The sequence below is a fragment of the Metarhizium acridum genome (genome assembly GCF_019434415.1).
Source record: "Metarhizium acridum strain ARSEF 324 chromosome Unknown scaffold_276, whole genome shotgun sequence".
Lineage (NCBI taxonomy): Eukaryota > Fungi > Ascomycota > Sordariomycetes > Hypocreales > Clavicipitaceae > Metarhizium > Metarhizium acridum.
Genome location: NW_027094025.1, coordinates 1,223,939 through 1,347,122, shown reverse-complemented (window position 1 = coordinate 1,347,122; position 123,184 = coordinate 1,223,939). Strand labels below are relative to the sequence as shown.

Sequence of the window (123,184 nt, the reverse complement as noted above, 5' to 3'; positions counted from 1 at the left end):
TCTATATAAACCAACACTTTCCGTCGCTGCTGCATTTTATCACCTAGGTCTCTGTTTATTTTTAATTCATATAAATCTTTAAAATCTGCTTCTTATTGCCATTTATTTTTTCAGCGACCCCTACACTACTTTGCCTCCTGCCCTACCAACAAGCAAGGCTACCAAACAATGCACATGACAGAACATCACGTCAGCCTTTGTTGCTGCCATATTCACTTTACAGAGCCATGCAAATGCGACGAAGACGTTAGTTGCGTCAATAACACAACACTAAAGTGCGACTTCCACCCATGTCCTCCCTGTAAGAGGGTTCTCGACAGGTTCCAAACGATTTCGGGCTCAAAACTACGTCTGAGCTGGGCTGCACGGAGCTTGGTCGAACCAGGCGACGTGCTGGATTACGAGGCCGTTTTGGAAGCAACTAAAATTCCTCAAAAAACTGGGTGGTACAATGCTCGCCAGCACATTAAAGGAATTATTACCGAAACTAAGCCGTCAGCAATTTACTTGATGCATACATATAAACCAGTAAATGAGAGGGATTCTGCGAGGGTGAAAAAAATGGAGGACTTATTAGATCGCCTTGCGGAATTAGCCGGTTTCGTTGTACAAAAAAGTGAAGACTGAGACTGATAATACCAAATGTGTTTTCCCCTTAGGTGCGACGGTACAAGGGCACGAACGAGATCGAGTGCGACGTGGAGAAACCGATTGTTCACAAGGAGGAAAGAGAGAATTCATATCACACGATTCCCCTGCAAATGTTTGACGTTTATATCAGTCCAACCCCATCATCAGCATTTTGGTTACAGCCTGGACATAAAGACAAGCCAGTATAACTGTTGCTTGCCCGCGCCGAGTCCTTTCCTGAAGTCTTCACTATCTCTAAAACACAACAGATGCATATTGACCCTCTCGAGGACCGGAATGAGATAGTGACCGAAGACAACCACGCTTATTCACTTCACTTAAACAGTTCCAGCAACCATATCCGAATTTGAACAACGGCAAAATCCACAAGCAAAAACCGTATTTATGGAAAAGACCACAGAACCATCTACAGGAGTACAGTATGAACAAGAAGCGGACCGGGGAGGTTGGTATGTGGCGCTGCCAGGCAGCAATACCCCAATACTTGTTCAGATGTCGCAAGCCTCTATGAAAGCATATGAACGACACCTCCAGGCGAAAGCATCAATAAAATACCGCCAGAAGCAAATTGAGATACAGGGGGACAACATAAGAGAGTTGCAGGAACTTAGGGATAAAGTACGGCAAATGTCTGAAGAGATAGATCACTTGAGGCGACAACGTGATTTTGACCAGCAGGAGATAAACCAACTTCGACATATCGTATGCAGGACAGCTGGAATTCATCAGCATGCAGCCGGGCCTCGAAACCAAATTCTCACCACAAGTGTTGGTTCGCATACGGATCAGAGCCCTGTGTTTCAGCACCTCATGCCAACACCAACCCGAGATTATGCAAGCAATCTTGGCTCTGTGGACTATGCAGCACAGCGACCAAAGAGGGAAGAATGGACAAGCCCTATTGAATCAGGGCTGCCTCCCAACATGGCCCTGACCGGGTTGGCAGCCCCTCAGAATCATTTTTACAGGGACCCTCCCCGTTGTCCATCACCAGCAGCGGCCTCAGCAAGTGAAAATAGACCACCCCTGAGAGCTATGGAAGGGCCATTGCCGACTATCCAACACATTGGACCTGGACAGGAATACGAACAAGCTCCTAGAATAGACCAATGGCACCCGGTGCCTTCAGGACAGGTCGAATCGGACTGCGCAACCGGCCCCATAATGACGGGGCATGGCGACCAGACGCGTATCTGGTGAATCAGGAAATGCAGAGTGTTAATAGAATACAAGAAAAGTGGACAACATGTCGGGACATATGCCTTAGCTACGCGAGAGGTAAGACTATAGCTAATCTGGAGAGGGTGTTGAACTTGATTGACAGTTGTGATCTGGGCAGGGTATCAGTATGGGCAGAGGGTATTCAGAATGGGTATATAAAGGCGACCATCCGCCCTAACAGTTAGGAAATCCACACAGTAGATTCAGTGGCCTCTGTTCATTTAAAAGCTTGCCATGGAATCGTCTTGTGCCAATGGAGCATACGTCCCTGTCCAGTTCTTCCCATTGATCTGCGATTGGGCGCACTGGACAAAGATCATCGAGAATAATGCGCCAAAAGACGAGCTGGATGAGATTATGACGCAAGGTATTGTGGTCTCTACTTGATGTAAGGACTCGAAAATTAACGTTTTGTAGCTTATTTCATGGTTACCACCGCTGCTGAGCAGGAGCCAGTCATGACGGAAGAAGACCACAGGAGTTGGGCAGCGGCAACTGACAACACGGAGCCTACATACTCCACCGAATACAAAATCGCGAAGTGGAAATACGATATATTTGGTTTGTTACGCCAACCGAATCCTGCGCTTGGCAATGTTATGCTTCATGGCAGATCTTGCAATCTAGGCAATTCTCGAGACCTTGAGCTGGAGGTGTTGAAAACCCAAGAGTCTATCTCGCAGAGTGAAGCCAATTTAGACAAGCTGTTGGTAACGGAACCATCGAAGTGGAACACCGAGGAACTTGAAAGGTTCAAATCGATATATGCAGCCATGGCAGCATCATACGATGACCTGTTCAAGATTCTCGATCTCCCTTTTCCGACAGCACAGCTCCAAACCCTTACTGGTGGCGATGGTCTATTCGAACACTGGCATAAATGTGGCGTGCTGGGACTAAGTTTCTATCGCACCCAAGGCGGAGGGGGGTCCCTGAATCTGAAGAATGCTTAAACAGTCTCCTTATGGAGATGTTTCGTCACATCGGTGATCTAATGGACACTTGCCCAGGATTTAAGAGTCACTGGAACGAATGTCGAGACACAATTGTCGAAGTTGGCTGCGAAATTGACTGGGATAAGTGGGGGGACTTGCAAGCTCAGGATGGCACAAGTACTACAGAAAACTGATCGTCTGGCAAAATGTATGCGAGGGCGAATCATGTTAGAGACTGAAAGTGCATGAACACAATATAAATACCCATGAGCCCTACAATGTGTACTGCCAATATTATATCTCCTGAGCCTATTGAAACCGTTTCGCCACCAGCAGACCTATTTTCATTTTTCACTACATGTCGACAGAGCCACCATGGCCTCAGATTGGATCAGCTTATGGGGTCCCACGCGCCCTGATACAGACGAGGTAAAGATTCAAAAACCGACTGGACATCCAGACAGCTAAAATCCCATCAGACCAAGATTTCTTTAATGGCCTTTTGCGTGTCCCCTTCTACCAGGGGAATCCGATTCATTAACCACGCATTTGACGTCGAGCTAGTTGGAAGACAGGACATAACACTACGAATGAGAAACACGCAATCATCTCGGCTGCAACGGGAGTTTTATTCACTGCTTAAGCGTGACAAAGATAATTCCTTTCCGCTCTCCCAATTGCAAATTTATTCATCTATTGGTTGCAAGATACAGAGCTTATTTCCACGCTCGATGCAGGTCACCCCATCGCCCGAGGACTTGTGCATTGTATTTAGTCACGTACATTTACATCAAGGCCAACTGTTGATGTTCGGTGCCCTTCTAAGATCTGGTGAATGGATGGCTTTTGACCACCATGCTGGAACAGCTATCGAGCTACAAGTCAGCATATCAGCATCAACGGATCCGTTTAGTGGATACAAGACAATGGCACACGGCCCAATAGAACTCGACGACTATAACTTCGGCGCCGCAGATCAGCTGCGAATCTGGGTTGAAAGCCAGCCAGAGGAAGATTCTTGACCAACTTACCATATGGAATCCATAGCGAGGGCTTCCCGTCTCTTGAGAACCCTAGGGATGCTTCCCTACAGGGGATTAGGGCACACCAACTCCGGAACGGCTCCTAAAATTGGTGGACTAATTTAATGACGTATTTGCTCATTTTCATCTGTGACCGAACAGGATTAGTGCGGGAATGTTATTATTTAGGAGCACTGGAAAGGTGGCCTGTTCTCAATCCAGCACAGGTTATTCAAGCTATTAGATTGCAGCGTAAAGCGGTGTATATCTTCCTCTAACTTTGTATACGACACAATAAACAGTGTTCTTCTCCATATTGTCTTCCTTCGCTGCCCCTGGCGCAACATTCAACATCATGTTCGATGTTGACCGCTCTCTGTCCTATACGCGCAAGCACCCTTGATGCGGGCTTGATCTCGATACGCCAGGTCCCTTGTTGATTTACTAGGGTAGCGCCCCAGTAACAGAAGAAAACTTTTTTGACGGCCCCTTTTACCCAGATTTGGGGGTTCGCATTGATGTTCAGCGCGTGTTGGACAAGCCACGTTGTTACTACGGAGGCTGATCCGTAGTTGATGGCGATGCATAAATAAAATACTACGCCACCCCTTGCACGTTAGAGCTGTGGGTGCAAGGGGTACGATCATCCGAAGGCTGGGAGTCCTTGGGCCAAGCAACTATTAAGCCATTACATTTAGCTAGCTATCTAGTTATGCAGAGCCGTGGTCTGACCTATATGGATTCCGTGTAAGGACCTGTCGTCTTCTATGCCGCTCATCCCTCATCTTCATCTTCATACCCTCTGGTGGAGACTCGTAAAACAGGTGACCACGATCAAAGGGCGCATCCAGCATCAAGCCCTGGAGCGTTTTTACGCGAGAGACAGCTACGTAGCTTAAACCAGTCTGAAAGTCCCGACAGGAGAGATCTGTCACGATGACATCTTCAGTGATGCTCTGCGACTTGTGAACCGTAATGGCGTAGCATACGATCAGGGGAAACTGCGTGCGAGTGCAGAGAGTGCTTCCGATGAGGAAGTCCCTGTCTACTGGGAGAATCGGGACAATCTTTCTGCCATCAGCGGTGGTCAGGAACACAGGTCCACTGTACTTGTCAAACTCCATCATGATAACACAGGGAGGGTCTTGGACTGGGTCAGCCCCCGGTGCCCAGCCGATATCGTAAACGGTACCGCGAGCGCCGTTGCAGAGACCAACTGGCTGCCAAAGGTTAGATGTCAGCATCAGACGGGCGCCAATGCATATAGGGATCTGCTTCGCAAGGTTGCCCGCCTTGTCATCAGGCGCCGCAGCCGCGCCAAGGCCGACATTCTTAGCCTTGACCTGAATGACTGGCCGGCCGAGGCGGTCGAGGTGGTAGTGGTTATATTCGTTCACCCTATCTTTCGTGGCGTATACTCGCAAGGCGTTGGCGAACCTGGCGACCTCCAGATCATCTAGCTTCGCCTGTACTCGACCGGAAAGGAGTTTCCAGGACTCGACTGACAGTTGGAGGAGCCGCAATTCCTCGAGAGCTGTGCGAAACGCCTTCTGATCGTCGCCCCGTTGCCGTTGGACAACCTTCAAGAAGACTGATTTATCGAAGCGTCTATATGCGTTCCTGCCTTTGATCTCCACTCCCTGCACCTCTTTATCGTAATAGAGCGGCTTCTGTAGCACGGGTGGAAGCTGGAAGAAGTCGCCAACCAGAAGGATGTTAAGACTACCAAAGAACTCCTCATTCCTACTCGGGAACGCCTCGCGCAGGCGGTCATCGATCCAAGAAAGCTGTCGCAGTCCCAGCATGCTCTTCTCATCGATGATCAGGTAGTTGATGTCCTTCAGCTTCTTCTGGAGCTGGGCCATGTCAGTGGGCGAGAGGGGCTTGAAGTCCTTGTTGATTGGAAGGTGTAACAGGGAGTGCAAAGTAGTGCCCGATATCTGATTTCCCGCGACGCCAGTGGGCGCGGCACGCCAAACAGGTGTCCCTCTCCCGGCAGCAGCGGCTTGGAGGTGCGCGGAGAGCAAATTAATGAGGTATGACTTCCCGGTACCACCTCCACCATCCACATGGAGCAGCAACTGAGAGGGTTCCTGATTCAGGAAGTGGTCCATCACGGTATCGTATACTAAGCGCTGATCCCGGTTTAGGGAATCTCGAGCTTCCAAGGGCTGATGATCCACATCAAGGTCAAGGCGGTTTGCCGCCTTGCGTTGCTTCCAGTAGTCGCCCTTGAGAATACCGTCATCAGTATACCGTCCAACGTGAGGGGTCCAATCATAATTGATGTCGATGTCTCGGCGGCCGAGCATGTCGATATCCTCTTCCTCCAGCGGGCGGTCGGGAAGCATGCGGGCGAGTTCATGCCAGTCTTCATCCACAATGGGCTCTTCATGGACCTCAAGCTCAAATTCGTCGTCCTCAGCCCTCAATTCATTTGTATCTGGCTCCCCATAATGATCGTCCGCATGGGTGTCACGGTGCTGCTCTCTGCAAAACCTGTACGCAGCCGCGAAGGAATCGAACCGCTGCCCGCCCACGGTGAGCAACTCCTCTGGAGAGCGATGCGGATGAGCCATCATCAATTTAACACGGCAGAAGTCACCAAACTGGGGAGATGCCTCCACGGACCTGTATCGAGGAAAGTAAGACAGGACTCTCTTCTTCGCGTTGGCAGCGAGTCTCCTCCACGTCTTGAGATTATACGATTGCAGGTACTCGAGGTAAGTTGCATCCTCGTGCTGGTCATTTCTCTCGAGATACCTCCTGTAGCTGCCGACGGTCTCGTTGACATCTTCATCCACGCGATACGAACGTGCATGTTGCTCCAAAGGACGGCAGTCGACAGAGACCACCATCCGCGTGCCTTCCTGCAGAGGAATGTTAAGGAGAAGATGGGAAATCTCCTGCGCCGAGTAATCTCTCTCGGCAATCAGCTTATTCATCAGGCGAGAGGAGAAGGATAATAGCGGCTGAAGGTGTGCCGTGTGCGGCAAAACCTGGTCTGCAAGCTTACAGTAAGGCTCAGTCTTCTTCTCAGATTTGCTGCAATACTTGGCAGCGTACGTAATAACCGCCTGTAGGCTGGTGCAAGGAGATATGTCGATATTGGCTAGCCAGCCTAGTATAATGGCGGGATTGAAGTGATTCATGAGGTTGTCATTCCGCGCCGCCTCGAAGACATAGTACGACTTGCCTTCCTTCCTGATCACTGCGGCCAGCTCCCGCAAGGCACGAGGAAAGTCAAAACGACACTCCCGCTCTGGATTGGCCGCATTGGCCGCCTCGATATCTGCAGCAGCGCCTTCCATATCCCTCGCCAGATCAACGGTTCTCTTCCTTACGCGTAAGCAGTATGTGGTATTGCATCTGTGGCGCTGGCAGCGGTTGACGATTTGTGAGAGACGCAGGAATGTCAGTTCTGTACTCAGTGGATCTACGCTCAGGGGGTTACCCTCACCCTGGGGCATAGTCCTAGTCGGCTCAGGATTAATGGCAGTGATGTGGAATCCCCACGTGCGTGCAAAAACATCACGAGCGGCTTCATCCACCATGTCGACTCTTGGGCAATTCTCCATCCAGTACAGGCCATGGTTGTGCGGACTGCCACGCCCTTGCCATTCATACCGATCCCAGTAATCCGTAATGTTGAACTTCTTGCTTAACACGATATCTCGAAAGAAACAGTATCGGCGGTAGAAATGGAAAGCAGCAATGTGAGGATTCTGACGCAAAAGTTGGCGCGAGAGACCCATCCTCTCGGACTCGGACGCAGCCAGCCATTCATCATATCGGGGCATGTGCTGGTAGAGACTCCGCCAGTGTAAATCTGCCGGGCTGAATGTGATGAATGCACCAGGACATCCAAGGTTGTAGGCATAGGCCTCGAGGTCCTGCCTCTTCCTGTTCCAGAAGGGGCGCGTGCCGCGAATAGGTACCGCATGTCTTGTGATTGAGTTGATTAGCACCTGCGCCTCAGGGTCCTCGCTGTGCTCCAGTGCCTGAACAAGCTGCTCCCGTGTGAGCGGTTCATGACTACCATCGTGTTGCTTCACGAAGAATTTGGACCGTGCACGGGCCTGTGACCGCATCAGAGTATTGAAGGCGACGAAGCGGAAGGTCGGGTGGCGTGCAAAACGCCCGTCATGCCAGCGCATCGCGTGCTCGATGTAGTCCTTGTAGTCGATTGACCGTAGCCGAGGCTCAACAAAGTCGGCTCTCCCGTCAGGAAAGAGGCAGGGAAAAGCTAAGGAGAGTAGGGCATGAGAGCGATTGAACTCATTAATGGGTGTGCGCCGTATATTCGGAAGCTGCAGCTCGTGCTGCACCTGCTCCTGGAAGCTTGTGGAAAGCCTTGGTTCAGCTTCTGGTTCTCCGGCAAGAATAGACCGCAGAGCATCGAGCTCCGTGTCCTTGGCCAAAAGGTCCGGCACCGCAGCCTCGTCCTCCAGGTCCGGTTCTGCCTCCTCATCTTCCTCGGGTCCAACTTCGGCAGCCTCCACCTGGCTCTGGGGGATGTCGTCCAGGACATTGCCATCTTGAGGCAATTGACTCAGCCGCTCTTCGTCGATGACGATGCATCGATAGCCAGGATGATGGCGCCGGAGGTAGTTAAGCCATATGGCAACTGGCTGGCGGCGTACACGGAACTGGCGGGTGAATTGCCGGCTAAGGTTTGCATGGGACGACGTATTGGAAGGACGGAGTAATACAGTGTTCAACTCCCGCGGCAAAAGCGGGAGTTGGTTGTACACCAAGCCAACCTCGCGGAGAAAGTGAACAACATGTCCCCGATATTTGTACTGCTGGCCCCGCACAAGCATAATATTCACGTGGACGTGAACACGGCCTATTAAAGACTCTTCAGTAGGTGTAAGCTGAGGCAATTGAGTCGGTACGGAGCCAAAATCCAACTGGTTGTCCACAGAGAAGAAGTACGGCTCTTCAGGGCCGCGTTTATCATCCTTTCGACAGCAACGCGCACAAATGCCATCAGAATCGATCTTCATCTGGAACCAACGCTCTTGACATCGACCACAAAATTGCATTTGGTCATTGTCCAGCTTTGTCCAGAACTCACGGAGGATTGCTTTATCACGACAGGTCAAGGCGCAAGCGTCCAGGTCCCCATTCCACACCGGATCTTGTGCGTGAAATACGGCCGATTCTTCAGGTGGAATCATCACTGGACTCCGGTACCGTCGTGGCGGCCCCGACGATCGAGTTTGCCTTTGAGATTTTTTTGGCCGCCCTCCTGTACCAGGGGCAGGACCACGGCGAGCACGGCGACGAGGCCCTGACTTTCTGGAAGGCTGCCGCGAGCAATAGCGAAGAGGGCTTTCGTCCAAGGCATTGCTATTATCGTTCCCGTCTTCGTCCCCTAGATCGGAATCAGACTCTACCCCTAGGTGTTCGAGGTACTTCCGTGGTCGAGCAGGTGAAAGCAGCAAGTTGAAATAGTCCTCGACGTCAACATCAGATTCAGAGAACTGTCCCCTGTCATCCGCTTCCTTGGTCATTCCATCCCCATCTGGGAGCTCATTTGCCTGTAGTCGATCTTGACTCCCAGCTACGTTCCGTGGTTAGCTTGAACAAACTGCCGGGACCACAGCACAAGGATACCTTCTCCAGGACCATCAGAACCTTCAAAGACGCCGAGTTGAGAGATTGTGGGAGTTAGTGACACAGCCTCCCCTGCACGGCGTCGTGAACGATGGTCGCGCCGAATAGTGGCCTGCTTGGCCCTGGCGCCGGCCTTGGAGGCATCATCTTGCGAGTCCTTCCCGCCCTTGTGGAACCTAACAGCCAGGTAAGAGTAGTCCACACCAGTCGTGCTGCTTCGGACAGTAGATGGATCAGAATGTGAGGCGACAGGATCGGTCGAGGGCGGCACAGGCGGTGAGGGAGCTAGAGCCCGGAAGAGCCGCGAGCTCGCTTGGGTTGGTGGGATCGGCGTCCCCAGCACTATCTGCGGCTGGCTGCCTGGCTCTCCGAACAAACTCCTAGCTGTATGTTGTTGCCGTAGCTTCTCTGGCGATGTAGGTTGGGTTCCAGATCTCTGGTTAGGAGGCGATAGGCCAGCGTCTCTGTCGGTTCTTTTCGGGGCAGATCTCTCAGCTGAGGTAGGACGGACAGCCAGCTTTCTCAATGCAAGGACGGCACCTTTGGACCTGGCACGCTTGATCAGGTTAGGGAGGCATATATAGTATATCAATGGTGTCAGTTACCTCGGAATTGCGGTGGTCCCGGCATTCCAGACAGGTTGTAGTTGGATTGGCAGATTTCCTCCTGCTAACGAAATTACTTGGTGATTTTGTTCGGTCGCAAGACGGGCAATGGACTGCCAATTCAGATCTAGGACTAATATTACCCCTAGAATCATAATCCATACCCAACCATGCGGTACATCTGTTTCAATAATGGAAGAAAGGCTGCTGGCCAAGCAAACGAACAGATCGCTGGGCAAATTTAGCGATTGTAAACGATTGTAAACGATTGTAAACGATTGTAAACAGAGAAGTAAACAAAGAAGCACCGACAGACGGTGGCTGTCCTTTACCCACTTTTCTAGAGCCACCAACCAATCCAGCCTTCTTTCGCGATTTCCCATACAAAATTTGGACCAATAGAAACTTATTTGTCAAGCCTGCACCAAACCCTCATTATTCGGAAAACTTATGGATTAATGTAGAGTCAGCCTTCGGCTGAATTAATGTAGAGTCAGCCTTCGGCTGAACAAGAAGCCTTCCGGTCTGCTTCTGGATACGAAGAATTCCCAATGTGAACAGAGTAAGAGTTCATGACGGAGTCCATGCAAGTCTCCTAACATACTAAAACTCCGATCTGGTATTACACCGCGTCGACCACATTCGTTGCTACTATGGTCCATATCGGCAGGTGTCCAAAAGCTTGCCAGGCTTGCAAAAAGCGCAAGGTCAAGGTATATACACAATCCAGAGATTACATAAACTGGCAATAATAGCTGAAATTCTAACATGAAGACTATCTAGTGTGTCTGGCCCTGGCCCTGTACGCGGTGCATTGAGTCTGGCAGAAACTGTACCGCATCCAGAGACGGAGAAGACATTACTGCTCGACACAAATATTTGGAATCTTTCAGCAGGAAATTTGAAAAGAATAAAGCCCTGAAGGCCTTATCACAGGATGAAGAAGTTACCTCACATTCACCAAACGCTGGATCTGTACAGCTGCACCCCTCGGCTTGTCCCGAGATGCCTTTGCCAGAAAGGGCTATTGCTTTCTTTATGTATCATTATGATCTTGAATCACCTAGCCAGAACAAAACCGACGATATGGGTGTTATCCTATTGAAGAGCGACGAGGCATGGGAGCATTACCGACTGGCATTTGAAGCTTGCGCTATGGCGTCGTTCATCAATGAGACGGGTGGGCAGCTTGAATACAAAAGCTTGACTATTGAGACATACAATAAAGCACTGATGGCGATGCATAGCGCACTTCAAGATCCAGATGTCGTTTATGAGGATGCAACCTTGGCTGCAGTTTTACTTCTAGCCCTGTTCGAATGCTTAAATCCTACGACTGGGGAGCAAGAAAGCTGGCGCAATCACGTACAGGGTGCTATTGAATTGGCCCGAGGACGCGGTCACAAACAGACTGACACCCGAATTGGACACATGTTATTCAGGGCAACCCGCACTTTAATGGTAAGATTTCCATAAACTTCTCAACTCTACGATTTTATCGATTTGATCTTCAACTTTACTGTTTACATCGTGATGTAGACTTTCTAATAGCTAACTTCCAACAGGTAATATATAGTCTCGCAACACTGGAAGATGAAAAGGACAAGGAGCTCTGGTGGTCCGAAGACGATGAATACACTTCGACCCAACAGCTTTACGTTGGAGTGGCTTCGCTTGGCGCGGAGGCTACGGCTCTTCTTGGTCCGTCCGGACGTAGAGAAGTAGTCGAAGTCATGCTTAAGCGGTGTCAAGCTCATGATCGAGCTTGCAAAGCCAGGTGGGAGGAGTTGTTAAAGAGTACACAGGGTATTAGCTCTAACAATACGGACCCCTGGCTGTTGATGCTTATGAATATGCTGACATGTGCACGAATCCTCCTGAACTCGATCATTCTGAAATGCGCGACCTGGATTTACAAGGTCCCCAATTATCAAACCTCTGAAGAGTATGATGGCGCCTGTTCTGCTCTGGCGGAAATTATTCTTCACAGCGCCAAGGTCAACGAACAGCAACTCTGCTGGGCCGGAGAAGCGCAGTCCTCGTTTGCGGAACTCGACGTTCAATTACAGCCTGGCCGGGATTCGAGCGGATGCGCCATCAACAAGTGGATAGAAGATAATAGGGACCTCAGAAAAGAGAAGCCACTGGTAGGGTTACAACCGTTAGCCCTTATCTGGTCTTTAAAATGCCTCACCGATGACCAGAAAATCGCCGTCGATACCCGATTACAACGCATCGTGGGAATCCGTGGGGCCTTACCGCTTCATGACGATAGGGCTAGTACGGTGGAGCAAATACCCCACTCGCCATCCTATACCACTGAGGCGTGCACACGACCTTCGCCCAGTCTTTCCGAACCCGCAACGGATACTCCCGAAGCTAGTTCGCGAGATTCTTCCCCACCTTCCACGGGACGCTTTCGGTACACGCAAGAGGATGATGATACTCTACTTGAACTTTACAAGGACGGTATCTCGTGGCGCGATTCACAAGCCTCCCCAGGCACATCGTTGAGCATGGCACAAACGGATTGATGACTATTCAAGTTGGTGATCAACTTTACGAGCGAGGCCGCAGATACAATCATGAAAGCACTGCCAAAAAATAGGTCTAGGTTTATGTCATATTTGGGTCTGTAATATAATTCTAGAGTAGCTTGGGGACCATTACATAGTATTGTATGGCTCTCATAGCTTTTCCTTTCAATTACATTGGGTCATCAAGGATCAGCAAAATCGAACAGCAACCCTCATAACTCTAAGAACACGTAAAGTTTCGACAGTAAAGAAGACACAGATCGACGGGATACATGCATGATGATGAGGGGTAGAAATTAAACTAAGCGATGCTATAAAGAGACTCGTTTGCCGTCGCAGTCTTCCCCCATAACTTGACCTCTTAGCATTATCAACCATCTGACCTAAAGCAACGAACCAACATTCGCGGAAGGTAATGTGCAGGGGCAAACTGCACCCACGTTTGAGCTTTATGACTACATGTGTGGCTACTATCTTTTGAGGAAAGTTAATGAGTGATTAACTTTTGTCGCTACGCTAAAGCCATAAAATTGAAACTGCATACTGTATACAATGCCTATCAACTCCCATCCTTGCTTGCAAGACGCTGTCAGTATGGTTCCCCCAGAGCATAGAAAACGACAAGCTGAAGATTTTGCAGAACTTTTCATGTTAATATATACAGAAACAATAAAGCAACACTCGAGTCAAGAACAGGGGGCAGTAATGGTCATCCGAAATGAGCCCCTACAAAGTCAATACGCATTCAATGTTGCCGCTAGCATATACGAACCGTTCCACGAAGTCTTCGTTCGTACTTGGCGACATATTCATACTTTAGTATTCTTGTGGACAATTATTGCACTATTGAGTCAAATATGGCGAACATTACAACAATCAAGGCAATGTCAGCTGCCTCAACCGGCCACACAATCGGAACGGCAAAAGCAGCGTGTCAAACTCGCAATACCAATGCTATATAATATTAAGTTGCACTTCGTCTGGAGGCCGAAAAAAGGAGGGGGTATAGGAAAACTTGGTGTGTCGCTGACAGATATCAAGCTATTGGTCATTGCAGAGCGGTCTAGTGACTCGGAATGGTCGCTTAAAGGTCAGGCCAAATTCTATGGGAGTTTGTCCATGATCAAATGCGCGACTGATATTCAGTGGAAAATGAAACGGCACTTATTTCAGAAGCTTCTACAATCTTGGTTGCTGAAGAAAAGGGCACCATTTCAGATGCTTATCGTCGAAGAGGCATGTGTCTCGAATCATGATACGGCTGTAGTATAAAACACAGGACCAACTAGAATATTGCTCATGAACCTGAACCTTGCCTACTCTTCAGGTGATCTGCAGAGAGTTTCTCACATAGTTTTCTCATCTCAAGGGGAGATCGACCACCCTGCCGTATGGGGGAGGTTGAGGTAACAGAAGGTAACTCAAACGTAATGTTACCTTTGGGGGCTGTCAACGAGGAACTATCATCCCGGAAATTTTGACAGCCTTGAGGCCTCAGCGAACGCGCTTTGTCCTAAGCTATGACAAAGCCTCCCATTCAATTTGATACGTTCCCATGTCTTCTCACTCTTCACCCCCGGTCTCTGCAATCTAGTTTCGGCTAGACTATATCTCTAGGATCTGCGGCTTACATTGTTGCCTGTGGTGCAATTCCAAGTTAGCTCAGTGAACATTCAATAGTACGATATGGGTCCGGCCCCTTTCACATCCGGTGCATTCAGGAGCAGCGCAATCCAAATCCTAGGATGGTTTGCTCTAACCGCCTTGAGCATTCAATGGTGACATTTTAAAAGGTCGAAGACTTTCTTATAATGGCCTATAAATACCCCAACCTCAACATTTCACCTCCATGAAACGAGGTGATATCTTCATACCAGCTACGACCACTCTCATGAACTGGTGTTCATAAACAAGCAGGCACTTCTACAAGCATCGAAATGGAAACCGAGACCAGCCTGACAGCTCCGCCGAACACACCCGAAAAAAACCCTTACGAGGGTGTTTGTCAACGCAAGGTCGATGCCCAAAGTCGCAATTTGGACCCTACTTCTTGCAAGTCCTTTTACTTGCCTCATGAAATAATTGAAATATCTTCTGAGAGTGACGGCAATAGTGATGAGGTTACCGTTCCGAACAGTCCAAGAGTTGTTGAAGAAGATATCAACGAAGGCGACCAGTCCTCTGATAATGCTTCCCGTGCAGATGCAGCCGAGGATGAAGTCAATGGCAATATCAACAAATCCAACGACGGAAGCATTGCATACTCCAATAGCCTTTTAGCAACTGAATGTCTTCCGGATGGGGAACACACCAGGTTTTCTAATACGGCGGAGTGGCCATCGAGCAAGTCCAGTATCATCACCAGGAGACTTGACAGCCCTGCATGTGAAGAATGCGGTTCTATCGGGCAAAAGTTTGGTGAAGGGGGTCATGTTGGCGGCAGTGAAGGAAGTAGCGATTGCAGCAATGGGAAACTAAAGAGAATCTACGACAGATACGAATCACCGCCCGACAAAGTTCCAGAGCATGACCCACTATCAAAAAGGAGAAGAACAGCAAAGCGTCTATAACCAAACTCAAAGATTCCGATATTATTGCCGAGTATACCATTGATCATCTTGGAGTGGTCTAGTGGCTCGGAGTGGTTCCATCAAAGATCAGGAGAAATAAAATGCTTCTCTGCTATAAAGTCATGATCATTTTCTTATTATAACATATTGGTTGTTGAAGCATGCCGCCGTGTCAGGGGCTCACTTCGCCTTGATGGTCGAAGAGGCAGGTCCTTACATTATGATATGGTTGCAGTATAATATACAGATTTTCCCAGTTGGACTCGTATGGACTTTGAGCCTCTCTTGCTACTGAAGCGATTTTGCTATAAGAGGGTTCGGTAGGCCTTGTGGTTGGCCGTTCTCCAGTACATTTGGCCAGCGGTGGACGAGAAGAGCTTTCATGTTGACACCATCGTTTTCACGCACTCATGCTTCGCCCTGCATAGCAAGAAGCAATACCATGGCAGGGAGTATGAGCTCCCATGATGTAGCATGCTTACCGAAACCAAGAGCAAAGTTGCCGTTCGGAAGGATCGACGCTGCAAGAGATTAACCGCCATTGCGTTGAGGGAGTGGTCTGGATCCAGCTGCAAAAGCACGGGACATCAACTGCAGTTGGGAATAAAGACGGATGGACGGCACAACATCCGCGGTGTAGAAGGCTGAGACTGTTGAATTGCACTTCACTGGCCGGGACCAGGTTAGGTTGCATGTATGAGTGATGCTTGCCAGCCTTCGGTTGAACTAACCACACCGAAGAGCACAACCATGCAAAGGACAAGTCACAATTACCATGCTCCTGAGGCCAGCAAACAGTCCCAGGGAGTCAGGCAGCTCGTATTCCCACCGGAGGCCCGGAGGGCTTTGCCCTGTTATTCGTTGCGTCGTCCTGGGGTGCGTTATCACAGCAACATCTGCTCTCCCTGTCACTGCGAGACAACCCAACCCATGCAATCCCACGATACGGCTCTCAAATCACTTCTTCTACTGGCTAAGATATCCGCAAGGCGACCAAAAGGCTGCCATTGCTCGGTGCGAACCACTTTCATCAGAGGCTCGATTGCGCGGCATAAGAACTGCCCTTAGGAGCCACACTTGTTCGAACCAGGAGTCCTCTCAGTGTCTCGTCCCATTCTTACTCTTGAAGACATCCTTAACACAACAAGTCACCCCGGAGAGCGTATCAGGTGTGGTCTTGTTGTGCAATAAAACTGAGATTCACAAGCTTCACACGAGAGTACCTCGGAATCATACCCACCCCTAACCACCACACATATACCCCTTAGACTATGGACCCGGTTCCATGGGATACGAAACAACTGTCACAGTCATTGGTGACCAATGAACAAGACGGAGAAGGTACTCGTCTCGTGGAACCCACCTCTAGCTGCCATGAAGGCGGCTTTGAGCTCCCGCGTCGTTGCGACGATAGCACCGAGTCACAGTGAGTTGGCCTATTACTCGGAAATGGTAGTCCGAGATCGTAAAAGGATGCTGAATTGTGGTGTTAACAGAATTAACTAGTAGGACGTATTCATACGTCGCGTCAACTGCTCAGCAACGCAGCTCATCACCGTTGACTCCGGTCAGGAGTCACGCTAGACCGGTTGACGGAGATGAGGACTTCGTCTGCACTAAAAATCCGGCGAGGCCCGGCGTATCCCGTCAGAACAGAGGCCAGTCCCCCGATGCGGCGCCGGTGGCAAGAATGCCTCTGCAACCAGATACTCGGTCCATATCTTCAGACCAGCTTGCCGCCGAAGTCCAAGGCATCTATGCCGGACTGGTTTTACTCGAGAGCAAATGCATTGAATATGATAGCACACAAAAGGAGACTTACCTAAGTCAAGAGCAATATCATGCATTAATTTCCCTTCATCAGTCACTTCTCAAAGAGCATCATGACTTTTTATTGGCATCCCAGCACCCATCAGCGAGTGCCGAGCTCCGAGGGCTTGCATCTAAGTATTTCATGCCAGCACGAATGTGGCTCCATGGTATACACTCGTTTCTAGAGCTTCTACGGCGGAAACTGCCTGGCTCGCTTGAGCATATGCTCACCTTCATATATATCGCGTATACCATGATGGCGTTGCTATATGATACATTTCCCACGTTTGAAGATACGTGGATAGAGTGTCTTGGTGATTTAGGGCGTTACAGGATGGCAGTTGAAGATGATGATATTCGAGATCGAGAAATTTGGACTGGTGTATCAAGATTCTGGTATACCAAGGCTTCGGATAAGATACCAATGGCTGGACGACTTTATCACCACCTAGCGATCTTGGCACGACCAAATGCTCTGCAACAGTTATTCTTCTATGCCAAATCGCTCTGCGTTCCAGTCCCATTCCTCAGCGCTAGGGATAGCGTTATGACGCTATTTGATCCGCTCTTAAATGCAAATCCAAGTACTTCGCAAGGTCTAGAGCCAGTTGATGTGGCCTTTGTGCGAGTTCATGGCATACTCTTCTCTGGCGCGCATGAGGATCAGCTCGAGCCCTCAATGAAGCAATTCCTGGATCTTCTAGATAGTCGCATTGGAAGAGAACATGGATGTTGGCTTGAATCTGGGTAAGAGACGTCAGTGTAATAACATAAGATCTGCAACAAGCTAACTAGGCTAGGTATTTCATTGGCATCTCATTGAGCTGCCTGCTCCTAGGCTTTGGAGACGCGTCAAATGTCCTCATGAATGCCGTTTTAAAGAATCACCAAATAGACGACGTTACAATGGATGGTCTTCCAGACCCGGTGCTGACTGACGCATTCAAGACAACGGTGGGGTTTGCAGCTCGCACGTATGAGGTCGTTATTGCTCGGTCGGGTGACAAGAACACCTTACCATGCCTTCATACCCTCTTAGTATTCTACTGGTTTATGATGGATTTTGACGTAGGGAGACAGTACTTAGAGGACTCCCTCCCATGGGAGCAGACTGCTTTGCTACTTAACTATCTTTTACGGACCAGCGAGTTTACACCACGGTTAGATACCCCGGAGATTCCGTGGCCCGAAGATGGTAAGGCGCATCCTCTTCCCGAAGACTATGCTATGCGTGGTTTAATCTATACTGGAACCTATTTCCCGAAGAAGTGGTTTGATAATACGGCGATTGATGAAGACGAAAAATACTTTGAGCCTGCGTCAACGGTTAGTGAACGTTGCGAAAGAATCTTATGGCTGGGTTACAGCGTGGCAATGAGGAAAAGAAGACTACACTGGGACGAGAACACTGGGCAGTTTTCGACTAAGAGTAATGAGAGTAATGACGACAACCAATCGACAGATGACGACACTTCCGAGACCTCGAACCTGGCTTGATTAGGCAGTCGTTCTGGGACCCTTCACGAGGGGAATAAAAAGGGAAGGACGAGCCGATCGCGGTTCGCGAAAGAAACACTTGAGAAACAAGCCTTCGAACACCCGAAGAGTCGCAGAACCCTTTTTTGTGCATCACTGGTTTGGCCAAGCTGTATAGGAATGGAGGGAGGTGTAAATTAGCGGCGTCGACACAAACAGCCAGTTAGAATAGGTAACTGCTATGTAGTCACGGTGCTTGATCCCTTGTAATCTGTCGAGACTCGTCCAATTTATTATAAAGTTGCTATTTGCTCGTGTAATTGTTCTTAGGATATTCCTGCCCAGTCTTTGTTAACATGACGCGGGCTCTCTTCACCTCTCGTTCGGTCCTCGTCTCCCAAAGCTTAGGTTGTTATCCTTTGCACTCCCATATGTTCACCCCGAACTTTGCACCAAGAACACTGTAACCGAACGCTAATTGTCATCAACTTGAACGTCACGGAAACGGTACATGCACTCAGCATTCAATAATAATCACTTCATAGAAGCCCACCCTTTGCGACCATCTCGTAATTTGTCTAGGCCTTCTTTACACGAAGACTTCTTCACACGAAGATTTCTTTACGGGAAGGCTTCCTCACGAACACCATGGAAGCAGATCGCAAAGTTGAAACAGAACGGCCTTGTAAGTATTTCGTCCCAAAGCCAGCTATTGACTAACAGAATACAGATTGCTCTGTCTGCGCCGTTGCTGAGTACAACTTTTATTCCGAAGTATTTGGAATCCCTTGTCCTCAATGCGGCGAGTGCTTGACTTTGGCGTTTTACAAGGTGGGAGGCTGACCTACACCTGAATCTTGGAAACCTGCTTTCTGACTTCATGATAGAGTCACTTAATAGTCTGTCACCAGGATGAATTCTTTGTTGCTCATATCTGCAGTGAATGTGAGAACAAAATATGGGAGTGTACACAGTATGCCTCCTTTGGGTCAGAAGCTTGGGGACAGAATGAGAATTATGCCGACTATACCGAATCCACCCTCAAACACCGTGACACTGTAGAAAGTGTCTTGACTGAGTCTAATGCCTACGAAGCGATAGCGGATCCTTCTCAGTCACAGAGGAAAGCCCCAAGGCCAGTCTTCCACACAACAAAGTCCGATGACCTCCTTCTGCGGCTTCGTGAGGAAGGCCAATCGTGGACAACTATCCACAGTTACTTCCCTAGTTGCAAATTGAAGACATTGAGATCCAATTGTTCGAAAGCAAGGTCGTCTAGATCTTCCTTCAACTCCGACAAGGACAGCATGCTCATTCAACTAAGAGTCCAAGGGATGTCCTGGGACAAGATTGCTGCAAAGATGAAAATGAACAGGACTATATTATCAAAACGCCACCGCTACTTATTAGACAAGAAAGATAAGGTCCTGTCGAAACCAGCTGCAAAATCTATTTGCCACAAGCGCGAAGACGGCCGACAAATGGTTCTATCAGACTAGATTTCCGCCATGGCCAGCTCGGGTGTGACTTCACCGAGAAGAAGGCACACATTTGGTTCCTGTATGTTGCAATAATTGGTTGACAGGATATTCCTATAGCAGACAAAAGAAACCAGTATGTTACCTCGAGCATCATTCACGTCGTGGTATTCCTCTACTTTGTCAAAAAGGGGTGCTGGTACTTGCAAAAGCTCTGCGTTCTGCGATGTAGGCAACCATCTTTGCAAGGCATTCTTCTAGGAGTTTCTGAGAGTTATTCAGCTGCCTAATGATTTCTTCTGCACTCCACTCGATATCGGGGCACGTCAGGCTGTGTCGTCCCGTCCCTTCCATTTGCGCCGCCTCTGACTTCGTGGGTGGCGATGAGCATCTCGACGTCGTATGGCTCGTTGAGCATTCGTCGGATGTAAGGTTTGACAAGGCCTCGCTTGGTCTACCCTGAGTGACCTCCGTGGATAGTCGCGAATATGCTGTAATATCTCGATAGCCTTGTTTTGTTCTGTTCTCGTGCTTGCAAATTTTCCACTCGACGAATTTCTTGTGGTAAGATCGTGGTCTATCATATTGTATCAGAATGTGATAGCGCTGAGTTGCCGTTGAATAAAATGGATTGTTTCTTACACAGCATGGAAGTTGTATCTCTCTTTCATGTACCTGACAGTGTCTAAAAGATTATGACGAGCGTAACACTCCAATATGATGTCTTTATGTTCATCCCAGGATTTAGCCATTTTCTCGGGGAAGATGACTGGGGCGCTTCGGGAAGTCTCGAAGGATGTTGACGACTCGATCGGATGTCGACAGACCGGCTTTTTGATTAAGCACTGTCTTATAACGAAATGGCGGTGTATATAACAACTATATCCCCGGGCATCATGTCACTGCATGGGGAAGAACTAACACACGAGGCGTGTTCCGGTCGCATGGGTTGAACCTGTAGCTAGGGAAGATGCGAAGGTGCCTTCTGTTGGTCACACCGCTTGATATAAATGCATCACAGGTTGCTAGCCTGCTCCATACCTGACAAGCCCAAGGTCTTATACTGAACCTTGCCTTACGCCACACACTCCTCGAGTAGTTCCGTGCGGCTATCAGGGATAAAAGAGACGAAAGCCGTTTCCCTGCCTCCTATATTCTGGCAGGCGTCGATTAAGATAAATAGACTGCACCTCCAACTTACATAGCTTAATGTCAAGCAACGAATGTAGTCACCAGAGACAGAGAGGATGAAGAATAATCCACAGTTACAAACGGACAGCCGCTCAGCTAGCAACGATAAAGAGCTGCAAGAGCAGGATTTATATTTGCCTTTACAAAATAGTGAGTATTGGTCGTCCTTAACAAGCGCAATCATAGTCTCTCATGTCTCATGAACGCACTCTTGCTACAAATAGAGCAAAGCTATTGTGTTAAAACAGACAAACAGAAAGCTTCAGTCGATGCTAATATTTGTGCTTTTGCTTTAGTCGGTAGAATTATGAAGAAGGCCCTACCGGACAATGCGAAATTTTCCAACGAGGCCAAGGTGTGTGTCCAGAGATGCACTAGCGAATTCATTTCATTCATTACTTCTGAGGGTGAGTCGATTGGGAACCTGCTCGCGAGCTGGCAGTGATTACCATGCCAGCTAAATGATACCATTTATTCTCGATAACAAGCTTACTAAACGACTCTTGGCGACCAGCTTGCGAAAAGACCGTGGCCGAGAAACGAAAAGCTGTGAATGCAGAAGATATTCTATCCGCAATGAAGTCACTCGGTTTCGATAATTACGCGGAGGTTTTAGGAATTTATCTTTCTGGATACCGAGAGAGAACTTCCAGCGGCCACATAATGCCAAATGAGGCCGGCAACGGAGGCGCGCTTGGGCAAGAGCTTGCTTGTAATGAAGGCAGCGTCGAGCCCAAATACGTGTCTAGACGACATGTCGACGATGATCGTCTCACTGATTTTTCCCACCCAAAATAATCCATGCTACAACAGAATGGTGGGAAAGATGAACTCAGAGATTGTGAGATTGGGCAATTTATCACCCGCAGGCGTTGCAACTACTTTCATTTGCTTCAATATCAACATTTTGAGAAATTTTGTCGGTGGATTAATTTTCAGAGTCACATGGACCAAGCTTTCGATGCTATTATAAAAGAACCTGTTGTGGTTTGAGACTAGGTGGCTTAATCCAGATAGATGCCTTCAATCGCTTCGAAACCTTTGGCAACCTCGAATGTAACACATGAGCTTATGGCAGTTAAATTATGATATCATCTGATGGTCTCACATCTGCAAACACTACATCTCCAACCCCTTACTGGCGGGACTGCGATTGTCAGTGATAACCTTATGCGTTACCTGTCAGTCTGGCCACCAGAGTGCCGTTCCTGCTAAGAAAGTCATGCACTTTCCAGCTAGTACTTACTGGTGATGCATGTTCAGAACTAAGCCCAAATTTCGCTTTCAAAATACGAATTACCACGTCCAGTTACCTGTTCTTAACGTCCTGTCTCTGGAACTAACCCTCAAGGACTTTGCGAGATCGGGCAAGGGTATCTAGGAGGTATGGTCCCCCCAGTCGCTGGTGATATCCCTTCCTTTTGGCATTAGGAGCGATTGCGCTCGGCACCTGTGTCCTGGGCTACCATGTCGCCTTGGCTGGCCCACATAGTATTACACAGTAAATTCGAGGTGGTGCACGCCAACCACGAAGACACGGACATACCTGCGACTACTACCAAAGAGTTTCTCGGCAGGTTACGCGTTCGAGTGATATGGCGCCTTAGATGACAAAGCCAACATCGCAATGTATGTGGGTGAAATGAACGTTCTAACCATCGTATGGCCTTTCATCACATTACATTCATCGGAGGTTTTTTTTTTGCGGAAATGTGTTTAGACCTATTGCTTTGTCTTGAGGAGGGGTGCATCTGGAACTTGACTACGTTCTGCGGTATGTGGATGCAAATTGCGACGTTTCCCTTCAAGCATTTCAAGAAAAGACAAAGGATCAATACACCCTCATCGTCCAATATCACACAGTTCCGTGGCTCGGGGAGTCAGAAGGCTTCGATTACATCCAGGCACCGCGCCGGCAGATATACGAGAGACGGGTCGTGAAATTTCCAAACAGAGTGCAACCGATCCACCGGCAAGAAGAAGAAACCCAGGAAGAGTATTGGGTTGCCAAACTGGACGGGGACCAGTAAATAAGAGCTTTTCGTGTCACTGTCGCTTGCAAGAAGCAGCACGCCAACAATTAACTTCGCGCATACCTCATTGGATTCTCTACGTCGCAGCTAACAAGGCCACTGATGCAGGTGCTAGAGGGGCTCAAATATCTGCTGCAATTGATGGTCTGCTGCCATGTCAAGTCGCTCTTGACCGGGCTTTGCTGTATAAAAGGTCGGACAACCCGCCGTTCTACCTCGCAATAAGGAGCTATTCAGTTCCACTCTTCCTTCGGCTCCCAGATATTTGTATGTATACTATATACAATATTGTTCTAGTCTCAATCCTAATTTTTCCTAGGTTCACCAAGGCATCATATCTGCCTGGATGTAAGATGATTAGCTCTGGCAGATCAGGGTCTTGCAGCACCTGCGGGCACTTCAACGAAGTTCATCGCAGTGAACCGTGTGCAGCACGACGATGCCGCAGAAAGATCAAAGTTTGTGGCAGCACAGTTCACACCCTCATCCATATGGATGGCACTGTTGACGAGAATTGGACTGGATGGGTAGTTTGCAGGCCGTGTCCTGAGCACGGACGGGAGAGCAAGGATGTGGACTACAGTAGCTGTCCTGTTATCGCTAAGGATGATGAAGGCAATCTTGTTATCGTACAATACGGTGTAGAGTACTGAGTCGGTATATCAGTTTTCTGGGAGGTAACAGATGTATTGCGGTCACGAGCAAGATTTGTCGGCTAGTAATGCAATAACAAGATTAGTAGGCTGTTGTGAAAACCATCAAGCAGTGTCAGATATCAGAACCTCAAAATGGGGCAAGTCGTTGCTTCTTACAATGCCGCGTCGCGGCATTGTAGGTATCAGCAACGACTCCTCCTAGTCTTAGGATTGTATCAGACATGGTTCCTTCACAAGATAAATACCGCGTTCATTTCAATCTTTCATTTGTTCTTCAGATAATTCTCATACGGCGCCATTATACTCGATCTTTTGTGACCCTCAATTGTCTGACAAGCAGCTTGCGCGGGAAGACAATGAGCAGGTCTCAAGACAACGTGATTGAACCATTACTCTGCCCACACGGTCGCTTACGGCGGTGTTAACGGTGGCAATATCATCAGAAGCTGTCGATAGAGGGCTGGTTTTGACCGTGAATGGGGACCGATGACGTTAATAAGTTTATTATCGAGACAGCTGGCGCGATATTGTCTGTGCAGCGACGTGGTGGTGACACCATTAGTTGGGTTGACAGGTTTGCTGCCTGATAAATCAGGCCGAGCGAGCTAGAGACTGTATTTAAGGCTCTCCATTCCTCCATTCAGCATGATCACAGGATACCCCAAAAGTAGCACCACCATTTTCACGTCAAACTTCCTCGATGGCCTTGAGCACCCTCAAGTCATCGTTGCCAACCTACTACTTAGAGGATGGCAGATGCCCTTCGACCAGACAACGAAACATACAAGTTTTATTATGAAGCAGGCTACCGGTTGTGGCATAGCCTTTGCTCAAGCTCAAACACATCTCCTTTCGATGCAACCAGCTTAGACATTGAAAATGCGTTTCCCCAGCATCCCTATTTTCCGCCACAGCTAGAGCTCGATCGCAATTCCTCTACCGTCCTATATGCGACGGGAACATCTACTTGGGAAACCAGCAATGGCAGTTGCAACCTACCCTCCTTGCAGATAGGACTTACCTTTGGAGTTACGATAGCCTGCCCAACCGCCATTTCTCTTCAATCGAGTCGCCTAATTGACAGCCCGAATCTCTTCGATGAGGAATCCAAGCATATGTTGGTTCTCACCCTCGCCTGGGCCTATGTACTATCTGCACGATGGACGGAGATCATTCCCGGGGCATCAACTATGTCATATACCGAAAGCGTGGCTACGCGCGACAGCCGTGACAACGCCCGCAACGGCGACGGCGATTTAATCGTGGACCTTGGTGACATTACATATGAAGCAGCGCGGTGGTGGGCGGCCATTCTTGCTCCCGAAGAAGGCTGGGGCGCTTGCATTTTTCACAACGGCAGGGTCTTAAAGTCGCCGTGGTCTGTAAAACTGGAGTCTTGCAGGACGTTGGCTCTACGTTATAACGCCGTACCCTCGCCTCTGGAATGGCATTCTTCGGCATCTTTCTCCACTGCAATGGCTTACGTCCTTGACTACGCAATCTACCATGGACTTCAGAACCAAAGTCGAGCGGCATTTGCTGCCGCACTCCTGCTGCCGACACGCCACCGCATTTCGAAGCAGGTTCGCTGGCCCCGTATGCATCTTCCCCGCATGCAACGGTCGAAACCTTCCGTGGAACAGTACCTTCCGCCGTGGGGGAGCAACAGCTGTCAGTTGGATAGATTGCTCGCCCTTAGCTGCAATACTACAGGAATCATCTCGCTCTTGTGCAGCACGTTTATTGAACCGGACATCCCGTGCAATGTCTGTGGCGCTTGGATTCAAGGCGCTTTTGCAATTCTTGACACACAAGTCGCCAAAGAGCCGCATATTCTGGCGCAAATGCTTATGTGCCGGGCTCCCAACTTGAATTTTCTGTGGTTAGGGGGCATACTTATGAACGTCCAGCACTACATCATGAAATGGGCTCGCCCTGTTGCGTTTCAGATTGATCTACATTCTGCGGCCTGGACAAACAGCTATGTTTCTTTCATCCAGAAACCTGTGTCGCGCACTGCTTCAAATGCGACAACGGTGCAGCGGTCGGACGAGGCTCGATTAATGTTCCTATCGCAGGCTGACCATCACAGCAATCCCCCTCTCGTCCCGTTCACGCCATTTGGCTCCATTGCCCTTAAAGACTGCATTCTCGAGGTGCAAATGCACGTCTCCTGCCCCGGCTATCACGGCTTAAGATATGCCGGTTGGGCATGGAACTGCAGGAACAACACTAAGATTGCCCAAGACCCAATTGAAAGCTCTTTTACACCCAGCTCGAAGGTAGATAATGCTGTTGCTGGCCATACTACCATTCACTATGACAACCTTGACCGTGACAAGGACTGTTCAGAGTCTATGACGCGAAACATGTTTAAGTGGCTTCGCGAAGCGGACGGGTTTCCCGTCGCTGAACGAGCTATCAGAGAGCATGAATGGATTAACGGGGGGTGGAGCTCGGAGGAAGAAAGTGTCGCACCAGAGGGTGATGGAAAATCGACCACAGACCAACAAGTTGGTCCATGGATCTGCCGGGGAATAACGACTAGATGTAACACAATTTGAACATGTTGTAACCAGAGTGCATGATATCCACTACTATCTTCTTTTTAGGTCTTTGCCTAGGGCTCAAATTTGCTCAGATAAGGAAGTGACAAAGAGTGGCGAGCAACAGCGGGCTATTCGCTAAATTTAAAAGGCGGCTGACTATGCACTGGAATACAAGTTCTTGGATCTCAACGCACGACTCGGACTCAGACATAATCTAGTAGTTCTTTAATATTGTTGCAACGACATCATCCTGCCCTCAGCCTTGCGCCCTTCAATTTTGGGGACAATTAACTTCCAGACGATGCTGACTGCGACGTTCAGATACAGGAGGTTGGCCTAAAGCCAGCCAAAGCTCGGTGTAATGGCCACGGCCGATTGCACTCGATGGCCCAATTCGCATCGCGGCTGTGGGTCAGTAATTCTGGGCCAAACCTCGCGTCTTCCGAAGGCCTGGTGAATCCACCATCGACCAGTTTTGAGTAGGATTCTCGGAGCGCAAAATAAAATCTCAGATTCCGGGTCAGGCGAACTGGGTCATGGATTTGCCGCCGTTTTGCAAATGCAGGTGGCTGGTGCACTTGGGCCATGGTGGATCCTAACACCTAGTTACCACCAGCACCACAACCTCTAAACGTCCACCTAGGTTTAATCATTTTCAGCCCCAGTCAACTCAGCTCTCAAACACTGGCTTCTATCTTCATCAGCCAACAAAATGACTGAACTCGAGGCCAAAATCAATAAACTCGAATCCCTGTTAACAAGCGTTCAAAATCAATTAGAATGTCTCGCGGCAAAAGGCCATGGGAGACAAAAACGCAAGTCTAGATCACGACCGCTGCGTACCCCAGAGTAGGAGACCAACACGAAGAACTGTGTTCCGAGCTTCGTCGTGACGTGAAAGACACCAAGAAAGCCATTTCTTCTCAGGAATCGAATACCCACTCCCAAATGAACGGATGGACTCCATCGCAGGAGCAAAGCGGGCGAATTTGGACGTCGACACTCAGCTCTGGCCATCACTGACAATGTCGCAGGAGTCAACCCATCCCCCAAAACAGGTGAATGCTTTCAGAGAGGGCACGTCTTGCGAAAAGTCGACTTCGAGGCCCGTATCGCCAGCTTCATTGGAGACAGATTCTGGGGTGATTTCAACCTCTCCTTTGACGTCGTTGGCAATTTCTCTGGCCCTGAACTGTCGAAGCTCGATAATATAGCGGGTGTGGATTCTATGTATGATCATCTTGGAGAAAGGGGTTCAGGCACGGCATTTCATCACGAGGACGCACGCTTATGGTCTTGCAACCTAACGTTATCTGGCTGGAAGGCATGGATTCTAATACGAGAGCACCATACCGCGAAATTCGAGGATTTTGTGCGCACTAAATGGCCAGACAAGTGTGACCAGTTTGTACGTCACTGTTGCCTGCTGTTTGCCCCTTCAAGCCTTCGTGACAGAGGAATTGAGTTTGACATACGTGGCACCTGACCTGGAGACCTGCTGGTGACAAGCCTCGACAGTATCATGCCGTTATTAATTTTACCAACAGCTATGCCATATCAACAAACTTTCTGCCCCCTGGAGAGGATGCCATACCTCCTGGACTGCGTGTGTGCTCCGAATGTGGCCTCCGGAACTTGTACAAACAAGTAAAAATGGCGAAACCCAAGGCCACACCAGTCAACAAGCAATTTTCAATCCACCAAGCTGTCTCCGAACACAGAGTTGGTCCGAACCACCTTCAAGTATGCGACAAAAATAGCAAATTCAACCACGGAGTTGTGGATTAGTGGACTCGGGACGGAGAGGATCACGGCAGGGTGGTTGAAGGAGTTCGATTGTAGATGATAAACGAGACATAATTGCCTGGATAACCCTCAATTTGAACTAACGATATCATTATACTATTTATGGACGTGTGAATGAAAAGTGTGATCAATCTGGCTATGCTATCTATCAGGCGGAATACGGAAATCGTTCAGGACTACTTATTTCTTCTTCATCACCTCTTACCTCCGAATACCTGTTGAAAATGATGCGCTGTAAGCCGCGCGAATTCCTAATCCTCTCCCACGCCCCATACCTGCATTTTCCGCTGCCCGTAAAGACTTCGCCTATTGCTCCTCTGCACATCGGACAGCGCGCCCTGCGGCCCATGCGGTGGCTACCGCCACGTTCTTCGAAGACGACCAATCTAGAAAGGCAAGTCGTATGGAATTTATGCTTGCAACTGGCGATCACAGCGGCGTAGCTGTTCATATTCTCAATCTCTATTTCGTACTGGCAGATGCCGCACTCTCTTTCCTCCGTGGTTCCAGGAGGGTACAAAAGGTCATCGCTAAAATTCCAGCTGGACGCTTCCCAGGGGAAAAGTTGGCCACGGAAATTAGCTACAGCAAGTCTCACGTTCGGGTATAACTCGTTGTACCATAGATAGACCACGGGAGCAAAGTAATTTTCGCTTCCGCCTCGGCAAAATCTACAGCAAAAACCTGGCATCCCGATACGTTGATGTCGGCCAGGATCTAGGCCTTGATCGAAACAACCGCGATGAAATGCACAGCCACATTGCAGGCTGATTTCAGGTTGAGATGTGTCTATACAGACTTTACAAGAGGTTGGTGGTGGGCGTCGGTCTTCGTTGTAAATTTTCAACCACTACTAAAACTTCGTATTAGTACGCTCCAACTAGAAAGTATCAGACTCGTACCTCTTCAGGAAATGTGCCTGATTGTTGGCTAGTGCTTGGACGTCGGCGCGTGTTTGGCTGTTGACGAGCTTCCTCACGACCCTGGTTGGTAGATCGTTGGCGGTTTGGCGACGGACTGCGAGGAGACGATGGCTGCTGGCTCGACCCGTTGCCTCGCTGTGCATTGGTGGAGGGTTCTTGGCTTGTTCTACTGTCCCGTGCTGTGCGTCTTGGGGTGCGTCGAACTACGGGTGGTGTGTTTTGCCTGGATGAGCCGGCTGGTGGTGATGGTGGCCGCTCTGGTCGTGCCGCACGCGGTGGATTACGCCGCAGTTGCTGACCCTCTGCCTGCAGTCGCCGCCGTTCCGCTGCAGGGAGTGGTTGAGGCGGAGGATTTTGACCAGTGGCGGTGTAGTGCCTGTTAATGAAAGCTTGGCCCTCTTTGTAGCCACCCACAAAAGTGCTTCTTGCTATCCACTTTGTGTCGTCTCCCGACTGTAGCTTGATCCACGTCATAGGATGTTGCTGGAGAGGCTCAGGCACAGGCAACAGAGATGCCACGAGAAGGATGCCAAGACGTCCGTCTCTTCGAAATTCGACAAACTCAGCCTTTTTCATCGGCTGGATTTCATCAATGGCCACACCTGATAGGCCTACATCCGCCATCCTTCGAGCATAAGCAGGACGAGAACCGTAACCTTCTAGGGGACGAGTGGAGAAAATAACAATATTTTTGCTAGGGGCCTTTCCTTCAATTCTTGCCGTTTCCCTGTAGCCGGTGTCTGGATGAATAATTTTAAAGTACTGACGCCCGTTTCGTTCCTGCAATTGGCCGTCCAAAGCCAGAGTCCCGTATGTCGGCTCGCCATCGTCGCTTTCTCCATTGTCGCTTTCAAATTCTCCTTCTGAAGCAAATGTCGGGACACCATCGCCATCATCATAATGCTCCGTGTCTGTCCCACTGTGGAGACCCTGTGGGTTTGGATCGCTGGCAGCATTTCCCCTGCGACGACTTCGGTTGTCATCCGCGGCGGGTTGCCTGTCACGCTGGCGGCGGTGATCGCGTGGGATCGATTCACTGGGTCGGGCGGGCCGCCCGCCTGAACCGGATGGTCCCGGACGAGAGTCTGGCTGAGGACTTGGATCTGGTTGTGTATCAGAGGAAGCTTCTGTTGTTGGTCGATCCATATCGACATCACTTGTCTGTAAGCCAATCGGGATCTCCTGCTCGTTGGCATCCCCAGACTCTGTGCTATTTCCATTGGTATTTTGCCTTCGCGGGGGTTGCCGCTGTGGATCTTGCCTTGGAGTGGCTTCTCTTTGTGAAGCTTGTCTTGAGGGGGCTCTCCGGGAATCTTGGTTTGGCAGGACCTGCGTTTGAGAGGCCCGCCTCCGACCTCGTGTTTGAGGTGGTGGGGGAGGTTCGTTGCCAGCGGTAAATTCTTCCGCTACATCCTCTAGATTGGATCGCGTCCGCCCGGACCGGGTCCGCGCAAGGCGGGGGCTTTGCTGTCCCTCTCTGACGATGTCTTGATCAGCTCTACTCATTGTAATGATAATGTAGATGCAGGTAAGGTAGATGAGAAAGAAAGAAGTAATAACGTCCTGAAAGGACAAGCTGAGGATTTTATACCTGAATCTCGGCCATTCTCTAAGTTTCAAAGTTCAGAAGACGAGAAACAAGCCCTTAGACTCGGGGTTCGAAAACAATGCCTTAACGCTCAATACTTGGAGCCAAGTTCCAAGCTTCACGAACCGGAATCTCGCGGTTTATCATTCAACCTCACTTTCTGCCAGTGTAAAATGTATTCCCTTAGTCGTGCATGTTCAGATTTTCCTTCCACAATTCATCCCCCCCCCCCCCCCCCCCCCCAAAAAAAAAAATGTTTGGCATTATCAACGCATTTCAAATTACTGCACTGGTCTTTGTCGCTCTTTACAGCTCGTTGCGACGATGGGATGCGTGGATTATACGTCACTTACAACTCATCGCCCTGAAGTACAGCAATTGTACAGGAAGATGGCAGATATCTACAAAGGATGTAGTAATCTTGCTGCTCTTTGTGGGCGTTAACATTGGTTTGATGCTGCGCCAAATCAGCCACCTCCCAATCCACCAGTCTTCTGGCCAGCTCGCGGTTTTGAACATGACCCTGTTATTCCTCGGCGGCAGGACTAACCCACTCGTGGATGTTCTTCAAATATCGGCTGCTACCTTTCAATTTTATTTTTACTGCGTAGGAGCACTAAGTATCGCACAGGCTCTCATTCACGCGTTCAACACCCCCCAAGGAACGACACAGTTCACAACCGGCGTGATAGCACTAGGCTGTGTGCTAGGGTTGATCCTGAGGTACGCAATATCCCACACCGCAGAAAAATGCGGTAGAAGGACTTGCTCAATTTGGATTCGCAAGGTAATGAGTGTGGCTTGTTGGCCTCTGCCCCCTCCCATTACCATAGCCACGGTTTGGCATTTGAACCAAGTTTCTCTTGAGGAGCAATGGGTTTCTTTGGTAGTAAGTTTGATTGGTGGACTGCTATGGCTCACATCTGAATTAATTTGGATGTATAACTACTTTCATCACGGTCGTGCAATCGCCACAATGGAGGGTCAAGACGGTCGTGTCTTGAATATTCAGCTGAAGAAGCCCATCAAAGCCAGACCCGGGTATTTCTACATAAGGGCACCCGAGCTGTCGCCTGCGATGCAGAGTCAGCCCATCCATATGCTATGGTGGCAGCCAAATGCACCTTCGATACAGCATTTTGCAGTGTTGACCGACCAGGTGAAACGGGCTCCTTCTCTCGGGCGCTTTCCCATTCGATTGGATGGACCTTACCAGGAAGACCTGCATTTAGGCAAATATGAGGCCGTGATGTTTGTCGCTCAAGGGCCTGCTCTTTCTCGAGTTCTACCGCATCTCCTTTATCTGACCACCAGAATAACGCGAGACAAATTTGCCAAGGTGCAAAGCAATCGGTGGTACCTGGACGGTTTATTCAGTGACAAAACGCGGAAGGTCGATTTATATTGGAAAATGGATCAAAACGATGACATCTCCTCTGTTAGCGCGTATTTCGACGAACTAAGCGACTGCGGAGCTGACAGCAAGGTGCAAGCTTGGATATTCTACCCTGAAGGTCTTCCAAGACAGACAAGACTTCCAAGGCCAAAAGGCAGGCAACACTGGTTTCCATTTGACGGGGACTTTCTACGACAAGTGTCTTTAGCGATTGAAACGCAGTCAAAGAGAACACCAGGGCGAGCGAAAGTAGTCAGTAAGTTCATCGCTATCTGGAAACGATGCAAATGCCCCTTCGCTAACTGTCTAGTTTGTGGTTCTGAAGTGTTCAACTCGACAGTTCGAAGAGACATTAGAAATTATATCCAGGCCGATAACCTGATTAGTCTCAGCGAGCTGGTCACTATGTCTTGGGCGACAAACGAGAAGGGCAACAAGCAACAGCAAAAGCTCAGGAAGACAGATGTCGGACATGCAGGCCATAGAGAAAAATAGATCTAGGATCCATATATCTATTACTTCTGGACTACGCTTCAAGCTCTCTAAGTAAAAATTCATTTTCTTAAATATAGAAAACTTAGTTCTTCTGCTGTATTTGCCACATACCAAGAGCCTCAAGGCCCGCCAGCGTAGACGGGAGGAAGCGCCGCTTTAACTCGGAAAGGACGTGGATCTGTCACGTTATGAGACTCATTGTTAACTGAGCTTCTTCACAAAATTGTTATTGTTTTTCGTCTTCCCCTTCTAAACTCTAGAAACTCAAGATATTTAATGTATTCGGAATACTGCTGCCTCCAGGCAGCAGTATGACGACTACTGTTGCCACTTGCCACTCTGGTGGCAAAAAGCTTGCGTGTTTCAATCAACAGAGGCAGTTTATCCGACAACACCAAGCTCTGCGACTTCAGTCTACAGAGGCATTATCCGACAGGATCTGAGAGCAGATCTGTCAGACAGATTCCAAAATCTGCCAAACTGGAAACGAGAAACTTTTTTAAACCAAAATAAAGTGCTTCTTCATCTAAATAAAGCTGGCTTTTTTTATCCTCTGCATCAAGCGTCACTCAATGTCATCGGAGTCGGTGTAGTTGGTCGGAAAATGAAACGGCTACGGCGAGGCTGCCTTGTCGGCAAACATCTACAGTTGGCTTTCGCCGGCGGAAAGGCATAGATCTTCATCTCCAGCTCTTTCACATACTGTTCTAAATAATCCACCCTTTGAATCAATTCGGCACAATTCAAAGCACAGCATTGTTGCACGTCAGGGTGGCGCTTAATATCCGAGTGGCCAACAGCAGCCCCGTCAGTTGCCCGCCTCATTGTTTGAACAATAGTATCGTCTGCGTCACCCGCTTCAGGTATGCTTACGAGAAATCGTCACAGAGAATGCTACACCTAGTAGCTCAACAGAAATAACGACACCATCTCTTGTATTTATACTTTTTTTGCCCAGGTCCTACTGTACCAGTACTACGCACTGCGAACACGTCAGTGATTCTTAACGGTCTATTTTTGGACGATTTTTGATATCAATGCATGGTGTGATTTGTTTCTATTTTTTGCAGCGGAGCAAAGTTCTTGAAGCGGCGCTTGCAGGATTGCTAGTAGATGTGATTAGGACCAGTCACTAACAGGGGAGCCGACGAATCATAGGTGCCCGCTGCAGCGCTAGGTATCACCTGTGCCTTCTAATATGGGCCGCCTGACACCTGACGGAAGTGCTAGGACATGGCAGGAGCCTGCGTGTATAAATATCGCTTCATTTCCCTCCACGTCATGGAAACATAAGTCGTAGTAACGCAACTACCGTAGAGTAGGATGGCCGAAAGCAAAGATGCTTATATTCTTCTCGAAGAAGAGAGAGCGAAGCATGAAGCGACCAAGGCCGAGCTAGAGCAATATCGCAATTGTTGTGAAGGTTGGGAGTCTGCTTACAATGCTTCCTCGGCCATAGTCACTCAGCTCAGTGCAAAGGTATCCTACCTTGAAATGATGTTGTGTGCCGCACAAACTCGCCATCTACAGCTCATGACCGAAAACGGCAGACTCAATCTGACGATCCGGCATTTAGTATGAAGCATCCCCTCAACAATCTACCATATGCACTAATGTTTCTTAGGCTCCATGGAGTTGGATTAGCATCCCACCAGCGAGCTCTTGCCCAGCTCTGGAGTCCGAGCATAACGACTACGAAGAAGTGAAAGAAGACGACACAAAGGGGGAAGGTGATCAAAGTGAATGTTAGTAGCCACTTGGTGGTGGCCAAGGCAAAAATGTGAACAGTAATCGTAATTGTTATTGTAGACCCCATGGTTTCAACTATTCTCAGGAATCTTTGGTTTTTGTTGAAGCCACTGCGGCCTCAATACCTGCGAGCCTGCTTCTCAATGCTTGCACTTCCTTCGAAATTTCGAGGACGTGGGTTAGAACTACCCTGCGCCAGAATCTCGCAGATGCACGATTCTGCTCAGAAACGTCCTGTAAATCTTCAGGTATAGATGCATCATTCTCCACCAATGTTAAGTGTGCAATCTGACAATCACAACGCTCTCCCATTGTTACAATAAATTTACCAACTTGCGTTCTGAATATTGATACTAGACTCGGTACGATATGAAGCAAGGCATGAACACCCAAGGTCGTTTGTCAACCGTTATATATAATTATTGTCCCAATGCACATGATCACACAATGCAATCACTTCACACGGCACTCGGCAACATGCAACAAGCAACAAGCAACAAGCAACAAGCAACAAGCAACAAGCAACAAGCAACAAGCAACAAGTTGTATATTATCTATAGAAACACACCTCACTACGAGACATTGAACGGGACACCCAATCGCAACACGACGTCAGACCTGTTGGTGATGACATCTTGTGAGCATCAACCTACACTCACGCCTGGGACTTATCTGCACGGCACGCCCCAGTCATAGTTTGTATCACTGTGATGGTTGTAGCGGCTATGGTTGGGCCCAGGCCTGGTTTGGTGTTGCCCGCTGTGGAAGAGGCTATCTGAGTTGATGGAGTTGTTGTAGTGGGGACGGCGGTTGTGGGAACAGGTGTGGTGGTGGCTGTATTACTCGTGGTGGGGTCCGGCAGGGGAACCAAGGCCAAACAACTTACAGGATTGCATGTTCCAGGTGTGGTTGGATTAGGTTGCGTTGGCGCTGATGTTCGTGGACCTAGCGTATTCGCCGTGGGGTTGACAGCGGTTGCAAGCTTGGTATGGTCGGTGTTGCCGCCCGGCCAGGTTGACGCCGTTGACGATCCGTCAGAAGCAGTCTGGTCAAGAAAGAACCTTGTTGTGAGGCTGGCTACGGCCGTTGTCATGGTAGTCGTGATGGCCGTGGTCCCACTGGTCAGTGTCAAAGTATTTGTGACAACGGCCGCGACAGGCTCAACGCACCCCAAGCGGCCCTCCAGGTATCTATTTATGGCTTTTGCGTCACCGCTACCCCGGCTGTTTGCAATCACAGCGCTGTTGCACATCGGCGATGGCTGCCCAACACACAGCCTGTTTATCGTTAGCTGGCATCGATCGGGTGGGATGTTTGACACAAATACCAATGAATGGAGGCAGCGCCAGCCGGGGCTTCGGAGGGAAGGTTGAATTCGGCAATTTGGCGCCCTGAACAAGCCATTTGCCCAAACTGAACAGTTATTGGCAGAAATTCGTCGTTCTCAAATTGCAGGATTGCTTCGCAAGGGCCTACGCTGTTAGACGCGCTGTCGACGCTGCTCCAAGTTCAGTACGGAAGGCCAAATTTAGAAAGACCGGAGTATGCACGCACTAAGCAGACACCAATTCACCAGCCTTCAGGGGCAGCGGCGGATCAGATTGGCAAATTGTTGGTAAAGTCGCCATGCCAGCGGCAACATTGCATGCTCCAATGATAGCAAAGAACCACATATTGTGGAGTGTTGAGTGAAGAAGCTCAAAATAGAAGTAGTTTGCAAGCCAGACAGTAGGGGTCTCGGAGATATTTATAAGTCATTTATGGCCACTGGTTCTGAGGCTTTGATTCTTAAAATTGGGCACTTCAGATCTTTGCAACAGTTCTTCTAGATGCAGGATGCCAGCTCTCCTCCCTAGGCTTTCACTCTAGCTCACTCTCGTTCTGGCTATAAGAGACACCCTGTGCGTGCCCCTGATGACAATGGACAAACTTAACTCACTCAAAATGTACTCCGAATCAGACTTCACACTTCCTTTTGAGCAGATTTTAGACTGCGGCCCGGCATCCATGGCCCCTGAAGCACCAATGACCGATTCACTTGGGGCTCCGTTGACTTCCGAGAAGCAGTAAGTGCCACATCCCTAGTAGGTCCGAGAAGCATCCTGATTGGGCAAGTATCCTTCAATGTATACTTCAGAAACTAGAGCACCTCGAGAAGGATGTTGGTCAGAGTACACGTCTGGAGAAGAGGTTTGATACAGTCGATAGAGAGCTATCAAATAACTCCAGACTTGAGGGGATTGAGAAAGACATTGGAAAGCTGCGAGATTCCATCAATAGCCTAGCAAATGACTTGAGGAGTTTCTCCGTAGAGGTGAACATGAGGCTCAAGGAAGCGAACTATCCTGCGGAATGATGAGATGGTGCGGAATCTAGAAATGAAACCTAGGAAACTAGACACTCCTGTAAAGTATATATGTAGGACTATTTCCCTTCGACGGGGCTCGTAGCTGCAAATCCCATAAGGAGCACCATGGACCGCCATAAAACGCTGCCTCCAGTACCTGCTCGCCAGCAGGACCCTGAGCAACTTGGCTCGTTCTCACCAGAGACATACATCCAATTGCTGGAAGACGAAAACGAGCAGCTGCGGCTTCGCAACCAAGAATTAATTAAGCAGATGCGTGCATTAGAAGCCAGATTGGCTGCAGAGATACAGACTAAGGCGAGTTTGTCTGAAAATTTGAAGGAGACAAAGGGTGAAATCAGGCGTCGCGATGAGACCATCGCCAACATTGCAGGAAGAATCGTCCAGGAGTTTCAGAGCTATGCCGACTCCGTACGAGGTCAGTCTGTGGAAGAAGGATACATTCCGATTGGCTATAGCTATTTCGATTCAAGTTCTTGAAATTAGTTTGAACAAATTTCAGATTCTACGAAATAGATCTTAAAATGAACCATTCTCCCCTCCAGGTTCTCAAAACCAAGATGAAAGTCGTAATTATGAGGCAGCATCCAGGGGACAGTGAGTGACTGGTTGAAACACGCGGACTCATGGCGGCAGGCTACCATATTTTTAGCAACTTCGGGCCGGATCTCAGGGCCGGCGGCTAATTCTTTCGGCGCGACTGTTTGGACGCGTCCTGTACTACTATATAAACTCCCTTATGTGCGGTTCCGGTTCTTCAATTCAGCAAACAATTTCCTAGATTCTCAACAGCTAGAAGGATCACGATGAAGACCCCAGTTGACAAACAATGGAAGCAGAGGACATCCGGCATCATGAAGAAGGCACATGGCATGCACTGGACTTTCGGAGTCAAAGTGGCCCTCTACCTGGAGCGAGACGGTGAGCTATTCGTATACCGCTCTCATGAAGACTTTGCCTGGGAAGCAGCTACCTTCCTGGCAAAGCAAATCCTAACTCCCAACGACTTCATAACCCTTGCACAAGACCTGAGTTCCAGGCGGGCTCAGCAGTCCACCCCGCTTCCATCATCAGAGCAGGGTCCGCCGCAGACACCAGTCTCCTCGTCAATTCCCACGCCAGTTTCCACGCCAGGTTCCTCAGAATGTTCAGTCACTGGTTCTAGAGCACCTCGTCGAACAAGGTCACATGCGACAACGCTCTTTAACATAGCAAACTAGACTAGCCGTGCTACAGTCTCTTGTAAATTATCTATCTGTTCCTTCAATGAAGATTTCGGGTGATCATTCGCGTCTAAACATGGGAGAAGATCTGCAGGGCAGCTACACAGCTCTCTAGTGCCTGTAGCAAGTGTCCCATTAAGCTTCACAGTGATTATAGATCTTGGAGAATGTAGCAGGACTTCCAGGCGTCGCAAAAGCGGTCTTCCGTTCTTCAACCCCTCTAATATCTGATCAGTACACAGGAGGAAATGTCTAACTTGACCGCTCTCGTGAAACTGAATGTGAACCCTCCTCCTTCGCATCCTCATGGCGATGTCGAGTAAATGTCGTCCCGCGGGCAGTCTACACTTGACCCAAAGTACAAAGCGAGCGGGGAAGAGATCGTAGAAAGTCGGAATTCCCTCCCTTTGAACATAAAACAGAGCCGATATGAGCTCATTTGCCATGCTCAGCGTCTCCGCGTAATTACTGTTGTGACATTGTGTAATTACGTCGATACGGCCATCCGGCCATATGCGATTAGCCTCAATGAAAGCGCGAGCGGCGATGTTGTCGACACCTTGGGACAGAAATGAGAATTTTTGCAGCCATTTCGATGATTTTGTAATGTAGTTTTGGCAAATTGCTAGACGGCTGTCTGTATTGTACAAAACCAGCTTTATCTTGGCATCAAGAAGGTCGCTTCTCGGGAATCTCAACCCTTTGCCAAAGAACAGGCTCTTGTCATCAACCCGAACGCACTTCAGCTTCGGTAGGTGATAAATGCAGTCCTCGACGGCAGCTTGGTTGCAAAAGATCATTACCATGAAAAAAGCGCCTATGCCGCTCCCTAAGACGAGATCAAAATAATCCTCAAGGCGGCCCGACAGCGACGATCGAAGATCCTTCAGGAACATTGCGATCGGCAGTGCATCGTCAACGTTTCCATGGAGGTTGAGAACACGAATACCGGCCGAAGGCGGCTTCAGAGCCGTTTGCACTGAATTAACAGCTCCGCATAGAACGCAGAAGTGCATCTGGTATATGTCGATGCCCTCTTCGCTTTTCTTGCCGTTGGCCTCCGTGCAATTATCGCATACCCTGTGGCCGCATGATAGGGTAGTCGCTGGAAAGCGACAGAGACACACGAGACATAAATCTGTGGGCAACGTAATTTTGCTACTGCATGAAAGAGTACGCATCGAGCTTGCTAGAAGTGTTTGTCGTTCCGAGGGTTCGGCCTTCATAAACTGTATAAACAGTGTTCTGACATCTGCTTTAAGAGTTACCGGTTCTATGCTGCTTAACATGGGCGAATAAAATTCGTCGAACCAGTCGGTGGAAGACAATTCCATTAATTTAGGGTTCAACATACGACCAACTCGCCGTCTATGCTGATACGTTTCTAACAAAAGTGAACTGGCTATGGCGCTGCAGGCCGATTCGTAGAGGGTGGCGTCGTGCATTGTCAGGCGGACTAGTTTCTCTGCACCCCATGATAGTTGACCTGGCAAGGGGTTTGTGCGCCATGCTTGTTGAAAACTGAAAGTCTTCCGGTGGTCTTCAGCGAACTGTGAACAGGTCGAGCGCAAGAGGTGTTTCACGTCGCAATTTCGGAATGTTAGGGCTGTGTCATTGTTTCGAGTTGCCTGTGTCCACTCCAAAACATGATCAGCCGACGTTCGCGACCTGCAGCCACGCATCAGCCGAATTCCTGCAAAGCAACTACGCCATCTCTTCTCTGCCTGACTAAATGAGAGCCCCTCGAGGGGACTGTAGTGTGACATAAGTTCTGCTGCTAAATCTCGTTCAACGTCTCTCAGAGCCATCTTTGGCTCGTGTTCCGAAACAATTAGCACCTGTGGTCTGCAGCGAATAGAGGAAGCAAATGACAGGTCCACCCAACGAGCCAAGACTCCCACAATGGTGAGAATATCCCAGTAATCGTTCTGAATGAAGACCACGGCTTCGCAGAGCGGAGACAGAGCCCTGGCATAAAACTCGTGGGCAAGGTCCTCGGGGCAGCCGTACGATTCTACCTGTCTTCTGGTCAAATTTGGCGGACAAGGGCCTGCCTTCATCGCAGGGTATGACTTTTGATGATGAAGGTGGCAATCCAGCAGAATCGTCTTGGCAAATCGGCACATGCGAACTTGTCTGGGTGCTTCTGCCCCGCTACATCCCCCCGTGCAAAACAACAAAAGCAGTTTGGCCTGCCCATCGGGCCGATTGTCAAAGCTCTGATAGGGCTGATGGAATTCCTGAAGCACAGGCGTCCTGAAGTCATTGCCGCCGCGCACAATGTCAATCCAGGCCGACATGATGGAAGAGTTGCTGGCCGCTGTCAAGGCTCCGCCGGCGGATCGCTGGCTGAAATATCTGCTTGCACCTCTGTTATCTGATATCTATGTCCTCGGATACTCGTGCTTCGCAAGTTGCAAAGCTAGAATACGTAATCTTGGAACCACGATTCACCGCTGCCATCTGGCTGTCCAATTGCAAATTCTTACAGCTGACTACCTGGGATGTCCGCTATGGGAACCCCTCATTGTATTTACCTAACAAGTCCCATTTCTTCCCCTTAAATGTAGCCTGTGCATCATTTCCATCATATCCTTGTCGTTTGGGTTCATCTGAGGGTCGAGTTGCTCAACTGCCCCGGCCTCTGGGATCCGGCACAGGGCAACATGCTTTGAAACCATGTTTTCTGATCCGTTTTCTCATGGCACTTTCAGTATGGGCTTAGTCCTGGCATCCGAGCCATTGCTTTGTTCTTCCATGGGGCTGCATATGTGGAGGTTTTGCCGAGACTTGATCAATGGATATGGAGTCGGTGATCGCCATATTTCTGGGCGGTTGTGGCGCAACTCCAGACGGGCTGAAGCGGTGCGCGTTCAAGTATCCGGTAGAACTAGATCAATTCATAGAAGGTGCATTCATTTGTACAGAACTGTTAGTTATAGGTTTGCCAGTTATTAGTACTAGCAATAATACAGATGACATCCAATTCAAGTCATTTCTAGTTAGATAGTCCTAATCCCCCTTATATCTAGCTGTTCCATCATTTCGGTAACATCTTTGCCCGCTGCGTCTATGTGATAGCCAGGCTCAATATCCCCGGTCTCTGGGATCTCGAGTATGGGAGCATTGTTAATATTAGCACTTTCGGGGCTCTTCCATAGCCCATTCATGTTGAGCTTGTTTTTGTCGTTGGAGTCATTGTTCTGTTCTCTGGTGGGATTGCATACGCGTCGGTCTTGTTTAGAGCGGTGAAACGGGTACGGCGTCGGTGGTCGGGTCACCTCCAGGGAATGGTGGCGTAACTGCAGAGGTGTAGGTTTCTTGGCTTTGGACCGCTGGGTGCTCCTGTATCCGGTGCACAAAAAACAGTTCATAGCGATTGTGTGTTATGGTATACTCCCTTCCTTGGGCTTGCCTTAACCCATCCTCTTGCTGCTTATATATTCTTGCTAGGGATTAAAAGACCTTGGAGCTCATTATCAAGATCTAAGAACTCAGCCAGTAGTATTCCAGAATCAAAACTCGTGATCTTGTTTATTAGTGTCTGGTTTCTAGGCGCCAGTGCAGTCAAACTAGACTAAAAACATCTGCTAGAGGAGGGCCCACATTTAGGCGGATCGGGCTGCGTACTAGTGGCTCATGTCTGAAAAATCAAATTTAAGCACTGGAACCTCAGAATCTAGTTCTAAGAACTGAACTGAAGTTTCTTGATCTTGTTGTGTTCGGCTACCGCACACTGTCCACTGAAAGTCCAAGACAGGTACTCGCAGGGAGCCACTAATGATCCAACTTATCTCGCACCCGCCATTACAACTAAGAGCCTGGAAATACCGGCACAGTCTTCCGCAACTAAGAAGTCTCCTGTCGAAGAAGGTCATGCACGCTAGGTCTCACTAAATTTAAGTGTCGAATTATACAGAGCTTTTGGTGAAAGGATGTATTGCCTAAAGCATTTTTTGTACATGAATAATAAACTAGTCTCACTGCTGGATTCATTGACCTCAGGTCTCAAGTTTGCCTTGCTCGCTCACATGGGATATCCTCTGGTGTGTCGAGAGTGACTCCGAAACCTCTTAATGCTTGGGCGTAGCTTGCTTGCCTTCCGTAGTATCGCGTTTCCACAGGGCAACCGGATTTCAATCAACAAACTGAGGAATTTTAGGAACTAGTCAGAGAACGGCCTGCAGAGCAGCACAATGAATTACTTAAGAACAATGGCCACTGCATGACTCCCGAGCTCTTCCGCGGCCGTACCCAAGCATCTACCAAGCTTTGTCCATAACCAGCCAAGTGCAATGGCAGCAGAACGAATCCCTGAGTCCTTTACAATATGAAATGGAAGGTCCGTCTTGCTGGCCTGAGCCACCCCGGACGAGCATCTTCCTCTACGCCAGGCTCCAGTGGGGTCTTTCTTAAATGAGAAAGGACATGCTCCCATGACCCCTCACGGAGCGCAACCCTGCACACTTCTACTTCCTTTAGAGTAGAGCAGTGTCTAAAAACAAAATTCATCAAACTTAATGGATCGTGAAAGTCTCCACCTTTAATCTTAATAACCCGTAGTTTTGGAATGGTCATGCGATCGAGAAGCCTCGGGGGCAACATCCTATCTTCACCATAGCCCATCGATATTTCAAGTTTCTCAAGCAATGGGGCAGACTGGATCAACTTAAGCAGACCATCATCATAGTCCACTTCCGGCCCTCTATAAGGTGGCAGCTCTATACTCAGAGTTTTTAGCTCACCAAAGACGTGTTCGTAAATCGTGGACCTCAAGGAACTTAAGCTTCGTAATATACCTGTCAAAGGCATGTTAAAGCCTTCTGCATCACGCGAACGCAGCACTAGGTTAGTGAGCTTCGCATTTGTTGCGTACAGGGCAGTCGTAAAAGATCTGAAAACCCTAGGGCCAGTGGGTAGCTGCAACGAGTGCTTAACGTCTTTATAAAATAAGCTATCAAATCCCACCCCGGGTATATTATCAGGGGATTGGGAAAAGCTGATCGAGCGGAGGCATTTGAAGCGTGGCAGAATGACACTCAGACTGGCTACGTCCAAATTAGACTCTTCAAGGACACGGTTCCGCCAATATCCGTGACAATATTCTTTGTGTGCCTCTTCTAGTTTTCTTGGGCATATTTTGTCAAAACCACCTTCTCCAGCGAGTCGATTTATGAAGGCAACAAAATTATCTTTTGAAAGAAATTCGGACTCAAAGTCTTCAAAAATGCAGGTAAGATACCGTACCCTATCTTCATGGCCGGAATGTGACACGGATGACAGTCTTTGGTAGCCGGCTTCGCTATGAGTGAAGTTAACACTGCGGAATGCAAAATATGCTCCAACATTTGCCAGCCTTCTGCAAACCATGCGGCAAGATAAGACGTCGGACATATTTCCGTGCCGTCAAAAATCCTCAGTGACATGATACAGGTTTTGGAGGATCAGGTACTGGATTTCGTCCGGTAAGCAAAGCATGGCAAAGATGTAGGAATACAAAAGGCGATCTGGACGTTACAAATAATAAGGTAAGGTAGAGTCGTTGTAAAGCGATGTTCACTCTTGAACTCGAGCTCGACTTATTGGGCCATGGCTCTCCACACTTTATAATTTCTGGGCAGAGCTCATCTTTCCTCGAGATGACGCCCCGCGACGGGCTTAGGCTATTTTTACGTGGCCACGTCAGCGTTTCAAAATCTTATAATTAAGTTCGATAAACCAGGAAGACAGATTCAGGTATTAAGATAGCTGTTCTAGGATCTAAATGCCCACGTCGTGCGACTGTTGGAAGCTGTAGGTAAGACGATGTCCCGTCTAGAAGCAAGGCCCAACATAACCCATCGCGAGCTCAAATCCAGGTTTTGGAGGGTCAGGAGCTGAGTTCCACGAACTAAGTACATATATTCTAAGCGATAAGATCTGATTTTCAAGTTCAGTGATCATACTTGCGGTCATTCGTCGCCACAAACAGACCATGTACCACACCACAAGCCGGCCAAACCCCACTAAGGCATCCAAGATGGACTAACCTGTACTTGGTAATAACTTTGTTAGAAAAAGAATATTAATACATATTGCTCATCTAACTATTTAAAAGACCAGATTTTTTTTTTTCCATTACATATTTCATTTAAGCGTTACGGGTTCTGTGAAGTCTTCAGGGGAAAAAATAGTACGACCGGTTGATGACGAACCATGTGAAGCTCGGTTCTCAATGTGATGGCCTATTCTATAACTATGATATGTTTCTGGAGTTCTGATTGAGCCCTCGTGATGGAGACCGGAATTAGACGAGTGCCGTGAATGGTAGAGGGTTGGATCTTTACTACCCGCCTGATCTTGCCCAACAGGTGACAACATGGATCGCGGGCTTTCGGATTCCTGGAGGGGTAACCGCCTGCGACGTAAAGCCGACGCGGCAGCAGACAAGACTGCATTGTTCGGGTGCAGTTTATCAAGTGAACTTTGCCGTCCTGCTAGACTTTGAAACTCGGTAGGCACAATTGAAGTTGTACATCCGCCAAGCTCCTGTTGCTCACAGTCATCTTCTCGTGTGGTACTCTCCGCATGCTCGGCCGTCTGTGCAGCGGTTGAATTCACATCTATGGTGCTATAGTCGTTGGGAAATCCGCGGAAAAAGGAACGCATAAAATCTGCCTGGACAAAAAGAATGCTAGGGTGTCCGCTGACCTCTGGTTCTATAAGCATTTGGGGAAGGAAGAGAGACCGAGATATGAAGTGATAAGAGCTGGTCAATGGTCGACCGCTTCTATTCTTCACGCTGTCTTCGCGGGTTTTGCGCACAGACAATTGGGTGGCGGCTGACGGCGAACCGGGAGAAACCTGACGAAGCTTGGACTCAAGCCTATGGGAAGTGAATCCTAGGGCTTGGGCAAGCGTCAAGAATCTTTCCAAGTATGTCTCTTCAATGCCGCTTTTTACAGGCGACAATCGACGCTCTCGAAGGGGTCCAATTTTGGATAGCCTTGGGAAGTTTCTGATGGCTGATATGAAAAGAACATGATATGCCAGAAAGAAGCTGGGTTGACGAGGCAATGGGTAATATTGACCCTCTGCATGTTCAATCAAGTTCTCTCGCGGTTGCCATATATTTTGCATAGCTTGAGCCATCGTCCCCCTGATTTTATCTCCTACTATATTTTCGCGAAGTATCGACATACCAATGCTTAAATACCCCATGTTATCATGGAAGGTCTCTATGCTTGGTATGACAACACCTATTTGTAAAAGTTGCTCTTCGATTTCATCACGAAGAATACGGCTAGAAATAGTGCTGAAAAGTTTCCTCGAAAGCATCAGCTCTCTGATTGTCCGACTGTCGTTACGGCTAGCCGATGGGGCAAGACGCTCGAGAGCCCGCACTGTTTCGTCGTCCGTCGCCTGTTGTACTTCGGGATTGTTCAGAGTAATTTTTCGCCATACCTCCTTGACGTGACGCAGATAGTGACACATTTCTTCATCGCAATGCGTAGCCAAATGTGACTCTATATTCCCAAGTTTCAGGCCGTTTCTGAGGCCAGGGTAGCTGGTCAACTCGTACAGAATTTCTGCAATGTTTTCCATACCGAGCAATCTTGGAAGGCCTTTACCTTGCTTATATGTGCTCAGGCGAAGACGCCAGTCATCCGCAAGTTCCTGTTCTCCTTCCAGCTGATAAGAATATATCCGACGAAACACCTCTCCATCTGAATACGAAGTCTCGAATGACAAATCATTTATCTCGCGCTTAAGTAGAACGTCTGGACGACAATCGCTTGGAATGCAAAACAATCTGACGCTCCACCATGTTTGCGGTCCCAAGACCTGTAGAGCTGCTTCATAACGCTGCCTGCCCTGAAGACATCGTACAGTTGCGGCAGGGTGCAGCTGGGGGTAAGGTGGCCGTTGTTGGGTAAGTGCATCATTGTGAACATGGGAATGCTCGAGAATTCGATCGAGTTCACCTCTGGAGACGCAGACTGGAATCTGATTAGCGGCATGATCGCAATTTTCTTCGAAAATCTTCGCCAGATAATTAATGGCAGACGGTATCTTTTCGCGAGAAAACGGAAAAGTGAATTTTTCCAATTGAATTTGGGCGGTTCCAACGAAAAATTCCATGATTGCCGCGACTGTTCTCTCTACGCTTTGAAACGGTGCAAGCAAAAAATACATTGAATCGTTCAGCATGACTCACATATACTTTGCCTTGGCAGCTTGTCGTGGTGGGGTTAAAGCTAGGGTTCGGGAAAGAATCGTTTTCTTGTTACTTGGAACTTGGAACTAGATTTCTGTTGCAAGATTTTAAACTCTCAATTCCGAGTTCTAGGAAATTAATTGCAGCCAACAGGCTTCTGCCGACAGATTTCTGCCCACAGGCTTCTGCCACCAGACTGCTACCACTAGACTGCTGCCACTAGACTGCTGCCAACAGATTTCTGCCCACAGGCTGCTGCCACCGGACTGCTGCCACTAGACTGCTGCCACTAGACTGCTGCCCACAGATTACTGCCCACAGGCTGCTGCCACCGGACTGCTGCCACTAGACTGCTGCCACTAGACTGCTGCCCACAGATTACTGCCCACAGACTGCTGCCAACAGATTTCTGCCCACAGGCTGCTGCCACCAGACTGCTGCCACCAGACGTCAAGGGAATATAGCTTTGGGGACAGGTTGCGTCAACCCGCGTTATCGCGCTCGTGATAAGTGGATATAAAAAGGATCAATGTCAAACCGCGAGGCTTGTTGAAATCCAGCCAAAGAAATTCATCATTCAGTCAACCTTATCCCTTCTTATTTCTCAAATCAAACCCCGACGTCTCGATTTACAATGGAAGCCGCAAAAGAAGCCGTCCAGAAAGTCACCCACCCAGCATCTGGTGATAAAGGCGGCACCACCCAAGACAAGCCCGGTCTCGAGCGAGACATGGCACCAAAGCCTACCAAGGTCCATCTCCAGCACTCAGAGGAAGGGCAAGCCCCCTACATCCCGTGTGGGAAGCTCAAAGGCAAGAATGCCGTGATTACTGGCGGAGACTCTGGAATTGGTCGATCTGTGGCAATTCTTTTTGCCATGGAAGGGGCCAAAGTGGCAGTCGTATACCTACCCGCCGAAGAAGAAGATGCACAGCACACAAAAGCCCAGGTAGAAAAGAATGGAGGGGAGATTGTCCTCATTGCCAGCGACTTGAGCCACTCAATCAACTGCACCGACGTGGCAGAAAGGATCAAAGCCGCATTTGGCACGGTCGATATTCTAGTAAACAATGCCGCTACTCGAAACGAACAGGGCACCATTTCCGACATCTCCGAGTATGTCTATTCACCGGTTCTATCCACTGTCCTTCTCACAAGCTAACTCGTCCTAGGGAACAATGGGCGTCTACTTTCCGCGTTAATATCGATTCCTACTTCTATCTAACCAAGGCTATTTTGCCTTTTATGGCCAAAAACGGCTCCATCATCAATAGCGCTTCGGTAGACTCGTATATTGGTGTTCCCAGCAGACTCGACTACGCCACCACCAAGGGTGCCATTATCGCCTTCACTCGCTCCTTGTCCAATCATCTTATCAAGAAGGGCATACGTGTGAATGCCGTTGCCGCTGGACCAGTTTGGACCCCATTGGTTGCTTCAGGTGTGGAAAAGCCCGGGCAGCATGGACATGGGTTGGGGAATTGGACGCCAATGGATAGAATTGGCCAGCCAGTTGAGATTGCCACCAGCTACGTCTTCCTCGCGGAGAATGGCAGTCAGTTTATGAGTGGGCAGACACTACATCCCAACGGAGGTATTGTAGTGAACGGCTGAATGTTCTGAGAAGGTGTTTGAAAAGAGTCTATCCTACTTAGTTTCAATCCTTGACTACTCTACTTGAATTACATGCTAAAGCCCTACGCGTCAATGCTCAGCTTTGTGTTTTTTGTAGCCACGCTTTGGTTCAAACTCGAAGAAGCCTGTGAAGCTTACGTCCGAGATTAGGGTGCACGGGAGGAATCGGTGGAGAAAAAGTCAATCTCGATGCATAAACTTTGAGGGCTTAGCCACGCTCTTACCTTCGTTAGTCGCGAAGCATCATCGGATTGACAGAAGACAGCCATCATTCCGGTTCTCGACTGATATGGGAAATGCTTGTACGCTTAGAGAACTGGCATGGCGTTTTACATGGTACTATTTCGTCTGCTTTTCATCACGCCGCAACTCCTTTGCTACCGAAATCATCGGCCCACAAATCATACTTGAGACTCCTTTCTCTGTCTCTATTTGCTTATTCCACCATCTATCTGATGATTGTGACGATGAGGCGGCTGCTCATTACACTGAGTGCTGTTCGTCGCTTTCAGCAGACCGCATACTGGATCCCCTCACCAACAGATCAAAGCGGCAAGCCAACGTCCGATCCTGTCCCGGACGTTATCTGAACTATGTACCTGCATTCGTATTAACGGTAACTACATGTGCAATAGCCACTGCTGATTTCGTGCTCTGATACCAACTTGAGTCTTCTCATGGCTAGATTATTGAATTTGTTCCGTCATAGGGATGCTTTCGCCGCTCGTCAGAAAGCTCCCGCTGCCGCCAAAGGCAGCGTGAAGGCAGGCCAAGACAACGAGGATACCGTTTTCACGAGTGGTGCATAGACGAGTTGAATTGCCTGAAACTGGTTCCTGTTATGTCATGGTCTAACTTTGACGGATTGGAACCTTGTGTTGCACGTTGATCACCATTATGTTAGCCTTCTGGTCACTATTTGGCGCTGCATACAATGGGCAACGCGAGCGACCGCTTAACAATGGCAATATTCCCATGCCATGTTCGTTATTCGGTTAGTTCTCAGAATGACTCCTTTCTGTTCCTTGCCTGGCTTAACGTTGTTGGGTGCCTCAAGGCCGCGAGCAACTCATGTGTAAGACCTCCCTGAGGTCCAATAATTAACTTTTAACTTTTAACGGCCCTCCCTTTTCACAAACCTACGGACGAAAGTTTTAGTTTAACTCTTTAAGTCTTGGAGTTTAGAATTTTCCAAAAGTCTATCGTAGCCATCGGCGGTATTTTGAGTTTACAAAAGTACAGGTTCACCGCAAATGTGCCTCCAATTATGGAGGTCATGGCATCCATTTTTGGAGGATGGGATGCCGCTTTTGGAGGACAATTTGCGAAGCGCCGGGGCTGACTTCGGTCGGCCCCACCCCACCCCTCCATGTCAGCGCCACCCGGTCGGGGACCCACAGCACGGCACTTGCCTTAATTACGCTGGGATGTACCCGTTGGCAACTAAGTGGGCTTTCCACTCAGTCGCTGACGGGTAGTAAGTACTGTAGTATAAGTATGACCAGAGCGTACCCACGTCGCCCGCTGTAGACATGAATTCCCAGGCACTCTTTTCATCGTCTGTCAACGACACCAAACATGGCCGTAAAAAAGAAATCAACACGTATTCAACATTCCCCTGAGTACTATCGGTCCAAGCATACGCGACTTGCCAAACTTGGCGCCGTTCGAAAGCGTCATGCCGATACAACCAAAGTTAACATGCATGGTGTTAAGCTGAAATGGACAAAGTGAGTGATAATATGTGACACTGCGATTCAATCTCTAATGCGCTTAGACACTGTGACCACTTGTCTGTCAGTGACATTGAACATCTCGAAAATGCCTCCAAAGAAGACATGCTGCTCTGAGTGTGGAACGAGGGTTTCGAACATGGTAAGCAATGCGCTAAGTGGGATATCTTTCGAGTGTAAGATCACATTAGAGTAAATTCTTCTTGGACTCACTACTGTACTCGAATGAAGTAGATCTGCTTCGTTGATAAGCCATTCTTACTTCTACCGGCTTGGTACAGTTGGGGGACAAGTCATCGCATCGTCATCAATGACGTCCACCTCTGCTGGCAAACAACAGTCGGTTAAAGCCCCGGTTAGATTGAGACACCCCGAAACCGCGTGCCGATAATGCATTACTACCTTCTGTTGACGCGATGAACGGACTGGCTGAAAGCCTCCAATTGTCTGCCTAGCTACTAGTGTGTATATTATGTCAGCCAAACCCGGAGCACTGAATCCATTGTCTATTTCGAATCCAGCCCAAATGCCATATCACATGTGAGTTTGATAACCGCGCATAATATATATGCAAGGAAGGTGGGAGTTGCAAGAAGAGTGGTAAGATTGCAAGGCAGCGGTGTGAAATATGAAAACCCGTGTAATATGGTTGTGGACGTCACTCGAGAGAGAGATATATGCACAAAATCGGGCGAAGGCCAACTCTCTAAGTAGTGTCTAGTAGTTATAGATAGATTTATTTATTTATTCAGCGTACGACAGCAGCATATATTTGCAAAGAAGTCTCTGCCCTCAGCATCGTAGTTGTTTCAGCCGCAATGAAGAATATGAACCCGTCCTTGACAGCAAATTCTCTCCCATCCCCCAAAATTGTACCCTCACCAGAAATTGCAATAGCCACGGTAGGACCCTTGTGCTTCCACATTAACTCTTCCTTTCCAGCTGGCATGTCAATCCGAACCATGTCAAATTCGCTAAAGGGAGGCTGGTACAGTAAGGCATGGCCGTTTGCCACGTCTTCGCTCGACTTGGCTGGTAACCTCAGATTGTCCAACCGCGTACTTGAGTCAATTCTAAGAGCCTCAGAAAAAAGATCAATACTGTCGCGGTCGGCCACTGGGCAGAGTCCACCTGCGAGCATATTATTGGAACGAGCCATACACTCCACGATGTCCCCATACAAGTAGCAATGGGCGCCGTCAGCAGGAATGAAAATTGCCTCTCCAGGTTCCAGGACAAGGTAGTCCATGCATAGGATCGCAACAAATAGTCCAGGGTCAGTGGCTGAGTATTGAGACTGAAGGCGGTGAATCAGCTCGAACATGGAGCTTGGATAACCAAGTTTCTCGATATCTTGTTCAGACTGTCGCTTCAAGTCCTCTTCAATATTCTGAACAGTCTGTTCGTCTGCCTTCAATATCCCACGAACGACATGTCTCAGCGTTTCGCCGTTCCATGATTCCTTTCCTTCGGGTACGAAATCCCTTAGGCTTGGTATGTTGAACAACGGAGATATCTGATTGACATCTCTCCAGCCAGCGAAGAGCTCGAATCGTGATAGCGCCACCGCAATCTCTGGCTTATGGTTAGAGTCTGAAAACTTGTCTGGATCCTTCTCATGAAGTTTGGCCGCAAGTGATTTATTCGGGTGAATTTGCAATGGCAAAGCTTTGCCTATCGAAAGGATCTGTGATATCCCGGGTCAACAGAGTGGCGCTTGCCATAGAATTGAGTCCACCATACCTTTGGAAGAAATGGAAGCTGGTCGCCAAACTTTTTCAACGAATATGAACCCAGGAGAGCTTCTTTGTGGGTTTTTAACCGTTCGGCAAGTGGTCGGCCAGTTTTCAAGTCTCTCGCAGGAAAGTCGGGATAATCGCCAAACCAGAGCTCAGAATAACACTCGTTGTCATTTACAGCGAATTCAGTCCCTGGAGTCTTCTCGCATAACTTAGCGGCGAGAGACTCATGCCCTTTCTTACCCCATGGGTAATTGTTGCAAGTTCCGCTTAGTTGAAATAGTCGCGATGTAGTAGACATGGTTACTTTCGTCCCGTACTCACGCACGGTCCTGATCGACGTCAAAGCCAGAGAGAAAGTCGTAGGAAGCAAAGTTCATACAGGGAAATTACATCTAGGCAATATGCCGTTCAAAGTTTTAAGTGGTCATGGTAGTCCAAATTTAACAATTGCAAGACGAAATTGGGTCTGCTCCAGTCACACATCATGATGACCTCACCACTAGAAAGGGACCAGACTCCGAAGAAGTTGTGGATTTGGGTCCATTGCCATGGCCTTCATCACTACTCGGTCACAGCAAGCGGAATGTCAGCGAGTGCCAGTTCAAGCTATGCCTTGGGCCCTACAAACATTGAACTTGATGAATCCGCCTTGCTCCATCTTCCGCAGGCAGACAGCCAACAGCGCTCGACATCTACGGCGAACATACAACTACCCTGGATGATGGCCATTCAACACAGGTTTGTTAGCGTTCCCGCCGTGTTTTCCCCGAGGTCTGCTAGGACACGGGCCTGTTTTTGATGCAATGTTGACCGCCCACCGTCAGAATTGTGAAAAGCAGCCAAGCATCCAGTTGCCCGCATCAAATGTGAAATTTACAAAACCGAAAGAATAGTTGAGATCCTATTTGGAAGTAGCAAGATTAGTCTCTACAGGCCTCCCCGAAATGGTTTAAATTAGTGTCTCAAAATTGCTCTTCACATGCAGCAAATGTCCCAGTTTGACAAGTTGCTGGGGAGAGTTGATGAGTAGCTATGGGCTGTCATATCTTGTCTCCTTTCAATAAATTCGCCATCTCTATCCCAAACACAACCACTAGAGTACCAAGCACGCTCACACCTCATATGTAATAATCCGCTCTCTTGATTGTTCGTTTCGCATACCCGATCCCTGCGTCGTACACAACTTGCTTAATGCCGTTCAAAAAGTGAAAGACAAAGGGGAATGCGATCGCGAATTTTGCCCCTTCTTTAAGCACTAAAGGCAAGCCCGCAAATATATTTGCAAATGAAGCACTATCCATTTGCCACCCAAACACGGGTGCGAGTAGATATGAGGTGAAGTAGAGGTATGCCGCCGCGGAAAGAATGTACCCGCTGATGCGCATCCATGCCGAGGAGCCCAGATACGTCTGATCAAGCTTGTATATCTCGAGGTGTGGAGCAACAGGTCGATTTAGACTTTGTCGTTTTAGGATCTCATCTTCTTCGGCTTTCGTCGTTTTTATACTTTTCGGTAGCCTGCTATGGGCTGGTTCAGTGACGACAGTTTACACTTGGACAGCTTTGTTCACGTACTTGCCAGGAGATGGTACGTTTGAAACACGGCGACAGGAAGTCGCGATGGTAAAAGCCAGATTAGCACTTTTTCTTGTGAGATAAACGCTCTGACCTTTTGATCGTGTCAGTGGTGGTGTTTCTTTGTTGAGCAGATGTCAAGTCCCTACCACCACGCCATGCAGAAAGCCCGAGTCTTTGCATCTTGCTTCAGCTCTTGCGAGAGCACAGTTTTCAATATAAAATGTTAACTCGACCTTTGTTAAGTCCAAAATCAGGCCGTTTGCTGCTCAATTCATTATCGCCAATGGGGAGTGGCTGATGTAACATTGACGTCAAGATAAAGCTGCCATTACAACAACATGAACGTGCCATGACTACAGAGTTTGGCTCGTCAAGAGCCCACTTAAATCACCCAAACAACTATTTGGTCCCCAAATAATTTCCAATCACAAAAGAAGTCATGTGTCAGTGGTGCTGGCGACTGTCCAGCTCTAGTGAGAGGCCTGTCAAGTCTCGCGTCGGCGAACTCATTGTACAGAGCTCAGTAGAGGCGATATGCGCGCAAACTACGTATATGTAAATGAATAGATCTCATCTAAAGCTTTTCTTTAGAAGACCCTAGGCTCATGCCAACCTCCACAGAAGTTTGGATCTCCTGTTCGCTCAGTCCCAACAGGTCGTCATCGAAATTGATACGCCCATACTGAAAGGCAACGATAATAGATGAGCCCCCAAACTGGAATACGCCTAGCTCATCTCCCTTTTTTATAGTCTCCCCGATATTATGGTATTTTTTGTGAATCCTGAAGCAGTCAGTTGACATTTCGTAATTGTTACTCTCTTTTTGTCAACTTACTCTACGCTCCCAACATCTGTGGCACCAATTGCCACAAATAAAACGTCTCCAAACTCTTTTGTCTTGATAACCACGAAATCTCGTCGGTTGCGTGTCAAAATATCCACATTACTTCTAAGGGCCACAGGGTCAACCTGGTAGTAATCTCCCGGTAAGCTCTGAAAGCTTCGGATTGTACCCTCTACAGGTGAGTGGTATCGGTGGTAATCTTGCGGCGACAGGCGAAAGCTGGCAATGGCAGCATGCTTGAACTTGTCGCCTATCTCATTATTCATGACTAGATTATTGAGACTAAAGTTCTTGCCTTTAATCCAGAGCGCTTTTGCCTCGCTGATTGAGTCAAAGACGACAACTCGTGAGTCCGCCACCACGACGGCACGGGACGGATCGTCTGCTTCGTAAATGGGCCGTGACCCTGGACGATGTGCCCGAGTGAAGAAATCCTCGAAAGTAGGATAGCAATTGACATCTGCCGGTTTGAAGTCTCGCATATTAATTCCATACGAGTCAACAAAACCCTTGATGCGCTTCCGGGAAGCCGTCGTTCTTTCTCGTCGCCCTGTGGGTTGAATCAACACCTGAACTTCAAAGAAAAGGTCGTATGCTCGGTACAAACCCTCTGCAACCGATTCTTCGTGCATGTACAATCGCATCAAGTGAGTCCTATCAATCCATTGCGTTAGAGGATTGAATAGAATGAGAAGCTTGAGCTTCTTCCATAGGGTTTGTTGTTCTCGCTCCAATTGTCCGGTCTGCGAGTAATGTTAGAGACATTGTCTCCTTGTACCACATGAACGTTCAAAGTCACCTTCCGATTAAATGAGCGCCAACCGACTTCCGCGTTTTGTTCCTAGAAATATGGTCAAACGTGTCGTTACCAAAGGCTGGGTTTTGGATAGCTTGTTGTGTCATACGAGTTTTACCCATGATAGCAAATAGTCGGCTATTTGGTGAATTCGCTGCCAGACATTCATGGTGAACATACTCAATTATGGTACCAGTACTTCACTGGAGTCCAGCGGTATGAAAAAACGAAAGAAAGGTATTTTATGACCTACGGCGTTTAGGAAACTTGTCTGATGAGTTGCTACCAAACGCAAGGTATGGAACATCTTTGCAATCGCTTGCGGCATGTATGAATGATACACAAATGACGCCAGCACACCCTACGTCATAATTTCACACGTGGCGCAAGAACAAACTGTCTTCTATATGATGGGTGCTATGGCTTGTGGAGTCATTCGTTCTCAGAAGTAAAAGCTGTGTTACACACCAGAGATTGTATTCGCAAAGTTGGCAAAATGGCCTCTGCGGAGAGATTTGAGCCAGATTTTGGTCGGCGAAATCGTCAGATTCTCGGTATCAAACGGCAACAAGTCTGAATCTAGCCAGGACTCGCCTGTCACAGAAGAACCATGACCAGCGTATTTGCTGTCACTGCGCCGTAACCTCCAAGATTGTCACCGGGACCGAGACGCAGGCAAATTCAAGGCATTGTCTGGTGTTTAATCACACGCACACCGACAAATCTGCCTTAGACATACCGTTGACTGCTCATATTGCTTTACTTCAGTCTAAACACTGCAACATTCCTTGCTGGGCGTTTCACAACTAGTTTCTTTTCCGCTTCCCCGTCCCACTTGCACCGTTCTTGCCGAACATCTGCTCAATTTTCTGCTGGCCCTTCTCCATCAATTTACCCTTAACCTTCTCGGTGCCTGATACAGGAGGTAACCCTTGAACACGCCGTTTAGCATCTTCCAGTAGTTCCAGCTCCCGCTCGCGCTGCCCCTTGACCGTTGGGATCGACCACGAATTTGATGTCCCGCCTTTATGCGCGAGTTTATATTTGGATCCCTCAAGGTGGGTTTCACAAGTATTCGCATCAACTTTTCGAACATGCTGTATGGACAAAAGTTTGCGTCAACCACGGCTCAATATAGGATACTTAACCATGGCCTCAAAGGTTAAAGCTTACCTGATGTGCAACAATTAGCCAATGGTACTCGGTTCCTACCGGCGCACCGCTTCGTTCAGGAGCCTTCCTGGCTCTTTTTTTGTTCGTCGTATAGTCTATCTTCCACAAGTCTGGCTCCGCCTTGACTTCATGCCAAACACCATCTTCGTAGTTCCAGGTATGTGATCCGCCTACGGCCATACCGGAGTAGTATTGGCCGTTGAAAGACTTGAGAGAATTGTAGCCACCTAAGCCTAGCCCGTAGCCTTTCCCAGCTCCCTCTGTGTTGGTCAAAGCTCGTTCTGCTTCTGGCATAACCTCTTCATCGAGCAGAGTGGGATCGAGGGTTGCATCGTGATCGCTAACTGATACTGAGTGAGTCTCGTGCTCCCCGTCGTGTTGCGACTCGGGTGAGGGCCCTGAGTGAGCGTTGCTTTCTGAACATGCCGGTGTGTCGCGCTTGGTATTTGACCGCCTTCGCCGCTTTGACGCCGGGGCCATGGCGTGGAATAATGGGATGTTGAGTATATTACAAACAAATTCCACGTTGATCAGATTAACAACTGTGGCAAACTTCAGAATTTCGGATACTACATATCATTGCTTGGGGATGAAGTCTAATGATCTAATGACCTGATATGTGATGAGTCGTCGGTGACGTCAACTACTCGAACCTAGCTACACCTGTAGCGTGTGCATTACAACAGATAGACGATCGATGGGTATGATTGAGATACAAACATGAGAATACACTAAATGATGCTTTAGCTTCCTGAACGGGGACACGGCATTAAGTGGTCGTTGTCTTACCGCACCTTTGACCGGCCACGGGACGTCGTGGACGTTGACATAATTGACATCCAACAGCTTTTTGTCGGTAACCTTGTCGCCCATAGTGAACGTACAAGCCATCGTTATTGCCGTTTCTGGCCTATTTTGATCCAACAGTCTAGGTGAAAACCCACCAGGAATACGTAGAGAGGGCCATGTATGACCAACTGAGCAAAGACAAATACTTCTCTCCAGTCGAATAGTTTCGTAGCACAGATTCAATTTTCAATTTTTATAAATAGACCCTGTAGATCTAGTTCTGAACCCAGTGGATTTTACTACGCCCATATACCTTGTTATCAAGGCAGACGTGTCTACTGACTCCAAACATCTTGCTCAATAACAAATATCCCCCTAACCATTTACCACGACTCCGCCGTTACAGTGCAAGGTCTGTCCACTAACACATGAGCTATCCATGGAAGCCAAAAATACGACACAGGTTGCGATTTCGGAGGGCTGCGCTGGTCGACCCATAGGACTGGTGAATTCTTTCTGGGCTTTGTCGTTCATCGTTGCGGGAATCAACGGAGTCCATACTACAATCATCAGAAGCATGTCATAAAAGACTAGTTGTCAAAGCGCGCTTACCTGGACCGGGGGCGACAGCATTGACTCTGATGCCTTTTGAGATGTATTGGTTGCTGAGGCCTCTCGTAAATGAGATTATGCCTCCTTTGGTCGACGTGTAATCCAAAAGATCCGGTCGGCCAATATATGCATTAATAGAAGCGTTGTGTATGATGACAGAGCCGCGCTTCATATGCTTGAGAGCGTACTTGGCCATAAAAAAGTACGAATGCATGTTTATGTTGAACGTATGAACCCATTGGTCGTCAGGCAGGTCGAGAATGTCCTCAACCATCATTTGATCTATTTTGGTCAAGTTAGCGTTGTCCTTTCCTCTCTCATTCGGGAAGAGAATTCAACTGACACGCTGCATTGTTGAAAAGAATGTCTATTCCATTCATCTTCTCCAGGGCAAAATCGACTGCCTTTTGACAGTTTTCCTTTTCCACGAGGTCTGTGGAGAAGAGATGACATGTTCCCCCAAGCTCCTCGATTTGTTTCTTGGTGTCTTGCGCATCCTGCTCTTCGTCGGGAAGATATACTATTGTTGATATGGCACCTTCTTTAGCAAATAACACTGCTGTCGCTGCTCCAATCCCACTATCGCCGCCTGTTATGAGTGCTCTTTTGCCCTTGAGTTTATTTGCCGCTTTGTACGTTTTGGTTGTTCCACCTGCATCGGGCAGCTCCTCGCGAACAGGCTTGGGATCGGGCATATCTCGATCCCTGCCGGGGAACTCCTGTTTCGAGATGGGGATATTCTTTTCTGTCGCATTGGTATCTCTGTGTTAGTATTGGCCGGCTCTCCTGTCCTGAGGATAGCTTACCATCTTTGAACTGAGATGTCATGGCGGATTAAGTAGAGTAAGGTGTTAGGCCTAACGAGGTATTTTACCGAGATCAAGATATAAGATGAGAATAAATCTTAGAGTACCAACGGTGGCACAAAACGTGCAAAGCCCATCCCCCAGCTTTCTTGTCCTACCGGTAACCCACAAGTACCAGTGATGCATCTCTGTCGTCATGAAGTGGATTTCTACGGTGAACCAATTGTACTTCTGTTAATATTTTTTTTCGATGGATCTTTTTCCAACATTGCAATCAGATTCAATCAACTGGCATCTATGACGTGTGCACCCAGGCGTAGTAGGCTTGGCCTGGCCATGCGACCCTCTTCATTGATGCGCACCTCGTTTGCGATCTTTACGGGCCGCAGTGTGCGACGGTGGCTTGGGTGCTACATAGATCACCTATGCTTCCGGCATACCAATATCATATAGGAACTGTCATATTTGTTATAAGTATAATAGTTCTAGCTTCTCAGGCTGTGCAGTGCTATTTTTTGACCGACTCTATGTTTTGATCTATCTCCCACCATGGTCTATTTCTTAACTAACACGCTCCTTTGCTTTTGGAACTAATCGAAACCTCTACAGTAGAGTCATATTCTTTTGCTTTTTTCGCATTCGTTCGTACGGTCTATTCCTAGATGACTATTAGAGGCGGCAATGCATCGAAACTCAGAGGAAGCCCTACTATTATCTCAATATCTATTCAAATTTACAAATTTTGTTACAAAGGTACTCGAAGGAGAGACGTCTCCTGCTTTTCAATTGCGTTATTCTGCCATGGAATGGATAACCATCGTCTCGGGTACGGTGCTTTCGGAATCTTGCGGTGTAGCTGGCCTCCGGGGGAATTAAATTATTAGGAGTTGTTTTATGTACTGTTTTACAAGGGCTAGTACAAAATTATAAATTAAACATTAATGTTGCGCCTTATAGATTCGTCGGAGTGCCAGACGCTCAGGTCGCGGTTAGTATTTATATCAAGCCAAAATGGAAACAGCAAATGATGACAATTACATTGTTACCACTTGTCGCAGTCTGAATGCTTAAACAAATTACAGACGAAGACATGGATATTTACATCACATTTCGGTAAAAATTACAGGTAGACCGAAATGGGCGTGTGGGCTTTGCCGCTTGTAGTATGATTACATCCAGGCAGATGCTAGTGTTGCAAAGGCATTGAAGGGCTTGACCATCTAGATGCTGGTAATGGGAACCCCAATAAGGTTCTTCATTGACCAATCTTATAACACTCTCCTATATTGCAATTGCACTTTACCGAGAAATAGTTACTCCGCCATGAGTGCTCCGACGCTATCCGCAAAAGTAGCTACCGAAAACAAGCATGGGCGCACATTTTTTGGGGTATTCAGTTGTAGGCAGAAGTACCTGGTAATATTTCATGGCTGCATAGGTCATGGCGTATCGATGATGTAACTGGGCGACTGGCAAAGTGTTGCACGTCACAAGGACATCAACGTTCATTCTCAGTATCCGCCAAATCTACGGTTATTTTTCAGCATCCAAAAATCCCCTCCGGTGTCGAAGGCTTTTCCAATTCCCTACTTCGGCATGGCCTGGCATGGCATGGCCTAATGGCTGCACAAACTGGGGCTCCTAGCCTAATCATGATCATGATGCGCATCCAGGGCAAGGGTCTCCGTTATGTTCCCGTTCAGCCCCGCGGCGATGATCACGCCAATAACACACTGTACCTTGCTAGATTGGTCAAGGAGCAAATGCTCCGGGGCGACCTGTCTCCGATGTAAGAGGCGAATCATTGCATTGCTTCCGTCGTGGCATCTCACTTGTTGAAGATGAAGTGTCGAGCTTGTTGTTCCCATGAGGAGAATTGGTACAAATTCCACGGACACCGATGATGCCTCGACTTTAAACTGTCTATCCACAGTAAGCAGCATATTTCTTCTCTTCGGCATACGTATGTCGTGGCTTTTTCTCCGGCCTATGCACATGTTCCCTCCGGATGTGGCGGAGGTACTGCTCCGGGACTATTCGTATTGCAGCCCCAAGCTCGACATGGAAATGATTCGTTCAACATGCGAAAGCGTGTTTTGCCCATCTGTGCGCCAGTGTTATTACTGCATATTTGGGCAATCTGTGACGGCACATGCATCATTAGCCTGCCCTCTCAGGCTCTAGCGCAGCAACAACAGGTCCATTTGGAAAATGGTGCAGGCGTCAAATTCACAATAATAAGTATTATATTTCATGGAAAAGAAGTTGCTTGGCGCGATCTCCAGCGAGACGCACAAGAACAACTGTGAAACATAAAAAAAAAGCAGAGAGTGCGCACAATCCACTCCTATCAAATCGGGGTATCGTAGTCATATATATGCCTTAACACAACAACAACAAAGCCTAAAATGTAGATGCGAACACGTACTCCTTGCATCAAAACATACTGAATATTCCTCCTAAATTCAGCCTGACGAATTCCGGAGCGAACCTAGTCATTGCAACAATTGTTATCCCGCTTCTGTCGCTTGGAAGGTTGAGGATCATCGGAAAACGATACGTGCCGTCCAGGACTTCGGGGTTTACCCGTAACTTTCCCAGTCCGTCTTGGGAGGTTGCAGCTGAGTATCAAATTCCTAGCCCGAATAGCCTCGGGCGTCATATAGGACGGGATAGGCTCAGTGCTTGTCTGCTGTGATGGTGTCTCGGAACCTAAAGGGCTGCCATGCAACACCACAGACGGTATCAGTGGCACAGGAGGTATGGTGGCAGGTGCTGCTCCTATTAGATTGACATGACTGCCGGTATCAAGAGTCAACGGCGCAATTTCGCCGGGATGATTGAATGGCAGATCTGGCAGTATTCCTGCTTCGCCCTGTGGTTGGCCATAGTCGAAAGCACCCAGCTCGTGAAGCTCGTGGTCGGCGGGCCAATCTTTGGGATTCTTATAAGTCGACGGGTTGTCAGCGGTGGCATTGCTCGCCTCTGGATATTCCAACGGCATAGATGCAATGTTTGGTGATTCGATGTCTGTCACGTTATGAGACTCATTGTTAACTAAGCTTGTTTTCTTGAATAAAAAATATTGTTGTTTTTTCTATCCTTCAGAAGGGTTCATGTCTTTTATCTTTAGTTTAGAAGACTTCCCAGCCACCTGATGAAATCAGGGTGGCTGGCCAGCCTCTCAACTACTGATATCGATGATTTTATGACATCTAGCAATTACGTCAAGTCTGCTTGTTCAACTAACAGAGGCAGCCTTATCCGGCAATGTCCTCCCCCGCAACGTTGGGTCTAGACACGGCCGACAACGATGTATTGCCAACAATATTGGTGGTCGGCTTCAAGAGAACATCCGCATTTTCGTCGGCCGCGTCTTTAGGTACCGTTAGGAGATCGGTAGACACCACGACGGTACCTTGAGCGGTTTCGATGGTTTGGAAACCTGCTCCCTCGGGGGGGGAGGCGGATGATACCATGTTGCTATTGTCCAGGTAAAAGTGCAATACGTGCAATGAACTTGGTTTTAGAGACGGTAAATTATAAATAGTAGACCGCGTGAGGAGATTTTTCTTCTTGTGCACATAGTCGTCACCTGAGACGGAAAAGGCAGCCGACTCAGCTTCCCACGAACGATCTTCCACTGACGTCAGGACGGCCGGCGGATGTCCATCGGTCTAACCCCAGCATGCCAAAAATGTGTCAACGTAGACTATCTGCAACTCGTCACATTGGCTAGGCGAAGCGTCAGACTCTGTAACGGCCAGGGACTTGCGAATTAGGCCAGGGCAGTCGGTAGGAGTCCGCCAATAACACACAAGGCCCACACTTAGGGATACTGAATCGAGTTCGGCCCACCATTCTTCGAAATAATCAGTCATAAATGCTGGGATTTATCAGGAACCATTGCTCGCTACTCTAGAAGATTGTGTTTGGGTCCTGGTTCGCTCTGGTTGACTATGCAATACACTGCACCTCTGCGCTTACAACTTGATCGAGGAACATGATGTATGATATGACACTGTACTTGGATTATTTGAGTTTATACGAAAGCTAAAAGCTTAAAATAAATACCGAAGCATTCGGCCGCGTCGTGACGAGTGGCATTTAAAGACAACAACCTAGGTAGTAATATGGTCAGCTTCTATGAGTGGGAGAACCACGTACACATCGGGTGACACCACACGCTTGCGGTGCTGGGGAGGCAAGGAGGTGATCCTGGGACACTGGGAAAGTCAATTTGGCATACAGACGACCATGCTATTTGACAATTGACCCAGTCCACAAGTTGCCCATCGTACAGACGTCGCTATGTCGGTCTAGCGTTAGGTGCTTAGATTCAAAACGCCATATCCCGGCCCCAACTCCACTACTTCTGATTGGTTTACGCTTCATAGATTTGAACAAGGTCGCGAGTCTAGAACGCTTCCGGCCACTGCCAGCGAGCTTCAGGTAGGGATCTCGGTCCTGCCAAGCAAGGGCAGGCGTTGGGCGTTTTGCACCCCCTTCGTAGACGAGTACGTCTAAGGAAACGATTCGGTCCTGATGCCCCGTGCAAGTATACTCGCAGTACCAGAGTATTGGTATTGACCGATGCAAGTGCTTTACGATCCTATTTGGCATTCTCTAGCATCACTGTAGAGTCCATGCCAAGACCACTGAATCTGGTCGGGGATTATTTTGACCAGTTTTGTTGTATCACTAACTCGGCAGTTGTTTAGAGAAAACCGCATCAAGTTCTTTCTGCTTCAAGTTGAGAGTCAGCACGTGGAAGTCTCATGATGCGTTGATGCCAACATATCCCAGCGTGACCAAATTTCATTCTCATAGTAGCTAAGTTGGAAATGCCCTAAGACACGATATGTCAAACATCTCAAAATTAAAAACCGCCGGACTACGTTCCGTCCCTCATATCAACTTTCTATAATAGAACGTCGGCGATTCATTGCCCAGATCATAAGCAGTGACTCCTCATCAAGCCTCCATGGTGCCTTTTACCAATGGTACACCCGAACAGGGCCGGGCTTGGCCAAAACTCTTTTCGGATAAACGTGTTATTTCAGAATCATTTGTGCAAGAATGAAGCAAGTAGTCGTCAGCAGGCCTGTGACATGACTCTAAACAGTCAGTAAAGCAAGCATGGCAAAAGGGAACAAGGTTCACGATTAGGTACCTAGTTGACAAGGTCTTGCCGACTATTAATATGTCCAGGAGTTGCATTTTCGGAGTCTATAAGGCTGTTCATCAAACCGCTCTCTTCGATGATTTCACGTTGTCGTTTTCTAAGGTTCCGCAATCGTTTGTCCATGTTGGCTAGTTCCTGTACGATAATATCGATGTCTGGCACGTTTCTTTGGGTCGTCTCCGCTATGCACCCCGCCGGGATGTCAAGCAGAATGGGTTTTCTCGCCTCTTGCTGCATGGCTATGCAGTCGTCGCTAAGTCATTCTCAACTAGTTTCGTCTGGTGTGGGAGCAGCTGGCACTGTCGAAAGAGGTGGCACTTGGGAAAAGGAAGGAGGAAACAAAACCAACGACGGCGAGCTTTAAATATTTCCTTATGCCACTGTTCCACGAAAAAAAAAAAAAAAGGACTCAGTACAGATGATAAAGCGAGACCATGTTGAAGAGATCTATGTTGCTATGTGCGTGTGATAGGGGCTCTTGGTTAGACTAGTTAAGAAGCCCCGGATCACATTGACCCTGCCCATCCCAAACAGTTATCGAAGTGGCCTGACTCCCCACAATAACTTGCAGCTGGCGTAGATGTTGCCTCTCAATTGGCCGATCCTCCTGGTTATTTGCTCCGATGGAGATGGGCGGGACTTGTATCTAGATCTAGATATAGATCTCGCCCCAACTCGCCGGTTCACTGGGAAGTCGACATTTTGGGAAGCTTTTCGTAACTCAACGTATCCCGAGGTGGCTGAATGGACCTTCCCTTGGCTCTTGGTTAGATGACTTGGGTTGTTCTCTCATGTACTCTCAACTCACACCTACGCAGCTAAGCTTGGAGACTCTCGACCGTAAGCCACCCACCAGTGCCCTCACAAGGACCCCTAGCTTATAGGTTCTGCGTTAGGTCATGGCCAGGCATGCATTTTCTAGTCGCTGATCGCCATGATAAATCACATTCCCATACCCTGGATCATCGGTTCCACACTGGGCTCAGTCCCAAACACAGTGTTACTTTAACAACACCGTGCAATTGATGGATGGACCAAGATCTTCCAATTAGGCTTAACAACGAGGGTGGAATGCCCGAATCTTTTTGTTTTCTGACTCAGAATGGTAAGTGTAGAGCATTCTTAACAAGTCATGTTCCTCGCTTAAAGGACTCAAATATCTTTCTACTCTCAACCCTTCCAGTAGGAGTCCGCATCTAACGACCAACGATTAGCAACAGCGCCATGCAGGAGTTAAAATTTGCGTAAGCCGCAAGCCGCAAGCTGCAAGCGTAAACTTACCTTTGTGTATGTCCGGGGTGGGGATTCCCTGTCTTGCATCCCTCTTCGCTCTGTAGTCGGTCCCGAACCGCTCGTCCCTGTCCTCCACCTTCTTAAAGTCCGGCTGCCCGTCATTTGTGTAATTTGTCACCAACTGTGGTTCCCCAAGTGGCAACTTATCACCCCTATCTGTCTGCCATAGATGATACGTTTTCCCGTACAGCTTGACAATCTCTCCCATCTCCTTGTTCTCTGCCATGTCCCACGGAGTCTGTGGTATCACGCGGTTCGGCATCACCAGCATACCAGATTTTACTTCGTACACATGCGAATGCCATAGCCGTCGCTCGTCCGGGGGCAAAGTCTCGTAAAGCTGCGGTGTGATCATGTACTCTATGCCAATAAGTCTGGCATTGGCATCCGGAGAGTCGTATAGTAGGCACTGCCGAACATCACTGTCTAATTGTTCTTTTGGTCAATTGATAGATATGTGGCTGAGAGCGGAGTGCGGCTTTGAACCTACTAATCTGGCTGCAGAAGTGGTTTGTTTCAATTGATCGACCCAGATCATCTGCGTAAGCGTGGAAGGCGTTCAGGTGGGCGCAGACATTTTTAATTGGCTTGAAGTTCTGATATACACATCAATCTAAGACCCTCAGAAGTGTTGTTTGGTATCGCCAAACCTACCTGGGTGATGGAGGACGTCCCAAGAAGCACGGCGTCCTTCATGGAAGTAGGCTCACCGTAGCCTTTCACTTGTGACCGGCAAAGTCTCCATTTTCAACTGAAAGGGAAGACAGTTGTGTTCGTGGATTAGTTAATGACATTGTAGTGCGTATTTATTTCCCTGGAGCATCCCGAGTCCACAGTCACGGCTTACAACCTTGAGCCACCAGTGACGTGAAGGTGCCATCATGGACTTCTCTACAAGTTTTTGGCATTTGATACTGGACTCTAGGTTTCCCATCAACGGTCATTATTTAATTGATAAGATTCTCAAATTTCAAGATTTGCTACGAAGCTCCCAAATCGTAATCCGTGCTTTGGCTTTAATTTTTCTAATCCGTTTCTTGCCTCCTTGACCCTCACAAACAAGATGATTGGCCAGTTCAGGGATGGCACCAGACTCATTACAACGTCTAGTCTGTGGCGCATTGCGGGGAACTCGCCAAGAGCTAAAATATAGAGGCTGTGGTCATACACAGGTAACTAATATTCGGCTTCCAGAGACTTTACAGTTTCTGCGTTGCGTCCAGATGACATCACGCGTGCGAGATGTCTCTTTCCCACAGCCCAGCCCATGGCCCCCAATACCAAGCGTCGTTGACATCACGTTTGTCCAATTTTTGCCAAAAAAAAAAACCCCATCTACCCTTCCAGTTTCATAAAATTCGGTCGTCGACTTACTTTCCCTGGCCCTGAAGGAACGTGTGAGATACTAGCCGGACGACAGTCCCAGCTTTGGTTGGTTTACTTCATGAATGACGGTGCTCCTAAATTTCAGTCTCCGCTATCAAAATCCAAGACATTTTACATAACGTCCTACCTGCCGGATGAGAGAAACAAAGTATAGGCCAGTTGAAATTAATAATGGGTAGACAAGCCAGTGGACTGCGTAAAGGCAGGATTACGTCAATTGCGTGCAATTCCTGCCGCGAAAAACGAGCAAAGGTAAGGAAACAATGACACAGACATGTCAAACGTATTGCTGACAGCGAGAAGTGTGATGGAAAGCAACCCTGTGAGAGGTGCAGCCGTCAAGAGACCGACTGCTGCTACATCAAGAGGCGAACTGAGTCAAAGGAGAGCTTGCGGAAAGAGATCGAGCGGTTGCAATTGGAACTACACCAAGTAACCAAATCCTTCGAAGCTTTCAAGGCAGCATCAAGCGCGGGCGGTCCTACATGCCCTCTGCAACGTCAACAAATGCCAACGAGCAAAGTACGTGGTTCGAGCTGCCAGAGGCCACGTCCGCCCGAAATGCAGCGTCCATACGAGTATGATAATGGGCAATTATGGAGCACATCTAAATTAGAGAATTCTTCAGGTGCGGCGTTGTTTACACAATTGTTTTCGAGTTCTGATTGAGCGGGGCCTAATGATGCATATACGTCAGCTTCGACAGCCGTACCTCTGGCGCCGATCTCTACAAGCTTTCCGGACGTGGTCCCTGATTCCAGTCTCAATCACTGTCTTAACTTCTTCGGAAAGCCACCTTGGATTCACCTAGATCTGCAACCGTCACCATTAACCCGTGAAATGGAATTCGTCACGGATCCGTGGACGACCTCTCGGCAGGATAATACGGCTACCTGGTGATCATCCGCGATACTGGTACATTGAAATACAAGACCGCACTGAGAATTAATGTGTGTTATCCAAGCTTTTCTTCTGTGGTTATGCCAAACGGTCCGACTTAACAACCACACTGTCGGAACGGAGTGTCCATCAAATTCAGCCACTGTACGAGCTTCTGATTTGCGCCTACACCTCATTTTGATGTGATGATGGCACGAATGCATGAGAGCGTGCGGTTGCTAAGAATAATACTCAAGTTACGATGCCATTAGAGGGCAATTGTCTGAAACACGGACGATGACGACCCGGCCAAAGGCATTCCGGACGGCTTATCCCATGGAAAACATATCTAGCTGTACTGAAGGTCCTGACTCGCTGCGACCTGGCGAGGACATCGGCTGTACCCTACCAATTGTATCAGTCGCCATGTTTGGAAATTACAGTCACTCCTGGTCGTCCATTAGGCCCACCGAAATCGCATCCGTTGCTCATTCTTCCCTGTTCTCGTCTCGGAAATTTTATGATGGCATCCAAATGAGTCCTACATCAATGCCGTCATAAATGTTCGATAGCTGCGGGGAAAATGGCGAGAGTTCATTCCCAGCATCTTCCAGCCGGGGAAGCCCACAAGGACTCGGCTTGGATGCACCACAAAGCAGTGTTCTCAGAAGACCACCCCCGTCCTAGCCTCCTCGTGCTTTAGGCAAGGCAGGGCACCATGTTGGTTAAGGCTTAGGAGGGTTGGCTTGCAAATGATGAGGCAAGGCATGGATACGCAAAAATAGGCAAGGCCAGTAAACAGTTTGGACTGAGGGGGACGCGGCTGGGTCGTACGGAGAAAGCCCTTCGGGATCGATTCAAATTTTGCGCCGAGGGAATGAAGCTATCCAGAGTAGCCATGCGACCAGACTCAACTAGAGTGATCCAATTGCCTCTTCCTTCAAACCTCCTCGCTGCCTTCGGGTCTAGAGCAGGGTTGACAGTCACTACACGTTTTTCCACATAGGGACTCACATATGTATCAGGTTAGCAAAGGTCGCAAGCTTGACAATAACCCTATATTCCGATTGTATTTAAAAGCATTAAAAAAAAAAGCGTATCCAGGGCTTCTAGGTTAGATCCATCAGTGACCGGAGTGCGGGAGCTAAATCCGCAACTTCCTCCGGATCTCGGCTGAACACTTGACAACCCACACTCGACGATTTTGCGAGTTCCATCAGTGATCATTCATTCTTAGTTTATGTAAGAACCTAAACAGCCTTACCATCCAAAAGAGCCTTTGAGCTCGCCGATCTGACGTATGCAATGGACTCGATCTGCCATCCGTGTCGCCACTCCCCGATTCTCCTACGTATTTGCTCGTCATTATGAGATCACAACATGACTAGTTGTCAATCACAATCCCGTCTGTCTGTCTCACAAAAAAAGAAAATCATTAAATCGAGAGCTCGATGGCTGTCTCCGAAGCGAAGAACCGCCTCGTTCATTTAATAATGCAGTGAACAGGAAATCCTGTCTCTCCAACGCATCCTAATCATTCTGACATCTTGGTCTCCATGGAAGCACACAACAACGAATCTCACCGATCTGGGGTCAGAAGCAGCCAGGAAAAGTCTACATCGACCACCCCGGCAAGTCAAACACAAAATCCTAGGCGCAGGCGCGGTCATGGAATCGTGACGCCGCACGCTTGCGCAGAATGCCGGAGGAAGTGGGCCAAGGTAAGCAAGCCATGGAACGGTGCAGTGCACTCTATAGCGGATTCAATCAAGTGCGCTGCAACGTAAAATGTGAAAACACAAGCACTGGATGACGAACACGTACCACTAGGGTGATGGACAGAATCCATGCGGTCGCTGCAAGTCCTACGCGGTTGATTGTGTGTACGAGGCTCCATTGCGGCAGTCAAAGGACGAACTTCGAGCGGAAACAACAGTTACGGCAACACCAAGATTCAATTAGTCGTGTTATTTCCGCCCTAATTCAGCCGGAGCATGCAAACGAAATCTTGATGAGGTTATGGGGCGGAGATTCCGTTAGGAGCATATCTGACGAGATGGACGAGGGTGATTTGAACAGCCGCTTGAGTAATCTCTGGAAACGAGGAAATCAAGCTCCTGACCTAAAAAATGGTACCATTCGCCACGAAGGGAAGGAAGATTCCCCGATGATGTTAGGCCCGGCCGATGCAACGTGGTTGCCAACTATGCCGCCTCATACCACTGATCACGGCATGCATGTGCCAGCATCAGCTGAAGTCAATTCTGAGTTATGGTCTTGGGGACAGCTAAGGACCGAGTTCGCCGGGACTTGGACGACCGTCACAGTGATACAGACCTAGTACAGCATTTGTTAGCGTTATACTTTTGCTGGGAATATCCCACGTTTGCATCGTTGAGCAAGGAGCACTATCTCCGAGATTTTCATGCCGGCCGAAAGAGGTATTGCTCTTCATTGCTCACAAATGCCCTGCTTGCCTTGGGCTGTCGTTTTTCCAATCAGCCTGGAGCCCAGGATGACACCGGCGATTGTTTCACTTCAGGAGAAAAGTTCTTCAAAGAGTGTCAACGACTATTTTTTCTCGAGACAGATCACCATTCTATAACCACTGTCCAGGCACTGGGTATTATGTCAATCCGGGAAGCGAGCTATGGTCGAATGTCTATAAGCGAGTACTATGCTGGCCAATGCATGAGGTTAGCTATTGAGATGGGCTTCACCGAACCCGTGAGCATGATTCACAAAGTGCCGAGTACGATGAGGAACGTACAGTTCAATCGGCGACATTTTGGGGGGCCTTCACTATAGATAAGTAGGCATAACATCCATCAATCCTTAATCTGGACGCAACAGCTTACTTGGTGGGATGCTAATACATCAATTCATCCAGCGCCCTGTCATTTACTGGCTCTCTGCCGAGAACATCGTTCTTGCCAACGCTACCACCTAAACCCCCGATTATAGAAGTGGAAGATAATCGCTTCTGGATTCCGTATACCGATGATGGTAGGCTTCGACTTCCGACAAACTGGATTTCCGGTTAGATAACAGCGCCGGCAGGTGTACCATTGCCACTACCGTGTGAGCAGGTATCGAAACGAACGGTCGGTATTTACATTGTTTTGCCAGTTAAGCGAACTGGCCCATCAATGCCTATATCTCGTCCACAGCCCAGTAAAATGTTTGACGTCAAAGAGTCTGTTGCGACTCTACACAAAGAACTTGGTGTGGTATGACCAGCTACCAGAAGCTTTGCGGCTTGGCAAGGATTTTACTCCATATGGGCTCTTCGTTCAGTATGTCTTCTCAGAACACCCCTGGAATCAGCCTGATCGTCTGACGGCATCAACTAGTATGTACTATCATTTTGCGATTATACAATTATTCTGGCCTGTTATAGAATGCCATCTTCAGTACCCTCCGCGATCTTCTCCCTACCGAACAGAACCCATCATGCTGCATCACCTTTGTCGCGATGGAGACGTGATTTATTTGACCGCCGAACCCGATCATACCCGTACCTTAGGTGGTATGTTTCGAGATAGACCTCTGAAGTTTGCTTCGCCGCCAGCACGCCTTCTCTCCGGGTGGGAGTCCAGTTTAGCCTGCGGAGGTAAAATATACCAAGATATTTACGTCGACAAAGACAGAAAACAATGGAACTGGAAAAAATCACTCAGTCTCAGTGTACAGATCGTCAATGCCGTGGCTTTTGAATCCTTCACGGGATGTGCCTCTGCCGACTCACCAATCTCATTTGCGGATTACGTTGATGCAGGCATTCCTTTCTATCATATTGCCCAAATCAAGTCTAATTCCGTCAGAAATAATTTCAGAGCTAAGGAGCGTATCCTCCATGGACTTAGAAAAGCGGGTTTGCAAGAAATCAACCCTTCAAGGCTTACAGCCTATTCAATGCATTCTATGTGATCGAATGCTTGTCGACACAATGTAAGATACTTACCCTTGCGAAAAACGGATACAGTTACTAACTACTATGCAACACCAGTCTTCGTCCCTGTAATCATGTGTTTTGCTCCAATTGCATCCGCCTGAGCATGTATGATGAAAGAGGAGTTCGATGTCGTGCTTGCAATAGCTTGTCCTCGAATCAGATACAGTTTTCCGGGCCAATGGAGATCCCACATGCCCTCCTAACATCCTCGAAATAATGCATCTGCATAATACTTATGGTGCCAAAGTTTGGAAGCCCTCGGCCGTAGACGGCCAAGACAACCGCAGGCGGACTGCGATGTCCTCAAATGGCGACCAGGAGAGGGAAATCTAGTAGATGGCCGATGGGGGTTACCAACCAAGACGATAGGCTGCGTTGGAGACCATATGACAGGGGGTTAGTTTGACGTTGCGGGAGAGCAGCTTCTCGCTCCTTCGCAACATATTGGAGGCCAACGGACCACCTTACCCCTGCGATTTTTGGACATATACCTGAGTAAGTTTACCAGCTATGCACTGAGTGTCGCTTGCAAGCAAGATGTACTGAAGTGCTCGACATAAATCGCAGTGATGCCTCCGCGTACCTAGCCAGAGGCCTGATGGAGGCCCCAGTCTTTGCCTTGTACATGGGTTATTGTTGGCCTACAAGGGCTTTGTCCAACGTACAGGGCCTCCATGTAGTAAAGGTCTTGGGGTTAGTGTCCCACTTCCGTATAGGCGGGAGCCATTTCCGGACGATCAACCCTCTGATGGTTCGGCTTCTCTTCCCAGCCATTATTTGCACTCTTTACCGGACGAACGACGAGGGGCAATTGTTTCGCGAAAAGCCGAATGCCGCCACAGACACAGGAGTAGGTTTTGGCGGCAATTGTACCTGAGAGTACTCTGCCTCAATTCCCCGCGCTTTGACAATTGACACCCTGCGAAAACCAAGGCTATGCATAATATCTAACAACGATCTGACCTTAATCCCTTTGATTTGTTGCGGGCGAATCGTGCCAACTACGCCCCGCACGTAGGAGTAGATGACAAGAAGCTCTGTAAGCGAGATGTCTGCCCACATTACGTTACTCAAGTGGAGGCAGGGGAGGTGGTGAGACAAAGACTTCGTGATGCGGTCGCAACATCCTCTGACGCAGTGATAGTTATGACACTACACACTCTTGCATTGATACTGTCGTTGAGGCCTTGTTGACCCGAACTGCCGATTCGGTGCTGAACGCCTCATTTGGAGCCTTGTCAAACTCTGCGAAGTGGCGTGGTAGCTAACCGACTATGCAGCGTATTCCTCCTGGCGATACGACGTATTGCCATTGAGTGGAGAATTTTGCATAGAGCATAGCCTTGAAAAGCCGATGCAACTCGGCAAACGGCATGTTTTAAACTTTGCATGGTGAGGACGCCCAATTGCCTTGAGACACATCATCCTACTGCTGCGGTGATGGCAAAAGGCATTTGAACATGCCAAGGAGGCAACGCTGGTAAACCACAAAATACACTAACCGATGGTGTAATCTAGATCTGGTCCCATATACTTGGCCATGGATAAATATTGTCGGAAGGAGAAGTTGCTCAACACAATTCCGTCGAGCACCTAGCTACCTAGCGACTTCAATCTCTTCACCTTCTAATGTAGCATCTACCAAGCCTCAAAAAGGCGAAACGTCGTGCTATCGACGAGCTTATCGCAATGGCGAGACGGCCCGACGCCGATATGTCCCGATGTACTACGTACCACTCTTATGACTTATATGAACACGGATCTTAGGTCCCCAAAAGAAGGACCTCAGCACGGGTCTCAGCAAAATGGCTAGTAACATATGCATCGATATTATCTGAACTCTTTACTCAATTTTACTCCTCTTCTCATATCCGAAAGTTGAGGTGTAGTCACCACCGCAAAAATGATTCCTCTTCTGATGTTCGCAACCCTATTCTTAGCTGCGTTGCCAACCGACTCTGAGCCCAAAGTTCCCTCTCTTAATGTACCGTCATGCTCTCGCGGCGTTGGCACGATCAAATACGACAAATCTGTCCCTGATCTGAAGCCCTTCCCTCTAACCCAGGTTGACCTTTGCTACACCGACACTCATCTAGACATCAGGTTCACCGCCCGCGACGAGGTAAGCTTTTACTTCAACTCGTCCCAGGGCACCAATGCCAACATCTGGGAGTACGAGGTTATGGAGGCCTTTATCTACAAGGGCACGGATAACCCGAAGAACTATCTAGAATTTGAGGTGAACCCCAACAACATCACCTACCAGGCCTTTGTGTACAATCCTTCTAAGGTGCGCGCCGATGGTGCTCCCTTTGACCACTTCTTCGTATCGGACCCTTCTACCGATGGGTTCAGTGCTGTGACCAAGCTTGTTAAGCCGAAGCTGCTGTGGGTCAGCGATGTCAAGATACCCCTGGGCTTGTTTAATGTCGACACGGGCAGGGCAAAGGGCACAGAGTGGAGGATGAACTTCTCTTCGAACTGTGGTCAGTTCTCAGACGTATCCTGACCAAGGCCTTGGTGCGTGGAGTGCCCCGAACAAGGCAGAATTCCATATTACAAGTTACTTTGGAAAGGTGAAATTTACGTAAGGGGTCATTGGCGCACGATGTAATTCGATGAAATATACACATTAATTGAGTCTCTTGGGCCCTTATAGAGTGCCCCATGGTTTGTTTTCAATTTCCTTTATTATCCTCCTGCTGTCAGTTCTGATACGAGTTGAATGATGGCGGTGTGCCTGCAATATCTCATTGTGGCTCATCGAGCAGTAGCTTAGTCAAGAGCTGTGCCGCAAGTAAGGCAGTCTACACGTTCCCTCCAAGTGCCACTATTTTCAGCACGGTCTTGCCTATGATCAATGATTTCCCAATGCATTGGCCCGTCTTTTGTAATGAGTGCTGCCGTGAATAAACCATCATGTAATTCGCTACTGGTAATTTTGCTCATTTTTGACGAGGACAGGTTTGACGGATCCTATAGAGCTTGGAGGCGTTATCTGAGATACCGTCAGTGTTTTATCGGAGACATTCTTTGGACTGTTTTGTGCCGCCTAAGCGGTCGTATACTCTCTTCAATACAGCATCCCGCAAGCATTTCTCATGTAACCACTGCTCGCAGTGTTGACTTGTGCAGCCGACTAAAAGTTCATCTGGATGTGCTGGGGTGCTACAATTGCAGATCAACTCTGCTGACTATGTAAGGCGTGAGACTTCTATATAGGGGCAAGGGTACTAGGTGAGGCGGACATACGGAAAGCTCCAGCGTCGCAATATTGAATGCTTGCCGCCAATATAAAGTATGGTGAGTTTCATCGTCGTTTGATTCAATCCATTGATGCACTAGGGCTTCTGCGACAACGTTGACGACGTTGATAATATCATGCCGCCACTGAGTACCTACCGGGAAGCTCGCTTCACGACACGTCACTTGACGTCAATTTTTGAGTGGTGAGTCACTCTCGACAAGGTTGCTAATGTTTGTCGAGTTTATGGTCTTTCCTAATCTCTGGAGACGCTGGTACACGCTGCATTCACGCTGCTCTGGGAGGCGAGGTATCATTTCGTGCAAAAAGGGAAGTGGAAACTAAGAGAGAAATTAAGAAGCTTTGGTTCGGCAATGAAATCCTCGTATAGTATACCTGTTGCAGTTAATATCGCAGTTACTCGGGCACAGCCTTTCCCCGCATGCTGGCTGGACTGGCATCTGGAGGTTGCAGCGAATGTGACTTTCCTTTCCTTCATGTCGCCTGTTTATCCAACTTCTGTCTTCATCTGCCTGCCAAGTCTACTGACCCAGGTATACATTGACAGAAGCTCTTCTTCCTAATGTATATGTAGGTAAAACCTGCAATGTTCATGTCAACCTGCCGAGACCAATAGCAAAACTTCATTTTCTCTATTCCAAATTGACTACAATAAGACAATATAAATGCGTCCTCTAAAACTGAATGCAAGTCCATGTAGCAACCAGCCCCCTCCTAGAACACTTTCACCACGTTGACCCCAAGTTTTCTCTAACCAACCCCAACGTGCATGCCATTTCCACCTGAAACCACTCAGGCCGTACCAAACGCCTTATCAAACCCGGCCAGAGTACATCGGTACCGAAATTTGCTTTCCTTCTGTTTCTCAAACGCTTCCCCACAGTTCTTTTCAGAGATAGGCATGACCTCAACCCACGGTCGAACTCCTTTCTCAGCCGCAAGCTTGAGAAGTGCATCCATCTCCTGGTGGTTGCCAAGATGACTTCCAGTCAACTTCGGCGCACCTCCAGCAAATAAGCCGGCAGACATTTCAGGCAGCGGGTTATCTGGAATGCCGACCATGTGAAAGTCGCCGCCGGGCTTAAGAATGGATAGATATGCCGACATGTCAAACTTGTCCGTGACATCTGCGCAGTTCATAACGATGTCAAACTTGGATTTCCAAGGCTCGTTCCAACCTTCTTTGGTAGTCACGATGACATCTTTCGCACCAAGCTGTTTGCAGTCATCCGCCTTGTTGGGGGAGTGAGTGAGAGCATATGTCTCTGCGCCTAGAGCAGCCGCGAACTGTACGGCAATATGGCCCAGGCCGCCAATTCCCACGACGCCTACTTTCTTGCCGGGGCCGATATTAGCTCTGACCAGGGGAGAGTATGTTGTGATGCCAGCGCAGAGAAGCGGCGCCGCGACGTTCGTCTCCAACTTATCTGGGATCTTGAATGTGAAGTATTCATGGGCCCGAATATGTGATGCGAATCCACCGTGAGCCCAGCTGCCATCCGGATACTGTGAGTTGTATGTATCGACCAATTTGGGGCAATAATTTTCATTCTTGTCTTTGCACAGATCGCATTCGAGGCATGCCCAGACTTGAGCGCCGACTCCTACGCGGTCGCCGACCTTTAAGTTCTTGACGTGCACTCCAACCTTGACTGCTTTGCCGACAACTTCGTGGCCGACGCACAATGGACCTTGATATTCACCCCATCCTCCTGTGACTGTGTGAACGTCTGAGCTGCAAATGCTGCAGGCTGCGATTTCGACGTCGATGTCGTGGTCACCGAATGGTTTGGGCTGCAATTCAGACTTGTGGAATTTATTCCACGACTTTGGTCCATCGACGCAGAAACCTGTAAAAGTGTCGGGGTAGCCCATTTTAGAAGCTGGTAGATGTGTTTCGTATAAAATATGGGAGTGAAAGGTACTCAGGTTTGTAGGGTAGTTTCGAGATATTGTTGTGCAGCAATGATGAAAAAGGAAATGACATTCGCTCTATATGATATTTTTGCTGTAAGAGAAGTGGACATGCGGAAGTATGGCCGAAGAATCTCTCTAATCATTGTGACGTTGGTAGTTGTGATGGATGATGCGCATGATGTTTGGACTACGTCATGGAGACTCCAAAATAGCACAGTAACGGTGTCGCGCCGAAGCATGATATGCGCGCGAAGTTTTCCAAGTGGAACAATTCCATTTATATGTCGCCATGAATGTCCACTGCTTACCTCGCATCGAAACAGCTAAACTATCCAATTGGGCATTGTGTCTACAATATTACTTACACGCCAACTAACGAACGAGCAACCAGTTTAAACGTCACTCAATCTGGCGTACTCCGAAATAACCATATGTGAAGCAATTCGAGCTCAAAAGCCCACCAGATTGAACAGAATACAACATGCCAGGCGAAGTCATTGATCAGCCTAATCCTCCGCCTCTCCCAAGCCAACTTCCGGCGATGGTGGAGGAATTGGCAGTTCATCCACGCAAAATCTCATTACGCAGTCAAATATCGCAATCGCTCAGAGAGTTCCAGCGAGCAGCATGCTATATTGCGAGTGGTTAGCGATTTTACATATTGGGAAGTGCTTTTGATCCTTTAGCTGACTGATCGTAGCCATGATATTTTTGAGAAACAATATCATGTTGGAACGTGATTTAGAGCTGGAAGACGTTAAACCTAGACTATTGGGTAGAGCTTCGCCATCCAAATTAACGCAATGACACAAAACGCTAACCAATTGAAGGTCACTGGGGTACTTGCCCTGGGTTGGTGCTTATCTGGTCGCATTTGAATCTCCTTATTCGGCTTCGATCCGTGGACATGTTGTTTGTCATTGGACCTGGCCACGGTGCTCCCGCTGCCCTCGCTTGCCTCTGGCTCGAAGGCTCACTCGAGCGGTTCTATCCGAAGAAATATCCCACAAACAAACAAGGACTTCACAATCTCGTTACGAATTTCTCACTTCCTGGAGGCTTCCCTAGGTGAGTGTCGGAAATGGGATCAATAGAATACGGAGGCTTTTGCTAACAGAAGTAGTCACATTAATCCTGAAACTCCAGGTGCTATCCATGAGGGAGGTGAGCTTGGTTATGCTCTCGCAGTCTCATTTGGAGCCGCCATGGACAACCCGGACCTGGTGGTTACCTGTGTCGTAGGTGATGGTGAGGCCGAGTCCGGCCCTACAGCAGCGTACGTTTTAATATGACCCGTCAGCAACCTTAGCTAACAAATCTCAGCGCATGGCACTCTATCAAATATTTGGACCCAGCTGAGTCTGGGGCCGTTATTCCAATTCTCCATGTAAATGGTTTCAAAATTAGCGAGCGCACTATATTTGGCTGTATGGACAACAAAGAGCTTGTGGCGTTATTTTCAGGTTACGGTTACCAAGTGTGCATTGTGGAAGATCTGCAAGATATTGACGCCGAGCTATCCAGCGCGCTCAATTGGGCGCTGGATGAAATTGACGCTATCCAAAGCGCTGCGCGGAGTGGGAAACACATGACTAAACCTCGATGGCCCATGATAATTCTTCGAACCCCGAAGGGCTGGTCAGGCCCAAGAGTAGTTGATGAGAAGATTATCGAGGGTTCATTCCATGCCCATCAAATCCCCGTGGCTAAAGCCGGCCAAGACAAACACCATCTTCAAATCCTCCAAAATTGGTTGCAAAGTTATAATGTGCAGGAACTATTAGCGGACGGACAACCAGCTGAAAATTTATTGAAGGTTTTGCCTGAAGAGGATTCGAAGAAGCTCGGTCAGCTCAAAGCATCATACGACTCCTACCAACGGTTAGACCTACCAGACTGGAAGCCATATGCGGCTGATAAGTCGGACCAAGCAAGCAGTATGCACCAGTCGGGACAGTTCCTCAACGAGGTTATCAAGCACAATTCATCCACCTTTCGCATCTTTTCTCCTGATGAGTTGGAGAGCAACAAGCTCAGCGCCACCCTGGAAAACTCTAGCCGAAACTTCCAATGGGATCAATACTCTCGTGCTCAAGGTGGGCGAGTAATCGAGATATTATCAGAGCATTGCTGCCAGGGCTTTCTGCAGGGCTACACATTGACTGGTAGGACCGCCGTCTTCCCAAGCTATGAGTCGTTCCTGGGCATAATTCACACCATGATGGTTCAATACGCCAAGTTCTCAAAGATAGCTGGCAGTTTGGAGTGGCGAGGGGATTCCAGCTCTATCAACTACATCGAAACAAGCACATGGGCAAGACAGGAGCACAACGGCTTCTCTCACCAGAACCCATCCTTCATTGGAGCTGTACTAAACTTGAAAGCCAAAACTGCTCGGGTGTATCTTCCCCCAGATGCAAACTGCTTTCTTAGCACTTTGCACCACTGTCTGAAGTCTAAAAACTATGTTAATCTCATGATAGGCTCAAAACAGCCCACCCCAGTGTATCTTTCCCCGGAGGATGCAGCCGCGCACTGTAAACGGGGCATATCAACCTGGGAGTTTGCATCCACTCATTCTGGAGAGGATCCAGACGTGGTGCTAGTAGGCATCGGTGTCGAGGTCACATTCGAAGTCATCAAAGCCGCGGAGCTCTTGGCGATAGTAGTACCGGATCTTCGCGTCCGAGTGATAAACATTACCGATCTTTTGGTGCTTCCAGCAGAATCAATCCACCCACATGCGTTGTCCAGGCGCGACTTTGCCGAAATGTTTACGCTGGAGAAGCCGGTCTGCTTCAATTACCACAGCTATGCGACGGAGCTACAAGGTCTCTTGTTTGGGTGCCCAGGCTTACATCGTATGAGTGTAGAGGGCTACAAAGAGGAGGGCAGTACCACTACGCCTTTTGATATGATGCTTGTGAACGATGTCAGCCGCTTTCATGTTGCCTCGAGAGCTTTGAAAGCAGCAGCAGGTCGGTGCGAGGCTGTAAGCGACAATTTGGATAGTTTACTGAGCAAAATCGACAAACAAATGAAAGATGTCCAAACGTTTATTGCAGAAAAAGGAAAAGGTGCGTGTTTGACTTATGCCTGTTGAAGATTGTGGCTAACGAGACACAGATCCGTCCGACATATACGAGTGGAAGCCTCGGGATGCACAGGGCGAGGCTTGAGCTTAGGTAACAAGCGGTGTCGTTAGGCCGGCTCTTACTTTTCAAGTCATGTTCCTCTCAATAACACTGAAACATATTATACAGAGGTACCTGGATGTTGGAAACATTGGTGTTGATAATATCTACTCTAAATTGCTTTCGTGATATCTTGGCCCATGACACAGAGTACTGGCATTATGGCGTCCTATAGCTCCGTTCACAAATAGCGAAACGCCTACAAAGTGAATTGAACGATTTATTTGATGAATGGATTTCGCCCTCAATGAGCTTTAGCTTCGGTCGGGGGAGCATAATGCTAATGTATCCATTCCCGTTACGCACCCAGAGCCTCCTTCTGGGCCTTACAGCATGCTCCTGTGGCAACTTGCATGGGGTTTCAGGAACCGGGAACGGGGCAATCACCGAGCAAAGCAATCGGGGTGTGAAGCCTCTGGCAATTGATACTATGAAGTAGCTTTTGGAGCATGCTTTATTCTTATGCCGTTTTAGCCGTGTAACCCGTGTAACATGCCCGACATTTATCCTTTCACTTCGCCGACAGACAATGCGTCTCCTTACGGATAGAAGGATGGGCGAAGAGGAAGCGAGTCTATGGTTGCAAACACGACGTAACTGCAAACATTCCCTCGATAATTTCAATTTAGGCTTTCGTGCTGCCCAGAGACCCCTAAAATGGCCTCAAAGGCGAATACTGCTGAAAAATGGATTGTCGATATCGGATGAACGTTCAAGCTCTCTGAGCGTGGCCAATGCAAGGTGTCCTTGCCGTCAGTCGACTAAGCCCTGGGGTAGCCAGAGCATCCCCGATGTGTTGATTCAATGTTGGCTCTTTCAACCCAAGACCACGACGTTCCCAAAACTCCCTTTTGCTCTTATCCGCTTTCCAGCTAGCATACCAGATCCACCTGTCGAAGTTTCTCTAACTACTAACCCTAAGCTGGATTCCACTCGAAATGATGGGAACCTTTGGCTACGGGTCCAGGATCTTCTCCCTGCACACCAGGCTCATTGTAAGCATGAGCCACAAAGTAATCCATTTGCGCCTCCATAAACTTGGTGGGAAGCATTGTGCCCCCGGTATACTTAACGTACTCGAGCGTAGCAGAAAGGGCAGGCAAATAATGGTCTGCCGCCAGCCCTCGCGAGACAATATCCTTCAACGCCGTAAAGTTTCATTGTAACTCTCGTCCAACGCAGCTGTTCAGTTTTGCATTCGTAAATGACTCGTTCTCTCTCAGAAATGGCTCGAGAAGGTCAGCGATGAATTCTGATTGAATGATACACCCTGCGCGCCATATTCGAATGCATTCAGACAAGCTGATATCCCAACCCTCGTCAATCGACGCACGTGCAATTAGCTCCAGTCCCTGACAAAAAGAAGCAAGGAAGGTGAAGTAGACAGCCCTGCGGAGATTTTCAATCATTTGACTCTTATCCTTGATATCTGTAAATGACTTTGGGTCGGGCATGGACAGCCTTTCGGCAACCTTTAGTCGTTCCTCACGATTACCAGAGGCCACACGAAAGTAAAATCCTGCTGCGAGTGTTGGACAAGATACGTGTCTCATGGCAGACTCCATAATAGACCATGACGGTGTTCCTTCTGTAGAGTCGTCATCTTGTACGACCTTGTCGAGTACATCATCGAGGGCGTAGCCACGCTCATGTTTCGCTGCCTCGCCATTCGCGTTCTTTCTTGTCCGGCAAATATCCGAGGCAATTTTGACCAAGTAGTTGGTATGTAGTTCACCGTCTGTGTTCCATGTCTCGAATATTTCACCAATCTCCTTGTAGCCAAGCCCCATTCCACTATGCATGAAACCCCATGCTTCACAGATGACAGAGAGCATGCCAACCTCAATGCCGTTATGGACCATCTTCACGAAGTGTCCTGAGCCACCTGGTCCAATGTTGGAAACGCAAGGTACACCAGATTTGGGGTCTTTAGCGGCATATAGCTCCAGCAGCGGTATAACTTCCTCCAATGCGACATTGCTTCCACCAGGGGACATGCTTGGCCCATGGCGAGCAGACTGGTAGCCCCCGGAAACGCCCATTCCGATCCAATCCACGCCAATATCTTGGCATTCTCTCTGTCTTCTCTCGGTGTTTCGATAGTGTTCGTTGCCGCCGTCCAAAATTATGTCGCCTTTCGTTAGGGGTTTCTTGATTTTCTTCAAGACTTCATCTGCCGGGGTGCCATGCGTAATGGAGAACAGAAACAGTCTTCGGCCACCGCGATGCTCCAAGCTATCTGCAAACTCTGAAATGTCGTGGTATCCTGCAATATGTCTATTTAGGCCTTTGGCCTGCTCGACTTTTTTCATAAAGTTGTTGACATTTAAACTCTTAGCATCCCAGATAGAGACGTCGAGGCCTAGTTCAGAAAAGGCGAACCCCATCATAGAGCCCATATTGCCTGCCCCAACGATGCCAATTCGTTTCCATTTCATTGCTGTATCTGATTGAGCACGCATGGTTGCGATTTATACCAGCTTTCCTGGTAGGTGGTCAGATTGAAACACGCACGGCAGAGCGCCCTCATTTAAGCATCCATATCAACGGGATGTTCCCAAAGACGAAAAATTAGTCCATTTACTAATGGCTTTTGCCACATCGGAGTCTACTAAACTAACATCAGCGTCATGTTGCATTCAATGATGCAATTAAATCGACAGGCCTCAAAGCATCACCATGACGTTATGTTGCCGGAATAAACGCCATTTTGCAAAAGAAAATCACCATTCTATTAGAAAAGTAGACCTAAAACGATGCAACTGAATCTACTCTTTAAATTCTCGCGTCATGGGTATTCAGTATCAGGGGCACAATATTCCAATCTCGTTTGCATCATGCAGCATCCCTCTATACTACAATGTAAGACTACCTCGGACTTTGGAAGCCATTCGCAACGCCGGATTCGATGGCATAGAGATTTCCATGCCAGACATACTGGCATATGGCAGCGATCTTGAAGGAAAGACGGTTCGCGAGGATGATTACGACACCCTCTCCGATGTTGGTGGGAAGATTCGCATTCTAAGTGATCAACTTGGGCTTCAAATCCTGATGCTACAGCCATTTTCGAGATTCGAAGGACGGTCAAAAGATACACACTCACAGCAGCGAAACAAAGCATTTACACGTGCCAGGGGATGGATACGAGTTATGGAATCACTGGGCACCGACATGTTGCAGGTACGTCCATGGTGCAACTGTGTAGTTAGGATGCAATAGTTGCTAACTACCTTAAGGTTGGCTCATCAGACGCAGAAGACATATCACCTTCCTTGGAAGAACATGCCCAGGATTTGCAAGAGTTGGCAGACATGCTTGCAGAGAAAGGGTTCCGACTCGCGTACGAAAACTGGTGTTGGGCCACATACGCCCCAGCATGGAAAGACGATTGGGAGATATCACACATGGCCGATCGCAAAAACATTGGCCTCTGTCTAGATACTTTTCAGTCGGCAGGGGGGGAGTATGGTGATCCATCAACCGACTCGGGCTTCATTGAACACTTTAGCTCAACTGAACTTGACAGCCGATGGAAGCATAGTTTGACCGAATTGGAGCATACTGTGCCTGGAGACAAGATATTTCTGCTTCAGGTTTCAGATGCATACAAAATGAAGCCACCTCTCCGTGACACAAAAGAGAGGGCGAGGTCGGCGTGGAGTCATGACTATCGGCCGCTGCCCTTTAAGGGTGGTTATCTCCCGATTCAGAGCTTTTTGAATGCAGTGCTGCGAACTGGCTTTAGGGGGTGGTTGTCCGTGGAGGTTTTTGACTCCAAGCCGAAGAAAGGCTCGTCGATGGAAGAGTATGTAGAAGCAGCTGTGCAGTCTTTGACTCGAATGCTCGTTGCTACCGAGTGAAGAATCATGGATATACCAGCATGGCTATGGGATACATTTACCGATCTATCTCCTGGTAGAGAATTTCGAGTGTATTATGCTAGATTAGTGTTTTAATACTTTAGACTCTTAGTATTGTCCGCAAGGTGATACCCATTGGCACTAGCAATTCACTTAAGAAGCTCAGAATGACTGTCAAGTCTGCTCCATTTCGGTTTCCCATCGTCAAAAGAAACAACTCAACCAGGTATTTTATTCACTGAACCTCAAGATTCGCCCTCTGTTCGGAAGTCATTGACAAGAGTGGTGGAAAAACAAGAGCCACATTCCTGCCTTCGTCCAGTATATGTGATCCGCAATGTGAACAACTGACTTTACATGGTAGCTCAAGATGAGCCTCGTTTTTGGCTGAATTATAGAAACTTGAGATGGTCGGCGCCCTTCTCAAAAGCCACATCGTACTTTTGAAAGATAGCTGCCCATTGAAATGGAGCACCTGGGTTGTCCAGAAGGTTGTCAGCAGTAACCCAATGGCGCAGACTTGATTGCGGATGAAGGGAGCATATCATGGATTGTTTCACACCCGTTACAGTGGCAGAATTTAGAAGCCAACAGCTTGCTACTGCTTAGCCAATACACAACTACTCCGCAATGGCATGAGCCGCGAATTTCCCGCTGGAATTGGCTTCCCGGTGGTCGATATGGCGGCTTGTGTCGCCATTCTTCAGAAGTCATTCTAGGATACTGATTGGCTGCCCGATGAAAGTTACGCCAAATTACCCGAGTTCTGAACATATAAATGCGATGCCGGTACGGTTGAAGCTTGTTTTAGATTGGAAAGTTATTAGTTCAGGTCATAATTCTGGTCTCCGTCCGCTCTGCACGGCCATTGGACACCCCAACAAAGAAGGCTGACAACTCACCGAGTAACTGAGCGGCCTAGAGCAGCAAAAGTATAATTACGTGAGGCTTGCGTGACTTCTTGAACGGAGAGTTCAGGTCGAAACGGCGCAAGCTCACCACATAGCAAGTCATGACGTCACGGTTTACTCGACACATTACTACTATCTGAGGACAATGTCGACGTAGTGATTGTATCACAAGTCTGCACGAAAGACGTGGTAGACCAGGGTGCTAGCAAGATGTAAAGTGTTGGTGCGTCGACATGAGTTTATTAAAGATTGACGCAGAGAACTTCAACTCTCATGCCAGAAATAAAATAGTCCAGAAAGCCAATCGCAACTTACACAAGTCACAACACTGATCGACCCTCGTGGTGAAACCAGATTTCGGATTAATCTTGTATCTTCACTTCTCGCGTCATATGTGCATGAACTGCCGCGATATAACCGACATCATAAACACAAAGGCCAGCACGTCTTTCGGCCAGCATGTCAAAATCCACGACTGGGGATCATCATCAGCACCAGACAAATGGCCAGAACATCAACAGTCCGCCAGGACGACTCCTACGGCGGGTGAACGACACCTGGGAAGATGTTCTCTACTACATCGGAACAATATATTATAAACTTGGAGGGCGATGAAGGAATCGGGCGACAGATTCGCATAGTGTCCATGTCAGATTTAGCTCCAACACTAGCTTCACGTGTTCTATTGTGCTATATGCTGGACAAGGTGTTGAAACCTAGAAGGCAAGGCAGCTTAACTTTACATTGCGATAGCGTGGGCATTAGGCTGAATTTTATGTTAGCAAAGCTTGCAAATAGAAGTGTATGTGTGATATGACGTCAGTTGATTCAACCACTCGAAGCCATCGGCTTCATGGCTTCCTCTCCTCCTTAATTCATCGCAATCATGGGCTTCCTTGAGGTACTTTGTGTGCAGACATGAATAGAATGGCCACTGAGAGCGGTTATCACCTCTTTTGCTGTTCCATACATCTGAGTCCAGTATTTTGCACATGTATTCCCGAGCAAATAAGCAGCGACTTTAATGAGTTTCCATAATCGTCGGCCGATACAGGCTATGCGTGCTGTTAAAAGTCAGCTTTTGGAATACAGTTGGTTCGCCCACACAGACCCAGAAGCTAAGACACCTGCCCAAGAGAACGTGTTTTGACTGCGCCGTCTCGCTTCACACTAGAAGCCAAACTTCAGAGCTTCTGCACTGGGGTCGGCCAGGAGCGACGGGGACCTTCACTTTGGCGTGTCAGATCCAATCTCAGGTCATTATGTTAATTAGGTTAACTGCAATGGTCTCAAAGTATGTACAGTCATAATACGACAAATCCAGGACCTGCTGGTGTTGTCACAGTGAACTTAGTGCACGCATCCGAATGTGAGTGAGCGAGTATATAACAATGATTCACCCGAGAAGCGGGATCGACTGAAATTCGTCTGGAAGAGGATATAAACAAGATTTGGAACCAATAAGGACGTATTCCCTCTTAGTCTGCACATCCGCCCCTTTTGCTACCGGCTCGGCCACATCTCCGCCTGTGGGCAAGGGTTACAGCACTGACCCTCCAGTTTCTGTCGTTTTGGCGGGTGAAGGTCGTCAATATGTGCTTTTTGATGGGTTAGAGGCTGGTCCCATGCTGTGTATCTGTTTTGTTTTGCTGGAAGGTTGCAGGAAAGTATGATGTTTCTTGCCCTAATGGCCTCTGGTGACATATACGACGGAATAATCTGATCGCTTCCCCCAGGTGAGTGGTTATCGGAAGTCGAATTGTCGCCGTATGCCACTTCTGTCGGGATCGAATGCTCTTGTGGGCTAGGTGTCGATAATGTTTCGCAGGGGTTAACGTACAAAGGGAGGATTCCAGGCCCCAATGGCTCCTGATCAGGAACTCCAAAAGTCTGTGCTGTAGCAATAATTTGCGGGGGCATTACGTAGTTCAACTGCTCTGAGGCGTCAAGTCGGTGATCTTCTTGCCACATGTGTTGCAAAGGCGATGTGCTGTCGAAGGGGAGTGCTTCGATGTGCGCTGCCCTCCCGACTTGGGTATTTAGCGGAGTGTCATCAAGTCTATATATGTGACAGGTTGGTATTATCGCCGAAGTATTTGATGAAGGAGGGGTGATTTCATCTATACTCTCGCTGGAATATGATGGAATTCCCGAATCCTCGTCCGACTTGTTGCTGGACGGTGTAAGAAGATCGGTCGATACCATAACGCCGCCCTTTGAAGTCTCCAACTCGCGGAACGCACCAGTGTCATGCGAATGAAAGGGCAGCAGCATAGTGGCGAATTGTTTTCTCATAAACAACAATTAATATTTTCGAGATCAAAATAGGTCTTGTTCGGATGCCGATTGTAAAGAGTCGCCAAGTACATCTAGGCTTTACGGGTTCTTATAAGCCAGGCTACTCATTCAATGGCAAGAAAGATGGCGTATAGAACCATTTTAAGTTCTGGCTGGGGAAGAAATCACCCCAACTGACGTCACTGGGTAGAATTCATCAGACGGCATAGAAGGGAAACAGAGAGGTACCCATTGCGTGGTGGTGTTTGCTTCACCTTGAATCAGGGGTCCGGAGCCACGCCCACCAACAGGATCTCCTGGAGGCTAGACCGAACTAGACCCCGACGACGGTGTCTCGTCTACTGTGCGGCTGGACTACCCACATACACAGGGATGCTGGAAGATTCGAAGGCGATACGTAGCGATCCGAGCATTTCCATTCGTGGTGTGGCCCGCAAGCCACGATCCTAAGTCGTCTGGTTGAAATTCCTCATCTCAAGAGGTGGTTGATTTCGCCAGCTTCGCGGTTCCAGCACTTTTCACTGGTGGTTACGTTGCAGTAAACCTGTTTTGAGGGAACTGAGGCTAAAGGGAAGCCCCCGCTAGACAAAGACACAAACATAGCCAAGAGACTGAGTCAATAGCGGGCGGGAACAAATCTTGGGCTGAGGAACCTTTCATGCCCTGTGCGTGCATCCCACTTACGCTTTCGGGCGGTTTTAATTCTTGTGGAGAGAAATCTCCAGAAACTGCTGGCGCATTTTCCTGGCGTTGGCGTCTGAGACCCAAGCCAGTGATTGTACCCCAGCCTGTTGGCCAGCCTCTGTTTTGTCTCTTTTGACGAACGGCTCTCCTGCAACTTGTTGTATTGCATATTCCTGATTGAATATTGCATAAAATATTACGATTTTCGCGAGTGAGTGTACTAGTGTAGTCTCCTTCTGAAATGTTCATATGAGAAGGATCTTAGAGGCTGAATACGGAATGTGAGATACCAGACGCGGTGGCTATGAGGGCCTGCCATACTACAAGTCATGTTAACGGATTAAAACCACGAGGGATTGTTAGAAGAACCAAGTGTGTAAGACCGTGAACTTCTGGTTGAACTACATCCACGCGCGTCTGGTACCATTCTTGATTCGCTCAGTTCTTTGGTTCATGTACCGTTGGCAGCTCTTCCGCCAATTCCCCGACCGATTTTGCCACCATGGGTAGCCTTTGCCTGAAGTGTGGGATGTTTAGACTTCCAACTTTCAACCATGCTACAAGGTGGCTGACATCCTGGTCGACAGTGTCTTACTATTGTGAGCAGGTGACTCATTTCAGAGTTCGTTTTCTCTGATGTGGAGGACTATGAATCCCATGGCAAAGATTATGTACATGAATATCTGATAAGCAATAAACGTGGCGTGATACCTGATGCAGCCCTGACGTATCTTTTTCCTTGCCATCACCAATGGCGTTCCTGAAGTTGGTTTTCTCTCAATACTTGGCACAAAGTAACTTACTCCGCAGGGCAGCATGTCAATCATGCCTCCAGTTAAAATACTTCGTACCATTTCTTAGATCATAATTACTTTTGGGCACCTTGCACACTAGTCTGTTGTCAGCGTTGTGTGTGTCTTCCGGCCGCCTCTTCGTAGCCTTCAATTCGTGGGGATGTCTCAGCGCTAATTCGATGCGGTAGCTACTGCGTCCATTCCAGTGGGCCAAGATGTTGGCCGTGGTCGCGTTTCATGGGCTTCTGAAAGATTTCGAGGATCAGGTCGTACGTTGTGCGAATGTATTGTAGAGAGCCCCAAAGGTCCTAAGTTGCATGATTGCACCAACGATGCAACTATTGCCACCGAAAAGAGGCTGAGCCATAGTAAATTCGGCGACGGTAAAATTGCAAGACTGCTTCGAAGTCACTAGGCCTTGCAAGGGTGAGTGTATTACGGAGCCTTTGCACGCTGACGCAAAGCGATGGTTACATTGTGACGGGGAGAGTTTACAAGTTTATGCTGGTGGCCACATGTAGCTTCATATATGAGTTGGGGTAATTGCATGATACTGATTTGTACTTTTCCTCATATCCAATGACGACCACAATATTGAACAAAGTAGCACCCTATTACTCTGCTTGATGTAAGAAGCAAAATCTTTTAGATATCTGTATCCTGCGTAAGAGATACTGACGATTCAGAAGGTTATCCTCCAATATGAACAATCCAAGTCCATGTCACCCCCCTCCTTGTCCTGGGCCGCCAACAGATCGGCCACTGCCCCCTTTGCCAACCAAGCGCGCTGTTGCATAGATCACCATGGAAGAAATTTTTAGGAAACTCCGATGCTTGTAGATATAAAGTACGTACTATGCAGTAATTATCATCATAGACACCTTTCTTTTGACTTTGGTGGTTATTTATAAGTCTGCCTTGCCTTCTCCAAATGAGGTGTAGAGCTCGTCATCGAGGAGGTACCTGCCAACCGTTTTGGACATGCAAATGACTCTAGGCTCTAGAACTTTGTGGAGGCACGTATCATTTCGCAGGCCTAATATGACGTCTTCTACACTTGGTTGACTGAGGGACTGCACACAAAGGGTACCCTGTGCTGCTTGCTGCACCAATTCCTGCTCTTTTCTAACGCTTGAAAGATCTCCAAGCTTGGCCATCTTACCATTATTTGCTGACGATCACTGCGTTCAAGTCGCCACATTAATAAGACATTCAAGAATTTGATCAAGTCCCGTCCAAGTGTTATCGCGTCGTCAGTACGATCTGGATTTACCGCCAGTATAGGGACACATCTGGAAGCCGCAAGGATCCTATCCAGGGTAACTCCATTTAAAGAATTCCAAGCCATTTCAAGATACCTCGAACCTTCCAGTAACGATTCTATATCATCAGCCGAGCGAGTGTGAGTAAAATGCTTTGCAAGACTGCAGCCAAGATTGCCCAGTATAGCTGCGCGAGAAGGGTGATCATGTGGCAGGTAGTCTAAACACTGGCGACTCAATCTGATAGACTCGTTGAGATCTTCAATTTTCCGTAGCTTATCATAGCGGATGGCGAATTTATTCGAAAGATTGTTGATCTTTGAAAAATCTGGCTCTTGTGTGTACAATATTACGGCCTTTTTCGCGAGCTTGATTGCCTTATCCAAATCTCCAGTATCGTTGTTGGCGTCACCACGTCGCTCAAGCAGATTAGCAAGAGTATCCAAACAATCCGCATGAAGCAGCACCGGCTTCCTTCGTAATTTAACAGCCTTTACTAAAACGTTTATGCCCTTCTGCAAAGTATTTTTGTCACCGGTTCGTCGATATAGTTGCAAAAACCCAGAGCCGAGCCACTCTAATCCGCGGGCTAGATTCGTATTGTCGTCCATAACCAACTCAAGAATCTCCTCTGTAATTTTTATCGACTCTTGTAAAATAATTCTAACTGGCTGCCGATGGTAATAGGTGGCCAGCTTCAACTGGAGATTAATCCTCCACTATAAACGATCAGGGCTGTCGGCTGGAAGTAAATATACGGAAGCTCTTGCCAAGTAGATGGCACGGCTTAGGTCTTCCATTTCCAGGGTTTTATGATAGCTGCTTTCTAGTTTATTGCCAAGGTTATTGATCCAAGTTCTGTACTTTGGATTGTCTGGTGAAGATCCATCGCAAGCCTTTTGAAGAAGTTCAAATTGACTCTTTAAGATGCTCATTCTTTTTAGTCTTGTCATATAGGTAGCCTAGACAAACTGCAAGAGTATTACACCATTCTGCTAATCTCGGGTCGTTGTCTGTTGTCAACTCAATGGCTTGTCTCGACTTGCTAATAGCTTCGTGTATAACGTCTTCTTCCTGGGTTTTTTTCATAGAGCTTTAGAAGCTTTTTTGCGAGATTATTAAGCCAACCTGCTCTCTGAGCATTTGCTGACGATTCTATCAAAAGAATATTTCGATTTTCGGCAATCGCGGTATTCAGGTAGTTGATGTTATCTTCTCGTACACTCTTTTCAGCGAGCATATTAGCGAGTTTATTCAGTCTTGTCCCAATATCTGGGTCATCACGAGCAGTTAACTTCACATATTTGTTAATAGCGTTGAAAGCTTCGTCGAAGTCTGCCTGATCGTTTGTCCACAGATAGTTTTCCTGAAGTGCAACGCTATAGTTGCATAAACACCCGGGGTTCTCTGGTTGAAGTATAAGGCTCTCCTTGGCGCAATCCACTGCTGATATGAGAACGGCCTTACTTCCCGAGTTTCGATACTCGGAGAATAGTTGAACGGCTAGTGATGCCCACAACGCAGGCGTACGACTACTATCCATCCTAACACCAGCCCGTTCAAGAACATTGTCTGTTCCCTGTTGTATCTTACGGATCTCTGATTTAAAAAAGGTAGTCAAATCCATAATGCATGATGTCTTTATAGTAGAACCGTGATGCCCCCCCCCCCCCCCCCCCCCCCCCCCCCGGGGGCACCGGTGCACGGTATTTATGTTGGTTTGGTTGAGCAGCTAGACTGTGGATCGGACACGTCCGCCATGCCCTATGCAGCACATCATTGCAGCACATCATTAGATATCATTACTTAGCAGATGACTGTTGAATAAATAGTGGAGACTTTAAGTGATCCATCGGCTGGGTTATTGTGGCTGACGCCTCGCCATTTGTTGCATATGCGTCAGAACCGATCTTAAGCCTCTTGTTGCCGTAGCCTGTATCGGGGAAGGTTGTTGCAGAACAACACGCGGTGAAACAGGAGATGTTGATCCACTGGTTGATGCCTATGCGCAGCTTTTCGGCACAATTTGATGAGCCGTGCATCGAAGTATATATGTCCCGCCAGTTCTCCAGGCGCGACATTCACTAACAGTAATCAGCTTGATGAACCCTGCGAAGAGGCGGAAAAGCTGCCACCTAGTCGTCGTGGCCCCAGAAAGGCTTACGACCTTCGCCCTCTCCCGCCGAAAGGGCAACTCACCGCGGAGCAAAAGGATAGTGGGACTAACGAACAGCTTGTGCCACAACGCAAGCTGTCACAAGCTTGTACGTAGTTCGAAGCTAACGCCAAATCGGAAAGCACCCTTGAGTATTTAATTAGAAGCGACATTGGTGGGATTCAATTTATTCTATTTCGGGGGACGCATCACGTATTTGCCTCTCTCAGCCCTATCCCTGCTATAGTATCATTAAATGCCTTGATGATTGGATCGTACAGAATATTCGGATCCTGTGGAGTACCGGTGAAGAGACCATCCTTATGCGGGAACAGTACATCTCTTATTGTCCTACACAAAGGCTTGACACAATCAAATACTTGGGAACATTCCCTCAATATGGCTTCAAGGCCATTTTTATCCATATCGCCACGTTTGTTCCGCGCAATGTCCTTGTAGGTTCCAGTGTACCAGTGCGAAAGTATGGTCTTTGTCGCCGGCTTTTTTGAAGCACCAGCCAATGCCCAACCGCGGCGAGCGCATAGCCAGATGAGAACGTAGAAGAAGGCTTCAATATCGTGCCGATAAGTGTGCGAAATTCCCAGGAGCACTTCAATTGCCATGAACTCCATTGTGCCGGTCCGGTGTCTGGCCCCGCTAGGACCCTTGCCTTCTTCCTTTGCCAAGTCCAAGTCGATGAGCATGCCCTTAAAGCCGTCTGCCATTCCCGGATCGGTGATAATTATATTGTTTTCCGAGATGTCTCTATGCAGGATTTTGCCATCCATGTAGAGTGAGCGATGAACCTTGATAGCGTCACGAAGACTTTCAAGGAGTTCGACGACAGACTTGAATTGGCTGATGGATCGCCCTGCCGGAGAAATTGCCAGCACGCGAAAGATGCGGTTATCGTATGGTGCCTGGTTTTGCTGGACAAGGCTAGTACCTTGCGGTTCTTGAACAGGATAAGTGACCCCGTTTTCTGCTTGTTCTGTCTCTGCAAGCTGGCTGTTTGACCGAGATCTCTTAGATGAATGGCTTGACCAATCCGTTAGCTTCCGCTTGCCGTCTCCATTGCTGGCGATACTGAGGCCGTGAAACTGGCTGAAAGAGTGGCTCGGTGGAGGTTGTGATTGCGAAAAGGATGTAGTGGTACTGTCAGGCACACTACGAAACTTATGCGGAGCCGAGAAGACCAGACCTTCACGAAGCTTGCTTATGGTAGTGACTTCTTCATGGTAGCCAACCACTCTCGCGAGACCTTTAACGCCGCGTTCGTTTGCCTTGTTAAGAAGATCAGCCTCGGGTGGTCGCATATTAGAAGTCCAAGAGTATTTTACGACTGTATCAAAATCTCCTGCGCCAGCGGCCCTAGCGAGGAAGCAAGACGTGCCGCGACAGACAATGGCTCGCTGATGGGCGATCGGGTTGGGGTCGAGTTCGAGTTGATGTTTCCGCTTCTTCCCGCGGGTTTCAACAGGTATGGTGACAAACAACTTGTTGTCTTTTGCTTTGGTAAAGGTATCCAAGCCCAGCTCCTCGTCACTCATCATCAAATATCCACACATGACCCGAATGAACTTCTCGGGCTCCTCATGGATGTCAAACGTAGCCCCGCTGTACGGCCCAGACCGGTCAAAGATCCATGTCTCCATTTCTGTGCCAGTAAGAGAGAAGGCGTGCACAAAAAATCGTGTGGGCTGGTAGGCGAATACATTTCGCACAGCACTGCCTATCTGAAGCCATAGACTCTTGTTTGTCTGGTTGGATTGCTTAAGCTCGCCTACGATCATCACGTGTCTCCAGTCGTGCTTCGCGTCTGCTGCGTCGACTCTTTTCATTTTGACAAAAAGATCCAGTTGACGTGACGCCTCAGCCCCAACTTTATTGCCTCCGTTGCTTCTGAAGTATGCGGCTCGTTCGGTTGCCAGCAGCTCTTCCTGCAAGTTGAGTAACCAGTCACATACCTCGTCTTCGGTGGCCGCGTCCGGCAATTGTGTCCATCTCTTCTCGCTCTCGCTATAGCGGCTCTTGACGCTTTGCCAAATTCGCTTGGCTCGCCTGTTCCATTTGTGTCTTTCAAAATATTTCTCATGGAAACCTTCTACTGCACGGTGCGTACAGTGGCGAATCTCTTCGAACACGCGAGGCTCGATCTTCCGTCGCGTCTGTTCTGGCCCTTGCTGCGAAGCAGATGAATGGGTTATCGGGGTTTCGAAGGATGGTGGGAGGCTCGGTGGTGGGGTGGAGTGAGAAATTGATCGCACGAGAGCTACGACGGCAGCCCAGATTTCGGTATCTGGCGCCTGCTTCATCACAAGTTGCGATAACGGGCGAAATTGTTTGTACTCAATGTCCCCCTTTTGAAAACGAGTGCGGACAACTCCCAGATCAGAGAACAGGGAGTCACGAGCAGTTCTGGAAGCAAGTGCTAGCGAAACATCAGATGCAGACAGTATTGAGAATAGCTTCCCTATGGCCGCCATGAACAAGCGCGGCCGTCCTGGCGCACCTGTGCTGTCATCTGATTGAGAAGCTTCGCGGCAGGTGTTTCGCTCTGCCTCGCGCAATGCCTCACGAACACCGCTGAGCGAGTCGCCGAGAGGATTTTCGTCGATGGAGTTGCACTCTTCTCGAGTAAGATGGGCCATTCTGTAGGCTACTATAAACGACGGAACATCATCAGTAGAATGAATTAGCAAGACGATCAGTGCATGCCATCCTGTCACGGGGGGCACAAGTTGAGAACAGGGAGCCCCAGGATAGATGGCAGCCAAGACGTTGAGTTTTGCTTAGTAAGCGGAACTGAACCCTTGGCAGCCCATAGGTTCGCGGGTACCGCGAATGCTGAGTCAGTAGGGTACCGGTACAAAAACTCCAACACCGCGAGTGACTAGATATCACGAGGCACTTGCTTAGTTTGCAGAAAGATAAAAGGAACAATAAACTATACTGCTACTGTGAGTATAACGACCAGAAATATCCACTATTGTGATTAGGCTTGCCGCCCGAAGATAGACCGCCACAACTTGGAGTACGTTACACCTTAGGTGTTGCGCCAATCAAGCGGCATAACAAGATAAGCTCAGCAGTGACATAAATGTTTCACACCTAAGTTCTCAGACAATAAATCAGTTTGAGTTATTTCCATCGATTTACCCCCAGTACAAGAAGCACCAGAGTCAAGTTATATATACTCATTATCCCATTGAGGCCGCTTCAATAGTTAGTGTCGTTGTACCATCTGTACATGTCGTAAGAGCTCCAGAGGCTTAGTAATTTGTGGGGAACTACAAAGCCAATCAGGTTGCTTGCATCAGGGATTTTAAATTCGCGGGTTACCGCGAACCTATGGGCTCCCTGGGAAACCCTTGGCTTCCACCAAAAAACGACTAACGGACTGGCCATGCCAGCGAAATCAACGCGATAAATTCCAGCGTAACGACTGCAGCTGTGTCCTTGGATGCAAGTGTGGAAACACTAACTCAGCTACCGTTCCTTGCTCTTCACTCTCGACTCCCAGCTCCTTTGCCAACGACTGAAGAAATTGAGACGTCAAGCGAGCTCCTTCAGGAATACACCGGCCGACGAATCGTGCGTTTCGGCGACCATTACATAATAAAATATGGCTTAAATGTGAGCCTGGTCGAGCGAGAATATGTTGCTGATCGGGAAAATACTGCCAGCCCATGTTCCAGAAGTATATGCCTTATATTCCACCAAAAATGATGCAGGCGGCATATTGTCCATTATATTGTCATGGAAAGAATCGCTGGAGATAGGCTTGACACCATATGGGACGGCTTTGATTCAGGAAAAAAAAAATGAAATTGCTAAGAAACTCCGGTCGTACCCAGATACAGTACGGAGTCACCCTTCCCCAGGTTATTTCGGATGTATTGGCAGACGGCAATTCGAAGATTCCATGTTCTGGATAGCACCTGATGACAATATTTCGAGCTCTGCAATCAGCGGGCCTTTTGACTCGGAGTCCTTATTGAACAGAGCTTTAATAGAGAAGTATCTTCATAACGGCGGCCTGAATCAGAAGGCCGCGTTTTACCGTCGTGCACTTCCTCTTATTCTGCGTGGTTACAGGCCAATATTCACGCATGGTGACTTACAAAGAAAGAATCTCATAATAAGAGAAAACGGGGTGGTCGTTTTAATTGATTGGGAGGCAGCTGGTTGGTATCCCGAATACTGGGAGTATGCCATGGCGGTGTTTGCGTGCGGGGCGTGGCAGGATGATTGGCACGAGTTCATCGGTCAAGTCTTGGTCGAATATCCAATCGAATATGCATGGTCTGACATGCCGAGGAGAGAATTATGGAGCTAGAAGAACAGTGAGCCTAAAATATCGAGCAAGCCGTGTGTAAAATTATCTGTGAAACGCGGACAACGTCCCTGGCGTTTAGCCAGCCAATGCTTGGTGGTTAGATTTGACTCATCAATCTGTTTCAAGACGAGGAGACCCTGGGTCGGCATATCGCTCACTTCGCACTGACAAAATGGTCGGCGGCTAATTGACTTCATCGCTAATTCCGCGCCGGCTGCAAGCCGTGATTCAATATATATATAATATATATATATATATATATTTACATGTAAAGCCTTGTACATCGAGAAAAATGCCTTCAAAGATTCCGTGCTGTGGCCACACCGCCCGACCGAGGGTGGGGTGGATACAGACGTTTGGCCTAATATGTATTATTAATAATACACCTCCTAGTGGCGGCAGGTGGTGCGCCGTGGAGAGTACTGCTCCACTGGCAGAAGGGGGGCGTGACTGATTTGGGGGGTTGTCTGGTGCCTGGGCCAATAATCACCCACCATTGACACTGGAAGGAACCGTGATCTCAAGGAGGGACGGAGGTCTTTACATTGGGCGCAGTCAAACCCTCCACCCCCCAAAAAATGGTATTAGTGAGGAGTGAGGCCATTAGGTGCCGGGGAGAGGAGGCGCAGAACGGGCAAAAGACACGTGGCTGATGCATCAGAAGTTTGGGAGAAACATTGCTAAGGTTTGTTGTGGAGATTTGACAGCTTCGACGGCGGATTGTTGCCTCTGAAATTGCAAACAATAGAGCTTCTCTACACATCTTCCCACCAGCCAGGGTCCTGTCCAGAGTCCGCCATTATGCAGGGAAATAGACTATCGCTAAAGGACTTTAAAAGAGTGGAATTTGCGAAAGTTTATCTTCTCACTACTCTGAGCCAGGTGGCACCAAATGATCAATACAATAACGCTAGCCAGCCTACAGAAAAAAGCCCACCACAACGATTCTGCTTCAGATACTGTTTATAGAAATAACAAACGTGTCCTTATATTTCCAATATGCATTGTAGTAAGGAGAAGGTTCGTGCCTTTGTGCTTCAGCTTGACAACCAACTTTACCTGCCTTCACAATTTTGATGCAGAATGCAGAATAGGTGCATCATATTTCTACCAACTTACATCATCTGTGCCGCCATTTCTGCATGACTCTACTGAACTGGCATGCTTTCAGGATCCTTAACAAACTGTTCTATCTTTCTGAGGCCCACGAGATCACCCTCAATTGTGTCTGCTAGCTCCTTCGGCACCCAGCCTTCAGTATGTCCACCACCAAAGTCCACAAGCCATGTATCCATGTTCCTGTCAACCAGTACATTAGCCGGTTTGGCATCACCCCAAGATATGCCCGCGGAGTGTAACTGGCAAAGGGTATCTCGGATTTGTCCTATCCACCGATCTTTTAGAGTGCCCGGCGTTTCTGGCTGTACCGCACATGAGAGCGTCGTGCCACCACAGTCCACATCGGTGAGTAGCAGACCATACACTAGCCCGCTTCCGTCCTTGACGAGTCCCAATAAGCGTGAAATACGAAGCGATGCATCGACTGACGCGTTTCGGATGGCCTGATACTTTGCAACCTCCTGTCTGAGGCTCCAATTATCACCCAGGTGCATCATCTTAAGAAAGGCTTTAGTGCCATCTGGCAACAGAACCCTCCTTGGTACATGAGTCGGAACTCTACCCCGGTTTTCTTCGTCAATCCAAACCTCGGACGGGAGATAGCCAGGCCACTGTTCATAGTACTCTTCGCTTAATGGAGTGCCATACCTTGATCCGCTATTTCGGCCAAGGGTCATGGGCTTTGCAACAAGCTTCTCGTAGATGCCGCAAATCTTGTAATGGTGCGTTTCTGGGGTAAGAAAATCTTGCACAGACCGCTTACACGGGTTAGGCGAAGACTTCATTCCATGAAATATCGGAAAAAGAGGCTCGGCAGCCCAATCATAGAAGTCATCAACGGTATACCCATCGAGCTCGAAATCCTCAGCAACCCGCAAAAAGAAAAGATATCTTTGAAGAAGTTGAGGGGATGCATCGAAGTTGCTCCTGGATAATTGGAGGACGAAGCGCACACCGTTACACATGATGACAAGCTGGGAGTCGGTGCTGCGGCATGAAAATGTAAAGTTGATAACTTCCCAAGGCGGGAACGCGTCGTCACCCGCTAGGCCCGAAGAATCGTTTCCCATGTTGATGGCCGAAATGGTGGTAGATTGTGTGGCAGAGAGTGCAAATGGCAAGTGCAGCGAGGTTTGTGGGCCGAAGACATGGTCAGAGGTATTGGCCAGATCTTATGTAGCCACCTAATGCCCCTCTGTTGGCCTTAGTTGGCGGCCAATAACTGGTATCCCCGACTCTTATTCGTCAACCGACAAGGGCGGATATCCGATCTGAGTGGGACAAGGCCGAACTCACGCCGCTTGGCCATGTTTGAGTAGACGCGCAAGAACCTCAATATTGTTTCATCTTAGAGAATTAATCATCTTCCCTTGAAGTATTAATGATCAGACGCGTTGGCGACTATAGTCAGCTGAGACAGGTGACCCTGAGGAGAACGCGCGCGCCTACATGGTACGTTTCTTATCACAACCAGAGATGTCCAGTGGCTGTCCGGGTGTTGGGGTGGTGTCGCCAGGCGCGCGCTTAACCCAGCGGATGTATTTGTCCACATAAAATGTGTCACTCAGCAAACATATAAATAGCTAAACAGAATTTCCAGAGGACTGGAGAGCATACAATGTCAAGCCCGATTGCTTTCTGTCCTGACTACCACCATATATGTCCTTTCCCAAATCACAACAAATCCCTTTCAGAATCCGTCAATCCCAGGCTATCACCATGTGCTCTCGGTATTACAGGCAGTACCGATGTGGTCACAGAGCTTACGCCCAACCAGACTATTGTGAATTTGCGACATACAACAACCGTACCAAAAGGTGGTCTATGTGCCCTCAAGGGCGGTCTCATACCGGGGTTTCTGACGAGAATCTCTGCGGCGAAGTCGAGTGCTATTTGGCAGACCTCAAGAGTCGCGGTTGGAGTTGCTGCAACTGTGGAGAAACAGGAAACAGAATGGACGGTTGTCTTGGGCCTCCTGGGGGGCGAATGGGGGATTGTCCTCACTACGTCTGCACACAATGCAGCTATACCAGATTCAGGTAGCTGGGATGATAGCACTCGTGCGGCTTCACTGGACATTTTCCCATTACTTCGCGTTGGAGCACCCGTGCCACAAACCCCCTTACCTGAAACGGGGCAATGCGCGGATCACGAACCTTAAGAGTGGATACATTGAATGATGGGTTCACAAAATACAAAGCGACGTAGAGGGTGATTTGCAAGGGTTGGATAATATGTTGTAGCATATATTTTCGCAGAGCCTGCCAAATATCAGTGGTTGCACATGTATGCCTTTTCTTGAATCTCAAACCATGAGCCTCCGCATCGCACATGCCGTCTTGAACAGATGGCGACTTACTCAAGAGCTATGTCGATGTAGAGCAGCAGGCCGCGCGCGATCGCGAGTACGGCCATCATTAAGAGTCCGCGTCTAACTGGCAAGCTCGCAGCGGTCAGCTACGACTTGTTGAGTCGGTTACGGGGTGCAAGAGGGCGGCTTCAGGGCTTGTCGGTTCCTGCGAAGTGGAGTAGCACGAAACTTGAGGTATTTGTTCAGAGGACACTTAGACCACCTCGCCTGCTTCCCTTTCCCCATATTATTATTAATATATTACTTCGGGCATTTTGACGCTTCCTTTTCTGTCCCATTCCAGTTCGCGGGACAGTGAACACTACGCTAGAAACGATAAGGGTTAGCCGTAGCATTGTCTCGACGAGTCAGCGTCAAACAGGAGTCTGTTGTCCTGGCGAGACTGGTTCGTTCTACTCGTGCCACGCCCCCACTTTTTCGGGTCGCGACTTTTTCTGCACCCTTAAAAAGTCGCGACCCGAAAAAGTGGGGGCATGGCACGAGTACGGGCGAAGGTGACAAAATCATCTGGTAAGGAGGGTGTGATATGGTCTCGACGCACATGCTTGAGGGCGAGTTCATTAGGCGAGAATCGCTCTTTCAGCTACCGAAGAACTCCTCATTACTATTCGGGAATGCCTCGCGGAGACGGTCATCGATCCAGGATAGCTGTCGCAGTCCCAGCATGCTCTTCTCATCGATGATCAGGTAGTTGATGTCCTTCAGCTTCTTCTGGAGATGGGCCATGTCAGTGGGCGAGAGGGGCTTGAAGTCCTTGTTGATTGGAAGGTGTAACAGGGAGTGCAAAGTAGTCCCCGATATCTGATTTCCCGCGACGCCAGTGGGCGCGGCACGCCAAACAGGTGTCCCTCTCCCGGCAGCAGCGGCTTGGAGGTGCGCGGAGAGCAAATTAATGAGGTATGACTTCCCGGTACCACCTCCACCATCCACATGGAGCAGCAACTGAGAGGGTTCCTGATTCAGGAAGCGGTCCATCACGGTATCGTATACTAAGCGCTGATCCCGATTTAGGGAATCTCGAGCTTCCAAGGGCTGATGATCCACATCAAGGTCAAGGCGGTTTGCCGCCTTGCGTTGCTTCCAGTAGTCGCCCTTGAGAATACCGTCATCAGTATACCGTCCAACGTGAGGGGTCCAATCATAATTGATGTCGATGTCTCGGCGGCCGAGGATGTCGATATCCTCTTCTTCCAGCGGGCGGTCGGGAAGCATGCGGGCGAGTTCATGCCAGTCTTCATCCACAATGGGCTCTTCATGGACCTCAAGCTCAAATTCGTCATCCTCAGCCCTCAATTCATTTGTATCTGGCTCCCCATAATGATCGTCCGCATGGGTGTCACCGTGCTGCTCTCTGCAAAACCTGTACGCAGCCGCGAAGGAATCGAACCGCTGCCCGCCCACGGTGAGCAACTCCTCTGGAGAGCGATGCGGATGAGCCATCATCAATTTAACACGGCAGAAGTCACCAAACTGGGGAGATGCCTCCACGGACCTGTATCGAGGAAAGTAAGACAGGACTCTCTTCTTCGCGTTGGCAGCGAGTCTCCTCCACGTCTTGAGATTATACGATTGCAGGTACTCGAGGTAGGTTGCATCCTCGTGCTGGTCATTTCTCTCGAGAAGATACCTCCTGTAGCTGCCGACGGTCTCATTGACATCTTCATCCACGCGATACGAACGTGCATGTTGCTCCAAAGGACGGCAGTCGACAGAGACCACCATCCGCGTGCCTTCCTGCAGAGGAATGTTAAGGAGAAGATGGGAAATCTCCTGCGCCGAGTAATCTCTCTCGGCAATCAGCTTATTCATCAGGCGAGAGGAGAAGGACAATAGCGGCTGAAGGTGTGCTGTGTGCGGCAAAATCTGGTCTGCAAGCTTACAGTAAGGCTCAGTCTTCTTCTCAGATTTGCTGCAATACTTGGCAGCGTACGTAATAACCGCCTGTAAGCTGGTGAAAGGAGATATGTCGATATTGGCTAGCCAGCCTAGTATAATGGCGGGATTGAAGTGATTCATGAGATTGTCATTCCGCGCCGCCTCGAAGACATAGTACGACTTGCCTTCCTTCCCGATCACTGCGGCCAGCTCCCGCAAGGCACGGGGAAAGTCAAAACGACACTTCCACTCTGGATTGGCCGCATTGGCCGCCTCAATATCTGCAGCAGCGCCTTCCATATCCCTCGCCAGATCACCGGTTATCTTCCTTACACGTAAGCAGTACGTGGTGTTACACTTGTGACGCTGGCAGCGGTTGACGATTTGTGAGAGCCGCAGGAATGTCATTTCAGTGCTCAGTGGATCTACGCTCAGGGGGTTGCCCTCACCCTGGGGCATAGTCCTACTCGGCTTAGGATTAATGGCAGTGATGTGGAATCCCCACGTGCGTGCAAAAACATCACGAGCGGCTTCATCCACCATGTCGACTCTAGGGCAATTCTCCATCCAGTACAGGCCATGGTTGTGCGGACTGCCACGCCCTTGCCATTCATACCGATCCCAGTAATCCGTAATGTTGAACTTCTTGCTTAACACGATATCTCGAAAGAAGCAGTATCGGCGGTAGAAATGGAAAGCAGCAATATGAGGATTCTGACGCAAAGGTTGGCGCGAGAGACCCATCCTCTCGGACTCGGACGCAGCCAGCCATTCATCGTATCGGGGCATGTGCTGGTAGAGACTCCGCCAGTGTAAATCTGCCGGGCTGAATGTGATGAATGCACCAGGACATCCAAGGTTGTAGGCATAGGCCTCGAGGTCCTGCCTCTTCCTGTTCCAGAAGGGGCGCGTGCCGCGAATAGGTACCGCATGTCTTGTGATTGAGTTGATTAGCACCTGCACCTCAGGGTCCTCGCTGTGCTCCAGTGCCTGAACAAGCTGCTCCCGTGTGAGCGGTTCATGACTACCATCGTGTTGCTTCACGAAGTATTTGGACCGTGCACGGGCCTGTGACCGCATCAGAGTATTGAAGGCGACGAAGCGGAAGGTCGGGTGGCGTGCAAAACGCCCGTCATGCCAGCGCATCGCGTGCTCGATGTAGTCCTTGTAGTCAATTGACCGTAGCCGAGAATCAACAAAGTCGGCTCTCCCGTCAGGAAAGAGGCAGGGAAAAGCTAAGGAGAGTAGGGCATGAGAGCGATTGAACTCATTAATGGGTGTGCGCCGTATATTCGGAAGCTGCAGCTCGTGCTGCACCTGCTCCTGGAAGCTTGTGGAAAGCCTTGGTTCAGCTTCTGGTTCTCCGGCAAGAATAGACCGCAGAGCATCGAGCTCCGTGTCCTTGGCCAAAAGGTCCGGCACCGCAGCCTCGTCCTCCAGGTCCGGTTCTGCCTCCTCATCTTCCTCGGGTCCAACCTCGGCAGCCTCCACCTGGCTCTGGGGGATGTCGTCCAGGACATTGCCATCTTGAGGCAATTGACTCAGCCGCTCTTCGTCGATGACGATGCATCGATAGCCAGGATGATGGCGCCGGAGGTAGTTAAGCCATATGGCAACTGGCTGGCGGCGTACACGGAACTGGCGGGTGAATTGCCGGCTAAGGTTTGCATGGGACGACGTATTGGAAGGACGGAGTAATACAGTGTTCAACTCCCGCGGCAAAAGCGGGAGTTGGTTGTACACCAAGCCAACCTCGCGGAGAAAGTGAACAACATGTCCCCGATATTTGTACTGCTGGCCCCGCACAAGCATAATATTCACGTGGACGTGAACACGGCCTATTAAAGACTCTTCAGTAGGTGTAAGCTGAGGCAATTGAGTCGGTACGGAGCCAAAATCCAACTGGTTGTCCACAGAGAAGAAGTACGGCTCTTCAGGGCCGCGTTTATCATCCTTTCGACAGCAACGCGCACAAATGCCATCAGAATCGATCTTCATCTGGAACCAACGCTCTTGACATCGACCACAAAATTGCATTTGGTCATTGTCCAGCTTTGTCCAGAACTCACGGAGGATTGCTTTATCACGACAAGTCAAGGCGCAAGCGTCCAGGTCCCCATTCCACACCGGATCTTGTGCGTGAAATACGGCCGATTCTTCAGGTGGAATCATCACTGGACTCCGGTACCGTCGTGGCGGCCCCGACGATCGAGTTTGCCTTTGAGATTTTTTTGGCCGCCCTCCTGTACCAGGGGCAGGACCACGGCGAGCACGGCGACGAGGCCCTGACTTTGTGGAAGGCTGCCGCGAGCAATGGCGAAGAGGGCTTTCGTCCAAGGCATTGCTATTATCGTTCCCGTCTTCGTCCCCTAGATCGGAATCAGACTCTACCCCTAGGTGTTCGAGGTACTTCCGTGGTCGAGCAGGTGAAAGCAGCAAGTTGAAATAGTCCTCGACGTCAACATCAGATTCAGAGAACTGTCCCCTGTCATCCGCTTCCTTGGTCATTCCATCCCCATCTAGGAGCTCATTTGGCTGTAGTCGATCTTGACTCCCAGCTACGTTCCGTGGTTAGCTTGAACAAACTGCCGGGACCACAGCACAAGGATACCTTCTCCAGGACCATCAGAACCTTCAAAGACACCGAGTTGAGAGATTGTGGGAGTTAGTGACACAGCCTCCCCTGCACGGCGTCGTGAACGATGGTCGCGCCGAATAGTGGCCTGCTTGGCCCTGGCGCCGGCCTTGGAGGCATCATCTTGCGAGTCCTTCCCGCCCTTGTGGAACCTAACAGCCAGGTAAGAGTAGTCCACACCAGTCTGCTCGGACGCGTATTGTACCGCAAAGAACCTGGGTACTTGAACTCCATGCCATCTAATGTCACAGCCTGTGTCGAGAGGGAGATAGTCCTCAGAAAGACACATCAGCGCCAACAGCTGGCTCCAAGATGTGAACCCTTTCTCGGCTGAGGGATATCCGTCATAGAGCCGGTGGGTATTTCTCATGGGTAGGATGACAAGTCAGGTACATCCCAATCTGATCTTGACTCTGCCGGTGCGAGCTGCGCGCCAGGAGTCGCTGAAATTGCCGCACACCACCTTCATGCGGCTCGACTACAAGACTGGTTAGACATCGGCGCAGCAAATTCTCCTCGCGACAATTTTGCCTGGTTTGGAAGCGCGGAAGTCCATACCGCTATTCCTTTGACGGCGATGCGCGTTGGGCTTGCAACCGAGGCCTTCGTGTGTAACTACGCCTTCCCGCGCGACATAGACCCCTGCAAGTATTTCGTATACCGCCATCAGCGGACCTGGGAGCGCCGTTGGTGCAGGAGTAGAATTGGGAGCCCTTTGGCCCTTGCCAGTCAAGTATCTGGACCCCTGTCACCAAACTATCTCCTGGTCGACTAGACTTAGGTCTGTAGGGACAGGTTTGTGGTCCATTTCTGGCTACTGCATAAATTCAGGTCAGATAATAATTCCAGATCAGGTCTATAAATCCATTTCAGGCTGGATAGGCCCCAGTCAAGCAAACACAGGTCAAGTAGACACTCGGCATCTGGCTTAAACTTTTACCATCTACGCGTGGCTCACAGGATCATCCACCAATGAACCGTCGCTCTTTTTTGAACAGCCTTCACAACTTACCCGGCACACAGTCAATGTATGTGCGATCGACTTTCAGGCCCCCCTAGGAGACGGCTTGGGAGGAAATTGGAAACTAGAAGTGAGCGATATTTAGATATCGTGCTCCCATCGCAACTCTGTCTTGAACTAACAGTTCTGTCGCTCTTCTCAGGGGCTGCCGACTTTGTGATGATTGCAGTCCATGCATGAAGCAAATGCAGTCTCTTAACTAGGTGAAATGCCTAGAATGAAATGAAAATGACCCGTAGTCCTCTTCAACACCGATGCTGGCTTATGCCACGACGTGCATAATTCCCTTTGTAGACTTTCTCAAATCATGTTCTGGCTTGTTTTCAAACTCTCCCGCGGGAATATTGTTCTGCCAGTGTCGCCTACCTTTCTATTAGGAAACCAGGAATCGACAGTTTAACTACCACGGTTCAAAGTGAACGGAAGGACCTGGTTCAATTTACATCTTGGGCCAAGCAGGCGAAGGCTATTTGGACTGGACGGAAGACACATGCAGCACGTCACTCGTGTTCTGTAACCTTCTATCACTTTCTAAGCTCTTCTAGCCGTCTCGCATTTTACTGTTGATGTTGAAGTGCTTTTATGACCCGTTCAACGCCATATTTAAAATATTCATTCATTCATTTATTACTCTATGTTAAGAATATCCTTCTGGGCCATGACGAAGAACCGTCTTTGCTGTTGCGTACTTGACAATTAACTCTGTGTGAACGAAGAGCGTGGAGACTGGTTGCCTTGTGACCCCACTCTTACCTATCCCCTGTCTGAGACTTTCTGTTGGACCATCATCAGTACACGGTGCGTACGCCCCAACGCTAATACATATAGCGCTCATAGCAAAAGGGGCGTTTACTAATTTCATCGAGCTGAATACTTGACAACAGTGTGACGAGCGCAAGACGATCGCATCGTCGCATCTATGCCTCTGTATTAATACTGTACATACTTTTAATACACATTAAAGAAGTACGATATTTACATGACATTAGTATCTAATTGTTAGGACATACAGTATTGTAGCGCACCCGTGCCTGCTGCTGTGAGCACTGTGTGGGAGTAAGTGTCGCAAACCACCTAAACATCTGCGGGATGGGACCCCGCACCTAACAACTTGAATAAAAACACAACTTTTCTCACCCATTTTTAAGCACGTACGAAAGTGCGACAGTAGGTCTTGGGCTGTCAATTCCTATAGCACCGTAGGCCCCAATATGGCTTCGCCCGTCGTCGATATCGATCCGTATGGAGAAGTATTCATCGTCATCCCCACTGCCGTGACGCGTCCCCAAGCTGGCTTAGCAAACGAAGAGATTATCGCACCTTTGGAGAGTGTGGAAGGCCAAGATAGAAATTCTCTGCCTGCCGATCGTTCTGAGAATGATGATTCTGACAAAGGTTGGCATTCTGATCAACAATACCAACCAAATACTAGAAATCTGTCCTAATCGCCCGCCATAAAGATCCAGCGCATGTTGAAGCTGAGCAACAGTCATCTTTTCGACTGAGGGTTTCTAAGAAACACCTCATAATGTCATCAGTACGTGCCAAGAAGATGTATGGAATAAACTGCAAAGAGTCAACGCCGGACGAGAACGGAAATTTCCATTGGCATTTCGAGCCGATATTTAATCGTCAGGCCTTTGAGATGGTAATGGACATCATACATGGACAAACACATAAGACTCCAGACAGAGTGAGCCTTGACATGATGGCCGACGTAGCCGCCATCACAGACGACTTGCAGTGTCATAATGCCGTCAAATTCGTCGCCAATGCCTGGATGGATCGACTCCAAGCGTCCCCGCCGAAAAAGATATGCTCAGATCTCTACAAATGGATTCTTATTGCATGGGTCTTTGATCAGCCTGATCTTTTCCAATCAACCACGCGTCTGGCAATCATGGAATGTACTGGCACCCTATCTCCAGGTGTGATTCCTGTCAACCCAGCGATTATTGGTATTAAGTTCGATATATCTTCTACTCTAGAATTAGTATTGTGCTAATATTGGACAGAAGCCGTCGAATCAATGAGGGTAGAGCTACTCAGTGAATTAATTGCAGGGGTAGAAAGAATGATAGATGACCTTAGTCGGGGCCATTCCACTTGCACATTTGAGTGCCGATCCATGTGGCTCGGAGCATTGATTCAAGAGATGCGTTCAAATGGCTTATCTTCGCCTGACCCGTCTGAACTAAAGCAGGACCTCTCTCTGACTACCACATTGGGAATCATACGCAACTTTCAATCACCAGTGATCTTCTCGCCACGATCTAAATTTGCCGATGTCGCTGATGGGTACGAAAATCATGATCCAAACACGCTATGGAAACTGCAGTGGGGTCTCGACGAAGATAACTATGGATATTCCTTCTCCAAAAAGAGCAAAATACATAAGAAGGCTGCCTCATCCGTAAGCCTTTGGCAAGACAAAGTAGCACACGACAACCCAGAAACTCTGTTCAAGCACCAATGTTCTTTACATACGCTACTCGAGCCTTGCCTGCGGGCGATAGAGACAAAGGTCATAGGGCTTGACATTTCGTCGTTCTCTAGAGCTGGTTAAGCTTGGGAAATCCCACAACTCATTGGCTGTCACAAATCTTATCATTTCGGAAATGTTGATCGCTTTCAGGATGATCTATGTCATACACTGGCTGCGCCCGCAAAAAGTGGCTGCATTTAGTGATATACGCGTGGCATAATTAAAACTGCCGTGATTCTCAACCGTGTTACGCCCCGATATGGAAGTAGTGAGCGGCCCGTCCCTGGTCTAGACTTCATTCCACATGCCAGAGTGGAACAATATGGGACCAACTCCACGTCCGCAACCTACCACACTCATGGTCAAGTCGAGATACGACGCACACCCTGTGCGTGTCCTTCTTTTTCGTAGAAACCAACCCAAGTCGTCATATTCTATTGACGAGGGCTGTCGTTCCTCGGCGGCGTATGGTATATCCCGGAACTACTTCTACCCTGTCTTCAGCCGATACAACCCGCGACGCCACGCGGCAAGAAAGCCACCCGGCACACGAATAAGTGTGCAAACTGCCGGATTTCGTTCCCCGAGGCTTTTGATGTGCGCGCTATCACGGTGCACAAAGCACAAGGATTGACGCTGAAACAAGTGGTCTTGAACCTGGATCGGAGGGATCATGCGCCAGGATTGTCGTACGTTGCCATATCTCGAGTTAAGAAACTCTCTTCCATCATGTTTGAGACGCCGTTCGATCTAAGTCGATTCACAACCAAAGTGACCACTGAGCTCGAACATGAAGGATAGGGAAAGGGATTGGCACCTGCGCACACTCCAGTGCCTGTAAGTTAATAGATTTGGGTATCACGTCAAGTATAGTATAGGGGGAAACACCATGTATAAATATCGTTACCACCAACACTACCCCTGTTACTACCTAATAGAGGAGATAGACTTGAATTGACTTTTATTGATACCCTTTGACGATCCAACAGCCATGATTTTGTGGCATGCACGGTTTGGGCATATTGGCTAGCTAGGACTAACTATTGGTACTACGTCACTCATTTTTTTATTACATGCGAATCTTATAGGATCAAATTCCAGCTTACCAGCTACTGATATTTCTTATCTTGCGTGCTTCGTTGCTTTGCATTGTTGATGCCCGCTCTACGTAGTCTATTTACAGTGATCGGAATGGTCTGGTCTGACTTGGTCTGGTCCAGACCGCCAAGCCTTGGTTTGGTCTGGCAATTTCTCGAGTACTAAATGATTGATTGGACTGTGGACCCAGTTTTTAAGTCACGCGAAGCCTGGTTTCGAGGGCTATGGTGTCGACTTTCTTACTTGGGCATTCACTCCTCGGACCCGTCCGACATACATATAAAAGCCAGATGCTCGACAGCCTCTTCTAGAATTTCCAACAACCAAATACAATGGCTGAAAATGATCTCTATCAACTCCTTACGTTTGACACGCCAGACGGGCTTCAGGACGATATTGTCAACAGTCTGACCACTCTCCACGCCACCAAAAACGTAGATGAGCGGGGTCGACAGTTATGGATTTATTACGACACACCACAGGTCCGAGAATATACCAATCTCATACTGTTGAAAATGGTAGGCACACGCGCGTGTTTCGATGGCAGTACCAGGCTAAATTACAATAGGACCCGTCTATCAACGAGGCTCTTGGTAAGCGGGGGCTTGCGGTTTGTCCAATTCAGAAGGGCCCAAGGGTTGTTCGCACTGGGGATGGAGCGAGTGACTATCAAGAAGCTCGTCCCGGCTCTATTGCCATTATCACTCCAATGACACATGAGAAGGTGCCGATTTGGCTGGCGGAAATAGGGGAGCGTTTTTCAGAGAATAATTTTGTTAGCGCTGGTAAACAGGACAAGGTGATTATACTGCCAGGCACAAAGTTCCGTCTTGGAGCGCCATATTACTTGATGGCGCGGCCAGTACGAAACGTTTAGGATAACGGCAGAGTTCAAGCTCAAATAAATTCAATTATGGTACACTAATTTTCTATACCAAGACAATTAGCCTGGAAAAATCCGTCGTTTGGGTAGGTCTGCGATGCAACTGGTGATAGGCCCAGGTCTTGCCAACTCGCCGCTGAAAACGAGGTGCGACTCGAACTCTCATAGGCCATCATTAATATCCATGCCTCCAAAATCTGTCTCCATCGGAAAGTTATGTGAACCGAGTTGCGCAATAAATTGCGACTGATCGTTAGTGTGACTGAACTGACAGTATGATCAACAGGACCTCCGGAGAGATGATCTGCCGTTCAATCACTTCAACTTCCCTATGTTATAGTAAGTCAACCGCTTCAGTGGCATTGAAACAAGACGTACACATCATCAGGACCAATCCATTTCCCTGGCTGGAAGATTTCCCTCCTTGTGTCGTTTTGAGGGCTGTCATGGCCTTGCACCACCAGTCTCAGACCGCATCTCACGTGTGGTATATGATCTTGATCAACGAGTTGAATGTCAAATGCTCTTCTATGGCGTGGGTCTGAATGGTATAAGACCGACGCAACGACCAGTGGCTACCGGCTACCGACTCCTCCACAACAGAGTTCGCAAAGTCAGGATCATCAAATAGCCCGTGTTGCACGTACTCATCGTGGAGCTCAAGCAGACGCACATTCATATTGGTCGTTGAATAAGAATGACAAGAGTAGAAATGAAACACCGAGGAGCAATTGTGACAGCACGGCGATGCCTACGCCTTTCATCGGTGCATGGAACGTGTTTTCCCGTCATTCCGCTGTCTTTGCTGTTCATGGACCGTGTTGGCGAACCCAGCTGACCTGAAGTCTGAGAAGAGCAGGGGATCAATATGGCCGCAGGAAAGTCGGCCATCAGGAGGGGGGTGCCAATTGTTCCACGATGAGGAAATCGTGGAACAATTGGCACCCCCCTCCTCGCAGGACGGCCGACATTGTGCATAATCCGATTTCCCAGAACGGCATTGACCTCCCGTGTCCATGCAAGGAAACCATGTCATCACCATTATCTACTTTGGCTATCACAAATACTGGCAGGAATTTTCCCGGTTCAGAATCGTTTTCGCTGACGGGGTGCCTCGGTTCTCCCACGAAGATATGCCACATCGTATGGGATGTATAGGATCTAATCTCCGGTCCTGGCACCAGCGGGCGTATCGGTTGTTCGAATTTCCCTGAGAAAACTACTTAAAATGAGGCTGTCCCTGCAGGAGATGGCGGTGAGGTGGGAATGTGGCCGTTTGGTTGCACCTTCATTTTCCATTTTTGACATCATGCAGTCAGACGACCAGCCAGACTTGTCCTACGGGCAACAAGTCGCGGTGTAATACTATACATCGTACAGTGCTTCGTTTTCTGTCTTGAAGCACTATTAACTAAAAGTCCATCTGACTACGAATGCCACCTGGGATATACCTGTGGGTCCTCCGCATTCTCGCCGGCCTTGGAACTTTGGTTGGTATTATGCTGGTGGTGGCGATGTGGAAAGAGCTAGGGAAGTTTCATTGGAATTTTGGGCCGACATTAACTGTCTGCCATGCTGATGTGGATCATCCTGATAGAGGTGGGTGCTGCCAGAAGATTGCGGAAAAGGTACTAAAGACTGACCTAGGATTCGGTGTTTTCCGGTATCACTCTACGCGCTTTTGGGGAAAAAGGAATTAAGCGGGAAAAGGTCATTGCAGGCTTTGTCGGCTGTGGGCTTTGTTTTGCTATGTGCCGACATGGGTTTTAGACGGACGGCTCAGCAACTGGTGACACCAGCTGCAGCTGCTCATAGGGGCTCAATGGCATTTGCATACTTCATTATTCGTTTCAACGCTAGCAGCGGTCTAGCAAAGTGGCATTGGACAACGTTTATCCCACTGGATGTTCGAAGTGCTTGTGAATTCTCTATTCTTGTACCGTCGATTGCACTGTCGATTATCGGTTTGTAAAGGGCCGAGACTCGGACACAGAGTGAATTATAAACTAGTAAGATGCCGGATCTTTCTCATCTTTTGTCGCCTAAAAGCTTACTTCGCAGGTTCTAAATGCTTTATTCACTCTCAATGGTATTGTGCATGGCGTTACCCAAGTCAGGCGGCATTTCGAGGATAGGGGCAAACATAGGGGCGAGGATAGGGGCAAGAATAGGGACGATAATATTACGGATGAGGATAGCGGCAAGGAGAGGGCTGATGGTGAGAGTCAAGACTCACAAGATGAATATTCGCTTTCAGACTGTTCTGCAATGGAGATGGGAACGACCACTAGTTCAACGGATTATCTCGTAGCTAGCAAAGAGGCATAAAAAGATTACAATGTATCCCACTGTCGACTAAGCATAAACTAATATCGAACGTTCTGTCCACCCTCTCGGAAACTCAATCTCCCTCTTCAGATCTGTTGCAGCTACCACGTGAAGCAGGCAGCAGTGGCCCACATCGTTGCTGCCTGCCACCAAGGCAGCAGCGATGGAGGCACTTACATAGCTTAACAACAACAAGAACAGAACAATCATGAATATACTATCAATTTGTACCAACAAATGAATACGTATTCAGCGCCTTGACCCAACAAGATCATTAAGACATGAACTTAGCGGGATAAACTTGGGCCATTTCACCACTCTCCTGAGTTTTGTGCATTCCCTCAAGCAAAGATAGAATTCATACTAATAATGCCGCAAAAATGGTCAACCCGACAAATTCGTCGCTGCGTAGCTAGGTGATTTAACACAACCAACTTGGGGGGTGGAGAGGAGATCCTCGGCAGTGAACGCCTTAGAGCCGGGCACAATTCCCCCATGGCAATGCGAGATCTCCTGAGCAACATGACCGATCCTCGCAGTGTTTCCCACCAAAACCTAGTGTCTGTCAGCGTTCTCTCCCAACCTACCTACCCATGTCCTTCGTATATTCCTCGCGCCAAGCTACGAGGACGCAACTTGGACGTATGATTTCCCTAAGTACAAGTGTAGGTATGCCTAACCTAGGTAGTTGCTTTAGGTCACAAAATGCAGTCGAGAGGCCGAGAATCATGAAAACTCTCCAAAGGTAGCCTTACTGTTTCTGCCAGCAACAAGCATGAAAACGCTCGACATGCACATGATCAATGTCCTATAGCAGACTGCTAACTCTCAACTGCTTACTCACCAGTTCTGTTATCGCCTGAAATACTTGGCAAATTAATATAAATTGGCGTAAGCGCAGTCATTTTCAGAAACAAATTCTTTTCAACTTTCTTTGTTTACCTTCATCGCGACAGCCACTTCACTCAAGGTTTTCCACTCTGAATCCTGCCAACTTAAAGAAGGGCTGGCTCGGAATCTGTTGCCCCAACATCAACTCGAATACAACAGCCCACAATCTAGCCATGGCAGTGTACGTTCTTCCAGTCCACGCAACTTACCGGTCATTAATAAAAAAATAAAAAAAATAGGGCAGCATATGAACCCGAAGACTATAACTCACTTCCCAGTCTCAACTCTGCGTTCCAAGAGCTACAAAACAAAGGTGGTGAAAGCGTCATTACTGGCCCTATTCGAGACATCTTCCTCAGCCATGGTGTCCAAGGTGCCTACGGCATCGCTTTGTTGCACAAGCATTTTGCCATTCGGTCAATAGACCGCCTTGTGGACATCCGGAACGTGTCGTCCCCTTGGGAGACGGGCGGTGACGTCGAACCTACCTTGAAAAAATATAATGGTATTATAGCGCCCCGGTCACTGAGATTCTTGGATGGGGCGTTAAAGCCTTATGAATTCGACTTCGTAGAAGAGGAACGGTCGATGGAGATGAACGAAAAGTTTCTGCAAAAACTGTCGCATTTCCTTTTGGATACCAAATTAGATCAAGTTCTTGGTCTCAGGCTACTAGATTCGCGCGACACAAGCGTATCTGTTGAGGTTACGGAACGCAACTCAAACATTATGTTACCTCTAGGGGCGGTTGATGAGAAAAATGTTATTCCTGCGCTGTGGATTTTTGGCACCGACGACGATGACCGCTGCAATTGTAGGGAATACTGCTATACGGATAGAAGTGGCAAACACTCTGGCGAAGGCAACCACGGGTGCGGTTGAGATCTGAGCCAAGAACGGACCTCTTGGAAAGATTACTTAAGGTTATTGTGGCTTTGTTATGCTCTGTTTTGTCTTGTCTTGTTTTATTAGCATTGACAGAGTAGACCCTTGATGCTGGTTTTCCCACAGGGTTTTCCCAACATTATTATGCAAATGCAGAGGGTTTCATAAGGCATCTACTCGTTCAAATGCTCTATGCTTGAGTTCTTTCGTCCCGCGCTGCCAAATCCGCAAGTGAAAATGTGGAATGGGACCTGATTCGTCTTGCAAGCCCCAGCCCCACCTGTTCATCCATGCTTAACTACGGAGACAGTCCAACTTGAAGTGCCAACGCTCTTTTCTCCTTCCAATTTTTTTTTCCGTCACGCTGTAGCCGCTGTATCGATCTCTATTAAAATGCAGGGAACTATCGCCGACATTAGCGTGTCTGATGCGGAGCGCATTGTTCGAAAAGTTGATTATCCAGCCATGCAGGATGGCCCATTATTCCGCTTGATATTTCCTTCTCGGGCGACGACAGAAGCTCAGAAGAATGAAATAATTCAATGGTATGCTGAGGGGTTAGAGGATGCCTTGAGACGCAAGGGGAATAAGCTTCTTCAAATTTGCGCATTAGATGGAACACCACTGGGCTTCTGCGGATGGACAGTGGAACACCGAGGGCAGAGCCGGCAAGTCCCCATGAACTCAAGTCTGTCACAACATGGTACAAAGCTGCTCTCTCTCCCGGAAGCGCTAGATTTGTCTGCATGGCTCAGCGTGTCAAGCGATTTGAGAAGCGAGCGGGAACGGATCCTGAGCGGGTGGGACGATGTTTGCCGTAAGTTGACATGTATCCGTCGTCTACTACCACCACATACCAATCCATCGTCGACTCATCTGTATTCCAATTAGGGTTGACCTTTATGTCAGTGCATCCCGATCATCAGCGCCATGGCCTTGGCTCCGCATTATTGAAGCGAGTCTGCGATGACATAGACGAACTGGGATGGCCTGCTTTCGTTATGTCTTCGCCAGCCGGTGTTCGGTTATATACAAAGTTTGGTTTCGATGTTGTTAGCAGGATAGAAACGTGTGAAGGGACATTAACAAGCATGTTTCGACGGCCTCGAATTCTCTGCGGACACACTTTGATGACAGAGTAGATGGAATCATCCCCACATCCTCGAGGCTCGAGCGAGTCTACCAAGGTTTAGCCAAGCAAGGCCTACGCAGTGTGGCATGAGCAAATTTTTAAATTTGGCACTGCTGACACAATTTCATGCACACATGCAGGGGGGAGTCACCTTCAATTTAGTCGAGTGGTAAAGAAGTCGGCAGCTTCGACACAAGATACGTATCCGAGCAGCATTCGCACTAAGGAGGTTTCTCTATGAGGGCTAATGCAAAGAGGATGTTAGACGGCCCTGTTGCTAAATCACGTCGTCCATGTGTAGCAACCCATAGTGCTAGACAACGTGGCCTGGAACAGGTGATCAGCATTAGGCGTAGCATTAGTTCCGGTACGTGAGCTTCCAATGCCCTGTCGAATATCATTTCAAAAGACCCGGCGATGGACAGCAGCGTGATCTTTTCTTTCGCAGTCACAGACTCGTCAGAGACTGTTATGGAAGCTTGAGTCTGCTAAGGTAATCTTGTCTGGCTACAGGCTTGGACTCATGGATTTAGTTCCCATTTGGGTTGAGGCGAAGGCGAATAAGGTAAAACTTGATACTCCATTCAATTAAACAAACTATAGAGCCATTTGAGAAACAGTGCGTATTCGGTGTCAAAAAAGACGTAAATACCACTGGGTCTCGGTACGTATCTTGACATCAGGACGGGGAAGGCATCAGTCTATGACCGCTGAAGGCATCATGGGACTGTTCCATGAACTGAAATAGCATGATTTCTCAGATGCATCTTATGTGCGAGAGTCATGTTGCAGACTTGACACACCGGCCGTTCGTTGTCTCCCAATTGCGACAGATGTCTCCGACGAAAGTGTTTGCTCAAATCACCAGAGGTGTAGAACTCCTGAATCTTGTCCTCCACACGAGGGTCATCTGGCGGCAATGAAAGCGCAGCGCCAACGCACAGAAAACATCTTCTTGGCCTTTGGCTGGGATGCTCAATGAAAACAGACATAGTAGCTAGGAATAGAGGGCTATCTTCCGACGGCTCACGAGGTTCATTACGCGAGCCCGTTGGCGTAGGCTGTAGATAACTACGGCGAACGGTCGCCCCTTCCTCGACGCTGCAATATGCAGTTATGGCATCAATCGCATTATCCCTTCGATTGTACTGCCCCTCAAGAGTATCCCCGACCGGACTTATAAGCGCTTCCACCAGCAACTTCTGAGCCGGCCGCTGAGGACGTATTGTATGATCCACCACTGGTTCGGCAAAGCCTTTACCTTGGAGTTGACGTTCGATATCGTCCACGGCTTGTTCGTCCGTCCAGTCGTCTCGGATTTTCTGTTTTAATTCCCTTTTTAACTTCTGTTTTAATGATCGCAACGCGCGGTGGGTCTTCTTGTGCTGTTCGGACCCTGGGCGCAATTTTCGTAGTTGGATTGTGAGCCGTCGAACATGAGGATCTGACGCGACAGACGCTGTTTGCTCAGCCGTGAGGCCTGTTGGCCGTCGTTTGCTTACAGAGTGTCCAATGCTGCAAGCTTGGTCAATAAGTGCCTGCTGTGGTTTTTCGCGACGGATAATAGCCCATGGGTCCGCACGGACAATGCGACCAAGGTAATGTTTCTGGAAAGGGACGGAGTTGGCGTGGTCAAGAGACAAGTTCCGAAGTGCCTCGCTCATGTCGGCTGTTGCAACAACGTTAAAAAAAAGTCTCCCTTACGTTGATTCTAAAATACTTACGACTTTGGTCAAACTCATTGGCTGCATTATAGCGCAGACTGTAAGGTATTGTTTCATACTGAAGTCCCATGATCTCACCCACTCTTTTGATCCAGCCCGCAATCATGCCTTTAGTGATGGTCTTTGTTGTTGACATCTCGTACCCTGTCAATGTTTTAACAGCGCGACGGAATATGCACACCTCCTTTAGGTCACTTCTTAGAGGCAAAGGTAGTTCACGCTCGCCTGGATGTATGTCCAACTCATCTAATTGCCTAGGAGAGGTGAGCTGACATGCGCGGAATGCTTGGTGCCGAAATAAAATGCCCAGCAGAAAGGCGTGGGGACTAAGGAGCAAGGATGGATCGAACATCATCTCAGGGATGGTAAATGTTTTGCTGGTAGTGTATTAGCAGAGAGAATATTAGCAAGCAATGCGGAGACAGCAGAAATAGTGCACTTACGCATCCTTAGTACCGAGGTATGACTTCGTGAACTCCAACGTGAACCGAATTAAGATCTTGTGCGGTCCACCTTCCGGATCTCTCGCCAAAGCCACTCGGATGTCCCCAAAGCGAAGCCGTAGGATGGAGGTAGGGCGAGAGCCTGCGGGGGCCAATAGGAGGAGAAAAAGCACAGCCAGAATTCGGTGCTCTCCTAGGTCAAACGATTTCTTTGTGGTGCTAAGCGTCGTCTCGATCTGTTCCTTCAAATCGTTGATAGTCATACAGCGATTAGCTCTCTTCTGGTCGCTTAGTCCGTGTTTTTTCGCAAGCTCTCGGAGGACCTAGGAAACGTTACAATCCACACGTATTGTTGGTTATCGAGAGTAACATACCTTATGCATATTGCGATTCAATTTTGGATCGAGCTTCGTACCAATAGCCCTCTCATATATGAGTCGGAAGACCTTCCAGGCTGTGCCCAACGAGGAGCTCTTTGTCGTGCCTCTCAATTTTCTACCGTCCTTGCCCGCCTTCTGGTTCAACCGCCATTCAAAGAATTTATAGAGGATGCCTATAGAGATCGACTCAAAGCACGCCTGAGGGTTACGCGAGAGAACTTCATTGCAAAATCTGCGGGTAGACAATTAAAACGTTGAGCCTGGATGCGGCGGGAAAGTGAGGCGACTTACTGCTGCCACTGTAGCTCTATAGCGTCCAAAAGTATTGTACTCCCTGGGCTGTAATCCTCACCAATAAAGGTGCTTTCATTGAATTCTTCTATGCCTCGCCGGTAATATTCGGGTGGATGTATATTTCCACCAAAGAGTTGAATTTGATCTTCAACGTCCAGATCATCATTTTCCAATACGTAAAGGTCCGTTGCCTCCGTTGCCTCCGTTTCGTCACCAGACAGATCCGCTTCATCCTCGTCAAAGCAGCTCTCAATCTCTGGTGAAAAAGAGGAATCAGATTCGTCTGCATCAGGTGAGCGTCGCTGGCGTGCCATGGTGGATGAAGTTGTTAGGCTGTGATCTAGACTTGCTGCAGCCCGCGGCTCGTGGAGTTTGAGGCAATTTGGAAAGGTAGTATAGAGTTGTGGAGGGAACAAAGAGATGGCCCTGCCGCCTCAGCCGCGAGCGCGGGCTTTTAAACGTGGCTGTAGAGACCATCTTTAAGTTCTTGAAAAAGGCAGCGAGTGGGCAAAAAAGTGTTTCTTGGAACTTGGTTCAAAGTTCTAATAAATTGACCAACACACTTAGCCGCCCGTGTCCTAATCCTGTCCAATGAGGAGTGAGTACCATATGGTACCTCGCTGAACATTGACCGACACGGTCAGCCAATGGGGCCAAGTTGCATGGCTTAAAGCGGCGTTGGATCCTTGGCAAATTGCCCGCCTTTTTCCGCGTCAGAAACCACCAAAATCGGTGGTGCATTCGCCGTCTTTTTCTTAAAGGTAGTTAAAGTAAAATTAATTTATAAAGTAAACGTTTTAATAATAAGAAAATTTTTAAATAAAATTCTTATTAAATTTAAAGTTTATAAGTATATTATTTATAATAATAGCTTAAAAATATAAGATAATTTAAGAGAAGCTCTTAAAAATATTAAGGCTTATAAAATTTAAATATTTAAATATAACTTAAAAGCTAATATAATTATAAAAGTTAAGTATTAATCTTTAACTTTAATTATATTTAAAATAAAAGAATTAATTAAAAAATAATATTAATATTTAATAAAAGTGTTATTAATAAATAAAATAATTATTTAAGTATTTTATAAAAAATTTATGTTTTATTTTATTGATAAATAAAAGCTTATATTACCTTTAAAAGTTAAGTTTTTTACTTAAAAGTTAATTAAATAAAATAAAATAAAATTAAAATAAAATCTCTTTAAAGTAAAAGTATACTTATTATTTTATTAGCTTAAACGTAATACACATATATACTAGTAACTCTATATATAGTATTACGATCTAGTTACTTTCTAATTCTTATAACTTACTTCTTAGAGCTAATAAGGTTCTTCAATAAGTAGTAAATTAATTTAAATAGAGTAATTAAATGCTTTTAAAATACTTATAGTTTTAATTACACGTATTATAAGCTATAGCTTATTATAAGTGTAAATAAGTAATTAAATAACTTAAATAATTTAATTATATAATATAAGCTTATATAAAGCTAATTAAATAACTTAATAAAATATTAATAAAAGATCTTATAAACTTAATTATAAAGGTAAAACTTATTAAATTAAAAACTTATACGTATACTTATTCTCTTATATTAATAATATAGCTATAATTAAATATACTATTTAACTTTCTTTAACTTATAAGTATAAATACTATTATATAAATTCTCTTTAAATAAGTAAAGCCTATTACTTTTATAAGTTAATAATAAGCGGTAATAATTAAGTAAATTTATTATATAATTCTTTAATTTATAAATTAATTATTTAATTATAATTTTAGCTCTCTTATTTCTTTACTTAACTTTAAAGTCTTTAATATTATTAGCTTAATTTTCTCTTTTTCTTTCTTTATAATATTAAAACGTTTTAGTCTCTTAAAGGCTCTTATAAAGTAGTATTTTATAGATTTAATAATTACCTCTTAAAATAATTAATAATATTTAATAATATTATATTAAAACTCTTTTTATATTAATTCTTTTAAAATTAAGTTTATAAAGCTTATACTTATAGGTAATTTATTATATACTAGTTATTCTTATATATACTCTTATAAAAGGTTCGTTATATTACACGTAATCTTTTAAGTTAAAAGAAGGTAATAGTATCTTACTTAATTTATAAGAGCTTTACTTTAATTAAAGATTATTATATTTAAAATTACCTCTTAAATATTTTCTTTATAATTAAAGTATTTATTTTTTATAGCTAATAATATAACGTTAATTTTTACTTTTTTCTTAGTCTTTTTAATTTCTTTAAGGTCTTTTAAGTAATTAAAGAGTTATTTAATAGTTAAAAGTTAATTTAATATTATTATTTTCTCTTCTTTAATAAAGCTTTTATAGAATAATAGTAAAGAAAGAGATAAACTAGTATTAAATAATAGAAGTTAATTCGTTTATTTCTTTAATATTAATCTTAAAGGCTTTAAAGTTATAAGATCTTAAATATTATTCTCTTTATTATTACTCTTTTAATTAAAGTTATTAAAACTCTATTATTAAAACGTCTTTTTTAAGTCTAGTATAATAATATTTTTCTTAACCTTTTTTAAGACTTTTATAAGGTTAATAACTTTCTTATTTATTTAATCTCTTATAACCTTAAAGTATTTAATAGTTATATTAACCTTACGCTTAATAATTAATTATTATAAGTTATTATAAGTAATTAAGTGTTCTCTTAAAATCTTAGGCTACGTTCTTTTTATATTACTATATTTTAAATATAATTATATTCTTATTAGTTATAGTTTATTTAATTAATCTTAAATAATTATATCTTTATTAGCTAATATAAGTGTTTTCTAGAATAAAGCCTTAAATTAATATAATAGTATTTTTCTTTACTATAAGTACGTGTAATTTACCTTTACTTTTATAAAGACTTTAACCTAAGGATCTAAGGTTATTATCTTTCTCTTTTATTACTTTAAGGTATACTTTAAGCTTATTTATAATTATATCTTATAAAATTTATAGGATTTTATTTACTCTTTTATTATTTATTATATAGCTTTTCTTTAATAAATATAATTAATCTCTTAAATATAATTTATAATTACTTTTAATCAGAGTTTTCTCTTTAAGTACTATTATTTCTTAGGTATGAACGTTCTTTAATTTAGCTTATTTTCTTATTATTTTATTTAAGTAATAGCTTATAAGTTCTTTAAAGTAATTAATTAAAAATATTAGGCACGCGTAATTATATTTTTAGTTTTTTATTTAAGGTATATATAATACTAGAATATAATTAAACTTATAAGAGTAATTTAATAGTTAAAGTACTTATTATTATCTCTTAATAAACTACTTAAAATATTAGTTTTTACCTCTTATAAGAGAGTTAAACACGTATATTATTCTACACTTATAATTAAATATAAAGTATACTTAATAGCCTAAAAAGTATATAAACCTTATAAAGAATTATATTTTCTTCTAGTATATATAAATATTTTATAAATTATATTAAATATTATATATAATATTTATTAAAGTACTATTAAGTCTTCTAATCTTATTATTAATTAATTTATATAGTTTTTACTTAATAAGTTACTTAACTTATATAATAAATAAGTGTAACGTAATATTAAGAACCTTCTTAATTTCTCTTCTTATAATATAACCTATTATTATTAATTTAAATTAATTTAATTAATAGTTTAGCCCTTTTTTAACGTAGCTTTTAATTATAAATCTATAAATTTCTATTAAGTAATTATTTTATAACTCTTTAAATATTATTATAAATATAAGTAATAGTTCTTTATAATACTTATTAGGGATTTTTAAGTTCTTATAAACTTTACGCTTATAATTCTATTACTTTTAAGGTTAATATAATAGTAATTAAAAGAGGTAAAAGTTAATAAGATTTTACTTAATAAGCGGTTTCTCTCTTTTTATATAGAACTTACTAATATATATAAAGTGTATTCTTTTATATATAATAATAATTATATTCTTAGTTTTTAAAAATAAGTATACTTAATTCTTTTCTAGTTTAATAACGTTAGCTTATACTTATATTTAAGCGGTTATAATTAAATACTTTATAAGTTTAATTTCTTTAAAGGTATTCTTTTTAATTAAAAACACTTAAAGAGCTTAAATACTTAATTTAATTAATACTTTAATATCTTCTTATAAGGTTTCTTATACCTTATAAGTAAAACTTAAAGAGTAAGTAAACTAAAAGATTTAATTTTTAGCGGCTTAAACCTAGTACTATATAAAATAATAAGTAAAAAAGCTTTATAATACTTTTAATAATAATAATATTAAGGGTTATAAAGCTTTAAAAAGAAAAGATATAAAGGCTATATTATATTAAAGAGAAAAAAAAATGTTAATATATGTAAAAGGTAAGAAGATTAAATACTTAAGAGGTATAAAGAGTACTTTTTTATACTTATAGTATATAAGGTTATAGCTTTAAGTGCTTTATTTAAACTTTATAATAAATTACTATATAATTTTTTACTTAATATTACTTAATTATTAGTTTTTCTCTTTTATAACTCTCTTCTTTTAATATCTCTCTTTTTTATTCTTTAATTATTTAATTATAAGTAATTAAGTTTATGATATTTATAAGAACCTTTTAAATATTATTTTAATTATCTTAAAGATAATCTTTAAAAATAAATTTATATTCTTTATTACTATTAAAATCTAATAAGATTATACTAATAAACTTTAAGCTAATTCTCTTATTATTTATTAGGTACTTTACTTCTCTTTATTTAATTAAGGTTTCTTTTAAGTGTATATTAATTTTCTTTAGCTTAAATACGCCTTTTACTTTTAGGTTTATAGTAAATATAATCTTAAATAAAATAATACTCTTATATATACTAAGATAATTATTTATATAAAGCCTTTAAAGGGTACTCCTTTAAATAAAGCTAGCTATTAAGGTAAGATAAGACCCTTTAATTATTTCTATTAGTTTATTTATTCTTAATAAGCTTAAAGATAATAATCTTTTATACTAGAAAATACTCTACTATTAGCCTTATAATATAATTCTTATTTCTATTAAAATAATTTATTTAAATAATTAATTTCTTTTAATTATAATTAATTACCTTAAGCGCGTTTATACTTTACTTATTTTATTATATAAAAGATTAAATTATATTTTATACTTTAATTACTTTAACTTCTTTAAGAAAGTTATTATTATATTTAAAGAATATATTATAACTTCTTTTTATAATTATATATTCTTTAAAATATATTTATATAAGTCTTATAATAATTACGTTTAAAATAACTCTTATATTACTTTCTATAAATAGTATTTATACTTAACTTATAAGCTTTATAATTTTAATTATAGTTTCTTATTTAAGCCTTTTCTTAAAAAGAATTACTTATCTTTAATTATTAAAATATATATTAATTTAAATATCTCTTCTTATATTACTTTAAAGAATACTTTACGTATTATAATTAATTACCTTTATTCTTATAATAATAAGAGACTTATTAAAGCTATTACTTATAGGGTAATTAAAAAACTTAATAGAAAGATAAAGAAGAACGTTAAATTTAAGGTATAAGTAAAATAAGCTATATTTTATTAATACTTTAACTTAACTTTATATAATTAATTAATTTATATCTTATTTTATTAACTTTTATTTCTCTTTTAAATACTTATATTATCTTTTCTTAATATTAATACCTTTTACTTCTTTTAACTTACCTAATTTACTTTATAATACCTCTTATTAGTTATAATTTATAGAAGGTTTAGGTAATATTAAGCTTCTTAATAAGAAGTTTTATCTTAAAATAATAAGGCTTATTTACTTCTCTCTTTATAATTAATATAATAGATTAATTTAATAGTTATCTTCTTAACTTATAATTATTCTTATAATATATTAAATTATTTAATCTCTTTATACTCTTAATTATCTTAGCTTTAAGTACTTATAATTAAGGTTAATTATTAAATAATTAGGTCTATTAATAGTTAATATTATTAATTATAAATAATAATAAAATAGCTTTTATCTTTAAGCTAAAACCTAATACTCTTAAGCTTTATTTAATTATAAAGAATTAAAACTACTTATATTAAAATTATACTTATATAAGTTTTATATAATAATTATATAGTTTTTAAAGTAAAATTATATATTTCTTATTAAACTTTTATAATTTTTAATATTAATTTATATAAGTTAAAATAAAAGTAAAATCTTAGGTTTTTAAGCTATTTTAATAGTTCTTTTATTAGCTTACTTATATTTAATATAAGTATTATCTTTTATCTCTTATTTTAAGCGTTTATTTCTTCTTTAATTAACGTTTTCTTACTTTTTAAGAGTATTTAAGTATTATTAATATATTTATTAATCTTTTTTCTTTTAGCTTTTATCTTTTACTTTAATT

The 123,184-nt window shown here is 47.0% G+C and overlaps 35 protein-coding genes across 35 annotated transcripts; 19 read left to right on the top strand and 16 right to left on the bottom strand.

The window, feature by feature from the left end:
* Positions 1-2,106: 2,106 nt before the first annotated feature.
* J3458_013415 (uncharacterized protein) lies at positions 2,107-2,825 on the top strand (the record flags this gene model as incomplete). Its single annotated transcript, XM_007811449.1, has 2 exons — positions 2,107-2,239; positions 2,290-2,825. 2 exons carry the CDS (start codon positions 2,107-2,109, stop codon positions 2,823-2,825), a joined length of 669 nt encoding a protein of 222 aa, XP_007809640.1.
* An 8,269-nt stretch (positions 2,826-11,094) lies between these two features.
* J3458_013414 (uncharacterized protein) lies at positions 11,095-12,590 on the top strand (the record flags this gene model as incomplete). The annotated part of the gene is made up of 2 exons (XM_007811448.2): positions 11,095-11,517; positions 11,622-12,590. The coding sequence occupies 2 exons, from the start codon at positions 11,095-11,097 to the stop codon at positions 12,588-12,590; spliced, it is 1,392 nt and encodes a 463-aa protein (XP_007809639.2).
* A 4,263-nt stretch (positions 12,591-16,853) lies between these two features.
* On the top strand, positions 16,854-18,472 carry J3458_013413 (uncharacterized protein; the record flags this gene model as incomplete). The annotated part of the gene is made up of 2 exons (XM_007811445.2): positions 16,854-17,722; positions 17,776-18,472. The coding sequence occupies 2 exons, from the start codon at positions 16,854-16,856 to the stop codon at positions 18,470-18,472; spliced, it is 1,566 nt and encodes a 521-aa protein (XP_007809636.2).
* Positions 18,473-19,099: 627 nt separating this feature from the next.
* J3458_013412 (uncharacterized protein) lies at positions 19,100-19,950 on the top strand (the record flags this gene model as incomplete). The annotated part of the gene is made up of 3 exons (XM_066120428.1): positions 19,100-19,136; positions 19,182-19,282; positions 19,363-19,950. The coding sequence occupies 3 exons, from the start codon at positions 19,100-19,102 to the stop codon at positions 19,948-19,950; spliced, it is 726 nt and encodes a 241-aa protein (XP_065974715.1).
* Positions 19,951-24,480: 4,530 nt separating this feature from the next.
* Positions 24,481-26,603, top strand: J3458_013411 (uncharacterized protein). Its single transcript, XM_066120427.1, has one exon. The coding sequence runs from the start codon at positions 24,559-24,561 to the stop codon at positions 26,371-26,373; it is 1,815 nt and encodes a 604-aa protein (XP_065974714.1). The 5' UTR covers positions 24,481-24,558; the 3' UTR covers positions 26,374-26,603.
* A 476-nt stretch (positions 26,604-27,079) lies between these two features.
* On the bottom strand, positions 27,080-30,593 carry J3458_013410 (uncharacterized protein; the record flags this gene model as incomplete). The annotated part of the gene is made up of 2 exons (XM_066120426.1): positions 27,080-29,017; positions 29,067-30,593. 2 exons carry the CDS (start codon positions 30,591-30,593, stop codon positions 29,015-29,017), a joined length of 1,530 nt encoding a protein of 509 aa, XP_065974713.1. The 3' UTR covers positions 27,080-29,014.
* A 1,058-nt stretch (positions 30,594-31,651) lies between these two features.
* J3458_013409 (uncharacterized protein) lies at positions 31,652-32,574 on the top strand (the record flags this gene model as incomplete). Its single annotated transcript, XM_066120425.1, has 2 exons — positions 31,652-32,327; positions 32,382-32,574. 2 exons carry the CDS (start codon positions 31,652-31,654, stop codon positions 32,564-32,566), a joined length of 861 nt encoding a protein of 286 aa, XP_065974712.1. The 3' UTR covers positions 32,567-32,574.
* Positions 32,575-33,869: 1,295 nt separating this feature from the next.
* On the top strand, positions 33,870-34,617 carry J3458_013408 (uncharacterized protein). The gene is made up of 2 exons (XM_066120424.1): positions 33,870-34,141; positions 34,191-34,617. Exons 1-2 carry the CDS (start codon positions 33,890-33,892, stop codon positions 34,314-34,316), a joined length of 378 nt encoding a protein of 125 aa, XP_065974711.1. The 5' UTR covers positions 33,870-33,889; the 3' UTR covers positions 34,317-34,617.
* A 1,612-nt stretch (positions 34,618-36,229) lies between these two features.
* J3458_013407 (uncharacterized protein) lies at positions 36,230-36,671 on the top strand (the record flags this gene model as incomplete). The annotated part of the gene is made up of 2 exons (XM_066120423.1): positions 36,230-36,381; positions 36,431-36,671. 2 exons carry the CDS (start codon positions 36,230-36,232, stop codon positions 36,669-36,671), a joined length of 393 nt encoding a protein of 130 aa, XP_065974710.1.
* Positions 36,672-36,788: 117 nt separating this feature from the next.
* Positions 36,789-37,163, top strand: J3458_013406 (uncharacterized protein; the record flags this gene model as incomplete). Its single annotated transcript, XM_066120422.1, has 1 exon — positions 36,789-37,163. The coding sequence occupies one exon, from the start codon at positions 36,789-36,791 to the stop codon at positions 37,161-37,163; it is 375 nt and encodes a 124-aa protein (XP_065974709.1).
* Positions 37,164-37,470: 307 nt separating this feature from the next.
* On the top strand, positions 37,471-38,229 carry J3458_013405 (uncharacterized protein). The gene has a single exon (XM_066120421.1). The coding sequence runs from the start codon at positions 37,490-37,492 to the stop codon at positions 37,901-37,903; it is 414 nt and encodes a 137-aa protein (XP_065974708.1). The 5' UTR covers positions 37,471-37,489; the 3' UTR covers positions 37,904-38,229.
* Positions 38,042-40,206, bottom strand: J3458_013404 (uncharacterized protein; the record flags this gene model as incomplete). The annotated part of the gene is made up of 2 exons (XM_066120420.1): positions 38,042-38,126; positions 38,183-40,206. The coding sequence occupies 2 exons, from the start codon at positions 40,204-40,206 to the stop codon at positions 38,042-38,044; spliced, it is 2,109 nt and encodes a 702-aa protein (XP_065974707.1).
* Positions 40,207-45,087: 4,881 nt separating this feature from the next.
* Positions 45,088-46,027, bottom strand: J3458_013403 (uncharacterized protein; the record flags this gene model as incomplete). Its single annotated transcript, XM_007811422.2, has 1 exon — positions 45,088-46,027. A coding segment is annotated over one exon (940 nt), but the record flags the coding sequence as incomplete, so codon positions are not given.
* A 665-nt stretch (positions 46,028-46,692) lies between these two features.
* On the top strand, positions 46,693-47,731 carry J3458_013402 (uncharacterized protein). Its single transcript, XM_007811387.2, has 2 exons — positions 46,693-47,219; positions 47,276-47,731. The coding sequence occupies exons 1-2, from the start codon at positions 46,738-46,740 to the stop codon at positions 47,715-47,717; spliced, it is 924 nt and encodes a 307-aa protein (XP_007809578.2). The 5' UTR covers positions 46,693-46,737; the 3' UTR covers positions 47,718-47,731.
* A 2,488-nt stretch (positions 47,732-50,219) lies between these two features.
* J3458_013401 (uncharacterized protein) lies at positions 50,220-51,511 on the bottom strand (the record flags this gene model as incomplete). Its single annotated transcript, XM_007811386.2, has 2 exons — positions 50,220-51,158; positions 51,215-51,511. The coding sequence occupies 2 exons, from the start codon at positions 51,509-51,511 to the stop codon at positions 50,220-50,222; spliced, it is 1,236 nt and encodes a 411-aa protein (XP_007809577.2).
* Positions 51,512-53,365: 1,854 nt separating this feature from the next.
* On the bottom strand, positions 53,366-54,600 carry J3458_013400 (uncharacterized protein; the record flags this gene model as incomplete). The annotated part of the gene is made up of 4 exons (XM_066120419.1): positions 53,366-53,573; positions 53,627-54,378; positions 54,435-54,476; positions 54,541-54,600. 4 exons carry the CDS (start codon positions 54,598-54,600, stop codon positions 53,366-53,368), a joined length of 1,062 nt encoding a protein of 353 aa, XP_065974706.1.
* Positions 54,601-55,237: 637 nt separating this feature from the next.
* J3458_013399 (uncharacterized protein) lies at positions 55,238-56,084 on the bottom strand (the record flags this gene model as incomplete). The annotated part of the gene is made up of 2 exons (XM_007811384.2): positions 55,238-55,528; positions 55,605-56,084. The coding sequence occupies 2 exons, from the start codon at positions 56,082-56,084 to the stop codon at positions 55,238-55,240; spliced, it is 771 nt and encodes a 256-aa protein (XP_007809575.2).
* A 684-nt stretch (positions 56,085-56,768) lies between these two features.
* On the bottom strand, positions 56,769-57,833 carry J3458_013398 (uncharacterized protein; the record flags this gene model as incomplete). The annotated part of the gene is made up of 4 exons (XM_007811383.1): positions 56,769-56,953; positions 57,006-57,287; positions 57,349-57,750; positions 57,812-57,833. The coding sequence occupies 4 exons, from the start codon at positions 57,831-57,833 to the stop codon at positions 56,769-56,771; spliced, it is 891 nt and encodes a 296-aa protein (XP_007809574.1).
* A 2,206-nt stretch (positions 57,834-60,039) lies between these two features.
* Positions 60,040-60,894, bottom strand: J3458_013397 (uncharacterized protein). The gene has a single exon (XM_066120418.1). The coding sequence runs from the start codon at positions 60,813-60,815 to the stop codon at positions 60,303-60,305; it is 513 nt and encodes a 170-aa protein (XP_065974705.1). The 5' UTR covers positions 60,816-60,894; the 3' UTR covers positions 60,040-60,302.
* Positions 60,895-61,071: 177 nt separating this feature from the next.
* J3458_013396 (uncharacterized protein) lies at positions 61,072-61,290 on the bottom strand (the record flags this gene model as incomplete). Its single annotated transcript, XM_066120417.1, has 1 exon — positions 61,072-61,290. The coding sequence occupies one exon, from the start codon at positions 61,288-61,290 to the stop codon at positions 61,072-61,074; it is 219 nt and encodes a 72-aa protein (XP_065974704.1).
* Positions 61,291-62,800: 1,510 nt separating this feature from the next.
* On the bottom strand, positions 62,801-63,386 carry J3458_013395 (uncharacterized protein). Its single transcript, XM_066120416.1, has 2 exons — positions 62,985-63,386; positions 62,801-62,928 (listed from the first exon to the last, which is right to left on the bottom strand). The coding sequence occupies exon 1, from the start codon at positions 63,231-63,233 to the stop codon at positions 62,985-62,987; it is 249 nt and encodes an 82-aa protein (XP_065974703.1). The 5' UTR covers positions 63,234-63,386; the 3' UTR covers positions 62,801-62,928.
* A 780-nt stretch (positions 63,387-64,166) lies between these two features.
* On the bottom strand, positions 64,167-64,644 carry J3458_013394 (uncharacterized protein; the record flags this gene model as incomplete). The annotated part of the gene is made up of 2 exons (XM_007811382.2): positions 64,167-64,192; positions 64,278-64,644. The coding sequence occupies 2 exons, from the start codon at positions 64,642-64,644 to the stop codon at positions 64,167-64,169; spliced, it is 393 nt and encodes a 130-aa protein (XP_007809573.2).
* A 7,664-nt stretch (positions 64,645-72,308) lies between these two features.
* J3458_013393 (uncharacterized protein) lies at positions 72,309-73,156 on the top strand. The gene has a single exon (XM_007811381.2). It carries the CDS (start codon positions 72,413-72,415, stop codon positions 73,016-73,018), a length of 606 nt encoding a protein of 201 aa, XP_007809572.1. The 5' UTR covers positions 72,309-72,412; the 3' UTR covers positions 73,019-73,156.
* A 1,328-nt stretch (positions 73,157-74,484) lies between these two features.
* On the bottom strand, positions 74,485-75,649 carry J3458_013392 (uncharacterized protein; the record flags this gene model as incomplete). Its single annotated transcript, XM_007811380.2, has 1 exon — positions 74,485-75,649. One exon carries the CDS (start codon positions 75,647-75,649, stop codon positions 74,567-74,569), a length of 1,083 nt encoding a protein of 360 aa, XP_007809571.1. The 3' UTR covers positions 74,485-74,566.
* A 949-nt stretch (positions 75,650-76,598) lies between these two features.
* J3458_013391 (uncharacterized protein) lies at positions 76,599-78,870 on the top strand (the record flags this gene model as incomplete). Its single annotated transcript, XM_066120415.1, has 4 exons — positions 76,599-76,759; positions 76,815-76,967; positions 77,015-78,768; positions 78,818-78,870. 4 exons carry the CDS (start codon positions 76,599-76,601, stop codon positions 78,868-78,870), a joined length of 2,121 nt encoding a protein of 706 aa, XP_065974702.1.
* Positions 78,871-80,042: 1,172 nt separating this feature from the next.
* On the bottom strand, positions 80,043-81,347 carry J3458_013390 (uncharacterized protein; the record flags this gene model as incomplete). Its single annotated transcript, XM_007811378.1, has 1 exon — positions 80,043-81,347. The coding sequence occupies one exon, from the start codon at positions 81,345-81,347 to the stop codon at positions 80,043-80,045; it is 1,305 nt and encodes a 434-aa protein (XP_007809569.1).
* Positions 81,348-81,675: 328 nt separating this feature from the next.
* On the top strand, positions 81,676-82,748 carry J3458_013389 (uncharacterized protein; the record flags this gene model as incomplete). The annotated part of the gene is made up of 2 exons (XM_007811377.1): positions 81,676-82,068; positions 82,125-82,748. 2 exons carry the CDS (start codon positions 81,676-81,678, stop codon positions 82,746-82,748), a joined length of 1,017 nt encoding a protein of 338 aa, XP_007809568.1.
* An 8,262-nt stretch (positions 82,749-91,010) lies between these two features.
* J3458_013388 (uncharacterized protein) lies at positions 91,011-93,553 on the bottom strand. The gene has a single exon (XM_007811376.2). The coding sequence runs from the start codon at positions 93,501-93,503 to the stop codon at positions 91,062-91,064; it is 2,442 nt and encodes an 813-aa protein (XP_007809567.2). The 5' UTR covers positions 93,504-93,553; the 3' UTR covers positions 91,011-91,061.
* Positions 93,554-94,064: 511 nt separating this feature from the next.
* J3458_013387 (uncharacterized protein) lies at positions 94,065-95,271 on the top strand. Its single transcript, XM_066120414.1, has one exon. It carries the CDS (start codon positions 94,511-94,513, stop codon positions 95,189-95,191), a length of 681 nt encoding a protein of 226 aa, XP_065974701.1. The 5' UTR covers positions 94,065-94,510; the 3' UTR covers positions 95,192-95,271.
* A 346-nt stretch (positions 95,272-95,617) lies between these two features.
* On the bottom strand, positions 95,618-97,657 carry J3458_013386 (uncharacterized protein). Its single transcript, XM_007811375.2, has one exon. It carries the CDS (start codon positions 97,378-97,380, stop codon positions 96,340-96,342), a length of 1,041 nt encoding a protein of 346 aa, XP_007809566.1. The 5' UTR covers positions 97,381-97,657; the 3' UTR covers positions 95,618-96,339.
* A 7,162-nt stretch (positions 97,658-104,819) lies between these two features.
* On the top strand, positions 104,820-107,611 carry J3458_013385 (uncharacterized protein). Its single transcript, XM_066120413.1, has 5 exons — positions 104,820-105,010; positions 105,079-105,268; positions 105,361-105,607; positions 105,673-106,170; positions 106,228-107,611. The coding sequence occupies exons 3-5, from the start codon at positions 105,424-105,426 to the stop codon at positions 106,776-106,778; spliced, it is 1,233 nt and encodes a 410-aa protein (XP_065974700.1). The 5' UTR covers positions 104,820-105,010; positions 105,079-105,268; positions 105,361-105,423; the 3' UTR covers positions 106,779-107,611.
* Positions 107,612-108,061: 450 nt separating this feature from the next.
* J3458_013384 (uncharacterized protein) lies at positions 108,062-108,716 on the top strand. Its single transcript, XM_066120412.1, has 2 exons — positions 108,062-108,313; positions 108,364-108,716. Exons 1-2 carry the CDS (start codon positions 108,128-108,130, stop codon positions 108,670-108,672), a joined length of 495 nt encoding a protein of 164 aa, XP_065974699.1. The 5' UTR covers positions 108,062-108,127; the 3' UTR covers positions 108,673-108,716.
* Positions 108,717-112,070: 3,354 nt separating this feature from the next.
* On the top strand, positions 112,071-112,779 carry J3458_013383 (uncharacterized protein; the record flags this gene model as incomplete). The annotated part of the gene is made up of 2 exons (XM_066120411.1): positions 112,071-112,078; positions 112,176-112,779. The coding sequence occupies 2 exons, from the start codon at positions 112,071-112,073 to the stop codon at positions 112,777-112,779; spliced, it is 612 nt and encodes a 203-aa protein (XP_065974698.1).
* Positions 112,780-113,128: 349 nt separating this feature from the next.
* On the top strand, positions 113,129-114,185 carry J3458_013382 (uncharacterized protein). Its single transcript, XM_066120410.1, has 2 exons — positions 113,129-113,599; positions 113,692-114,185. Exons 1-2 carry the CDS (start codon positions 113,176-113,178, stop codon positions 113,922-113,924), a joined length of 657 nt encoding a protein of 218 aa, XP_065974697.1. The 5' UTR covers positions 113,129-113,175; the 3' UTR covers positions 113,925-114,185.
* Positions 114,186-114,633: 448 nt separating this feature from the next.
* On the bottom strand, positions 114,634-117,245 carry J3458_013381 (uncharacterized protein; the record flags this gene model as incomplete). Its single annotated transcript, XM_007811370.2, has 5 exons — positions 116,753-117,245; positions 116,456-116,693; positions 116,082-116,404; positions 115,639-116,015; positions 114,634-115,583 (listed from the first exon to the last, which is right to left on the bottom strand). The coding sequence occupies exons 1-5, from the start codon at positions 117,067-117,069 to the stop codon at positions 114,634-114,636; spliced, it is 2,205 nt and encodes a 734-aa protein (XP_007809561.1). The 5' UTR covers positions 117,070-117,245.
* Positions 117,246-123,184: the final 5,939 nt, after the last annotated feature.

Excerpts from the sequence above, each read along its gene's own strand:
- J3458_013411 (XM_066120427.1), top strand. The coding sequence starts at position 24,559 with ATGGCAGATGCCCTTCGACCAGACAACGAAACATACAAGTTTTATTAT.
- J3458_013408 (XM_066120424.1), top strand. The coding sequence starts at position 33,890 with ATGGCCGAAAGCAAAGATGCTTATATTCTTCTCGAAGAAGAGAGAGCG. Across the intron at positions 34,142-34,190 it reads ATCTGACGATCCGGCATTTA|GCTCCATGGAGTTGGATTAG; the intron begins GTATGAAGCATC and ends AATGTTTCTTAG.
- J3458_013405 (XM_066120421.1), top strand. The coding sequence starts at position 37,490 with ATGAAGACCCCAGTTGACAAACAATGGAAGCAGAGGACATCCGGCATC.
- J3458_013402 (XM_007811387.2), top strand. The coding sequence starts at position 46,738 with ATGGAAGCCGCAAAAGAAGCCGTCCAGAAAGTCACCCACCCAGCATCT. Across the intron at positions 47,220-47,275 it reads ACCATTTCCGACATCTCCGA|GGAACAATGGGCGTCTACTT; the intron begins GTATGTCTATTC and ends AACTCGTCCTAG.
- J3458_013397 (XM_066120418.1), bottom strand. The coding sequence starts at position 60,815 with ATGCCGTTGGAATATCCAGAGGCGAGCAATGCCACCGCTGACAACCCG.
- J3458_013395 (XM_066120416.1), bottom strand. The coding sequence starts at position 63,233 with ATGCAGCAAGAGGCGAGAAAACCCATTCTGCTTGACATCCCGGCGGGG.
- J3458_013393 (XM_007811381.2), top strand. The coding sequence starts at position 72,413 with ATGATTCCTCTTCTGATGTTCGCAACCCTATTCTTAGCTGCGTTGCCA.
- J3458_013388 (XM_007811376.2), bottom strand. The coding sequence starts at position 93,503 with ATGGCCCATCTTACTCGAGAAGAGTGCAACTCCATCGACGAAAATCCT.
- J3458_013387 (XM_066120414.1), top strand. The coding sequence starts at position 94,511 with ATGTTGCTGATCGGGAAAATACTGCCAGCCCATGTTCCAGAAGTATAT.
- J3458_013386 (XM_007811375.2), bottom strand. The coding sequence starts at position 97,380 with ATGGGAAACGATTCTTCGGGCCTAGCGGGTGACGACGCGTTCCCGCCT.
- J3458_013385 (XM_066120413.1), top strand. The coding sequence starts at position 105,424 with ATGGCTTCGCCCGTCGTCGATATCGATCCGTATGGAGAAGTATTCATC. Across the intron at positions 105,608-105,672 it reads GAATGATGATTCTGACAAAG|ATCCAGCGCATGTTGAAGCT; the intron begins GTTGGCATTCTG and ends CCCGCCATAAAG. Across the intron at positions 106,171-106,227 it reads TGTCAACCCAGCGATTATTG|AAGCCGTCGAATCAATGAGG; the intron begins GTATTAAGTTCG and ends AATATTGGACAG.
- J3458_013384 (XM_066120412.1), top strand. The coding sequence starts at position 108,128 with ATGGCTGAAAATGATCTCTATCAACTCCTTACGTTTGACACGCCAGAC. Across the intron at positions 108,314-108,363 it reads ATCTCATACTGTTGAAAATG|GACCCGTCTATCAACGAGGC; the intron begins GTAGGCACACGC and ends AAATTACAATAG.
- J3458_013382 (XM_066120410.1), top strand. The coding sequence starts at position 113,176 with ATGCAGGGAACTATCGCCGACATTAGCGTGTCTGATGCGGAGCGCATT. Across the intron at positions 113,600-113,691 it reads CGGGTGGGACGATGTTTGCC|TGCATCCCGATCATCAGCGC; the intron begins GTAAGTTGACAT and ends CCTTTATGTCAG.